This window comes from Chionomys nivalis, chromosome 2, assembly GCF_950005125.1.
Source record: "Chionomys nivalis chromosome 2, mChiNiv1.1, whole genome shotgun sequence".
In the NCBI taxonomy this organism is placed as follows: Eukaryota; Metazoa; Chordata; class Mammalia; order Rodentia; family Cricetidae; genus Chionomys; species Chionomys nivalis.
In genome coordinates, this window is record NC_080087.1 from 113,730,940 (window position 1) to 113,875,118 (window position 144,179).

The window sequence follows — 144,179 nt, forward strand, 5'->3', positions numbered from 1 at the left end:
GCCACAACCACCACAGCCGCAGCCGCCACAACCGCAGCCGCCACAGCCACAACCACGACAGCCGCAGCCGCCACAACCGCAGCCACCACAGCCACAGCCACCACAGCCGCAGCTACCACAGCCACAGCCACCACAGCCTCCACAGCCACAGCAACCCATGTTGTCAGTAGAGAGGACTCAGGTGCAGTGAGGAGAGACTCAGGAGAGGAGAGGGAGATATGATGCCTCCTCCTGCTAGAGGAGCCCCTTATATACCAGTGCTGGGGAGAGCCGAGGGGGGCCACATGACCCCTTCCGTGTTACTGTTTATTAGTTTCTACGGGGAAATCTTGGACGCCTCCTATTTATTTCCATATCAGGCAGCCTAGTTATTAACTCAGTTGTTTTCCATTTATCTCAACTTATCCCGGCCCCTCTCAGCAAGGGCACTTAGAGGAAGCTAAGCCTGTTTCTAAGTGCAGCCAGTCTTGGGGTAGCCAAACCAGGTAGGCACATCTCCCCATACACATTGTTCTCACTCACTAGTATTTTCCCAGGGGCATAATATATTTCCTTTGGGGCCTGTAAAGGGAGGTTCCTAGTGGCCAAGTCAATGGAAAAAGATAGAACCTGTCCTATGGAGGTAGTGTCCGCAATCTACTGTGCCCATCATTGGTGTGAATCTCAGTTGAAAGGGACCTTAGGTTTCCAGGTTGGTGGCTATCTCTTCAACCTAAGACATAGGGATGTTCTGAGCGCAGTGAACTCATCGAGAAAATTATCAAATCACCAACAGGAGAGAGGCCCACCATCCTCAAACCCATATTCTTCCTCACGTCTCGCTCTCCTCACAGGGCTTGAGGCTTGTTGGTCCTTAAGGTCAGCAAATGTCACAGCAACCATGAAGGGGGGGGTGTCTCAGAGGAAGCTCCATTGTTCCCAGAGACCTCTCACCCAAGCCTGGCTTTGCAAGGTTAGCACAGGACTCACGTATATAACTGCCTGTAAAAAGGCGGTAATCTCTCTTAGGCCCCCCCAAATTTGGTTGGCAGAATACTAGACCCACAGGGTATTGAACATATTGCTCAGAAAGGGCCCGCATGCTTAAGAAATAACTCGTCTTATGAAGTCACACAGGCTTTCTGACTCTGGTTTCAGAAGTTCTTATTTGTCATGTGTTCTGGACCCCAGGAACTAAGGGTAAGATGCTGTGTGCCCAGACTATGCAACTTCTGGGCACATCTTCAGTCTAGAGCTGTTTTCCACTGAGGGAGGCCCCACATTTAGATTCTGAAAGAGGATTTAGGAAAGCATCTTGCATACTGACCACAGAGCAAAGGGGCTAATAGATAGCTATCCTGAGATCCTCCCGCTCCAGAGTCTGTAGCATTAGAAAACACTGGGGAGCCCACAACAGCATTTAGCTTACAGCTTATATCTACAGTTGTTTCCTGCATTAGTGATTAGAACTGACAGGGTGGAGAGAGGTTTTCCCAGTTAAGAGCACACACAGCTTTTGCTGAAGACCCAAGTTCAGTTCCCAGCACCTACAAACATGTGTGCCCTCAGTCCCACCCTTTCCACGCTCATAACCTTTCTCTTATCCACCGAATCCCACAATTCCGGGAAGAGCACAAGCACTGTTTCTGCTACCTAGAAACTCAGACATGCTGTCACTTGTTACCACAAAGTCTGTAAAACTATCTGTCTTTCTTCACCTTTGCCAAAGGCCATCAATGAATGTGTACAAGTGGTCCCCAGCTCCCACCATGGAAGGCTAGCCCACAGTCACCTACGGAGGCCTTTTAGGTCCTTCTCATGTACCCTTCCTTATTCCCTGCCCCCACTGTGTACCTCCTAGGCACTGCCCATTGTAGACACTGCATACAGGGCCACAAATTCCTCAGTCTTCCCAGGTTTTTGTCATCAGCATCAAAGCCTTCTAAAACACCATTTCTCCTCCTTTTAGGAAAACCTGAGCTCAGCCCCCTGTAGCAACTGCCTTCTGTTCCCGTTTTCCTTACCAACCACACTGCAGCAGGCATCGTCCATAGAAAAAGAAAAACCTTCACTCTAGATGACAGAAACAAAAATGGTGACCCCTAGAAAATAGGGCGTACACTGGGAAGCATGGATGTAGAGAGGCACAATTAGCAAAGGTATATGTAGTAGAAATCCCGTCTATGTTAAAGATACTTGCGACCCACATGCGAGGGAATGAATCAGAGAACCTGTCTTCTCAGCGCTTACAAAACCAACGCAAATCTACTAAAAGTCTGGAAGCTAAAACTTGAAGCTGAGTCCACTGGAAGAAAACAGGAGCGTGTTTACAGACTTCAGCATTTTAGGAACAGCCGTTGTGTCTCTAAAAGAAAGAAAATAGCTGAGCGGTGGTGGCTCACGCCTCTAATCCCAGCACTGGGGAGGCAGAGACAGGCAGGGGTGGGAATAAATATCCTGGTGTTCTCGGTAGAACTATGTCATCAGTAGTTTGGAAAGGTAAAGATGTTGCAGACACTGGGACTTTCCAGGATTGGAACTAGCGCATCCACGACTTATTCTTGAATGCCTTTCAATGCAGTATAATAAATACACTTCTCCATATATATGCAGCAAGTATTTTGATCTTTAAACTGCTACAATTTTGTTGCTTTTTTTTTGCATGCTTACGTGTAATGTTTGTACGTGTGGGGGTGTATGTGAGTGCACGTGTGTATGAGCATGTGGAAGCCAGGGTTTGACATCTGATTTCTCATGGTACTGCCGTGATAAAACACCAGAACCGAAATCAGCTTGAGGAGTTTATTTCATCTTACAATTTAGTCCACCCATCAGCGAAATAAGGGCAAGAATTCAAGGCAGGGACTGATGCAAAGGCCTTGAAAGGAGGTTGCTGACTGGCTTGTCCACTCTACTTTCTCACAGTATCCAAGACCACCAACGCACAGGTGGTACTGTGCACAGGAAGCTGGGCTCTCCCTCACCAATCAAGAAAATGCTCAAGAGCCTTGCCCACAGCCAATTTGGAGAGGAGCGACATTTTCTCAGTTGAGGGTTCTTCTCAGATGACCAGAGCTTGTGTCAAGTTTACATAAAAACTAGCCAGTACATCTGTTATCTTCCCAAATCATTCTCCACCTTATATATCAAGGTAGAGTCTCTCAGATGAACCCAGCAGGCCTCGCCAACTCAGGCAGCTTGGTTAGAGGAGCACCTATATCGTCCCATTATGTGCTAGAATTACAGGTATGCCACCACACCCACCCAGCTTCTATGTGGGTACTGGGGATCCAATCCTGATCTATTGTTCTATCCTGAAATGGCTTCTTTTTAAAATAAATTGTTCTATTTAATATGCAGAATGTCTTTGTCAATGAATATTGACTTTAAGGCTTTCTTTCCTCTCCAAGACTTATTACCATTAATATGTCAGTTTCCCAAATAAAGATGTAATTTATAACACTCCCTACACTTTTATTAAATCCTATTTTCATAGACTTCCTATAGAAAATTATAATTTAAGGCATTTGTGTGTGTGATGTGAGAATAAAAAGGTTTGGCACCTTCCACTTGGTGTGCCAGCCATAATTGGCAAGGATGGGGAAGATGGTCTTTTCAGCTAAGGTCATAGACCATCAATCAAAGGCAGAATACAATGTCTATTAAATATTCCAGGCAGCTCACATTCCATTGTTGAAAAGGAAGTGACTCTCCCTAAAACCGAAATTTAAATGAAGCTGTGTGCCATCATGAGGTGAGGAAGTAGCCTACAGGAAATGTGTTTACCACAGAGACCACGGCAACAACAAGGAAGTGACAGAAGCTTGTGCCAAGTCTCTAGCAGGAGTATTTAAGGGCCCCTGGCAGAGGCAAATGCTCAGATCTGCTCCTCTCGCTCCACCTGAGTCCTCTCTACTGACGACATGGGCTGCAGCGGCTGTGGTGGTTGTGGTGGCTGCAAGAGCTGCACCACCTGAAGGTGCTACCTGGTTGGGTGCTTTGGTGGCTGCTGTGGCTGCTGCACCCCTGTGGTCTGCTGCTGCCGCTGCACCTGCTGCTGCTCCTGTGGCTGTGGCTGTGGGAAGGGCTGTTGCCAGCAGAAGTGTGGCTGCCAGAAGCAGTGTTGCTGCTAGGCTGGCCAGACTGTCTCTGGCAGTCTTTGCTGAGATGTTTCTGTCTGGTTGGTAAGCCTTTCCTCGTGCTTACCCTACTTCCTTCCCACAACCCAGAGGTCATTCACATGTATTCACATGCTACAGATTTGTTATTCTCATGTCATATCACAGATAAAATATTAAGGTCTCTCTGAACATCTGAACAATGAAAAACAGAGGCACTGGAGCTGAGGGAGCCATGTCACATTTTTGACAAATAGGAAATGGAATCACAGTTACTGCTAAGTGTTCAGGAGCCTTTTTGAGGAACCACCACGACCGTGCATCTTTCTCTGGTTCTATCCTCCACACATCTCTACTATATTCTTAAAACCACAACTCCTCTAATCCTGAAAACTAAATGCATAGAAGGTACCATACTCTAATAATTTCTAATCTTGCTGAAACAACTATTTGTATTTTAGTAGTCATCCATAGTAAATACAGAGCCCTAGCTGGGAAGAAATCCCCCTACTTGCTTCTTAGATACACTGTGGGTCTTAACTGTGGGTAGAAACACTGTTCACGTGAAGGAACATGTCTGAAAGCAGCCAAGTCCAATGCCGCTGTCTTAGTTTGTGACACTCATTTCTTTGAGTGTCAACAAAATGTTATTATTCATTCCAAAATGTCTACAGCTCACCTCCACTTCTGGGTATTGTGGAAGGAGCATAAACCCAGTTTGGGTTGCTTCTGTTTAAAAACTAGAGCAAGCAGGCTGGGGAGATGACAAAAGCGAGCATGCTCACAGGCGTAAGGACTTGAATTCAGATCGCCATCACCCACATAAACCTGAAAATGGCCATGTGCACCTATAACCCCAGCATGGGGGAGCTGGGTAGAAGACTGAGACAAATCACAGGGTCAGCCAATCTAGCTGAAAAAAAAAAAAAAAAAAAAAAGGCAAACTCTGGGTTCAGTGAGGGATAAGCTAGAGCATAGTAGATCAGGACACTCAATATCCTCCTCTGGTCTCCATGGAGGCATACGTGGGCACATGGGCCCGTGTACCTATGTGCACACAACACACACACAATGTAATGACTGAAATATCTATGTCAGTTTCGCAATTGGGATATTTTTACTCTAGTTATGTAAAGGGCTATCAGTGGGTGGAAAGTGAGTGAAGGGTTTCTCAATGTAACAGTTCTGGCTGTCCTAGAATTCGCTCTGTAGACCAGGCTGGCCTCAAACTCACAGAAATCTGCCTGCCTCTGCCTCCCAAGTGCTAAGATTAAAGGCGTGTGCCACCACCACCCAGCCAGTGAAGGGTGTTTCTTACCCCTGTATAAAAAGGGCTAGAGAAAAGCCACAGTGGTTCAGTGTTTGCTGTACAACTCCGAGGACCAGAGTTCAGATTCTAGCAACTATGTAACAAGCCAGGTTTGGCTGTGGGCATGCCTATAATCCCAGCAATAAGAGGAACACAGAGGACCCCTGAGGGCCCCTAGCTACCAGCAGTCAAAAATAGAGTTTCTGGTTCAGAGACAAACCTTCCCTCAAGGGAATGAGGCAGGGAATGATAGGGGAGGGCCCCCAACACCGTCCTCTGGCCTCTGGACACAAATACACACAGGAGCAAGCATACTCCCCCACCACACCCACAAATACCACACATACAAAAATAAATAAAAGCTTAAAGAGTTTTTAAACTGCACATAAATCTGTAATGTATCAAAATTAAATGTTTAAAAATAACTTCAGGGAACCTTAAAAAGTGCTCATGAATACAGCATATAGACAAAGATGCCCAAATCTATCTCACCACCCTCTCAGTTCACCCAACTTGCTGTCAGCTCTGACTACGATGTTCCTGCACCTACTTGTCTGCCCTCCACCTGTGTACTTTTGAATTCCTCTCCCAAATGTCTCCTTCTTCCCCCACTATCATCAATTCCTGACACTGCCCAGTATGTCCCCTGAACGCTTAGTGACACCATCCCCAATGCTCTCACTCTTGCTCAGCAGCTGAGGTCTGGGCCACATCACACCCACCAGTGACTTCCCTTTACCGGCAGTATTTACTGTAATTTATTCCATCCACCAGTTCCTGGTCCCACCCACCTGGCAGATCTGTCTAGACACCCACACTCGCCTCCTTTGCACTGTTCAGACCCATAAACCTGGAGCCCAACAAGCCCAAGCTACTTGATGTGCCTGTGATCATTTCTCAGCCCTTTGCCCAACTGGCTCCTGCTTCATTTGCATATATAAAATGACCTAGCATTCCCTGTCAGTCATCTTTCCCCTCCACCCAACCTGAAGTTGACCTTAAGCTTTGTAATCTGCACGTCTCATTCTTATGGTCTCTTCCCACTTATGGACAGTGTGATTCTATCTGCTTGCCCGCTCTGTTCACTGCCCTGTTCCCGGTGAGGGCAACAGCTCTGAATATCCTGCAGGTGCCTACAGGATGAACACAGGGAGGGAAACTCTGAGAGGCTTTGTCACCAGCTTCCCTCATCATCCTTCACAGCCCAGGTGCCCCTCCCCTGGGCTAGCATCTTTTCTTACACAATCACAGTGCAATGTATTAGTCTCAAATTCCCAGTCCCTTTCACAGTAAGTGGCATCCATTAAAATTTTAATGAGTGAATGACTTCATCCTCTTCTGAGGGATTGACACCAACTGGTCCCTGCCATCAAGTATCCACTTAAAGCCATTAACATTGTCGGTGATGAGGGCTACTGAGAGTGTATTGGGGGATGCATAGGGGTCAGACACAGAAGACCTCATTAAGCACATGGCTCAGCAGGGTCCCTAGGCCTCAGCAGAAGATATGCCAGAGAATCCCATGAGCAGCAAAACTACAAACCAAACCACAACTGTGTATTCTCGAAATACTTAGATTTCATATCTTTGTTAAAAAAACACCATCTGAGACAACAGAGTCTCAAAATAATGCAATGAATTTTGTTCAAATTGAAACATTTCCCAAAGGAAGAACAGCCACCTGACCTCCAGGTCACCAAGGTTCTGAGGGGTCAGCAAAGCAGGTGGTAGAGATCTGGAGAACAAAGACACCCTGAAAGTAAATGTTCCTTTCTTGGTTCCTGATACTGTGATGTCACACTAGTGGTTCATTTCTAAGAATCATTTATGTGTACGTGTGTGTGCCTGAATGTGTGTGGACCCTGTGATAGCAGGTGCCTGTACTCCAGAAAGTGCCAGAGCCCCTGAAACTGGAGATACAGGTGGTTGTGAGCCACCTAATGTGACTGCTGGGTATTGAACCTGGGTTCTTTGTATAAGAGCAGTAAGCACTCTTATGGTGAGATGTCTCTCCAGTTCTTACCCTGGTGCTCTTAAGCAGTAAGGCTTATCAGAGTTTTTGTTACTGGAACTTTTGTTGTTTGCCATTTTCAAAAGTACATTTAGGCACAAAGAAAACTGAGCCACATAACATGCACACACCCTTCTGAGGACAAAAGCCAGACAAATGAGTTGGGAAATGGAAAGAAGAGGTTTTCAGCGAAAGCCTAAAATGACAATCTAGGTGGATGCTTTGTCACTCTCCATCTAACGGTCTCAGTGGGCTCTGGGAGGCCAGGCACTCAGCCTCCAGAGAAACTTGCCTCTTGACCAGCCTATGTGTGCAGACAGTGGATGGCCAAGCATTATCGCCTGGCCATTCAGCTACACTAAACCCAAGAGAGCTTCTTTGTTCAACTGAACCACTAGACTCTTGATGCTGCGGTAGTAGTTTTACCAGAGGGACCAAAGTAAGAACAAGGAAATATACCATTTTTCTCAAACCAAAGGTCTTCAAGATGGTTTCTGATTATTTTTCCAAGAAGGATGTTAATAGGATATCCTTTCCTCTTTGGGTTATTCTGACACAGAGCAGAATAGAGACTTTGAAACTAAGAGCCATTGAAGGGAACATAAAAAGGTGTATGGGCAACAATGCTAACAGAGCAGGTAGGATCAAAACCTTCATCAAACAATTCTCCACAAGAGCCAGAGGACATGGGGATGAACTTTTACCCAGAAATAATCAGTTGGTAATTGTAAGACTTTGGGGATAGTGTGTGGGAGACCTTAATTACCAGTGAGAGTTCTAAGAAGCCCTTTGAACCTGAGGTAACTAAACAGGCTGAGTATTATCACGTGAACAGACTAGAATGAGCTAGGAGTCTATTTAACAGGGGCGGTACACTGGAAAAGGCAAGCACCCCATTGAAGGAATGACATAAAGCACCTAGGATAAGTGGCCCATGTCAGTATTCATCTTCTCAACACTGGAGCTCATCGGTGCCTTGGAGGGAGCCTTCATGAGGACAGGGGACAGTGCTATATGGCGTGCTGAGGACATTGGGGTAGATATCTGCTCACCAATGGTTCCTTCAAGTTCCATGAGCCTGAGTCTTCCCCCTGGAAACACTGGAGGTCTGATTTTTTTCAAGGGTCCCTCCCATCTAGCTTTTAAATTTCAAAGTCAATTCAATGATACACAGAATGACCCATTTGAACTAAAAATGTGGTTCCTGATGTACACTCATCAAGTGGATTATCCGCTTGACTAAAAAGAACCGAAGTGGTTTTTACTTGGTTTAAAAATTGCATTTTCACTAGATTGATGGGTAAACTAATGTGTGATTTCAGAGAAATCTAGTTTCTTCATGAAGAGTAGAGCAGAGAATACTAGAATTCTAAAAGTAAATGAAAACAGACAAGTTCAAACCTTACTCTTAAATGGATTTCAACGTATTTTTTTTTAATGTGGGATGCCCTTCTGTACACTGTGAATAAGCAGGCAGAATAAGGCAGGTGAGAAATCCAAGCAGAGAGACAGGGAGACAGAAGGTGAAGCCAGGGAGACATCAGCAGCCATAAAGAAGCAAGATATGAGGCAACGTGCCCGTGAGGCAATACACAGATTAATGGAAATGAGTTAATTTAAGATGTAAGAGCTAGTTAACAATAAGCATGAGCTAAGAGACCAAAAAGTTTGTAATTAGTATTAAGCATCAGAGTGGATATTCAGGAACACGAGGGCAGGAGAGAAACCTCCAGTTACAATTTTTTTCCCAAGGAAAACTTGAAAACAAAACCTATATTAATCATTTAGACTAGTTAAGTAGCAAAATAAGTTCTTAAATTGTAGTTATCTGTAGTTGAAGATATCCATCAGTTTACCTAAATTCTGATAGCCGTTAAAAAGTGATATCATCATCTGTATCTTACAAATAGAAAAAACTACAGCTGTAAGGCTTCAAAGGCTTGAGCCTCCTGTTGTGCACAGCTGGAATATAAATCCAGAGTTATGGGGTTCAACAGTCAACATTAGTAACTGCACCAAAAATACCAGCAGAGCCATGGAAACAATGGGTCCTGTATGAACCAGAGTCAATGACCAGGAGAGATGGCGAGACATCATCACACATTTTAAGTGACTAACAAAATTGCTCATTCTTTCTGTGTAAGGAGAAACATCCCTGGGAAATACATTGAAGACAACTACATCCTTGGCAGGGTCAGATTACTCAACCAGAAAAGTAGCAAAGTATTTCAGATACCAGGTTCTTTCTAAGTTGGAACAGAATGTTTTTACGAATAAACTTCGGGTAGTCTCCTATCTCTTTATCCTCACTGCCATTTATATCTCTGCTTCCTTCTCCTACTCATAACTGAAATGGGAAAAGCAGTTGGTTTCTAACATTCTGACAACACAAAGTCCCATGTGGCTTATGTCATCCACATTATCACAGAGGATACTTCCTACATGATAGCCCAAACAGATCACCAGCTAAGTGTTGGAATGCAATCATTGCTGGTTAAGTTGCCCCTCTCATTATGTATGGACATGGGTCATGATGGGCAAGTGACTGACCAAAAAGGCCCTTGTGATGGGAAACAGAAGGATCATTTGCAAGGATGGCAGCACATCGCAACTGGGACCTGAGTCGCAGTGACCCAGTTTTCCCCATCTCTCATTATCCCAGGAAATAAGACAAAGGAATTTTGTTTAGATTATTTGCACATAGCTTCTCAGCCAATCTCTTGTTTGGCTGCTTAAAAATATTAAAGAATGCATACCAGTTGCTATTCACTGACTTTATGACAGAGATTCAAATGAAGCTTGAATGCTTTAGCACAGTATAAATATTAAGAGTGTTCTACTCATATAGTTATCTTACTTTTACATTTAAAAGTGAGATATAGAGCCTGTGATGGCTCAGTGGGCAAAGGTGTTTGCTGCCAAGTTTAATGGGAGTCACATAGTTAAAGGAAATAGGCCACTCCTGAAGACTGTCCAGACTACCCCATGTGTGCACCATGGCAAGTGTACACTTAACCACTCCACATGCAAACAGATAAATGTAACAAAACGAGATATACTTCATGAACTATAAACACTGCAATTATAAATGTTTATACTACATGAAATATATCTCAATTTCTGTCTACTTACAAAATGTATTTTGTATTTTAGCACCCCCCGTAAAAATAACTATAACCATTAGTGATCATATACTTCTCTTTCTCTTCACCTACTTCATTCTTCTCTCTTTGGTGCTCCATTCTAGCTAGCTTTCTATTGCTATGGCAACACATAATCAAAAGCAACCTGGGAAGGAAAGTCTATTTGTCTTACACGTTTCCATCTCAGTCCATTATAAAGGAAAAGTCCGGGCAGAAACCGGGAAGCAGGATCATAGAAATGTTGTTACTTGGCAGTATGACTACAAACTCCTTAGTTGATACAAAGGGCACTTGTTACATTCATGATCATTTAGTTTTATTTTGGGGAATAATACAGTTAACTGCAACCTTCTTCCACCTTTAAAGATGGAATCGAATTTTGCAACAAGTTAATTTCTGGACCAACTCTTCAGCCACGCCTGTACTCAATGTTGTTCTTAAAACATCCCTCTGCCCATCTGCTCACTTTCACACCCCTACTTTTCTGAGGCCTAGAAGATATTGTTTCACAACTTTACCTTTCCGGGCTCTATAAATTCCTTCCCAAAGATCTGTTTCGCATCAGTCTTCAGTCTTTCTAGTTGTGAATGCTAGGAGGCAACACATAATTTGCCTTCGCTTATTTAAGTGTATCTTTATCTCTGTGTTCCCGAAAAATGGAGATGCTATATACTGGCCACAATGTATGTGGTATTTGTTAGACTCAATGAGCAATGACAAATCCTTATCGCCTATAATGCTCGCAATTCACATTAGTTTCAGCCTTTAGTGTGGCAGGAATGCACAATACACAAGTCTCATGAGGTAACTTGTCTAAGTCCTGTGATGGGCCAGCAGGATGATTCAACAAGTCCAAGTGCTTGTCTGACAACCTGCATTCAATCCCTGGCACTCATATGATAGAACAGACTCCTGAAAGTTGTCCTCTGACCTCTAAACCAGACACACACACAAATAAATGCAACTGTAAAAGCCCAATGTCCCCTCCCTCTGCTCATCTTGGGTACTAGCAAGACACACATCTGGATATACCTGTTGAGTGTCTCCCGAGACAGCAGACTAAAGTGAGGAAAATTGCACCATTATCTGGGCTGAATGGAGGAGCAAAAGGCACCTCTCCTCTCTTCTCCACTTTCTGGTCCTGACATGTAAGCAAACAGCCTCCTACTGTCAGACAGGTCTGGGCTCTTCTCCATTCTTCCCCACCTTGAATGGTTGTACCCCTTGAACTGTGAATCAACACACATATATAGATATACCTTGCTCCTCCACCTTGAAGGGCTGTACCCCTCTAAGCTGTGAACCAAAACACACGTGCGCACACATACACACACAGGCATGCACACACACCTTGCTCCTCCACTACCAGCTTCTTGCCAGGAACCTGTCACAGCCCCAAGGAAAGCATATCACACTATATCCCCACTCCCAGCAACTACCTACACATCTTTTACATCATTCAGGTCTTTGTTTTTGGAGACAGGGTTTCTCTATAGTTTTGGAGCTTTTGTTTTTGGAGACAGGGTTTCTCTATAGTTTTGGAGCTTTTGTTTTTGGAGACAGGGTTTCTCTATAGTTTTGGCGCCTATTTTGGAACTTGCTCTATAGGCCAGGCTGGCTGGAACTCACAGAGAATCCACCCATCTCGGCCTCCCAAGTATTGGGATTAAAGGTGTGCGCCCTCACTGCCCGGCTACATCATTCAATTTTTATCAGAAAGTTTTAATTTACCTTTTCTTTTGTGGGGGGGGGGGAGATTCTCTAAGACTCTTAGGTCATCTATCAAGGGCTTTCAGCAAATTTACTCATTAGTTCCTCAAAATTGAATTTTTCTTCTTTGGAACTCAATTACTTATAAATTCAATCTTCAGATATTTTCTGATGGGTAACTTAGTGTTTCTTATCTGTGAATAACTTACACTGTGGCACCTTCAACATTATAGACCTTTGTCATCTCCAATCTGCTATTGAATTCACCAGATTTTAAAATTCATTCTTGAACTCAACTATATACGCCTTTGGTAATTTCTTTCTCACTCTCGTATCTGAAATAGGGTCCAGTCATTCTTTATTCCAGTCTAACCTCAATCTCATGGAAATTCTGCCCAGCTTGGCCTCTCAAATGCTGGGACTACAGGCATGTGTCACTACACCTAATTTACTCCATACTAATGATGTGTCTCTAACTCAGACCCCACTCGAGTCTCATTTGCTGATGATCACGATCTACACATGACTGCTGTGACGTCTAAAGCTGAGCTTGATATCTTCGCATCACCCCATTGCTTCCCAAGAGAGCACTCTTCATCCAACTCTCCTAGTTAGTTGCCTGAGAACTGACTGCTCTCACCCTTACAGTCTCATTATGCAGATTCAAGATGCCAAGAAGTTTTCCAAGTTAACACAGCCCCACTGTGTTCCTTCTTAAATCCCTTTTCTCTGCAGCCAGCCATATCTCAAAATTGTAGATCTGGCTATATTCAAACAACTCTTTTAATTCAGAACTCCAACACAGCATAGGAAGATCTATCCTGTCTTTTACCAGTTCAGCCTGGCCTCATAATGTTGCCTCCAGTCTGCATTTTCTCCACACTATATAAAGTTTCTGCAAGCCCTGTATTTTTGAACTACTTGACCTCCACGCTTGCACTGCTCGACTTTGAACTACAATACTCTTCCTTGACTTCAAACCTCAGCTGGGTTTTCTTTTTACAGAAGCCCTTTGCCAGTCTCTGCTGTACTCATGGCACCGCAGCTTCCACTTCCCGAGGATTTGTCTATGTCCCTCACTGTACTGTAACTTGAACATAATTCCATGTTTGCCACTAGATTTCTGGACCAGCATTCTATATTAGCTACAGTTAAGTCCTAATATCAAATTAGTACCTGGCTCATGGTACATTTTAGATAGTTGTACGGGTGAAGATATTATGTTCAGAAAGTATGAAGTGATTACTTTCAAGGACTGCTACTGTTGAATGTTAGCTCTTATTTTTTGCATCAGTGAATCCAAAAGAACACTCATTTACCTAAAAAACATTGAGTATTAGACGCATGTTTCCGTGGGCATGCCACAACAGTAATTCAGTCAATTTTTGAAGAGTTACTGTCATGGATGATGTCACTGCCCAGTGGGCAGATGCAATGACCTATAAAACTATGCTACGCGACTGGACATCATCAGACATATATATCCCATCACTCAAAAGACAAAAGTTAAGAAGATAGCTAGTCAGATCCTGGTCTAGGCTACATGATAAATCCAGGACCAAAATAATTTAGGCTAATCTAGAAGCATGCATGAAGATATCAGAATGTAAGTAACAAGCACCTGTACTTCAGCTGCTCACAGGCTGAGGTAGAGTCTGGGCCCCGTCTGTGTTAAGTGATCTAGGGAGGGAGGCAAAAGAAGAGATAACAAACACATCAGACTTAATTGATAGATATAGTCTATACTTCCAGTGTTGTTTTCCATAAGTCATGAAAAAAATCTGATAAGGTCAGGATTAAGCAAATAAAACCAAAAAGAACTAGAACAAGCAAAATTTAGAAAAAAAAATACCTAGGGCCACTTAAAATAAAAAACAAACAAAACTTACAATAGTACAGGGAAGGGTGAATGTGAACCCAGCAAATACCTTTGTAGTTACCCAGGCCTTGCAAATAAGAACCATGAACGGTGAATTCCAGCTAATCTTCACTTAAAATTGGATCTTCAAAACGATACTATGGACACAAGGAATCGGTGAAAATAGTCTATATTCTGGGCTGGGGATGTAGTTATTAGCTGTGTGCTTCCCTAGCATGCATTAAGTGCTGAGTTTGGTCCCTAGCACCAAAACAAAAAGCAAAACTAGGCACTTCCCATCTACCCTCCTCCCACCTACCCATTCAGAAAGGGGGAGGCCTCCAGTGTGTTTGAAAAAAAGGATGGCAGGACCAAGCTCCTCCCTTGCATCAAGACTGGGCAAGGTAATCAAGCATTGGGGCCAGGTTCCCAGAAGCCAGCTAAGCTCCAGGGACAGGTCCTGATCTTACTGGTAGGAGCCTTACAAAGAGACCAAGCTACACAACTGCCACATACATGCAGAGGGCCTTGGTTGGTCCCATGCAGGCTCCTAAACTGTTGGTTCAGGATCCATGAGCTCCCACAAATTCAGGACAGCTGTCTTTGTGGCTTCCCCTTGAGATAAGCCCCCACTCATAAAGTCATTCCTCTCTTTCTTCAGTAAGATTCCAGGAGCCCAGAGCCTGGTTGTGGATCTGCTTCCATCAGTTACTGGACAGAGTACCTCTGATGACAATTAGGGAAGTCACCAATCTGATTACAATAGATGAAGGTCAGTTCAGGCACCCTCTTCACTATTGCTAGGAGTCTTAGCTGGGGTAATCTTTGTGGATTCCTGGGGATTTCCGTGGTGCTGGTTTCTCCCTAACCCCAAAATGCACCATTTAGACATCTCTTTCATTACCCTCCCCCTCTGTCCTGCCTCCAACTGGCTACCTCAAGATCCCATCCCTTCATCTCTCCCTCTGCACCCCAGTTTACCCAGATCTCTTCTATTTTCCCCTTCCCATCCATGCATCCCTCTTTAGGCCTTCCTTGTTATCTAGCCTTTCTGGGGCTATGGACAGCAAGTTGGTTGTCCAGTACTTTACTTCTAATATCTGTCCATTTATGAGTACATAGCATGTTTGTCTTTCTGGGTCTGGGTTATCTCACTCAGGATGGTTTTTCCTAGTTCCATCCATTTGCCTGCAATTTTCATGAGGTCATTGTTTTTTACAGCTGAATAGTATACCATAATGTAAATATACCACATTTTCTCTACCTATTCTTCAGTTGAGGGGCATCTAAGTTGTTTCCAAGTTCTGGCTATTATGAATAATGCTACTAAAAACATAGTTGAGCAAGTATGATTGGTATGGTATGATTGAGCATCCTTAGGGTATATGCCCAAGATTGGCTAAGCTAGGTCTTGAGGTAGGTTGATTCCCAATTGTCTGAGAAACTGCCATATTGATTTCCAAAGTGGCTATGCAAGTTTGCACTCCCACCAGCAGTGGAGTGTTCCCCTTACCCACATCCTCTCCAGCATAAGCTGTCATTAGCGTTTTTATCTTAACCATTCTGACAGGTATAAGATGGTATCTGAGTCATTTTGATTTGCAGTTCCCTGACTAATGACGTTGAGACATTGCTTAAATGGCTTTCAGTCATATGAGATTCGTCTGTTGAGAATTCTGTGTAGATCTGTACTCCATTTTTAAGCTGGGTTACCTATAATTGTGATGTCTAGTTTCTTGAGTTCTTTATGTATTTTGGAGATCAGCCCTCTGTCATATGTGGGGTTGGTGAAGATATCTTCTCATTTTGCAGGCTGCTTTTTTGTCTTATTGACTATGTCCTTTGCCTTACAGAAGCTTTTCAATTTCAGCAGCTCCTCTTTATTGTTGATCTCAGTGTCTGTGCTACTGGTGCTTAGAGCAACTAAGTGAGCATTCTTTTTTCACCCAGCTCTCCTTACATCAAATTCCCACTAAATCATGCAACTCCCCAAGTAAGCAGGTTACTATTATAGTTCCAAACATTCCCTATTTTAAGATTAGCAAGGGCAGCTGATGTACATCTATAGGGCCAACACTAAGAATGTGAGGACACTGGCTGGAATTTTTAAGAGTCTGACTGCCCACACGCAGCATATAGAAAAAACTACTACTGCATGTCCTATATCCTGCCATCCACGCTGTCTTTCCTCTTCTGGCTGCTCTTTACATCTGCTTTGGGTTTTCTAACTTGGAAGCTGGACTCATTATATGCATCACAGCAGTGCTGCTGGGTGGACTTCTAACAGCTTCACAGCCTTGTGCTGTACGTTTCCATGAGAACTGGATATTAATTATGCAGTCAACACAAGATTTTTCTCTCCAGCATCTTAAGATTTATCAACTCTGAATTATTCAACCTAACACTAGCCACAGAAACACAAGAGAATTAAGTGAATGGTTGTATACCAATGGTTTCATAAAAGGTTTCTTGCACAAAGTCAAAATTATAGAAAAGACCGAGAGGTATGATTTTACAAAGACACATCTACGAAGACCAGAAACAGAAAAAACTTATAAAACACAACTCCACGTGACTTTACTAAATGTTAGCATACAAAAAGGCTCAAAGTCTGTGCAAAGGCTTGAATCCAGGTCCTTACTCACACTGCACAGCTGCTGTGCCACTGAGCTACATCCTCAGGCTTATAAACCAAACTGCAAAAGGGTCATACTAAAAAATCGGGCAAAATCCCAAGAGAAGTAATCTGCAGAACAAGAAAGGGTGGCCAATCTCACATTATAATTCACAAAATATAAAGTATTAGATAACACAAATATCAGTTAACACCATCAAACCATCAACTTGACAAGTATTTACACTCAAAATTGATAAGGCATAGGATTCCAAAAGCATCCAGTCTTGTTATTCCAGCAACTAAGACTATCTAGACAGTTCTGTCCAAACATGGAGAGAACTGGCAGCCTTCCAGGAACGAACTGGGCTAAAAACTGGCTGAGACCTGCACATTCTAGTGGGTTCATCCAAGCATTCTAATATTTCTTTGCTATTTAGAAAGACTATTTGAAAAAATACAAACACTGAAGGGAGGTTCAGTGTTGGAGGGCTTGCTGAGAAGGCACAAAACCCTGGGTTCAATTCCAAACATTGTAGTCAAAGACTACATTTTGCTATGTATGTTGGAAGGACTTGACATTTTAAAAAATAACTGGACGGGAGTATGACAATATCCAAAATGTAATTTATATAGGTGTAAACTTGCCAAGATTGAATTACAAAAGCCATACTTAGCATCACGTGCCATTACTCAAGCTGCTCCCATTGTTGTATCTGTGTACCCTGTAATCCTCCTGAGATAACTATGGAGGGCCCGGAGCCATCCCCGATGGTGGTGGGCAGGTCCCAGCAGAGGATGTAAAGAGCTGGCAAAGGAGGTAGTGAGCTAGGTCACTGTTGGCTGTGCACCAACAGTGACAACCACAAACATTTTAAATTGTGGAAATCTTGTGAAGATTCCAATTAGTCCTTTAAAACCTTTTTGGGGGCTTAGGGAGAAACAGTCTTATGTGGCCAGCCTCCACAGTGCTAGAATTATGGGTGTATACCACCACACCTGGTATTTTACAACTTCCACAGATCTCAAAAGAGAACAGGATAAAAACTAAGATTTTTATTTTGCTTTTTAAAGCAACAGACTCAATGAAGCTACTAGATTCCATCAAATAAACATTCCAATCCAGACACATGGTGAAACTAAGCCAAGAAAAAGTCATTTCTGTAGGAAGCAGGTGCGGGGGAGCCTCTGACTATGTCACCAGAGACACCGAACTATCCTTCACTATGAGCAAAAACACTTAACCTCTAGCCTACATGTTCTCTAACTGCATATGCGGTGCAGGAATATGTGCTATGACTGGTACAACAGAGGTGCTGCTTTCAATTTCTTAGGCACTGTTGTTATATGAAGACACAATTGAAGAGGCCATCCCAAATGGTATGCAAAGTCATGTCTTTATTTTTTTTAGCAATATTTCACAATGAACAAGAAATTAGTTAGACTTATCTGTAGAGCATTTGCCTAGCATGTGCAAGATCAAAGTTTTAATCTTCAGAATCTCCAAAAATGGAATGATACAATTATCAAAATCAGTGTTTTAAATACCTAAAACCAATTCCCACACTGAGACTGAGCTTTAAAAACCTTAGCATGAGCATTTTCCAAACATACATAGCCCACAGACAGACAGCCCCTTCCCTACTCTATACTTTTACCCTTCAAATAGAGTAAGTTATTTAATCAGTTACTGCTATTTTATCCATTATTCCATAGTGTTCCTCATTAAAAACAAACTTTTCTAGGAAGCAAATCCTATGCATAACTATACTAAATGCATATTAATTTCTGTAAGAAATCAGAATCCAAACTTTTGGACTTGTTCCCCAATGCTTTCCAAAGCAAAAGCTAACTTGGTTTTGAAGACAAGGAGTGAACTCTAGTTGTGAACAAGCAGACTGTACTTTCTTTTTACGAACACAAAATTCATTCTCCAAGCTGAGGTGAATGAGGCAGAGATGCAGAATACTGACAAACTATAAAACAGACTTCAGGCCATTCTTTCAGAAACAGCAGGTGTCACAGGTGGGGGTGGGCAATGACTGAAAGAGTGAGGTGTAAAACAGACAAGAGCTTCCACAAGTCTCTCAGTCAGAGCACACAGAATGGCCTTGTGACTTAATTTAGAAGCTGTGATTTTCCACGTAGTTTAAGAATGAATTGAGAGCTGAAAAATTTCTCAGATGGAAATACAAAAATAAATTTAAAAAGCTGGTGAGTTGCAAAATAAAATTATCTGTTTTATAAAAAGTTTCTTATTAGACAAAATCAAGAATTTTCACCCAAGCATATGTATCTTAAAAAGTGTTCCTCCAAAAGGTCATCCGCTCCTGGATCCTGATGCCATGCACAAGATGGGGTAGTGCTGGGAGTGGTAAACAGAAAGGCGTCCAAGTTAAAACAAAGGCAGAACCATGAAAGGCATGCATAGACAGAGATAATGAAAGACAAGCATGCTGAAGACCATGAAGACAATAAAAACTGTATGTGAGAGAGGGTAACAGTCTGTGTTCACCGTATACCGTGTACACTGCACAACTGTAAAAATTCTACGCATGTCATTTAGAACATATAAGAATGTCTAAGCCTTTAAAAACCTGGCTCTACTCACCACATTCTAGGAACACTGACTATCGTTAGTTTACAACGCTTGCTGCCTCAAGCCACTGACTCAATAGTCATAGTCACAAGGCTCCTTGAGTATTTGTTTAGAGTGTAACTTACATAACAAGTGATCAAGATTTTGGAGAACATATCAATTTAAAATTTGATCAAATGGCAATGTTTATCAGCAAATAAAATGTTCTGTCTGGGATTCTTTCTTCCTTTTTACAAAATTCTGAATCATAACATTCTGTTTACATTGCTGGACAATGAAACTAGAGACAGAAAATACGGATAGGACACCAGGTGTACCATGTTGGCAGAAGTCTTCATTGGAAAAAAGCAACATCAAGTCCTATGTCAAAAGAAAAGGTGTCAGAGACCTATTCAAGATATACCTTTTTAAAGGCTTAGTGAAGCACTGGAATGTGTAACCAATAACACTCGGGTACGGGTGTTCTTCAGGATCCCTTCAAGTCCACGCTCCACCCATGGGATTCAAGATCAAGACTTGAGAATCACACATCAGGAGAAAGTACAGCACCTTTATAGCCTTATACCAGAAAAAAACCATCATCTTCTTCAAATCTTTCACAGCACAGTGTCCTTTCAAGAATGTTAAACTAGTGTCCAGACTCTTACAGAATAAATCACTAGTAATATCAAACTAAAGGTTTTTGGGGTTTTTTTTTTAATTTATTGATTGATTGATTGATTGACGATTTCTGCCTCCTCCCCGCCACCACCTCCCTTCTCCCTCCCCATCCCCCGATCAAGTCTCCCTCCCTCGTCAGCCCAAAGAGCAATCAGGGATCCCTGCCCTGTGCGAAGACCAAGGACTACCCACCTCTATCCTACTGCACGTACTGGCTTTGTGGGAGCCTAGGCAGTTTGGATGCTCACCAAACTAAAGGTTTTTGAAGCCTGCATGTAATCATCAAAGGGCTGATAAAACTAGTGAATGAGTTGTAGGATCACACATCAGGACCGAGCTGTAGTGGTCTAACTGGGGCTAAGGACATCTACTGGCGTGTCTTTCAAACTGCATTTAATGACATCAAACTGCTAGTCAAACAAGCCTGTTGCTACAAGGCAGGTTCCTGTTCTTTTCTTCAGAGATAGCTGTGAAACACCAGTAACCTCCAAGGTACACCCCAGTTATTCCTTCATTTGTTCAAATACAACCACATGAAAAGCAAATTAATGATACTGCTTAGGAATAGACAAAGTTCAACTGGCTTGAGGATAAATTCAATACAATAAGCTAATTTATACAATTTTAAAATTTCCTTTAAAAAGTAATTTTAAAACCATAAGGGGAAAGGACTCCATAAATAAAGGAAAGCTGCCCCACACAAAGAATCACTGTCAACTTGAGATATAAGGCTGTCCCATCACTCACTCCACCACTCTAAAGGTAAGACTCTGGGGTGGGGGTGGTGATGCACATTTTAATCCCAGCACTTGGGAGGCAGAGGTAGCTCTCTGTGAGTTCCAAGGACAGTCAGGATGATGCAGAGACCCTGTCAGAAAAGAAGAAAACAAAAACAAACAAAACAGACTCTACAGAGCAAATGGTACTTAGTTTATCAAAGTATAAAAAAATTCATGTTAAATGATTTAAACACTTTGAGAAATACAGGAAGTAACTTAAATTTCAAAATAAAGAGAACCTAGCCACATCTAAATAAGAAAGCACAATTTAATCCAACAGTACTTTCTCCCAAAAATAAGAGTTGTAACTAGCTTACCTGTTCTGTCTTGTAGATTCCATTACATGAGCTGAGAGAAGAAAACTACTCAGTGAGTCCCTGATATATGAAAGGGTGTTAAAAACTCCACACCCACAATATCACCACTATTTAAAGTAGCTAATAATGTTAAAAAGTTTAAGATTTCAACTGGAATTTCACTTTTTCCCAAGCAACCCCTTAAAGCTCAGATGGGGCAAGGTCTCATCACAGGTAAATATACCAGAAACATACATTAAAGTGCTGTGTTCTCAAAATGTTATCTGGGGCCCTGAGAAGAGCTGCCCCAGGTCTCACTGCTTTTGCTCTAGTTCTAAGATGGTGTGCGCCTTTCTCACCACCTGGATTCCACATGCACAGCGCAGCTTCCAGTTCTTTTCTGCTGTGAGACAGCGAGTCTGAATATAAGCGGCATGAGGATCTCAGGTTCTACTGAGCCTGACACTGAAAAGGTGGCAGAACAAATAGTGTTTGTTTTCACTTTGGAAACGCTATCTGACACCAAATATCTAGGTTCACAAGTAACAGGACTGTTACAACTATATTTAAAAGTTACGTTTTAGAAATTCCTCTGTACTGATTTGCAATATAACTCATGAAAAATTCAAGTTTCATAAACAAAAGCTCTTTGGGGGATCTTAATAGTTATAAAAACTATAAACATAAAACATGTTTCAGAAATGCTCCCAACTTTGCGACTGGCAAGAACGACTACTAACAAAGCATCTCCCATATAAGGGGTGTCCTATTTACAAAACAAATTATTTTATGGAAGAAAATGACAACCTGTCCTCTATTTTCAAAAGAATCTAAAATAAAACATTCCCTGTGTCATAAAAACGTTTTTAAACACAGTTTTTGCCACCCTAAAAGACAAATTCATTTCTGATCAAAGACAGAACAGGAAACGTGTTTCAAGCAGAAGGATGAAGATCCTTGGCCCCGTCACTCTGAGCACTGTCCTTCACATGCTCAAGACAGTAACTAAACTAGAAGCAAAACAAAGTTAAATCTAAAAGATTTTTAAGAGAAAGATGATGAGAGAAACCACTTTAACACTGGAGCTATTCTGAATCTAAGTTTTTATATTTTGTTTATGAGCACTCACTAAAAGTCAGTAATACAGGTTCCCCATTTAATTACAAATCTCAAGATCTACTAGAAAAAAATAGCCTTTAAAACTATTTTGGTAACAACTGTTTAATTTACTTAATAGATGGGAAGCCTGATGGGCTGTCTGTGTAATGGCCTACAATTATATAGTCTAACTTTTGTACATATGAATTGATTTGACTCTAATACAATCTCAAACAGTTAAAGACATTCAAATTCTCCTTCCATAAAAATAGATGAAGACCCCAAATGTACAAAGAACTCAAGACTATGCCCAAAGTGTAGCTGAGCCTGAGCAGTGGTAACAGGAGTCTCAGGGGCAGGGTGCTCAGAAAGGTCTGAGACTCGGGCATGTCATTTGTCAACTACATATAAATCACACCTGGTAAGGAGAGCAGCAGACTGCAGCCCAAGTAAACCCCAGACTTAAGCATGACAGCAACAGCCACCACTGCAAATGCATCCAATATGAATAAAATGTCTGAGCAGACTGATGCTTACATCACCTAAAACTTTGCTACAGGCATTACATACTGCGTGTATGCAACTTTAGCTTTTTGGATGGCACAGTCATTACCAGTTGTACTAATATCGCTGTCCTCTGGATGGCTGTCCCTACAGACTTTGGCAGTGCATGCTCTCCATCCTCGCTTTGGACTCCTTCCTTTCATCAACACAAATATGCTATGGGCCAGTACATCAAATTATTAAACTTTCACATTCAAAGAAACATGTATGTTCTACATACAGAATCATGACTTAGGGGTGTTTTCAAAGCATTTTTTTTAATGATTTCAGTTCTCTTAGTTGTGTTTCGTTTTGATGAGAGGGCCAGATTATCTTGGGATGAACGAGGCATTACTACATATAAATAATTAAGCAAGTTCATTTGAATAGTAACAAAAAGATAAACTAAACTTAGTATTGCTATCTTTTTACACAAAGTATTTCATCACTTTAAGGTAACATTGGGTTCCTGTTGCTTTCCCCCAAACAAACAAACATATGTTCTATAGATAGTTATCAGTCTGTCTAGAATCAAACAAACAAACATATGTTCTATAGATGGTTATCAGTCCGTCTAGAAAACGGGGGAAGCAGGAGAGGAACTCAGGTGCCATCATGTCACAGTCAATGCATGTCTGCTTCCAATACATTCAACGACAATTAAAATGGAGAACAGAAAAAAAATAGTTAAAATAGGCCTTTTGCAGTCTGAGAATTCAAGATCTTTAAAAATATTTGTAAATACACATACATGCAAATTCTCCATATTTACAAATTTCACAAAATTAAGAAGTTGCAGAGAAATCAGAAGTAGCATGGTGAATCTGACAAGCTACATTTAAATGCTTTTCTACTGTTGCAGTCCTGAATATAGCAGTCCTAGTAGTTTTAATAAATTTTCTAAATGGCCTTTTAAAAAAAGTTAGTCACTAGAAGTCTTTAAGAATTCAAGATGTTCTCAACTCGCTACTCATTATTTAAGGCCACTTTGGTAAAGGCATTGCAGCAAGAACACAAAAACAATAGCATATTTTCTAATATTTATTTTGTTCACCTGCAAACTGTAGCAAAACATGATCAGCTTTATTCTGCAGACAGGTGTCCTCCACATCTTTAAAGAATTTAGCCGTGTATAAATAGAAGAGCTCTTCAGAAGGAAAAATTCAAGAATGAATAAAACCTTCCAATTTTGACTTTGAACTTTTCAGAAGCGATGCTTCAAATGATTTTAGTCATTCATTCCAAGATATATGACAGCACCTTAAAAGTGGCTGATCTATTTCCTCAGTAACATTTCTCACATAACAATGTGTTAAAGTTACAAATACTGATATGCACAAATAGCTAATTTCTAAGAAAAGTATGTACAGTACTGCAGCATAATGAATGTGGGATCTGCAATAACTTAATATTAGCCAATTTTTAACATACATGATGCCGCTACCTTTTCCTGCCAATTCACAAGTGAAAAGTTGTTGCTGAGCCCTCTGTTTTGCACGTATTACCTGGTGTTTAATACACAATGCAGGCTTTTGAAAGACTTCTCTCGTGTTTAAAGCTAAGATCAGTGAAACAAGACAACAGGGCAAGAGGCGGAGAGATGTAATATGATCACATAAAAGTTCGTTCCAGTACAGTGTCTATATAAGGCTATAAGAAAGGATTGGTTGATGAGCTTCCTGTTGGAAATTGTCCTGTTGGTGCACCAGTCTATTGGAAAAAACAGACAAAATAAACAGAAATGATGTTTGTAGGAGATGAAAGCATTAAATTGTACTTAGATTTATAACTTCATTCAAACTTTTATTAAGAATTTTTTAATGACATCACTTATTCATCACTGTTGCTGCCAACAAAGTATAAAATCAACTATCACTTGTCCCAGATCCCCGCCCTTTCACATGGGCTCACGTCACATATGCAGAGCTTCAACAGTGCCTAAAAGGGACCTGGCGTCTAAAAGGAGTACTTCTAAGTTAAAATTTAAAAAACATCTTGTTCTTAAGACTGCTTTCCCTTAAATCCAATGGATTCTCCAAGTGTAACTGTGACTAGAGTGCATGCACTTCACATTATAAAATAGCTAATCTGCTGTCCACAACTTCTTACAGACATTTCAAGGGCCATACATAATCTATAACACCATATTAACAGAACACTAAGTTGTATGCAGGAATAGTAACGTTCTGTTTTCTCTAGTTTAAAAATAAAATATAACTTATTTTTAAGGTGTTTTAAAGCTGAAATTCACTCACCATAAAAGGATTACTAGACACTCCAGCAGCTGCAACTTGACCAAAAGGGGTTACCACAGGTTTTGTCTGTCCGAATGTTGCGAAACCTGCACCTTATTTAAAAACAAACAAACAAACAAAAAAAAAACCACAAAACCCATCAGTTATAAGCTACACTGCCACCAAGAGACAGTCCTAGTTTTATATAAATTCTTTCCAGATGGCAAACTGAAACGCAAAATTAGGTCTCATGTCTTTTTGGACACCAAAGACAAGCATTCTATGGCATGTATCAAGAGCCTCAGAGCTCTGAAAACAATCTAACTCAGCCCAGAGTAGGTCACTGGCTGTCAAAGGAGCTAGCTGATTGATGAGTGTGTGACTATTTGAGAGGGGTCATGTGCACAAGTCAATAGATTCTACACAACACCACAGTATATCTTATGAAACAAGTTATCATTTATGACTATTCTATGCACTGTATTTCCTAATTACTATATAATGTCTGAGATCCGAGGACATTCTTGAAATGTATGGATTTGAAACTTCAGCAAGTAAGAAACTAGGTAAGAAAGGCTGAGTAATCTCCTAGCCTGTTACTGTCACTGTCACCTACTTAAGAGTGTTTATCTACAGCATATACCTATACCAAAAAGGCACAGCAGGAACCATTCTTCACAAAAATAAAATCTCCATTTCAGTCAAGAAATACATGAGAACACAAGATGGACTTATAAGACAAAGACATAGGTGATTCCGAGAAGAGCTTTACAGTCACTGATGTTTCCTAACATACGGTTAAGGAAATTTACAAAACCGCAATAAAACACTCACACATATGACCTCCGAAAGGCTCTTTTCTGTAGTTAACACTCAGTGCATAAGACTACAGCAATCGTAAGAGAGTCTCGAGCACTTAACATCACACTATGTAAAGGGCACTGTCTACATCCTGTAGACAGCCAAATGTTCAAGCTTACCATTGGGCTGCTGAGAGAAAGCTGGCTGCTGAGGGAAAGCTGCTTGGGCTGGGAAGGCGGGCTGTTGGAAACTGCCACTAAAGCTGGTGGGGAGACTGTACTGGGCAGGAGTGCCAAATCCTGCTGGCATACTCATGGATGCGGTGCCAAAGGTAGCCGCTGGCAAAAGAAAAGGAGGACAGATCAGAGACACACACAGCAGTTAACAGCGTGGAACATGCAACACTTACCTTGAAAACACTAAGACACACATTGAGGGCATCTGAAAGCCCCAAATCCTGACACAGTAAGTATAGAATAACACTGTCTACTGCAACTGTAACATAACCTAAGAATTTCTGTTCTGAAATGCAGTAACCAGGAAGAAAGTACAAGCGCTATCATTTGAAATCCACCCCCACCCCCACCCCCCAAAAAAACCAAACTTCCCTAAGCAATTACCTAAAGCCAAACAATAGCCTGCCTTCAGAAGTCAGTCATACTGTGGTGTGTATAGGAGTATACATCCTGGGTTTGAGGCTGTTCTCCTATGTCTAATTTAAAAAAACAACCAAACTTTAATTACTAAGGTTCAGGATTCTGTAGAAAAAAATTTAAGACCTCTTCAAAAGAGTTCATTAAAAATAGACAATTTATAGGACAACTAGGGTAAAAGGTAGGGCATTCAAAACTAGTTTTATAACTACAGCCAAAGACAAAGAAAGGAATTCTATTTAAAACATTAATGTTATTATAGTAAGTTCCTACTAATTATATATTTGTGCCTATACACAGTCTTACATATGTATACATACACATACATATAAACATATACTTCTACATTCCCATTTCAAACTCTGGAAGTGATTGGAGGATATCTGGGATTACTAAGCTGCAGAAGTTGGTGTAAATGTATGAAGATTGGAAAAGAAGTGCAAAGGGCATTTTTAGAAGAGATGGAAGACTATCAGGCACATGGTCCAGTGTCCACGTTACTAGCTCCTCCTTGGCTTGTTGTGCTGGTGGGTAGAGCATGAGCTGGAATCCATGTGGAAATCGCCAATGTTTATGTGGCATGCCTACATCATGCCCTATTTACATAAGCAAGGATATTTATGAACAAACTCTCACTTTAAAGATGTGCAACAGCAGGACACTATGTGAGTAACTGGCAGGAAATACATAAAACAGCATCTTCCCATGAGCCGATGATATGCTCGTTACAGGGAGGGACTTAGTGAAATACGTGACAGCAATGTGCTTTAACTGTACACTACTGCTTTAGGATACAATGAAATACTGTAAAAGCCTATTTATTTATTGAATTTCCTGATTTCAAAGGTAAATGATTCAAGGTGAAGAAATTAAATACTAAAAGCACTCCACAAGATGTTCTTACCAAAAAAACCAAACACACTGAAAAGTCTGTTACTCACAGCAATCCTAATGTTTGACAATGTGAATTTACTCATTGAACCTAATTAGACTATAGACAGTTTCTTTTCTTTTCTTTTTAATTTCTTTACTACTTGGCAGCGAGGGAGGAAAAGAAAAGAAAGGGAGAAGAACAGGCTACTGGGAAGCAAGTGAACGAAAGAAAGCCTAAGCACACTGCGGGGAGACAAGAGGTTTCACTGCAGACAGACGCACTGATGCGACTGACAAGTCACTGCTAAAAGCACTCAAAGCAAAGCTTGGACAGTTAGGCAGAACCAACTCCAGGAGAAAAAGCAAGAAAATGATTTGGTACATCAAAAGGTATCACTTAAAGTACTAAGAATTTAAACGTAATTAAAATAATCAAAATAGCTATGTGTGACCATGGAGGTAAGCAATAATGCTTTTCAGTATTAAAATATAAATCATTACATAGGATTTCCATGTTACTTTTAATACAACATGACCTTGATGCCACACATCCATGCCCACTCCATATTAAAACATGGAAATACCTTAATTTCACATGCAAGGATTCAAAACACTAGCAGAAGTTTCCACAAGCAGCTAGACAAATTGCCACAGAAATCTAGTTGTGGCCACCTACCAAAATGAGCGTGAGGGAACACTTGAGAATGCATTGCTCCAGAAAGGCCTTACGGGAAGCCATAAAGAGACCAAGGTCAATTAAGTTATGTACAGTTACTGTTAAAGTAAAAGTTAACTGGTTTCATTAAAGAGCTCTAGAGTTAGAACACAATGTTGCCCACTGGGTATCACAGGAATATACAACAGAAACTCACCCACAAAAAGAGACCTCTCATTCAATTATATTCATAATATTGTAATATGTCATTTTTAACAGTTTAGAACAATAAATACCAAGTGAAGAAAAACTGATAAAATATATTCTTAAAAATAATCCTTCACAGCTGAGTACAGCAGTCTATACTTTTAATTCCAGCATGGGGAGGGGGAATTATCTCTGAATCTGAGGCCAGCCTTATCCCATATAATGAATTTCAGACCTACCAGGCCTGCACAGTAAGACTGTCTCAAAACAAAAGTAATTTTAGCTCTGTTTTATCATGTGAAGATATAACTATAACCTTAAAAATGGTACAGTGAGAGCCAGGCATGAGGGCATACACTTGAAATCCTGACAACAGTTTAGAGGTGGAAGCGGGAAAATGAGTAGCTCAATGACAGCCTCAGCTACAAAGTAAGTTCAGGGCCAGCCTAGGCTACAAGAAACCTTATTTCAACACACACACACACACACACACACACACACACACACACAGCATCATGAGACACATCCATAAACCTTTTCTTTACCAACTGAAAATCCAAGACTTGGACAGAATAACACAAGAATGTTTTCTTTACAAATCAAGATATTATCTAGAAGTACCTAAAAATAAATGAGTTAAGAATTATGAAGAGAAAAATCATTAAACATACAAAATGAGAAAGCGAGTCTAGCTCCTTTGGTCTACTTAAAGCACCATGACTGACTGGCGAAATGCATGCTGTGTACAACTCACCTGGTATGCAGGACAGAACTATATATACTTGTGTAAGTAACACAAGAGAGACTCAGCTTACTCAAGTCTAAAGCTCTGTTCTGGCGTTGTTCAATAGTGTGGATTAGGGTTATTTCTAAAATATATTTCTACATATTCTAGACTGGAACACTTTCTAGAGTACCCAAATCTGAGGCACAGGGTGACAGAAGAGAACAACTCTTGAGTTTTGGCTCTGCCACTTTCTTCCCCTATTATGTTTGAACTAATATAAACGTCAGTATACTCGTCTGCAAAGGGGACGATGGAAGGATAGACAATAGGACCCATGTGCTTCACAAGGCTGCTATCAGAGTAAGCAGAGCAGTGAATTAATACATGGAAAGCAAGAAAAATTTTTTCTTACCAATTTAAACAGCTGTTATTATGGTACAACTGGTAAAGCTCCTACAAGCATGAAGTCCCAAGTTCAATCCCAGAATCCATGATAAAATCCATGTGGATATTATCAGATATTACAGGCCTATAATCCCAGACCAGGAAAGCTTCTGCTGTTTCTACACAAGAATCCCTATGGCTTGTAGGTTAGAGAGTTAGCCTAACCGGTGAACTCCAGGACATTGGGAGCCTCTGTCTCCAAGGACACAGACGGCATTCTTCCAGTGTTGGCCTCTCACTTTCTGAACATGCCCGTGTGAGTATGGATGCACACACACACATCTTTAAAGTCAAAAAAGGTTGAAAAGAAAAGTTTGGACAACGCATTTAGCTCTCAGAAATCTAAAGGCTTCAACTAGTCTTGCCTCAGTAATGCTTGCTAAACTCTGCTTTCTCCGCATTTCTCCTATGCACTTATTATTAAGGCACAGAACTCTTTCCCACTGAATACTGTTTTTAAAACTTCTCAAGACCAGCAATATGGTTCAGCAGATAAAAGTGTTCACTGCATAAGCCTGAAGCCTGAGTTTAAACCCTAAGCCCCACAATGACAGAACTGATTCCCAAAGCTGTTTTCTGACCTCCAGACAAATGCTATAGGACAGTCACAGAGCCCCACCACCAACTCTACTCCAATTTCTCTCTAAAAAACTATCTTAAAACTTCTCTGTCAAGGTGACAGTTAACCAGTATTAACCACCACCATACTGTAGTCTGAAACAGAGTTGGTAGTGTAGGCTGGTACTTAATCTTCAGGAGCATAGAACTGTCACACACTGTTCTTCCAAAGCTATCTCAGAAGAGTATTTCACAGGGTTAACACAGCTGAGAGGAAAGAAAGAGTCCTCGAGGAGTCCAAGTGATGCAAAGCCTGGGAAGTCCTAAGGCCGGTGTAGCTCCAGAGCACTGCAGATCACTCAACTGATAATGACCGAAGGAGGACAGGCCATGTGATATATTCCAAACACCTCATAATGCAAACATTACTTTGAAATAGCCAGAAATGGTGGTACCTGCCTTTAATCCCAGAATTCAGAAGGCAAAGGCAGGCAGAGTTCTTTGAGTTCAAAGCCAGTCTGGTCTACACACCAAGTTCTAGGATAGTCAGGGATCCACAGTAAAACCTTATCTTTAAAAAAAAAAAAAAAAAAAAAAAAAAAAAAAAAAAAGCAAGAAAACAAAAAAACCAAAAATTATTCTGAAATAAAAATTTGTAGAAATAGTATTTTCTTTCTGATAAACTTCAAAATTAAATAAATATTGCTTATATTCCTTGTAGATTTTATATATAATCTTACCATTTAAAATGCTTTCATATTCAAAGGCAGTAGGAAGTTCCCCTAACTCTGAAGTACACACAACACACGCACGCACGCACGCGCGCACACACACACACACACACATACACGATGATTTACAGCATCTGACTTCAAACAGCCTGGCTGTCCAGGAAGCACTGCTCACACTGCAGAGCTAAGCACAGCATTTAACTGGAGCTATGCTACTATACTCTCAAACAAGATGCAATCAGCGTCTCCTCTTTGGCATCTTGATAAGCTACACAATTTATTGTGGCAACTTTAACACAGCACACATTAGGACAGTTGGTTCTCCTTCCACCATGTGAGCTCCAGGTCATGAGGGATTATGGAGAGATACCTTTACGCAAACATCTAGCCACTGCATGAGCCCCTGAACAGGCCATTTTTTTTTTTTTAATTAAATCTGATAAGAATTTCAAGTACTTAAATTATGACTAAGGAGTCTGTGTAAAACAAAATTTCTGGTATCAAAATTTCTAATTTTTGCTTCTTTGTATAGATAGGTTCTCCCTGTGGTAGTCCAGATTGGCCTCTAACTCCTGATCTTCCTCTGCCCTTTACTGCTGGGCTACAGACAAATACCACTACGCTAGTTCAACTTTGATAATTCTTAGTCTTGAGAACAATAAAGATATTTATCATAATTACCTATTCTTAATGATTAGATAAGTTATAATGATATACTCTTAAAACTTCAAATCAACATTTGCTGTAATTAATTGGCATTAAAGCTCTGGTTCCAATCTTGCTCTCAAACACATAGAAACAAAGGTCTGGATAGAGTAAATGACAGCTAGTCACACCATCACACCTACTGGTGTGCCTTGCCAGGCCGTGGCAGCAATACAACACTGGAAGAAATGCAAGAACGATGTGACTGGCTTGGGTGTGAAACAAGTGTAGAAAAAAGGGTGAGAGGATAAACAGAGCAGTGAATGATAAAATGTTCAAGTGCTGAACTCTAAAATGAAGAGTGGTATAGTTTAGTTGGAAGAGTGCATGCCTAGGATGCAGGAGGATGCTAGCACGATCTTATAAAACACAAAAAGCAAAGAAACATAAAATAGGAACCCTGAAAAGAGGCAAGAGATATTAGAGTTAATATAACAAAATTTACTCATCTGATATAATCTCCTAGTGTTTTTATAAAATGTTTTATTAACACTGAATGATCGATAGCCAATCTGGCACCATACAAGCTGGACTATCATCAATCAAGTTCTTCTGCCCTCATTTGACCTTCCTTATCTGAAAAACCAAAATTTGGACCAGAAGGGTTGAAACATAACTTCTCAGGCCCCCTGGGACTGTTAAATTCCTAAATTTTATAAATTTTCAGTAGCATTTGTCTTTGTTATTTTAGACCAGGTCTTTCTTTCTTTTTTTTACTTTTCACTTTTTTGAGACAGCGTTTCTCTATAACTCTGGCTGACCGGGAACTAGCTCTACAGACTATGCTAGCCTTGGACTCCCTAGTGCTGGGATTAAAGGTATATGCCACGAACACCCATTAAACAATGTCTTTGCATGTGACTCAGGCTAGCCTCTTACTCACTATTCTCCTGCCTCAGCCTTCTAAGTACTGGGATGAAAGATATAAGCCACCACACCCAGCTGCCTGCCATCTTGTGTTTCTGAATACACGCACCTACCCTTTCTTGTACTGTGCTTCAGTAGAAAGAGGCCTTTTGTTTAGGTATGCTTTATAATAAACAAATAAATAATAAACTCCTTCCCCCATGGTTGTGGTTCCTTGATCTGTCTTTTTTCTTACCTGTTGCTCCTCTGGCATTGGTCTGAAATGGGTTTGTAGACGATGCCGCAGAAGGACCAGTAGCAGCAACAAATGGATTCGTAGAAGGCGTAGCTTTTAAAAAAGTATAAAATATGCTATAAAATCCTAATACTTCACACTCAAGATTTTAAAACTTTCTTCACTATATTTTTCAAAACAGAAATGTGAACATTTTGATAATAAAATGCTGCTCTCTTACTATATTCCCAGCACCCCTAAAAACATTCTCTATGAAAAAACACATACCCCCAAATGGAGCAGGCCCACTTGAAGCAGGTTGTGTCTGAGCAGAAGCACCCACAGGCACGGTTCCAAAAACACTGCTGAAAAGAAGATCAAGAGTCAGCATTCAATAAGGACATAAGGTCATCCATCTACCTACACGGTGGACACAAGATGTGGAAACATAAAATTAACTGTTCTAAACATCACTGTCATTTTCATTTGTAACTCAAGATGAGTTTACATTATGAAAACTACTGAAATTCCAGTAACAAAAATGTTTACATATGCCGTCTCTGTCAATCAGTAGTATATAGAAAGGGATAATTAAAAAAAATATGCATCTAAGACTGGATGCCAGCCTAAGTATTTTTATGACTTAAATTTCAAAGCAAAAAGAATGTTTTTGTATACTTCTACTAATCCAAGCATATATTACCATCTGTTTGAAATATAAAATGAACATGTATTTTATACACATACTTAACAAGTAATAGCATTTAATTTTCTTTGCTATGACACCAAAACTGGCAGTTTCTTAATGGCTAGCCTGAAATGGGGAACTTGATATCCATCAATGGAATTTTTCCACCCCACAAAGTCAAAGTTCACTGCATCTTCACTTTCAAGTTTATGGTAGAATGCACAAATTCCCCAAAATTCTAACATTTAATTTCAACAAATTTTGCTTCTTTTATGAGATACTGTTTCATTTAACGCGGGCCAGCCAGGAATCCCTTATGCAGGATGACCTTGAACTTCTGATCTTTCTGCCTCTATGTGCAGGTACTGGCAATAAAGGTATGCACCTTTGTGCCCATTCATGGTGCTAGGAATCAAATCCAGAACGATCTGCATGCTGGGCAAGTACTATCCTTGAGCACTAACCCCGGCAAAAGGGGCAGTCTTTACAGTGATCACACTGTATAAAAATATTTGACAAATATTCAAATCCAAACCACCATAAACTGAGTAGATGGTTTATCCCAAAACTTAAAAATAGTAAATTTCTTTCAAGACGACCATATGTTTTACTATGTATCCAAACTACTTGATAACATACAGAAAATGCATTTAATAGAAAACTAGTAAGCTGAAAATGCTACAATTTTATCAAGTATAGCAGTTAGAAAAACTAATCAACACTATTCATAAGGCAGAGAGAGAAATGGTGTCACATGCTAGCTGAGAGGATGAGGAAGAATCATGTTACAACACTAGCCCAGGTAACAGAAAGAAACACATTTTTTAAAAAATCAGAAATAAAATAGTGCTATGTGTAGAAACACAATGTCTATCTACTCTGGTGTGATCTGATGATACTAACTTAGAATTTCTGCAGCAAGGCTTTCCTGCCTCATTGTATTTTGTGTACCATCAATATAAATGTTAATCACTGAAAAATCAATTTAGCATCTCAGAATTATGAAAAAAGAGGTCGGAACTCAGAGATACCGTAAAGAGTCTTACATAACTCAAACACTTAACAGAGCACATTTGTAAACCACTAATAAATCACAATACAATGTCAACAATCCATTTATCACATGGATTTTATCTATGCTTCCAGGCCTTATGGCTACCTTACTACTATTATTAAAAATATAACAGACAACATTAGTGAAACAAACTAAAATAATGACAAATTTTATTATTTGGATTCAATTTGTCCCATCTCAAATAGAATTTCCCTCTAGGAAAGATGTCAAAGGGAAATAAACTAAATAGTAATAGCAATAAAGCAGATATATCTACAGATATGAAACAAAAGAAATAACTAGAATGCTGTACATTCTCAATAAATTTTAACAGTTGTTAAAAATCTAACGCTCTTCCAGGTTTGGAAGCACATGCCTGTAAGCACTCTGGAGACAAAGGACCATGAACTCATAACCAACCTGGACTTCACAAGACCTTACTTAATACAAGGGAGATATTTTAAACATGTAGTCTTCCTGCTCTTTGGAACTCCTTTCCACAAAATCTGTGTGAGCACAGCAGTGTGTGTGCAGTCTATAATACTAAATAACAATAACAAGCTGGAGAACTGACAGTAGCAGTGGGGTTGGTACAAACAGACTAAAAACTAAAACTGGAAACACGATCATTTTCCTGTTTAGTCTTTATGACTAAAGACTATGCCCTGACATATGCAACTTGACTGCTGAGCACAGCCCATATGTAATCGTCCACTTAGAGATTTGTGTTTCTTTCAAATACATTTAGCATCCAGGAGTGAAAAGAATTTAAAATCTTCTAAGACTTGATAAAAGAATATGGCAAAAGTTCAAGAATTACATTTTAAACAGCAAGTTACATTCAATTTCAACTTAAAAACTATTTAAGTCTAAAAACTACTCAATTATTTTTAAATTACAACCCTACAAAGGTCACTTTAACTATGTTATTCAGACGCGGAGACCAAGGTCAAAGCCAGGGGTGCTGACTAAGACAAGCTGTACCTGCTAGCGTTACTTGTGGACGTGTAAGCGTTACTGGAGGTGGCTGCAGAACTGAACACGCTGTCTAACTCTGCTAGTGCTGCGTACTTGTCTGAAGATGCACTTGACTGACTGGGAACTGAAACCACAGAACCAACAGGAGCTTTACCCGTGGTCCCAAAACCACTCCCTTGATCACCTCCTGGAGGCAAACAAACAAAAAAGTTACACCAAAACTTTAATATCATATTGTCAGTGCATCAACTGTATTTGCCATGAAACACATAACCCCAACATGGATGTGATCTAAACATTAAACAGGATTTAAAGAACTCTGAAACAGATGGTTTCGTTCAAATTAACACATAAATTTATATGATGGACTTAATGTATATAATCTATTAATAGTACCATTCTTCCAGGGTTTTCCATGAAAAAAAAAATAGAGATATTTACTAAGTGCTTGTGCTAGGCAGTACTCTAAATGCTTTGTGTACAACAATTCACAAAATCTAAGTCCCAGAATTCATCTCAATGATCTCTCTCAGTTTAGAGATGAGAAAAACAATACTAGAGATCAAGATGCAGAATCCAGTGTAGGCCACACACTGTTCTCACTGAGCTTTACATTTTTACATGGGAAATACTGGCCTAAAGGCCAAAACTAACTACAAAAATATATTTAAAAAATGGGAAAGTTTCTGTAAGTTCAAGGCCAGCTGGTCTACAGACTGAGTTCCAGGACAGCCAGGGCTATACAGAGAAACCCTGTCTCAAAGGAAAAAAAAAAATTAGTTGGGACATCAAAATGCCAAAATGTTAATAAAAATAGTTCAAAATGCACATATGATTGAAATTATAAAATAGCACTATAGCTCTATAGATGAAAAATTTTGGTCCTTTGTAGTCACAGAATAGTAAAGCATGATTTTGAAAATAAAAATACATTATTTTCAATTATTCTTTTGAAAATAATTGTTTAACTTCTATATCTTCAGTCTTTTGGTATTTTACATGCAAAAGTGCCAACAACCCTACTCAAAACATTCACTGTGCACATAACTTCTATACAAGTGAGAAAAGCATTGTCTCCTCAGGTTTTAACATAAGTAATTTAGACAAATTAGCATCTGCTTTGTTTACTCATGGATACCTTGCCCAGCACTGAAGATATTGTCTAAATTAGCAAGTGCCGCATATTTGTCTGCTGTCTGTAAACCAGCTTTGTTTGTTGAAACTTTACTAACAGTTGATGCTGTCTGATGACTCTGGGATGTACTGAAGGTTCCAAAATCAGCACTGGAGGATTTGGGGAAGTTATCAAAATGAGCAAAATTAGCATTTACTGATCCAGCACTTCCACCTGTAACAGAATAAACAAAACATGAAATTTCTAGGCTTCTCTCAATCTCATTGGTAGATTACTTGTGATCATTTCTGCTTAAGGTAGGTGTCCTATAAAAAACACTGACAATCATATGACTTTTATAAATAATGAAACTTGATTTTATAAGGCCCTGACAGTGTCTACCCTGGAATACACAACAGAATGGATCTATGGAGGTGGAGCAGTGGCATGGAAGCACTGGAATGACAGTAGCATCACATGAAAGGTCTTCAACAGACTCCGAGTAATGTTTACAAACAAAATATGCTGCTGATAAAGTTTTTAAAATCTGTGATTTTTTTACGTGAAGAGTCATTACATAATTCTACACAGCAACCAATGTGTATTCAGCAGCCTGATGTTCACAGTAAAACTAAGTCCTACTATGCAGTCCAAAGTATAAAAAATTAAAGTTTATGACAGTAATTTTTTGCATCATAAAGCACAATTCACCTATCAGTCAATAGCAAAATGCCTGCTAAATCTTAAAGTATGTTCTCAGTCCTAGAGACTTTTCTAAGCACTCATCAAAGACTACAGTAGTGCCTTTCATTCTCTGCTTTGAATACTACAGAGATATTAGCTTTTTTCCTAAACTGTCAAAATAGCATCAGACATACTAAGGGAAGGCACAATCCAGATATTCTTTTAAACACAACAGGTCGTTACCCAAATGCAAAAGACCTACCATCATGAGTTCTTGCACATTCTAAAACAAAACAAACTGATCTTCTTCAAGAATTAGACTCTGGCTGTTTCAAACAAAACTGGGCATAATGACATATGCCTATCATCTGACTTACTCAGGAGTCTGAGGCAGGAGGATTGCCAGTTCAACGTCAACCTGGTCAGCACAGCAAGTCTCCATTTTAAAATTAAGTTTTAAAGAAAAATCAGCTAAAACTAGCATAGATATGTTACAAGACAATGATCTTGAGTAGCTATTATGAGTAGTTAGCAAACAAAATATTAAACTTTTAATTTTTATGAAAAATTTTATTTCAAATTACTAGATCAACTTTCATAAAAAACTGTGCCTTTAACTCTGAGTTTAATAAAAGAGAGGGTAAAACAAATTTATGAAGGCTTATCATTAAAAATGATGATAATTTCATAACTGAAAAAACATGGAACAACACAAAAAGGACTTAAATTAGTAAGATGCCTGCTGGACAACAGAACTTACTGTGGGCAGCCTGGAGAGGGAAAGCTGAAGTAAAGTCACCAAAACTGCAGCTAGATGAAAGTACTCTAAATGCTGGACAGCCAGAAATTATGTAAATGATGAAAGTTAAAAGGGAAAGGGAAGAAAAGAAAATTGAAAGAAAAGACTTTAAAACAACACATACACAGAGTTAAAACTTGAAAGAAAAATAGCCAAAAAGCTAAATAAGAGTTCAATGAATTTCTGAAAACAGTACACTTTATGGAAGAATTTTCCTGAAAACCAATTCCTGCACAGAACTATTTCCATATTTAATTAAAGTGATTAATAATTTATACCTGAATAAATAACATTAAAATGTTTTTCTTAAGTTTGCTGCCCTATAAAATAGCTTATTTTTATTTCTATGGAAGCTATCAACTAGCTTCCTTATCACAAGATACAGTATCAGCCTTTATCACTGTGTTTCACATATTTAACAAGTTCTGTTGCTTTACAACCTCACTGGACGGAAAGAACCATGTGCAGGAAGAGGAGGGTGGGTGTTGGACAACAGACAATGATCAAGAGTTCAGAGAAACAAAGATTTCAGGTTTCCCCAGAGCTTTGTAAAATAGAACTACTTTAAAATTAGGCCATTAGAGAATTTAGTTTTTTAAAGTTGTATTTGAAAAGTCCTGTTCTTTAAAGCAAACACGTAAGCACATGGTGGCGAGGCTCTACCTGTGGTTTGGGGCTGAAAAGGAGAGTGAGTTGCTGTGGGGAAACCTCCAGAATTACTCGAACCACTAGACTGTCCAAATGCGCCAAAGTCTGCAAAATCTGCATTTGCAGAATTCTGAGCTGTAAATGGCAAGGACAACATATGTTAATGAATATGAAAACGACAACTGAAAAGACATGACAAATGAATTTAAGAATTTTATGAAAATGCCAATGCAATACAACTCACTTTAAAGAGAATTCATTTAAAAATTAACATTTTTAACCCAATTAGTATAATATGCTAAACAGTATCCAAAATTTCCAAAAGCACTTTGTAAAAGCCATAGATCTGTTCACAATACACTTTGAATGGACTCGGTCACAATACTATTTTAAAAATATTCTAGTAATTAAAAAAAAAAAGCTAATTCAGAACACTAAGTACATTTGTTTTAGTAACTAAAACTGGATACATTCTAGGAAATCCATTTGGATTTTTTGTTGTATTTATTTATGTGTACATGAACAGAGGACAGAGGCTGATTTCAGGTGTCTTCCCTAGGGCTCTCCACCTTTATTCTCCTGAGGCAGGATTTCTCACTAAGCCGAGGACACTGAGTCACAGGAACCACCAGTCTTTGCCCCGCATGCTGGGCTCTGTACCCAGCTTTTGTATGTGTGTGCTGAGAATCTAAAATGAGCTCATTATGCTGATACAGCAAACAACTTACTCAGCCACCTTTGTAGCCCAGTAACTCACTTTAAAATGATAATGAGCTTGGCAAATCCAAAAAGTTATTTAAATGCCTAAAGTAATGATACAGAGATAGTTTAATCACATAAATAAAATACTTTTTTGTTTTGCTTTTAGTTTTGAGAAAGAGGCTCTTCACTATGTAGCTTGGGCTGGTCTCTTGATCTCCTGAGTCAGTTACCCAAGTGCTGGGATTATAGGTGTGTACTATTAGGCCCTTCTTTCTGGTTTATCTAACGTTCATAAGTATGTTCACCATGAGCACATAAAAGTGGGAGAAATATATATGGACACAATCACCAAAAAGCTATTTATTTACATTTTAAAAGCTATTTAAAATTCATAAAAATCTAGGGACAATAAAAGATAGCTTCAATTAAAACACAAACCTAAAATCAAAATTCTAGAGTTCACTAAACTTTATATATGTAAATAAAATAATTTACAAGTATTTTGAAAATAGAAATAAAGTCATAATAAACTCACAGGGGCCAGAAGGATGGCTCAGTAGTTAACATTTGCTGCTCTTGCAAAGACCCAGGCTCAGTTTCCAGCACCCACATAGTGGCTCACAACTGTCTGTTAACGCCTGTTCTAGTGGGTTCAACACCCTCTTCACGTACTATATATGTGGTGCAAAAAAATACATGTAGGCAAAATACCCATACACATAGACTGAAAGTAAATCGCATGTATGTATGTATGTATGTATATAGAGGTAATGAGGCAGGAAGCAAGATTTTGATCCCTGTTTGGTGAAAGGGGCATTTTCATACACTGGTTACCTAAAGGGGAAGGGAAAAATTCTCTTTATTTAGAAAATTTTGGTAGATAGATTATCACAGGAAAAGGGAACCTGTCATATATTTCAACAACTTAAACTTGGAAATTTCTAGCCCTTCTCAAGATCTCAATATGTAGCCTTAGCTGGCCTGGAACTTGCCATGTAGATCAGGCTAGTCTCAAACTCAAGAGATTCAACAGCTCTATCTTCCTTTAAAAAGTAAAGTGGGGGGCTGGAGAGATGGCTCAGTGGTTAAGAGCATTGCCTGCTCTTCCAAAGGTTCTGAGTTCAATTCCCAGCAACCACATGGTGGCTCACAACCATCTGTAATGATCTCTGGTGCCCTCTTCTGGCCTGCAGGCATATACACAGACAGAATATTGTACTCATAATGAATAAATAAATAAGTATTTTTTAAAAAAAGAACTGAACATTTAAAAAAAAAGTAAAGTGGGGTAGAGACTCAGCTCAGTGGGTAGGAGCGTTTGATCCTCCTGCAGAGGACCCAGGTTCAACTGTATTATGCACATGGTGACTTAACAATCTGGAATCCCAGTTTCAGGGAGCCCACCACCCGCTTCTGACCTCTCTGTATGTATCAGACACACATGAGGCCCACATTCATACATGCAAACAAGACACAAATACACACCAAATAAAATAAATAAGTTTTTAAACTTATGTGTCTCGCGAGTTCTAAGTAATACCCTAGCCACACCCCCAACACACACACAAACGCCTCTAACTTGCCTAGCGGTCCCCATCCCTGGTAAGACAGACATTCTCAACTGATGGAGCCTCCAGATCCAACTACTAACTTATAAGCAATACAGGAAAGGATTTTTAAAGGTACCACAGGAGGGCAATTAACAAGTTCAGATACCACAGAATCCACAAAACAAATAACCTACTTTCTCTAACAAATCACAAAGAAAAAGAGATGATGGGACAACCTATAGAAACCTAACCAAAATAGAGTTCAATTACAAAGGATACTTTAAAAAAAAAAAAACTGATTAAAACAAACCACAGACACACTGTGTGTGAGAGTAAGTGAATAATGTTTATACATATACATAACATATACTATATATACAAACACAAATTTGAACTGGAATGAAAATTTGAATACTCACTAATGAACTTTTACCATTATTTAGAATGATTCTACTACATACTGTGATATTTAACAATGAAAATGCTAGGGTCTGGGCAATGACTCTCATTCAACAAAGCAGCTACTATGAAAGTATGAGAACTGAAATCAGATGCCCTCCTGGGTTCAGTAATATGTGTCTGTTACCCCACTATTGGGTAGATGGAGCTTGCTGGCCAGCAAAACTAGTCAACTGGATAACTGGATAACTGGATAAGTTCAGTGAGAGACCCTGTACTAAAGTAAGAGAATGAAAACAGTACTAATGACATGAGAGTAATGTCTAAGTTACATTACACATTTACATCTGGTATTTGTAATTTTCCATAATAAAAAGATACTATATACAAACACATTAACATCTCTCGGGTCACACTGTTGGTAGGGCTCCGTAAGTAGGTAAAGGCACCAGCTACCAAGCCTATAAAACCTGAGTTTAATCCCCAGGATCCACATGATGAAAAAGGAGAAAACACTAACTGTCACAAGTTTTCCTCTGACTTCCACATATTCACCATGTAGTGTGCACACTCTCTTACACACACACATAATATAAAGAAGTATAAAAATAAAAAAAATCTCTTCCTTTTTTTTCCCATGGAAAGAAGTCACATCCTGTGTTACATAAACTTCTTTCTGTGGCCAGCCTGGTCTACAGAGAGTTCCAGGACAGCTAAGGCAACACAGAGAATCCTTGTCTCAAAACGGGGTGGGGGGAATGCAGGGTTGAGTTTACATCCTTAATTTCAGCACTCAGGAGGTGGGGTAGGACGATGAGTTTACAGCCATCTTTAGTACAGAGCAAATTCAAGGCCAGCTTGAGCTACATACAACCCTATCTAAGAAGTTCCCCTAAAAGTACCATGGTTATATGTCTATACGGTATGATGTCCATAGGTGACCAATGATAATAAACAATTAATGTTTCTGGGTGATTTACACATATCCTGGGCAAAGTTATCAGGAAAAGACATACCTGCATGACTGTTAAAATGTGCAAAATTAGCAAAATTGGCTGTAGCTGTTGACTGAGGAGCTGGAGCAGCAAAGATGTCTGAGCCAAGATCACCCAAAAGGTCAAACTGCTTCTTTTCCTGTTGCTGCCCTTGAGAGCGACCTACAACTGGGGACTACAAGCACATTACTTACTCATGGTGTTTCTAAAATAAACATTTATGCATTCACTATAAAGACTTTCAGTAAGATCTGCTGAAGTTTTACATACAACTATCTTCAATTCACTATACTAAAAAAAGCACTTTTACACAGGAAGGGTTACTTTACTCAGTTCTTCACTGTTTCCACTCTAAGTCTTATGAAAACAGAAGGATTTATTCAGAAGCACAAGATTTAACCTGTAGCACTTTGCTTCAAAACCATTCATATACAGTATGGCATAACAATGTTGCACAGTAACACAGTCCTAACATTATCTACAACAAAATAAATATTTAGGTGTCAACATATAAATGGTTTCAGTCTGTTCAGTTTGGGGAGTAAGGTACACTGTAAAGCCATGTGCATTTATTTCAATAATAATAAGCATGCTACATAAACAGGTATATAGAAATTCTACTATTTTCTGTTAAAGCACCACAGAGACTAACTATTCTTCTGACTCTGCTGGTCACCAGACCAGACTTGGACACTCAAGATACACAAACTAAGCATCTTTACAAAGTGATGGCAAAACCAAAACCACACATTCCTATTTCACGTCAAACAATCCTCACATATTTCACATCACTCAGACCTCCGTATACATTCAAGAGCTATCAACCCCTCACCTGGCTAGGTGTGCCCTTATTTAAGTGCAGTGCTGGCGCAGAATCTCCCAGCAGAGATCTCAGGGCCTTAACCTCGGGCGTGCTGCTTGTGCTGCTGGCAGAAGACCCGGAAATGGATGCGTGAACCGACGCCACCACTTTGGCTTGCTCTGGTGGAACATACCTGTAATGTAAAAGTTAGAACAGACCGCTAAGAAAAATTTGAAGAATTCGTATTTAAAATGTTAAATTTAAATTTTATACAACACTCTTACAACAATAATCTTACTTGAAAAGGTGGCACTTAGAATTGGCAGGTTAAGACTATTAATTACCTGAAATTAATCAAAGAATACACTATAGCAACTGCTGTTTTGAAGACAGAAGACCTACAGCTAATCATCATAACGAACAGCTAACACTGTAAATTTTAAAGTGAGAAAGTTTTAAGATCATAAATATCGAGATAAATGAAATGGTAAGGAAACACATAATTAATGGCCTAAAAGGTGTAGTATTAAAAATAAGAACTTCACTTTAAAGTGGACAAAAGAATCAAGTCATAAAAGAATATGAAAACTAAAACCAAACAAAAATGTGTATCAATGCATTATTCACCTCTGATCTATATGAACTATGAATTTTTAGTTGCTATCTAACGGAAATAGATATGTAGGTATGCTCTATACTTCATATTACTCCTAGAGATCTATCCTTAGCAAGCAATTAACATATATATAGATATACATATCACTCTTGCCATCTTAGTTTTAAAAACTGGGAAACAAAACTCACAAATATCTGTAAAGCAAAAAATATTTATATACATTATACTAAAATGTATATAAACCTGCATAGCTTATCCCCTTCTTTGGCAGGTATAGATACCCAAGTGACTCAACAAGTCTTTCAGGTCTGATAAATAGGACATGGGGGAGGGAATGAAGGAAGGAGAAAAAGAATGCAGGATGCAGAAAAACGATGCCTGAACACCAGCAATGCTCATCTCTAGGGAAGGGATTACATGGCAACTTTTGTTCTCTATAATTTCAGGTGTATTCCCACCTTCCTCCAATTCACCATCTCAAGAAGGCGTGGGGGAAAAAAAAAACTTTAAGCGAAAAGCATTTATGCCAGAGACAGAGGTCAAACCCCAGCTCCACCACTCAATAGCTGTGAAACCTCTGGGTAAACTAACTTCAACTCCATGTTTCTGTTTTTTCACCTATAAAGCTGCTGTGGGGATTAAACACATTTGTAGTGTGGTCAGAATTAGTTACCAATGTATTAGCTATTATCCAACCATATAATAATCACGAACAATTAAACTAGCCATATCAGGTAAATACAGGATATGATCTGAGAATAAAACACTCTTTTATGCTCTTCAATAATGTGGCATATGAATTCTTGGGTATGGACAACTCTGATCACAATATGGCAAGTAATAGTTTATGACTAAAATGATTAGCCCCAATTAAAGAATGTATATCTAAGTGAAAAGAACCATCTCAAAACTTCATACAACTTTATCCCTGCTGCATTGCTTCCTACAACAAACGTTCTTAGGGAGGCTGCCTTAAGTGGCCACTGGTCAGACCATGTGCCAAACCATTTCACTGCTTTCTGATCATGTTTCAGGGGCACAAGGCAGGTGAGCAGATTCTGGTTCATGAGAATAATGGCCAACACCACTCCAATCATCACTTTTCTAGTCTTTTTTTTTTTTTTTCGTAGCCCTGGCTGTCCTAAACACACTCTGTAGACCAGGTTGGCCTCAGACTCACAGAGACCCACTTGCTTCTGCCTCCCAAGTGCTGGAATTAAATGCGTGCGCCACCACTGCCCAGACCAACCCATCACTTTTAGAAAGCTTGTATCTATAGTAGTATTACGTATGATTACTGTGTTTCTTAGAAAAATGGAAAAAATTAACACAATTATTTGAGATTTTCAGGATTCTTAGACTGCGGCTTGCAGAAAGAACTTCCTGTTAAAATTGTGGGAGAGGAGTTGACTGTAGCAGCATCTTTCACATCCCTTCTTTCTCACAGTTCTGCTTCTCTTTGTAGGTAGAGCTAAGCTCACTAAAATCGCAGCTAGCTAACTCCTAACTGACTTTCTCAACTGTTGAAAATGAACGCTGCTGCAAAAGGCAACAGCCAACGTGGGACTACTCAAGGAGAACAGTTTTATCCATAGGCTGGGAAACCTAGAAACTAAAGAACAACAACGATAAAAGGATGATGGTTTTTGTTTAAAAAAAATTTTTTTTTGTTCTCTTTCAGTTCAAGGCCAGCCTGATCTACAGAGTGGATTCCTGGACAGTCAGGCTGGCTACACAGAGAAACCCTGTCTACAAAGAAAAAAAAAGGGAGGGGGGAAGTTAAGTAAAATTACATAAATCAACAAACTGTTTAACCGGACTCAGACTCGGTAGCAGCACATGCCTTAGGAGAAAAGGCAGGAGAATCTCTAAGTTCCAGGACAGCTAGGGCTGTTATATAGAGAAACCTGTCTCGAAAAACTAAAATAGAAAAAAATCATTTGTGTACCATATTTAACTATCACCCTGGGGACCTTCTAATATTTCCTTTCTGAACTAAAATTTTACTGGTAGATTTCTACCTTGTCATACCTAATGCATCCAGTTCTAGTTAATCTAGTCCTAGTTAATCTAAACTTGTAAGACAATGTTAAGAAATACAGCTTATACAGAACGTGTAACTCAGAGCAAATGTGCTTACTGTTCACAGACATCTGTCCCATAAGCCACAGGAAACTCTCCCCCACCAATACTACCTTTGACTACAGCACTCCTTGGGTCAAAATACTCTTCCTCAGGGAAACAAGAGTCCATCTACTTCCCAATTATCCTTTGATCCTCAACTCTCTGTACTTAGTTATCTTATGAAGCTAAAGCTGAGGAGCCCCAAATACTGAGTATTAGCTCTACAGTTACAACCCATACTTTTAGTGTAGTTTAGAGGGAGTAAAATTTCCCTTCTTGCCCAACCAGCAAGCTAATTTCTTGGGTGGGAAGAGATATTTAGAGCAAAGACTTCCAGCAAGACATAACTAACGGAAAGACTGCTACTACACAAGAGCTGTGCTAACAGTGACGAAAATACTACTCAGCAAACACTACAAAGTAAAGAATGGAAGGAAGGAAGCATTACAGGATAAACATCTGAAGAAATTAGGAGAGATCACTGGCTTTCCTGGGCAGAAGTCTTGACATGGTAATGAAAGGCTATTCGCTACTAGACACAGATACCCGGAGATAAAAGTACAAGCAAAGGTTTCTGGAAACCAAATCTAATGAAAAGTCAAAAGGTAATGAGGCTGTACCCACCAACCATCAATTAATTCCTTCTGTTTCACCTGTCTACCTTAACAGAGTCAATCATATCTCACTCATACTTGTAGTCTGGGAGGTTTTAAAACAATTTACTCACCATCTTTTCTTTTCGTATTTCTCTTGTAGAAACTCTTTCACTTTTTGTGGATCCCTGAAGTCGGGAATTGCTGAAGATCTATCATCAAATAATCCCAGCCAAATCTGTTTACAGACCTTAGGAAAGAAGGGAAAAACATGTGACATTCAATCTCTTCATTTAATAAAATCTAAAGGGAAAATTCTGCTTCTTTTAGAAAGCTTCTAACAATGCTGCTTTCCATGAGGATATTCCCGGCAATCTTAACTCACTTGCATATGCTGCAGGACAACAGCCTATAAAGAGAACTTCCTAAGGAAACAAGCAGCGAATTAGACCTGAGAGCACTGGGGCTCTTCTGGTCTTGGCATGATCACTAGCTGTGAACCATAACAGTCAAATAATCTATGGGAACCTTGGTTTCTTTACCCATAAAACAGTAACTTCATCAACAGCAATTTTAGGTGTCTTTTAGCAAGCTAAAAACCAACCAACCAAAAAAAAAAAAAAAAGACAATTACCAAAATCGTGAACAGTCTGCTAATAAAGTATAACAATAATATAAATATAAGCAGAACAATTTCAGCCTTATAACATGCTTTTTTTTAACCAGACAAGAGTCTGAGACATTTACCTCTTTTGAATAGAAATGAAATGAGTCAATACTCAAATAAGTCACAAAAAATAACTATAAAAAAGAAAAATCAGGCGGGTGGTGGTGGCGCACGCCTTTAATCCCAGCACTGCGGATCTCTGTGAGTTCGAGGCCAGCCTGCTCTACAAAGGGAGTTCCAGGCAGGCTCCAAAGCTACAGAGAAAGCCTGTCTCGAAAAACCAAAAAAGAAAAATCATAAAGTTGGGTTTCAAAAAAATGTAAAACTGTTTTTGAAAAAACTTAAAAAGGAAAAAAAAGACAAGAACCAAGTAATACAATGTTAAAGAACTACGAAAGCCCTCAAATCCAGAATGTAGGAAACTCTAAGAATACAACTGCCAAGAATAAAACCTGAGCCTGGAGAGATGGCTCAGAAGTTAAGAGTACTGGCTGCTCTTCCGAGGTATCTGAGTTCAAATTCTAGCAACCACATTGTGGCTCACAACCATCTATAATGAGATCTTCTGGCCTGCAGGAATACATGCAAACAAAACACTACATACAAAAAAGGTAAACAAACAAAACCATAGGGCGGGATAATGGTGGCACACACCTTTAATCCCAGCACTTGTGAGTCAGAGGAAGATAGATCTCCGTGAGATTGAAGCCATCCTGACCAACAGAGTTCCAGGACTGTCAAGGCTACACAGAAACACCCTGCTTGGTGAAAAAAACAAACAAACAAACAAAAAAAAAACAACAAACAACCAAAACTAAAAATTAAAAAAAAAAAAAAAAACAACACACACAACGCGGGTGCTCTAAACAATCACTTCACCAAAGATGTTCACACTGCAGGTAAATAGTGTGACACCATATGCCACTGAGAACCGATGGCAGAAACACTCACAGGATACAGACACGTAATACACTATGGAAGTTGCTGGCTATACTTGTGATGCTAAGCAACTGAAACTCTCCCAAATGTAAAACGATGCAACACCTATAGAAGGCAGTTGAGCTACCCTACGATCAGGTCATTTTTGGAGGTATCTGCCCACGAAATAAGAAAGCACACTCCCAGCTCTTCACAGCAGCTTCACTAAAAAGTCCAAAGTGGAAAAAATAAATCTTGTATTTAATCCCAGCACTCAGGAGGCAGAGGCAGGTGGATCTCTGTGAGTTCGAGACCAGCCAAGAGCTAGTTCTAGGACAGGCTCCAAAACCACAGAGAAACCCTGTCTCGAAAAACCAAAAAAAAAAAAAAAAAAGAAGTGAAGAATAAACAACCTGCAAATATTGCTGGGGGAAGGGGTGTGTGTGAATACTTTTAATCTCAGCCCTAGGGAAGCAGAAGCAGGTAAATCTCTGAGTTCAAGGCTAGCCTGATCTACAGAGTGAGTTCCGGGACAGACAGGGCTACACTAGGAAACCTTATCTCAAAAAACAAAATAGCAACAGCCTAAGCAGAATACTAGACAGCAAATAAAAGGAACAATGTGGTGATAGAGAAGCTTCAAGATAACTATGCTGGTGGAGAGAAATCACCAAGACGAAGGAGAGCGGCTCAGTCCACCAGTAAAAATGCCTGGGGCCAGCCTAAATCAGCCCCTAAAAGCACGATCAAAGCCAAGAAAACTCTTGAAAATTGTCCTCTGACCTCCCCAGTCTCGGCAGGCAGGTGGCGTATGTATACTAATTTTCTAAAATGGCCTCTATTCTTCTGTGCTACTGACAGTTGATGTCACATACTTCTATGTGGTACTCTTTCTACCAATAAGGAAACAAGTATTTGTCAAATTTAATCAGAAAACGTGTCACTAAGCTTTCCCAACACATCAAAAAACTCCCCACTTTGCCTTCTGGTGAACTACCCTCACATTCTGGTCCCTGAAAAGTTCAATCTTTCCCATTACTATATTAAAACTGCTCTCTATAAGCCTTTGCTGATAGCTGATAGCAGTCTCTTTTCTGTTAACTAAACTGGAAAAAAAAAAAAAAGAATTTTTTTTTCCCCTTTAGGGAAGAGAAGGAACAGACAGCCGATTATAACCGCAGGTAGTGCTGTGTGCTGGTGACTGCAGGAGGGAAAGCAGCCTGAGTGGACTTGTTTAAGAACACAAGAAGCACAGTGTTGATTCTGGCTAAATAAAAAGGGGCTGGGGTATAAGACCACAGACTCTAAGCTAGGCCAAGAAAAAGAGGACAAAGTGTTTAGTAGAATGAAGGTTCTAGTAATTACTGTAGTTAAGCTTCATAGGAAAAGACTGCGAATAAAGGATCAGTGGGGGTCTCACAGCAAAATTCTTAAATTCCAAATCTGGGAGGTGAGAGTTATGGATGGAAATGTAACATGGGATGCAGGACCGCTGGAGACAAGGTGGAGGACTCAAGGATTGTGTAAATGACCCATGTGGGCACTGGTGGGAGTTCAGAGACAGCAAGAGAGGCGTAAGGAGTAAAAGTGTAAAAGAACAAGTGTTGTGACAAGAAGACACACGGAGCAGTAACATCTGTTAACATGAGGAACATGGGTGTGGGCTAGAAATAGTACTGAAGAATAATAACGGTCCCTAGAAGCTATCATTTGTAAGGACTCAACACATAATGAGATCAGTTCTGATGATCTTTGTAGAAAGGAAGTGGATAATCATTCTAATTATGTGTTAACTTGGCTATGGTGGTTGACAGTCTGAACTAGCTCAGTCAACTCTTGCTAGCTGTCTGATATGTCTTCTTATGTGAAATGTAAATAATACTAGGACTTTCTTGCTATGGACACTGGGCATGTTCCATGAGTTAACACACCTGACAATGAAGTATGTACTATAGTACTATAAGACTATACTAAGAGTATTAGTGTTGTGCTATCTTTGAGAAATCTTCAGTGGTGGGTGATTAGATAAGCATCAACTAATAAGGGAAAGTCTTATCAGGAATGCAAGAAATTAGGTCCACTTTTAGTCCTGCTGCTGTAGACAGAATCTAAGTGGTCTTCAATATTCAACCTCCGCTGAAGGCAAAGTGCTTTGTACTTTTACAGAAAAAGCTCACTACAAACTGTCACATGTTAGATTTGCTCTAAAGTGTGTGCCTCATGAAATACTTCTTAACCTTCATAATGCTTATAAGTTGAGCCATAAGTTTTCAATAAACAAAATGACTTAAAACCACTCTTAGGTAAGAATCAAAAATAAAATCTAGAAAAAATGAGCTGATAATCGCCAACAAAGAAGTTTGTAAAGCTTTGAGTTATTTTTCTTCCCTCTAGTGCAAACTCATTTTAGAATTGCCACCATAACCACCAATAACAGAGTGTAAAGTATACTTCATCAGTCAGTTTGTTGGTAAATGGACACTCAATGTGGACTGGAAGTTAATCAAGACGCTACTGCAAAGCACAGACTGGCTGTAAGAAAATTTCAAGTTAAAGCAGTGGCTCTCAACCTTCCTAATACTATGACCCTTTAATACAGTTCTTCATGTTGTGATGACCCCCAACCATAAAACCAAAAAAAAAAAAAAAAAAAAAAAAACACCACTGCTACTTCATAATTGCAATTTTGCTGCTGTTATGAACTGCAATATAGGTATCTGTGTTTTCTGATGGTGTTAGGTGATCTCTGAAAAGGTGATTCGACGCCGCCCCCCCAGGGGTCACGACCCATAGGTTAAAAACTACTGAGCTAAAACATAGCATTCCAGCACTGCAATAAAACACACGATAAAGCCTCAAAAACCAGACCACCTTATGGGAGCTGTGAGCTTTAAAGGATTCAACCATGCTGCAGAAATCCAATCATCCCAACAGCAGAACCCAGTCAGAGACCAGAAACAAAGGCTTCCTTCCTTGTGTATGTCCAGGCAGGCTTGCCACCGAAACTAAAGAGCTCCAAGAACAAGGGTGACAGTTGTTGATACAGAAAACAAACAAACAAACAAATAGAACATGACAACAAACATACAGGCCCATGTCATTGTAAAAAGGGGAGGTAGGAAACAGCTACAAGCTTTAGATGGAGGTCCACTAAGGACAGCATCATTCACTACTGCTTTCAATCCTCTCAAGGAAAGCAACATGTACAGAAATGCCAACATACAGATTTCCCTTTAGCAAAACAAATATTTATTGTTAATAAAAGGAATAAGCAATGTGGTATGATTCTGCTCACTTCTAGATGAGAAAAGAGCAGGAGGAGTTGGAACATCTTTTTTTCAATAAGCCATCTCTACAAATAATATTCTCAAAATGTCTTTTGTCTTCAGTCTTCTAGATAGAGATGGAGTACTGTCTTCTTCCAATGGTAATATATAATAAAACATTTAATAATATTGCCCATAAACACAAAAAAAGTTAAATAATTTTAAGTAAAAGCTAAAAATTTCATAAGTACCTGATTCCGACTTTTTAGAAACAGAAAAAAAACCTAAAGAGAAACTCTTTAGATAGCTACTATGAACCTAGACAAAAGTCTACTGCCAACTTCTATCTACTTACTTTCAGGGTGATGTTCATAGCCTAGGCTGATTTCAAACCTGCAACCCTCCTGTTTCAGTCTGGCATATAGTTAACAGATGTTAACTACCACACCCAGTTCTCTTACCAACCCTCATCCCCATGGCTAGGAAATCAAACTCAGGGTCCTGTGCACAGGGACAGACCCTCCACCTCTCAGATACAGTCCAGTCTATCACCAACTTATTACTTTTCCCATCCCTTTCCCAAGAAAAACCTAAGGTAAACTGATGTGGTAGCATGCACCTTTAATTCCAGCACTTGGAAGGCAAAGACAAATGAATCCTCTATGTTTGAAGCCAGCCTAGCATAGCATACATATTAAGTTCCAGGGCAGGTAGGACTAAATAGTGAAACCCTGTTTCAAATACAAAACAAATGAAAACACAAGTAAGAAGGAGTCTATAGTAAGAAAAACTCCAAGTACGTCATGGTCCAAGAAATACAACAGCAAAGCAAATACAATATAAACATTTCTGCACTCAGTAAGCTTAACTCACATGACTATGCTAGTATTTTAATCTACCAGCTAATACACATACATATTCCTCAGCGATAGAGTATTCAAATGATATATACACTGAACAATGTTTGCAGAGACAAAAAAAAGATCACCATTATGACCCACATCTCATGAAAAAGAAATAAACAGTTCTACATTTATATACATTTCAGAAAATATTATATTCCATCTTAACATTTTGCTTTTTTTATAATGTGCTAGCAAGAATTACTGCATACACAACTGAGTGAAAAAAAAAGCAGAAACAGTTTGTGCAGACAAAGGACACAGATTTATAACCCAGCCGTATAATCATGTGAGAGAACATGAGGCTTCAGAGAGACAAATCTAACTTCCTTATTTTCTCCTTGGGTTTTGTTTTCATTTTTAGTTTATAGCACAGAATTCCTTACCTTATAATGACCTCATTGAAAAAAAAAATCTAAGTATTTAATCCTGACTAATCAGACCCAACACACCCAGGCCCTAGATAACTCTTCAAAGATAATCTGGTAGAACTGATTGCTCCTTCCAGACACACTGCTCAGCAAGTTCTCCCTGCCCATCTAACCCAAATGGAAAATGAAATCCCAGATGGGATACACACTGTAGGATGTGTCACTTTACTCATGGCCTCTATGTGACAGTTAAGTGTATATTTCATGATGCAAGAACCTCGTGTCTAATGCACTATTATTCCTCTGCCACCTTGAGGACCAGCAGGCACAAGACACTTGAGCAAAAGCATTAAAAAGCTACCTCCCTGCAGCATCTGTAAAGTGAAGTTTTTCTCCTTTGTACCACCTAAAATATGTATATGACCTAGAACATTTAGCTTCCCAACTTATTTAGGCAGAAAATAAATTCAGTGATCCAAATTCTCAATATATATATAGGCCACACAGGTCAGCAAATCACATCCTGTGAATTAAATCTGGTCTATGGTCTTCTTTATAGACCAAGTGTTATTGAAATAGCCATGCCTACTTGCTTTCCTAGGGTCGGACTAGTTTATGCTATAATATATGTATTGATTAGTTCCAACAAAGACCTTAAAATATCTACATCTCATGCTTCATAGAAAACATCTGCTGGTTCTTGCTGATTCCTGACATAGGAACAACATGGACCAATGATGACACCACTGAAGCATCCAAGAATAACATTTGGAGAGAATAACTGAAGCACACAGGAAACAATGCTAGAAGATGAAGGAAGTCTTTCATTGGAGGCAAACAGACATCATTGCATGATGCTGTCAAGGGGGAAATAGGGCAGTTTTAAATGACAGTCTCTTACAGTAATTCCTGTTTGCCTTTAGTGAAAGATTTCTGCAAAATTCCCTGTATACTACATTCTACTCAAAGCACACCATGTTCCTTTGTGATAATTATTTTCTAAACTTAGGAATCAATCAGAGAAGTATCTTCCCACATAAAAGTGCCAGCTTACAGAATCATAATGCATCAATTTTTAAAATACAGTTCTTCTAGCCTTAGGCAATAAATAATACAGAATTCATTATAGATTACAAAGGAAAATGATGCTCAAGAGAAAAAATGATTTGCCTATGTCACGAACTTCATAAATTAGTGGAAATGAAATAAAAACTGAATATTTCTTTTTCTAGTCTCAATTGGAACCTTTAGCTACTAGTTTTTTCAAATAGGTTCTAGTTATAAAAATTCAGATAAAGTAGGCAGTCATGGAGACACATACCTATAATTCCAGCACTCAAAATGCAGAGACGAAGGAGAATCATTGTGGTTTCTGAGGCCAACCTGAGCTAAACAGGAAATGGAGTTCTATCTGGGCTATATAGTGAGATCATCTCAAAAATATAAAGTAAAGAAAGTGAGCTTGGAGACAAGAAGCCACTCCAATCATCCCTAGTGGTTATGCATCGCTTTCATTTATGAGATAAGTAAGTTCATTACAATCAAGAATTTCTTACACACTCTAAATTTACTTTGCTACCTCCTTAAAACATATTTCTTCAAAAATTCTGCTCTATGTAACAAGGATGAATCTTGAGAACAATAGCTAAAATAATTTGTCTACGACAGACAAACACTATATGATTCTCCTTATATAAGGTACCTAAAACAGAATGGTGGCCACCAGGAGCTGAAGAGGAAACCAGAAAGGCTAAATCAAAGCAATCTGCTGAATAACAATGTGCCTGTGCCTAGGGTTAGCAATAATGCATTGCACAGCTAAAAATTATCAGAGTATGTCTCATGTAAGCGTACTTATCAAAATTAAAGACATACTTTTCATGCTTAGTATTTGAGGACAAGTTTTGTTCACAGTAACATTAGCACTCAATAGCAGTGCCTTGAATAAAGGTGGTGATTAATAAATCACTTTCAAAAACGAAGAATGGAAGGGGCTGGGCATAACTTAGTTGGTAGACTGTCTAGCATGCATGAAGTCCTGGGACCATCACAAGCAACACACACACACAGAAAGGGGGAAAGGTGATGAATCAAATACAAATGACAAAGAAAAAGATGTACTTTGTGAGTTCAAGGCCACCTTGTCTACAGATTGAGTTTCAGGACAGCCAAGGCTACTTACACAAAGAAACTTTCTCAAAAACCCAAATTAAAAAAAAAAAGATAAATACATAAATACAAAAACAAATTTAAAAGTCAATGTAAATATTTACTCTTTACAGGCTTCCCAGGTAATTATTACAGTGTCAAAAAGTTGACTGAGCTTCAGGATAAGGTGTGGAAAAAGTATGTGAAGTAATTTGTTGGCCAAAAGCACAGCAAATAGACACAGTGGAGTCATGTATAGCCTCACCATCTGGCATCTCATGCCCTAAGACTATGGTTTATATACTGCACTACATCTGCTCCTGTTCTGTGAGAGTCTAAACACACTTAAAAGCTGAATAATTTATAAAGCCTATCTATAGAAACTAAAGACATAATCTGTCCATGCTGCATATTTAAAGTACCAGTACTAATTGCTCATCATAGTCAACAGCAGCCCGATACAGAGGTACTTCACTTATGACTATAACCATTAGTTTTATAGTTTTTCAAAATAGTGAACAATTCGTGACCAAGTTCTGAAACACAGGATAATCTCCCTAGATAGATACATGTGATAAGTCAATGCATTGAGGGTTTCATGTTTCCATGCCTTTTGCCTTGAATCTTAGTAATCTTTCCCATTGGTTCTGGGTGGGGCACATAGTTTTCTTTAGTAGTTAACATGTACACATCTGTAATACATGTAACACAGGAATAAATTATATGTGCATATGGTTGTATACATGCTTCCCATTATTTTTTGTTTGTTTTTCAAGACAGGGTTTCTCTGTAGCTTTGGAGCCTGTCCTAGAACTAGCTCTTGTAGATCAGGATGGCTTTGTGTGTTGGGATTAAAGGTGTGCACCACCACCACCCAGCTGATGCTTCCCATAATATAAATGTTCGAATGATCATATACAGCACATGGCATATAGGGGAGTTCTGTTCAATACATTATTACAAGTTATACACCATTCATTCATGATGTTTTCCAGATTAAATTAACAATGTTTTCTAATAGTAACAACAAATCAAACACACTCCCTCCAGCACACTGAAACTCAAGCATCAGAGGGAGAGGACCTAGGAACGTTACAAAAAAATATATACTTTCTGATCTCCTGATTCAGAATCACTCATCTCCAAGCATAAATTCATTCATGTTCAAAATGTATGACACTGCCATTTTAAGCCTAAATATATGTGTTTAAGTACGTCACCTTATTTAAAAAGATTGAGGGGTGGGGATAATCGAGCAAACTGACAAGACAGAGAGAGCACAGTGCCCTGGTGATCAGAAGAAGGCACCTCATCTTCTGGAGCTAGAGTTCTAGGCACTTGTGAACTACCTGTCTTGGGTGACAGGAACTGAACACAAGTCTCTGTAAGAGCAGTATGTGCTCTTAACTGGTGAGCCCTATCATCCAGCTTTGTAGTTTTCTATATGGTACTCAAATAATCTACTAACTCAAAATATTTCATCACTGGCCAAATTGAGAAACTTTAAAATGTGGTCTATTCTCTAAATATGTATTTTAGAATAGTTCACAACTGTGAATTCACTCTTCAACATTTTAGAAACAAAACTACATGTGTATCACAGTAGGCAAATAATTCTATTCCATTTTGGTTTTAGACAGGGATCTCATGCAGACTAGGCTGGCCCAGAATTTGGTATGCATCCAATGGTAACCTTAAGTTTCGGATCCTCTTGCCTCTATCTCTGAGTGCTGGGTTTACATCTGTACAACACAATGTTTGCCTGATTAGGTAAAAAATTTCAAGTAATCATTCTAAAGCATTTGAGAAGAAAGAGAATACTCTTGCATACATTTTCTAAGAATGAACTAAGAGGTGACTAAAACCAATAAAATCTTAATACTCAACCCCTTTTGTGTCTTTTGTGTCTAAGGTTACAGACATGCAACCAGAATGGTACGCCAGACCCACTCAACCTTACCAAGATTTAAAAAGCATTCCCTCCAGGCATAGTGGTGCACACTTCTGGTCCCTGAGGCAGAGAAGGTGGATGTCTGTGAGTTCAAAGCCAGCCTGGTTTACAGAGAGAGTTCAGGACTGACAGAGCTATACAGATAGCGAGACCATGTCTTGAAACCTTCCCTCAAAAACAAAACAAAGCAATTCCATGCTCTATTAACTTCACCCATTTTACAACAATAGATCACTACTTTTATTAGTAACAAAACTCAAATCTAAAAAGAAATAAGCCAACAGCATGGCATTACTGAGAGCCCATTCGTTAGAGGTCACAGGAACCAGTTCCCCAGGACACTATGCTGCCCTTCACAACCCAGCTAAGCAGGAGACATCACAGACACCAATTAAGATGTTAGTTAGAAAGAATGGAAAAGGTCTTGAGAGCTCATCACATAACTAGCGCAGCGTGACAGAGCTGGCGCTTCTCCTTCCCTCCTTCCCCTCAAACTGCCTTCTACAGCCAACACTGCTAAGTCTCAAATATCCATGTCTTACCTCTAAATAAAGTTTTAAGTACCTAGATTTAGAGTAAAACACTCAGGCATTAATTCCAAACAGATTATCAAATAGGAACTTTCTGAAATATCTAAATACAGAATACAAAAATAACATTGAGACAAGGAAACATCATTTTAAGCAACTTATTAAATCATATTAAAATGACCGCAACCAAGCTAAAAATTGCAAAATACTTACTTCATTTCCATGTTTTTGCAGGAATTCAATTTCCTGTTGTGTAAATGTTGTCATGGAGATAGATTTCACCCTGTGAGGTGGATTTAATCCTCTCCTAAAAGATAAAATATTTTACAAAATTACTACTGCTTATTTTTAAGTTATTCAAAACATTTTAGTATACTTAAACTTCTAAGTATTTTCATTCCATAAACAGATTTAATATTAAACTACTGCTTATCATACAAAGTAAATTTAATTAGACTACACAGCATTAGCATTCGAACAGCCACAACATGCCTTTGATTTACACTTAGTTTTGATTTTTATTAAAAATTGTATATATCGTGAGCAGGTGCACATGCTGTCTCCACAGAGCAGCATGTATGGAGGTCAGAAGACAATCTGCAGTAGTCAGTTCTCTCCTCCAACATTTTGGTGCAGGTCCTAAGACGGAACTCAGGTCATCAAGCCTGGCAGCAAGCATCTCTACCCACTGTTCTATGTAGCTGGCCCAGATAAACTCTTTTTTAAAGTTTTTTACAAGGAAGATAGAAAAGTAAAAGCTTTTCTGAAGTAAGGAGAGGCAAAGTAGCAAAGTGAGAGGAAGTGGGCAGGGGATTTTTTAAGGTTAAAAATATGTGGCTGTGAGTTGAATGAGAAGGGCAGGACCCTGGTGACGAGAGCTCAACCCCTGGAACTCACATCATGAGAACAGCGACTCCCACCAGATACACACATGACCTCTGACCTCCACACATGGGCTGCACCACACACACCTACACACATACCCAAAATAAATGTTAAAAATTTTAAAGAATAAAAAACAGTATCAGCAACAAATAACTAAGAATGAACTATATTATGCAAAGCAACTGGCCAGAAAAATATAAGCTCATAATGTAAAATAAAATACTTAAAAAGCACCTACATAGGTATTTAGTATTTCTAACAGTATGGCAGTCAGACAAAACACTCTTTCGGTTTCGTTGCTTAATTTTATTTGTAATAATGTGTGTATGTGTGTGCCTGGGAGGTATGTAGATGCCAGTGCAGGTGCCAGAGGCCAGAATAAGACAGAGGAATCCCTAGAGCTGGAGCTGCAGGCCAGTATAATGGGCTGGAAACCAAACTCAGGCCCTCTACAAGAATAGCACATTCTTCTAGCTGCTGCGCCATCTCTCCAGGAGTGGGGAAAGGTAAGGAGGGAGATGGGACACACCTTTCAAACCCCAATTTTCTGAAATGAAAACTTACAAACGTGAAGGTTAAATTTTCCACAAACCAGTTTAAAAAGCAGATTAAACATAACTGAACAAAGGCCGGGGCGTGGTGGCACACGCCTTTAATCCCAGCACTCAGGAGGCAGAAGCAGGTGGATCTCTAAAAATTTGAGAACAGCCTGGTCTATTCCACGACAGCCTAGACTACATAATGAAACCTCCATCTCAAAAAAATAAAAAATAAACATACCTGAACATAAAATTAATGAACTAGAAGACAGAAGGTAACATAAAGACAACTGTTAACTAAGGAGCCTAACGGACATCTAAAACCAGTTCTACAGCTATAGAGCTGAAGGAATGAAGAAGATACATCTGAAGAGATAATGGCTGGGATTTTTCAGATCCAATAAATTAGTTATATAGAACTGTAGAAAATAAAATCTACAGTTAGAAAGAGTCAAAATTGTAATGATTTTAAATTAAATTATAACCACTTTCCATAAGAAATGAGAATATTATCTTCATGTGGAAATGAAATAAATGTTGTGATCCAGAAAAGCGAGGAGAAAAATGGCAGTAATTTCAGACTTAAAAAAAAGTTTTTACCCAGGAGACTTTTAAGTAAAGAAACTTACATCATACACAATTTAAAAAGCAAAACTATAGGCTGAGTATTGATGTCTCACGCCTTTAATCCCAGGACTTGGGGGCCAGAGGCAGGCAGATCTCTATGAGTTCGAGGCCAACCTGGTCTACAAGAGCTAGTTCCAGGACAGAAAGGGCTACACAGAGAAACTCTGACTGGGAGTAAAAGGAAAAAAAAAAAAAAAAAAAAGAAAGGGAGGGAGGGAGGGAGGGGGAGAGAGACAGAGAGAGAGAGAGAGACAGAGAGAGAGAGACAGAGAGAGAGAGAGAGAGAATGGATCAAAACTGACATATTCTTAACATGTACTCCTGGCAGCTGATGCCACTTCTCCTGCTAGTCATCAGATGAATACAGTCAGTACTAAACAGCTCCCTGTGATATGACTCATACTATTTGATGAAAGTATTGGGTAAAAAAAAAAAACATCATTTTTTCAGAGCCAGTATTAATAGCAATGCCCACCCTGAACTCTAAAAACACACATTTTTAAGTCTCCAAATTTGGGCCAACATTTTTAGACTCATTTCGTAAGTGCAACATTGATGTTTTGAAAGCATGTATGCCAGTTAATTGGCCTTAAGTTCCAAAGTAACCTGCCAGTACAATCCAATATGTTTCTGCAGTATAATTAAGTCACATACAGATCCCCAGGAGTTGTTTTAATGACCACCACCCAGGTATGACTGTAACCAGATGGCATGACTCACTGAGTATGTCTGCCAGTATGCTCCTAACTATGCCTCAATCTTGCAAATAGTCATTTGTTCAATTCAAATACCAATCTGTGCTAGATGAGTAAGAAAGCTCATTTCGTTGATTTATTAATTGTTGTTCCCCTGATGAGCGAGAAGCTGCTTAAAATACTTTAATAAGCTATGGAAATGTATGTGGTTGTTAATACTACTGTCAGAAAGTAATAAAGTTAATTTGACATTAGGTATATCCTAAGCCTAGTTATTTACTAAAAAAAAAAAAAAACCAAAAAACTCGTATTTCATAATATAAAAATTACATATTTAAAATCTAAAACAGAAGATGCTTTTAGTAAGTTAAGATTCTACAAACTTGGCTCTTGGACACCTATGTTCATTCACCCAGAGTGCAAACTCAGCTTCCCTCTCCCTCCCCCTTCCCTCTCTCTGTAAATAAATGTAAGACACAACAGTTATTTTGTTTGCTTGCTTTTTCTTAGAAATCCACAATCCCAAGATTCTTACAATACTCAGGGCAATCATCTAGAAACCAATGTTCAAGTAATGAAGCGACTGATGCACAGTGGGACCAGTGATGAACAAACAGCATAAGATCCGCAAAGATCTGCACTGCTCCACTGCAAGGACAGCAGAGTAAAAAGATTAGCCCACATGAAACAAGGAATGAAAAACACTGCAGAGACCCTCCAAACAATACTGTTCTTTAATAACAAACATGCCAAACCAGGGCCTATAGTTACAGCCTCTAAGGAGGCTAAGGCAGGACGGTCACCTGAGGGCAGGTGTTCAAGATCAGCCTGGACAATACAATATGAAGACTCTGGACTCTCCCAGATGTCTCTGCCTCTGGTTGTGCTCTCCCTCACATCTACAGTAAACCATCTCCTCCACCATACCTAGGAGCTATGTCCTTCCTTATTTATTTCCTTTTCTTCATTCAACAGCAAAGCCGCTGACAAACCAAGAACCTCCGGCAATAAAGTATTCCGATGGTTGGCAGGTACTGGCAGAAGAGGCAGAAATAAATACGAATTCTAACAAGACTAACTGGGCATTCTTGTTCAGAAGAAGTACTCAATAACTGCTGCCATTGTTTTCTGATGTGAGAGTGTGTGTCTGTGTGTGTCTAATCTGGGTTACCTATCAAGTGTGGGATGTTGGACCTATAAGTACTGACAGCTGTTTCGATTTTTTTCTTTGTTTTTGTTTTGCACCAAAAACATCAGTTAAGAGTAAACTAAATGAAAGCTTTCCAGAGATGCCTCTTTTAGCAAAATCAAATTATCTGATAAAATGATGTATTCCCACATACTGCAGAACAGCATTTACTAGATGTTGAGGAAATCTCCCAGTCATTAAGCAAATAAAACTTATTTTTAACTGTTCTGCAGAAGGACCATTCTGGTAGTTTTTGTTTGTCTAGATATATAAAATACTTATATAAGGAAATATTTTAAAAATATTCACCAGCCTATAGTGGCACATGCCTTTAACCCCGGTACTGGAAAGAGAAAGACAGATGAATCTCCGTGAGCTAGAGATCAACATGGTCTACACAGCAAGTTCCAAAACAGCTGGGGTTATATAATGAGACTATGTCTAAAAAAAACTACACAAATAAACGGGGCAGAAGGCATGGCTCAGCAGTTAAGTCTCAAGTGTTAAGAGAACATACTGTTCTTGTTGAGGACCAAGTTCAATTCCCAGCACCCATGTCAAGCAGCTACAACTCTCCACCTCCAAGGGGATCTGATATCTCCATCCTCCAATAGGACCCGCACTCCCATGTATACACACACACATACCCCACACTCACCCAATTAAAATTTAAAATAATCTTTTAATAAATGGTACTTCACCAAAACAAAGACCATGGTTCAGAGTCCATATCCATGAGAATCCATCATTCTGAAAGACCTAAGAAACTGTCATAAAGAAAGGTCCATTATGGGGAACTCCTCTGGACCAGGGAATAAAATTTCTTGCCTATGTGGAGATCTAAAATTCCGGTTGAGCCAGATCAATCACCCAGACCACAGAACCATCCCTAGAAGGCTAAAGGAATAATTAGTCCTTTCATTGGAGACTGCACTTTCTTCCCTAGAATCCCATCCCTCCTGCAGCACCTCACCAGACTATAGCCACTAGCCATGCGGCTTCCTAAGTCCGCCCACTTTTCTGAATCATTGAGAAACAGTGTGACTTCTCCCCTACTTCTTTCTCTTTCATAAGCAAGCTTCCCCTAACACCAGGTTTGCCCAGTCCTCCTCCCCACCGTGTGACTGCTTTTCTACCACACGTCTGGCCTTCATGCCAGTTAAAGGGCATGATTTTCTCTCCTTCTTCACAGCTTGCCTGCCCTGGAGTTTTTTCTTTTAAACTCTAATCAAATTTTCTTTGAGCTTCCATGAGAGCCCATTTTTAAATCCTTTTATGAAATTAAGAATGCCATAAAGAGACCCCCGATTTCCTCTGTATCAAATTCATTTATGTTAAGCTTAATTTTTTCTAAAGCCCTAACATTTGTTATTAAATAAATGATTCTTATAACTTGGGCGAGATAGTTTAAAAGCAGCCACACCAGAATTCATTTTTCTATCATCACATAAATGCAATAATTTATTTGCAAAATGTTATCACTACCAACCTGCCATCAGACAAAGAAGGTAGATATATCCTTATTTAGGCTGTTGTATTTGGCTAAGTGAGATTTAAATGGAATTGTAGGTAAAACATTTCTTTATACAAAGTTGAAATTTATGTTTTAAAAGGCTATGATTCAGTAACTATCTAAGAGCGCTTATGGAAATTTAAGCACATGGTGGGAAGGTTAGCAGCAGAGCCTGCTGACACACTGACATAAATGGCTAAACATTTTACAATATGAGTAATTGATCTGAAAAACAAACAAATCATTGAACTACTTGCTTTTTTTCTTCACCAACTCATTCTTTAGATGTAGGCTTCATCTTTTCAGTATCTGGCTAAGTATTCAGAAGAGTAACTTTATGTTAGAATGATTTAACAGTGTAGTTAGCTTTACTGTTAGTAATGGTGAATGAACACTGACCAGTAGTCTCAGATTTTATATATGTATTTCTCGCGTGGCAGCAGAAGACAACTACCTCTCAGTTTTCCTTACCATGTGGGCTTCAGGTAGGCTGTCAGTCCTCCTAACAAGTGCCTCTCTCTACCCACTGAGCCACCTCGCCATCTCATTATTTTTGCTTTTGAAAAGAAGAAAAGACCTACCACAAATGAACAAAAAAGACCTACATCAATAGTCAACACTTCAAAACACAGTTCAGAACAGGAGAGATTAAAAACAAAAATACCCAGATAGTGGTGTTGCACGCCTTTAATTCTAGCACTCAGAAGACAAAGGAAGTTGGAACTTTGTGAGTTCAAGGCCGGCCTAGTCAACAAAGCAAGTTGCAGAACATCCAAAGAAATTTTGTCTTGAAAAACCAAAATAAATAATAAACAAACAAATGTTTGTTCTGAAAAGGGAAGAAAACATGACATAAAGAATCAGTAATAAGAATGGTTATCACCGAGCCAGATGGTGGTGGCACACGCCTTTAACCCCACCACTCAGAAGGCAGAGGCAGGCAGATCTCTGTGAGTTTGAGGCCAGAGAGAGTTCTAGGACAGCCAAGGCTACACAAAGAAACCCTGTCTCAAACTAAAAAAACGGGAGGGGGGGAGGTACCACCTAAGACCCCGACGCTAAAGAACAGAAGAGATTTTCAGCCACCTCGTTTGTAACAGTAACTCCCCATTCCCATTCATCCTTCATCAGGGAAATACTAGAGTGGAGGCCCAGAAAAAGAGTCCAGAGCTACAGAGAACACACAGAATGAAACTACAAGAAGCATGCCTAGACAGTAGCTATACAGAGGCCTACAAACCAGCACTGCCAAAGCAGATTACAAACATTACCCAGAAATGTTTATCAAAAAACGGTAATGTAATTGATACGTGCTGGGGAGCGATGACTCAGTAAGAACATTTGCCAGCACAGCACCCACTTTAATTCCCCTCAGTCACTTCAGAAGCTGGGGTGCTAACACAGGCCTGGAGCCCCAGGGCTGAGGGATGGAGGTTGGTAAGTGGGTGTCTGGGTTCAGAGAAATGAGGTGAGAGCAAGAGAGCGGAATCCCAACGTCCTAGGGCCTCCAGACAGGAACACTCACCCATTCAGAAGCAAACTAAAGCGTCTTACACATTGAAAGAAGCTTTGTAGCTTAGCCACAGGTAATATCTAAAAGCTGAATAATTATCCATCCACTAAAGCGAAACAATTCCAAAGGAAGAAAACTAGACAATTACAAATGTGAGGAGAGGATCAGCTATATAGGCAAGGATGGTGAGAACAGAAAGGTCAAATCCTACCTTCCTCCTACAGTAAAAAATTGGGAAGAAGCCAGGCGGCAGCAGTGCACACCTTTAATCCCAGCACTCAGGAAGCAGAGTCAGACAGATCTCTGTGAGTTCAAGGCCAGCCTGGTCTACAAGAGCTAGTTCCAGGACAGACTCCAAAGCTACAGAGAAACCCCCTGTATCAGGAGGGGAAAAAAAAGTTAGGAAGAGCCAAAACTGAGGAAAAAGAGAATAGGAATATTATGTTAGCTAAAACCAATAAATATGGAAGAAGAGGAAAGAGTTTAAAACATTTTTATGGTCATCAGAAATTAGGGTCAGGGCTGGTTAAGAGCTCTTGTTGCTCTTGCAAGACTATTGTACACAGCCTCTACTTTTTAAACTCGTGTGTAATGTTCTTATTTAAATAAGAGTAAATTCTGTTTTTTAAAAAAAGAGAGAGAGTAAATTCTAATATAAAACAAATTCAAATTACTCTTCAAAATTAAACTTAACTAGCATATACTTACATATTATTTTCTTCAGCTGGTAGGAAAAATATTCCTATAAAATTTAAGGACTTTTACAAAATTCAAGAATTTCAAGATTTTTGACTGTACAAGTTGGCTAGCAACCTTTAAGAAACCACTACTCAGCCAGGTGGTGGTGGCGCACGCCTTTAATCCCAGCACTTGGGAGGCAGGGACAGGCAGATCTCTGTGAGATGGAGGCCAGCCTGGTCTACAAGAGCTAGTTCCAGGACAGGAACCAAAACTACAGAGCAACTGCCTCAGGAAAAAAAAAAAAAAAAACCACCAGTATTGAACATGTGTTTAAAGACAGAACTAACAAAATTAAAAGCTTGGAAAGAAAAATGAAAAAAAGATTTTCACATATTCCTACAATATTAGCCCCACTAATTTTCATTCTAATCCACCAAGAGGCCTTCAGAATTCAACAAAAAGTGGAGAAAAAACAAGAAGCTCTAGACATGACAATTCTAAGAAAACTTCCTTTTCTTCCATATGTGGTACAGTATTTCCCCTAGGAACATAACATAGAAGAAATTCATTACTCTTCCACAACAACAGGCCTACATTATTCACACAGTGACAATCTAGACAGTGTTCCCATCCTCTCTTCTTGAAGATTCCTGCTAAGTTCGTCGCGCTCTCCTGTAAATCTCTGTCTTTATCACATTCCTTAGTGCATGCTCCGGGTTGTTAAGTTACCTCTGACCATAAACAACCATCATGAAAGGGTATAATTACGACCTCTATTTCTTCAAACTATGATATTAATCAAAAGGATTAATACTTTACTGAGAAGTCGTAAGCAAATTACCTTCCAACTTTGTTTTTCAAGGCAGGGTTTCTTTTTCTTTTTTTTTTTGGCTTTTTTCGAGACAGGGTTTCCCTGTGGTTTTGGAGCCTGTCCTGGAACTAGCTCTTGTAGACCAGGCTGGTCTCGAACTCACAGAGATCCGCCTGCCTCTGCCTCCCAAGTGCTGGGATTAAAGGCGTGCGCCACCACCACCCGGCATCAAGGCAGGGTTTCTGTGTACCCTGGCTGTCCTCGAATTTACAATGATCAGCCTGCCTCTGCCTCCCAAGTGCTGGGATTGAAGGTCTGGGCCACCACTGCCTTCAAACTTTTAAAATACACATCATTCCCTGTGTTTTGAACAATTCAAATGTGCTTCCTGCCGCCACAATAAAGTAATGCATTTTCTTCTCATCATGTAAAGTCAGCCCTATTCTCAAATACAATGTGTTCAATAAGTTATACAGTACACTTAACAACCATGAGCACACACAATATGTTGTCATCACAAATTTAAAATCGGAAGCCAAGGGGATGGATTCAAGCCAACATGTACATTATATACTATATCATCTACATAAGAAATACATAATTATTATCCCATTCTTCCTGAGTTCTTTCTCCAGCATTATGGCTTTTCAAAGACAAACATCCTCAGGTGTTAGTTTCTCCAAATGCTACAGCAAACATTCCATGGCCACAACTGCAGCATCACTTTTTCTTGGCAAGAATCTGAGGATGGAACATGTAGAGGTCACTGGCTCAGGGTCGCTAGCCAGTGACAGGCTTGGCTAGCCCAATTAGGCAAGTGTAGTTTGTGGCTCCAGGAGCTAGGGGCAATCATCTTTTCAGATGAGAGCAATGAAATATCATTTAAACCTATCAGCAAATTGTCTTTGCATTTTTAAGTCAGGTTTCTGGTTACAGCCCAAAATTTGGGGCCGACAAGACTGATGAAAGTGCTTCTCATATCAGTGTCAGACTTTCTGTTCCCAATCCCTGGGATAGATACCTACTGGGCATCTACTGTATTCCAGACATTGTATGAGGTTCTCTTCAGTATGGAAAACAAATCTGAAATAGAAACTTTTATTCTTCATATATGAGAAAATGCTGAGAGGATATTTTCAATATTAATAACACAGCTTTTAGAGGCAAAATGAAAAGCATTGTCACCTAGCTCCTAAGTACGCCATTCTTCTAGTACATGAAGCTGCTGCTACCTGAAGAGCTTTGAAGATCTTTCCTCAGACATCAACTCCTCTGTAAAGTCTCCAAGCCAAGCTTCATATTCCAAGGATAGCACACACATAAAGGGAAAAATATTCCTTAAAATAAAAAATTATACTGGGAGTCCAGAGAGAGCTCAGTGGCACCTGCCACAAAGCCAAACGACCTAGTTCAATCCCCAGGATCCACATGGGGAAAGCAGAGAGCTGAGCCCCTCAAGCCATCCTTGTACAGCCACCCAAGACACACAAGTGTCACATTGCATAAAAATGCATGCACGCACACGTGCACAAAAAATAAATGTGTATGTGTACAAACAATAAAAACAAGGATAACTTTTTAAAAAATTATACCATGGGCGGTGGTGGCGCACGCCTTTAATCCCAGCACTTGGGAGGCAGAGGCAGGTGGATCTCTGTGAGTTCGAGACCAGCCTGGTCTACAAGAGCTAGTTCCAGGACAGGCTCCAAAACCACAGAGAAATCCTGTCTCAAAAAACCAAAAAAAAAAATAAAATAAAAAAATAATAAATAAATAAATAAATAAAAAATTATACCAATAAAACTGGCAGTGGTGAAAATACCTTTAATCCAAGCATTTAGGAGGCAGAGGCAGACAGATCCTTGTGAGTTCAAGGCCACCCTGGTCTACAGAGCAATTCCAGGGCAGCCAGGGATACAGGGCTACAGAGAAACCATGTAAGGACAAAAAATAAAATAAAATAAAATAAAAACTTACACTGAGAGATCCTCTATGTCTCATGTTTCTATTTTCTTCATTACACACTTGCTGCAAGGAAGCACTTTGTGTTTGTAAAGAGCTCTAAAGACTTCAAACATATACCATACAGCTGGATGGTGGTGGCTCACACCTTTATAATCCCAGCACTGAGAGAGGCAGGTGGACCCCTGTGAGTTCAAGGTCAGTCTGGTCTACAGAGCAAGTTCCAGGACAGCCAGGGCTACACACAGAAATTGTATCAAAAAAAAAAAGTAAATAAATTATACAAACGTAAATATGTATTCCAACCCAAAGGCTCAAATGCATCAAAGAACCTCATGTTTGGCAGAAATAGAACATACTTCTTAAACACACATCAAAAGTAAAGTACACTTAGGGTGCATGCCTTTAATCCCAACACTCTGTGAGATGGAGGCCAGCCTGGTCTACAAGAGCTAGTTCCAGGACAGGCTCCAAAACTACTGGGAAACCCTGTCTTAAAAATTAAACAAAAACAGTACACTTGGAAATTAGATTATTAACTTAATTTTGGAACCGAAGTTGCCTAGCTTAAGTGACTTTAATGTCCTAATTTTATTTCATTTATAAATGAAAATCATGAGCCACACATACTAGCTCCTATTTGCCATGCAGCTGTGGCAAATTTGAGTGTTTCCCTACCTACAAACCTGAAAGGAACCTTTGGGACTCCCTTCCTACACTACTCCCAAATTCACCACAGAACTCTGTCCTTTTTCATTTTTTCTTTTTCTTTCTTTTTTTTTTTGTTTGCTTTATTTTGTTTTGTTTTTTCCTGAACTTGCTCTGTAGATCAGGCTGCCCTCAAACTCACAGAGATCCTCCTGCCTCTGCCTCTGCCTCCCAGTGCAGGGGGATTAAAGGCATTAAAGGCAAGTGCTAGCACCTCAGGGCTCTCAGTCACTTTTCCTACTGCTTTTCCCTTTGCCTCATTAGAATGTAAATACCAAGAGAATGGCCACCGAAGCATTTATCACCACACCCTAAGCTTCCTGCGAAACCTAATAGATACCACCCAAAATACTAAGAAGCTCCTGAAGAACCAAGGACACCTCCTTGCCCAAATTTAAAACTGGGGAAATAAGAGCCAATACTGGACTTTTGGCCACATCCAACACTTTCCAGTTTTTTAGAAATTCGTTTTCCCACGTGTTGTGTACTTTGTTATTAACCTCATAACAAAAACTGGGAGGAGGGCCGGCAAGAAGGCTCAGCCGGTCAAAGTGAACCCAAATATACAAATCATGCACCCACAGCCACACAGACATACAGAAAGACAGACACACACGGTAAGATTTTTGTTTAAAGACCCAAGGAATATTAAGTACAAGCTCATTAGTAACTTATATTGAATTCACAATCACCTGCAATCTTTCCAAATGAAATTTCACAGGAACAAAAGTTCCCAGCAAAACACAGCTTAAACAGAGAAGCGCAGACATAAGCTACCTGAGTAATTTCAGGCGGCCATCTCCAGCTCCTTCTTTCTCAATATTGTCTCCCCTGTCCCCATTTCTCCATACAGTCAGGACACCTGGCTACTGATTCAGAAATCTCATCGAGCTCCATCCTTATTTTGAACCACATAACTCCTCATACCCCTCTCCCAGTAAAACTTTCCCCAACTTGGGACACTTGGAGCCATGCAGTCACAACCCTCGTGCTTTTGCTGCCTACCCCCTCACGCAGTCCTCAAGGGAAAAGTTTTCTCCTGGGAGTCACATCTCAGCCACCGAGGCGTGGGGCTCCCCGCCCTCCCCGCTCCCCCTCCCCCCGCCCCCGTCCCAGTTACCTAGGTGCTGTGGACCAGAGAAAGATCGCTAGTCTCGGCGTCTTTACTCTCTCCCTCCCCACCGGTTCCGCGGCACCGGGCAGAAGTCGGGTTCCAAACCGCGAAGCTGCGGGACGCACAAAGGCCCTCCTGGGGCTTCTCCGGGCCTGCGCCCCCCCGAGGCCAGGCCACGCCCGCTGAGCGGCGGGAAGCCGGGATGCTTAGCCCGGCCGGTCGCTCGCTGACCCCGACCCCACCCACGCCCCACCCACGCCGGTCACCCCATGGCCCCGCCAAAGCGAAAAGAGCATCCTGGACCCCGAGGCCCAGGCCGGTCGTATCTCAACGGGCCCCGCCGCCCCGGTTCGGTACCCTCCCCGGCCCCCCGGCCGCACTCACAGGCTGCCCGAGCAGGAGGTGCACACGAACGAGCCGACCGTCATGTTCACGTAGGTGGGGCCGCGCTGGTCGCAGTCGAAGCACTTGCGGTTGTGCGGCAGCCCCGTCATGTCCCGCAGCATCTTCAGGTGCTTCTCCTCCTGCTTCCGCTTCGCGCTGGCCGCCATGGCCGCGGCTCCGACCGACGAGGCCGGCAGGGCCGGGAGCCGGCGGCAATGCCGGGGCCCCGCGCTCCCTCCCACGGGCCGCCCTGGCCGCCGCCTGCGCCCTCCTCCGCCCGCGCGGGCTCCGGCCTCGGCCCTCCGCTCGGTTCCGCCCGGCTGGACGAAGCGCGGACGCTGCGCAGCGCGCGCCGACCGGTCACACCAACCGGCCGGCCGGGACAACCGCCACCACCACCGCCGCCGCCGTCGCCGCCGCCACCTTCCCGACTTCTCCTAAGGGGGGGAAAAGACGAGGCGGGGGGGGGGGTGGGGGAGGGAGGGGGAGGAGCGGCAAGAGGAGGCCCGCCTCGGGCGGCCAGCGGCCAAGTGCGGGCCGGTGCCCTCTGCTGGCCGGGAGGAGTCACTGCCGCCACGCTGCGGCAGGGGTCGGAGCTGGGCGGGGTAGGGAAGACACAATGGTGCCGATAAATAACACCTTTTCCACTGGGCGCCTGTACGCGCTAAGCGCTTCGCACCCTCCTCGGCAGAAACGTTTCCGAGAGCTTCTCGCTGCTTTAGGGGCAACCCCAAATTCCTCACTAGCAAGAGTCTAGCCTCCTTTCACTTCATGCCCATTTACTCAGCCACTCTAGACTTAGGTTTGCTCCCTCCACACAGCGAGCGCAGCTTCTTTTTCATTCCTGCCCTTACTGTTTTCTGTATAGCAAGCAAGGCTTATCAAGATCATCGCTCCTGACATTTTGGAAGAGTTTAGTTTTGGCGTCGGGGCTGTCCCATAGTTTGGAGGGAAGCATGCCTGGCCTCTACCCACTAAATGCCGTGACCAAATGGCCCCTCTCTTTCCAAGGTACGGCAACCAAAAATCCTTCCTTACACATTGCCAGACGTCCAGGGAGGTTGAGCGGAGTGAGAGTAGCACCTACTTCGGGCAAGGCCAGAACACCCCTAGCAAGCTAAGTCACTTAGGTCATACGAGATTCAAGCAGCTCTCTAGCCAGACTGACCCAGATCTGTCCCTAAGGTTGCAGCTCGGCTCACTGGGAACTGCTCTCTGTCAAGTTACTATGGTTTACTGCTTGCCACCTGCTCTGAACTCTCCCTTCAGGTTCCAAATGGTCTACCCCTTGTATTTTCTTCGTTGCTCCACTCGATATGCCTCTCAGAACTGAAGGCTCAGAGCTCCATGTTTGTGGAATGAGTGCGTAGCACTTAACAGACGATCTTCATGGTTGAGCTTTGAGCTAAGCATGATTGTTGGTATTTCCATGCCACCAACTGGGAGTATGGCACGCCAGGCTAGATTTATTTAGGTAATCACCTACCGAAGCTGGGGTTCCACCCCTGTCCAAGTGCGGCACCTACACCACTTTGTCCCTGCAGGAAATCGAAATCACTGCCAGCTCCTAAGGCAGTGAGTGAGTGGTTCTCAACCCATTCGAATGACCCTATAAAAGGGGTCACCTGACACCATCGGAACACGTATTGACATTGCTGTTCCTAACAGTAGCAAAATTACAGATATGAAGTAGCAATGAAAATAATTTATGGTTGGGGTGTCACGACAATATGAAGAATTGTATTAAAGGGTCACAGAATCAAGAAGGTTAAGAATCACCACCTGTGCCCTCATTTCTTAAGGAGTACAGGAAGAGTCAGAGAGCTGAGTAACAGAATACCATCCCTGCCCCCACCACAGATGGAGTAGTTTTCATAGAAGGAGAATTCAAGTTTATAAAGCTTGAAATGCTGAGTCAGCCCAGGGAACCGGCAGGTTAGCGTCACGTTATTAATAATAGTAAATGCCTTTAGTATTAAAAGAGGAGGACAGAGAGGTTGACTAATGGGTGTCTGAAGTGTTTCTTTTATGAAAAAGATTAGACAACCCAGAAGCCCTGTTCACCCTCAACAACTATCAGCTCATACCCCATCTTGCTTTGTTGACACCTTGTCCCCTCTCCCTAATTTAAACTGTAGCTATCGAATCATTTATCTTCAAATGCGTCCACTTACAGGTTCATACTTTCCCTGGCTCCTTAATGTACAATTGTAGTTAGGTGAGTATCCGAGCAGGGTCCAAGAATGGAATCCTATGAGATTTTGGAGAGCTTGTAGGAAAACTCCAAGAAGCCAAGAGTCCAGGGACTTGTGTTTCTTCCAAACCACAGGATGGTTCTTGGAACATGTTTTGTGCTCTTCCTGGTATAGCTTACAGGAGTGAGTTTACTCTGGGTTTTGTTGCTTACTCAGTACAGCTGGCTAGTGTTTGTTCACGTTTTCACCACCGGAGGCTTGTCCTCCACATGCTGCTTTGCCCATGTGATTGGACACTTTTCTCGTGTGACTCTTTTTAACCCCCAGAGTATAAACTGTCTGATGCTCTGAATAAAGTTGGCTATTGCATGAGACTTCAGTTGGCCTCACTTATCAGCTCCATTCTCCTGGATGCCACCACCTCTAGAGAGGTAAACAGGTAGTATATGTCATAGAGTCTGTCTCTGCTCACCCTCTTTTCTATAGTCTGTTGTGAGGAGCAGCGGCTACTTCTGGCCTCCCAGCTCCCAGCTACCGGCTAGCTTTACCTGAAATAATTACATGGAAACTGTATTCTTTTAAACGCTGCTTGGCCCATTAGCTCTAGCCTCTTACTGGCTAATTCTCACATCTTGATTAACCTATTTCTAATAATCTGTGTAGCACCACGAGGTGGTGGCTTACCAGAAAGTTTCTTAACCTGCGTCCATCTTGGAGAGGAGAGCTATAGCATGTGTTCACTGCCTTCTTCCTCCCAGCATTCTGTTCTGTCTACTCTGCCTACCTAATTTTCTGTCCTATCAGGCCAAGTAGTTTTCTTTATTAATTAACCAATGAAACTACTGATAGACAGATGACCCTCCTCCATCAATAGTCTCTCTCTGTGTCATTTAACATACCCCATTCTCTCTTTTGTACAAATAGGAGGTTAGATCTAGTGTATTTGTATCTGGTTCAGTGTAGGCAAGAGCACAGTTTTTCCCATTGGGAGGCACATAACAGGGGCATCTTTCCATGACATTAGCAGTCACTGACAGCTAATGCCTACAGTCACTGACAACTACAAAATGATATTCTGACTCTGTCCTTCCCATGCCTTCATTTTTTTTAGCTGAGATATTTCTGTTGAAATGGTAAAAATGGGATATGTCCCTTTAATCCTAGCACTCAAGAAGCTGAAGCAGGTGAGTCTCTGTGAGGTCAAGGCCAGCCCAGTCTACACAGCAAGTTCCAGGCCAGCTAGAACTGCCTGGTGGAAAGTGTTGCCTCAGTTCATCAAACAATAAAAAAAAAATCTTCCCCACATCTACTAATTACATATCAGAAAGGCAAGATAAATGTATGATTCCTTGCCTTTACTCTCAGATATCCAAGGTCCTCTATTGGCCTCATTTCACCTTCTCACAGTGATGACTGTTCTTAAGTATCATGTCTAATCCAAGAATCTAGACTGATCTATGTGACCCATCACACATCCTCGTTGCTGGCATCAACTCGCCATTGGCCAGTGGAAGACTTGGAGTAGGCTCTTGTCTATTCTGACAACACCTAGACTTAAGATCCACTGATTTGTGTTCTGGCAGGACCCCAGGCTGACACAGACATAAGGGCATGCAGAATGCAGGGCTATCAGAACAGAATAAAAATGCTAACCCCACTGTAACGAGAGGGCGCCACCATAGTCGCTTACTCATTACCAGCAAATCTCCCACGCCTCCCCCACCACCCCCACCCCCGCACACCCCTTCCCACAGCCCTCAGCCTCTATTCAGGCCCTTGTCATTTGTCTGACTCCTGGCTGCTCATCTCTGCGCCGGTCGCTCATCCAACAAAGACCATGATAGGAAGGGTGGAGAGCCACAGCTTATACAGCCAGGTAAATGAGTGGCTGTATTTGTCATGCGTTTGTTGTTGAAGAGGCAGGAGTGATGATTTCCAAATGATGAATGTGGAGCCAACTGAAACTCATGTGAAGTCTGTCTTGTCTAAGAATAACTGGCTCACCGAATGATAGGTAATACATAAGATCAACACCAGTTTCTACTTCAAAGAATAACTTGTCGGAAGACTTTATTTATTTATTTATTGCCATCCCTTTAACCCTCGCAAAAACACCAGAGATATTAGTATCCCATTTTATAGACAAGGAAACTGAGGCTTTGAAAGACCCTCTTGTCAGGATTCAAACCCAGATCTGCTTGTAAACCGGCTTCTACTTCCCCTGGCACCACCACACTGTGTTTATTGGATTTGCTGAGCAGAAATTACCTTAAAAGACGTTAGTTCTGCAGCCAGAATAATCTTTTCGAAATGGAAATGTAATTCAGGCATTTCCCACTGAAAGTCCACCCCCTCCCGTGTGAATGAAGCCCTTTCAGTGATTTCCTGTTTCTTTCAAGATGAAAGGCCAGGGGGGCTTCTTCTTTTCTATAGCCCAAACTGGCCTGAAACTCACTGTGTGGCCTAGGATGACCTTAATTCTGGTCCGTCCACCTCCACCTGCCCAGTGTGGGATTAGGAACTTGTTCCACAATGCTCAGTTTGATGCTGTATTGGGAACGGAACCCAGAGCCTTCTGCATGCAAGGCAAGTACTATACTGAGCTACAACCCCCACCTCCCAAGAGGCTCCTTACCTACCAAATTTCTTCCTGGCCCAGCCCCATGTGCTCTGGGTACCACCTTAAGTCTCCACCATTGCTCTCCAGCCCTGTGTCTCAGTTTTATACGCCCTCCCTCCCCACAAAGGGCCTTTGCACACATGATGGTTTCACGTCCAAAAGAGGCTAAGACCTCTCTGTCCCTTCACATCCATCATGGCCAGCTCAGATCTTGTTTTGTTTTTAAGACACACACCCCCCAAACACACATACGCAGGCGCGCGCGCGCGCGCACACACACACACACACACACACACTATGTAGGCTTTATTCAGAAAGAGTCCAGGTCCCAGGTCCCAGAGCTGCATTATTTCTCCAGCACCTAGCATGGCCATGGCACCTTGAAAGGGCTCAATAAGTAGCCGTTGAGGGAATAAGTAAAGACAACTACTGACTGCCAAGAAGTAAAGCTCTTCTCAGTCAGAGGCAGCAGGACCCAGCATTCTGCTTGTTGTTTGGCATTCTCTGCTGCTTTGGCTCCTAGGATGGCGACCATTCAGCTAAAGCTACAGAGGTTTTATTAAGGAACTTGCAAATTCTTAAATCAAGCCCCCAATGGGCGGGGGGGGGGGGGGGAGAAGAAAGAAAAAAGAAAGCCACTAAATCTTGAATGCTGACTGGCTTGCTTCAAGGCCCTTTCCTGTCTTATCACCCAGGGTGAGTCAGAGAAAATGTCCTGAGCAAACCCTAATGTTTGGAGAGGCCTCACGGAGCCAGAAGCCAGCTGCCAACTCATCCTCATCTGCCCCGCCCTCCATGCTGTAGGCTGGGTGGTGCTTGGAGAGCCACACAGGCTAAGCAAGAGCAAATCTTACCCTGTGTCTGGTGGAGGTTTCAGCCCTTGCAGCTTTTGAGTGGAAAGAAGAGGGCTTCCCCTTCATGGAGAACCATGCTTCAGACTTCTGACAATGTCTGTTTCCACAGTGATGCAGAGATCCACTGATAAAACGCAAAGATATTGCCAGGCACGAACCTGTCACCTTGGCCCTCCTTGCTACCTACAGTATATTCTAAGTTCACATTTTTAGTAGATGGGACTTAGGTAGTGAATAGTGCCATTGCCTTATTTTGCTTTCTTGGGTCTGCAAGGTCTAAGTTTTATGTTACTTAGTATTGCACTAATGCGACTATATATTTATACATATAAACACACATATGTGTATATACCTGATATATATACATGTACACATGTATGTACATGTGTATATATGTATGTGTATATATTTATATATTTATTTTGGCACATGGTTATGAGGGTATGCCGATCTACCATGGCAGGGGAGAGTCGTGGCTGTGTTCATGGGTCGAGGAGTGTGTAATAGAGGTTTGTTCGCACTGCACAAATCAGGGAACAGAACAATAGGCTGGAAACTGGGCCAGATACGGAGAAGGCTGCCCCTAGAGACCAACTTCTGCCCACCATATCCCACCCCAACCCTGTGGAAGGACTCCAGAGCCTTCAAAATAATGCCATGGATGCTTCTGCACCAACTCTCCTAACCTCGGATGGTAGAGAGATGATTATTGTGGTCCTCACCACGCATGGTGTTAAAGCCTTGCATCCCCAACCACTCCGGAACTGAGGCAGCAGGATGGTAAATTCAAGGCCTGCCTTGGCAACTTAGTAAGCAGCTATCTCAAAGGTTTTTGTTTGTTTGTTTCGTTTTGTGTTTGGTGTGTTTCTTTGATGACAGGTCCTGCACTTGCCAAATACACTCAAGGTCCTGGGTTCAACCCTGGTGTGTCGGTTTGAGTGAGAGCGCCCAGCATAGGCTGGGATATCTGAACACTTGATCACCATTTGGTGGTACCGTTTAGGAGTTTGTGGAAACTTCGGCACAGGGAGCCTTGCCGGAGGAAATCCATCTCTAGGGGTGGGCTTTAGGTGTTTATAGACTCGCCACACTTCCGGTTTGCTCTCTCGGCCTCTGGTTCGTAGTAAGGGTTGTGAGCACTCAGCATTCTGCTCTGCCACCTCGCCTGCTTGCCGCTTGCTGCCCTGCCTCCCTGCCGTCCTGGACTCTTACCCCTCTGGAACCGTGAGGCCAAACAAACCGTTTCTTGGGTAACTTGCCTTGGTCATGATGTTTTAGCAACAAGGAACGGATGCACATGGGTACCACAGAAAAATAAAATTTGTCAATAAATATGCTGCCTGCTGAGCACATATCATCCAGAAACATGAGTCTATGGGGGACATTTCAGATTAAAAACATGGCAGATTAATTGCTTTTTAAAAGATATCTCCATTTTGAGACTCCACTTAGACTTTGTTTTCTTCTTAGAACCTCAAAAAAAAAAAGTCAAGTAAGCATGAGTTCTCTCTGTGGTTAGCTCCCTTCACCCGATCACTTCCAAGTCCTGACTGTCTCGCCTAACCCCAAAATTTATAGCCCAGAGCCCCTAAGAGGCCTCCGCATTCTTTTCCCACGCACTCCATTTGGGCTGGATGTTGGAGAGCTTCCTTCCGTCTCTTAGATTTCAGATGTTCCTTCACTCTCAGGCAATCGTCCTGTAACTGAAGCTGACTTTGCAAATAGTCAGGCATCAACCAGCAGCAAAAAGAGTTTATGGGGAAGGGAAGCCAGAGTTGTGGGGTTCCCCTCTGATGACCATTTTTCCCTCCCCGTGGCTTGACCTTTTCCTGCTTTTGGCTAAGGAACCAATACTAGTCTCTCTGACCCTTAATGCTGGTCCCTCCTGGCCCCCACAAACTCCTCCAGCCCCGCCCCCGCAGGTTCCACATGGCAAATAGTTGCTCAAGCATCAGGCACCAAGGAAGAAGATTCAACGTGGTACTTTCCCCTCCTCTTCTGAGAGTGCCTCCCTTCGGCTGTGGTCTGATTATTTTTTTTAATATCGCTTCCTGGCTTACTCTTTCTTCTATTTTCGAAAAACAGTGCGTTAGAAAGGGGGAGGGGGGGACGAGGGCAGAAATGACTAAGAACCAGCAGTCTCGTGCACTTCCTGGAAAGATGGGGTGCTTTCTGGGTGCCGTGTGTCAAAACCAGACACCCGAAAGGTGTGAGCTCTTCACTACCAAAGCTGACAGGTGGTCAGCGGGCAGTTGCCTCTCTGTCGCAGGTGTCTGTCTCTCTGTGATGCCTGCACACTAAGCTCTTCCTGTCCTTGTTGCTTCTCCTTGAATTCTCTTTTCTCAACTCATTTTCAATGTTCTCTCACCATTCAGCACGCTCAGAGACTTCAGGGACCTGGTCATAACCTTTGTGTTTCTTAAAAGATACTCCAGTTGGTTAACAGATCTCACCGAAGGCCATTCCAGAAACCCGAAGCAATCTCCTTCGTTATTCACTTAGCAGAAAAACAGGTCCTAGATCTTCAAGGGAAGCCAGAAGAGGCTTCCAGGCTTCAGCCAGAGCCTATGTACTAAGCAGCGGCTATCTGCCAGACAGGAAAGGAGACACGGTGTCTCATCTAAAGGGGAGGCTTGTGCCCCATGTATAGTGCATGCGGCCCAGATAGCTCAGATGCCAAATGAAGCAGGGTAATGGAATGTACAGAGAAAGAAGCGGGCTAGTCAGATCAGTCCTGGGCAGGTGAAGAAGGGACACCCCTCAGAGTTTCCCGTCTGAGAAATGACGAGCCAGCCTGGAGACTCTGCACCCAGCAGCCTTCCTTCTCCGCCGGTCTCTGCCAGAACCAAGGCTTCCAGGCTGCCCTGCTGGCCAGCACGGAACTTGAATCACAGTCTGTGGCAGCCAAGGGAAAGAGAAAAAACCTCTGCCTCTGCAACAGGAAGAGTCTGGGGTAAGAAACGCTCCATTCAATCTGTCAATGGAACGTTGTTCTTGCCCAGGACTGAAAAGAGAAAGGGGAGCTTCCCTTCTGGTTCAGGGGAAAGAAAGAGGCCCCTGTGGGCAAAAAATCTGCTCTAGTTGTCAGAAAGGAAAACCCCTCAGGGCTTTCTGGTCCCAGTGTAAAGGCAAATGGACCCTTCTCGTTGCTCTTCCATTTCGAAGGGAACACAGAGAGTGATGTTTTATTATTACATTTTGTGTATACACGTGTGTGTGTGTGCGCGCGCGCGTGCGCATGTACACACACACAAGTGCCATGGGACCCTGTGGCGTACTGTGTGGACCTCTGTACTTCTTTCCTCCATGTAAGTAAGGCACAGGGATCAAACTCAACTTGTCAAGTTTGGCGAAAAGCGATCGCTGGCCCAGATAGAGGTATCTTAAACATGGGTCTCTGAAACACATATCGCTTTTTCTCACCAAATCCCAGCGATGGGCAGTGGCTTTTGATACAACTTTGGGTGACCTGAGCATAAAGCACCTCTTCCGTTGAGCCATCAATGTTGCCATCATTGCTAAGATGAGATGTGATTTGCCCAGAACTGCATACCTGACACCTCATAATAATGTCTGACACTTCCTGCTACTAAGCACCTTCCGTAAAGTGACCCCCCCATTAACCCTACAGCAGTCCTTGCAGGTAGATTTTATTGTTATGATCATTTGAAAGATAAGAAACTAAGGTTATAATGAGCTGATCACTGTGTCAAGGTCCTATAGCTGGGAAGCCATTGAGCTGGAGTTAAAAGGAAGGAAGTTCTGCTACGGAGGCCATAATTTAAGCACTGTAACCATGATGATCAATCTGGCAGGATCTAGAGTCACCTAAGAGACAAGCTTCTAGGCATCTCTGAGAAGTGTTTTCTACACTATGGTAATTGGTGTGGGAATGTCCACTCAAACGTGGGTAGTGCCGTTTCGTGGACTGAGATCCCAGACAAAATAAAAAGCAAAAAGTGATCTGAGTAGAGGCCTCTCTCTCTCTCTCTCTCTCTCTCTCTCTCTCTCTCTCTCTCTCTCTCAATACAGGGTAACCAACTGCCTCACACTCGTCCTGCCTTCGTCCCCCACCACAATGGGCTGGACATTCAAACCCAAGCCAAGATAAACCCTCCCTTCCTTAAGTGACATTTGCCAGTACTTTGTCACGGCCATAAGAAAGGCCATAACCATAAGAAATATCGTCTGCAGACAGACTGGTCTCTGTTGAAACCTCTTCTTAGGAATCCAACCCTGTTCTGCGTCAGACCAGGAAAAGGCTGGTGATGAAAGTCCAAAGGCGAGTGTCCCTCTTCCCAGTTCAATCTGGGGACAACTGGGCGTGTTTGACCGGAACTGCGGTTCTAGAAGGATATGGCCCCTCTCCCAAAGCCTTAGACTGCTCATGGGAAATAGTTTTCACTTGAATACTTATTCAAATCAGGGAAGTTACCTGAAATTCACACACACACACACACACACACACATCAAAAACCCCATGGGGAAAATCCTCTGAATAGCCACTCTGGTAATTGCTCCCATTCAGAGCTGCTTCCAGTACAGTGCTGAAAGCTTAGAGTGAAATGACCAGAGCAATGAGGAGACCCCTGAAGTGAGTATCCAGGAGCACGCCCACAGTCGGTTTTTTACTGTAAGTAATTTTACAGTAAAATCATTGATTATTTAGTATCTCAGCCCCGAGGCTACTAAAGCTTCAGAAGGTGACGGCTGGGCTTGCATGAGAAAATACCCCCAGTACAGCCCCCCTACCACTCATGAGCATCACACCCTGAACTCTCCGGGTTTGAAAAGCACCTAACTCGTCCTTCGCTGAGTGGGTGTCACCTCAAAGTCAGTTTGGCTGCAATTTCCGGAAGCCTCTGGAAGTGAAAAGCCCTCCCCGCTCTTCTTTGACGAGAGCGCTGCTGCACTTTGATTGGCTGGAGTTACTATGGTCCAAGTGGCCTGAAGGTCACTCAGTGGCCTCCATCGAGGACTCTGCTTTACTCAGTCCCTACTCAGTTCTTGTTTGTTCGGAGTAAAGATCTGATGAAGTTCAGTTCAGTCCCTTTGTCAGATGAAATGCCCCCGACACCGCTAACCACAGACACGGCGTGTCCATTTATTAATGTTTAACTGGAGGAAGGAAGTGGAGTATTGTGTCTGTGTGTTTTTCGGAAATGGTGTCCACCTTTAATTGGCCCGTATCTCCTGTGTGTTCCTGCCCCTGAGGAGACAGGATAGCAGTGACAGACTTTGGTTCAGTCTCAGTCCCAATCTCTCCTTTAATATGTTGAACTCTCCTGGGCCCCAGTTTCCTCCTTGAAAAGTGTGTGTGTGTGGGGGGGGGGGGATCTTATCAACCTCGTGAAGTTGTTATGGAAGCTAAATGACTTCATCCCTTCATTCCTGGTTTAGGATGGGGAGGAAATGGGCACACCACTCCCACTGTTGACACAGATAACAGCAGGGACTCTGTTGTGGCTCCCCGGGGCACAACATACCTGCATTCTCCACCAAAGCCAGGAAAACTTCCAAGTAGCAACCTTTGCACCTCTGAAGTGCAATTATATCTTGTCCTTTTCAGGCCTTTTACAGACTGGATTAGCCCCTCCTCTTGTGGTTTGACTGCAGATAGGTACGAAGACAAGAGGAGCCTCTTCGGTAATGCTAAATATGCTGTCTGTGCTCACATGTCCTGCCAGGACCGTAAATGCCTGTAAACGGGCATGGCTCACTCTCAGACAGTTCCTCACCCACACCAGAGCACGCCTGACGATCCCAGGTGGCTGGGAGCTGTGCCCTTGTTTGCCTAAACGATCTTCTGACCTTGCCTCTGTTCTCACGTGACTGGATCTCTGTGGTTCTATTTAAACTTCCCGGTGGCTTTCCTTGGTGCAGCTGAAGCCTAGAGACCTCTCTTTCTAGGGCAGCAATCTCTCTTAGGATTTCTTGGAATAGCTGTACTCCTACATCTGTGGCCATTTGGAATAATTAAGGGCCCTGAACATCCTTGCTTAAACTGTTCTTAGGTTGACAAAGGCTAGGACAACTCTTTGGAACAACTCTTTGGAAGTTTCAAGGTCTTAGGACTTCTGTCCTCCTTTCTCTGAACCCCTCTTACATATCAGTAAATGCTCTCACTCACTTCCTCTAAATCTATCTACCTGTCTGAATCTCCCCCTCCTTCTCTTTCCCTCACCTATTCTTTTTTTATTTCCCCACCCCTGTCCTGTACTCTTGACATTAGACTTTTGGCAAAATCTAAGCTACAGCATAACTGTTTAGAGCATTGGTTCTCAACCTGTGGGTCACGACCCCCATAGGGATCACATATCAGATATCTTGCATATCAGGTATTTACATTACGATTTATAACAGTAGTAAAACTACAGTTATGAAGTAACAATGAAATAATGTTATGGTTGGGGATGACCACAACATGCGGAACTGGATTAAAGGGTCGCAGCATGGTTGAGAACCGCTAGTTTGGAGGCAAAACGTAGTCTGGCCATGGTGGTATATAATGTTAACCACAGCTCTTAGGAGGTAGAAATACAGGATCTCTTTGGGTTCTAGGCCAGACTGGTCTACAGATCTAGTTCATGTCACTCCAGGCTACATAGTGAGATCCTACCTGGTGACTTATCTTGGTTGACAACTTGACACACCTAAGAAGAAACCCTTAATTGAGGAATTGCCTGGGGGAATGGAAACCCGAATTAAGGTTTTGGCCTGTGAGCACGTCTTTGGGACGTTTTCTAGATTGCTGATAGATATCAAATGACCTAGTCCACTGTGGGTGGTGCCATCCCTGGGTAGGGTCCTGGCCTGTAGAAGAAAGGTAGCCAAGTAAGCCAGAGGAAGGAAGCCAGCAGGCAGCATCCCTTCTGGCTTCTGCCTCCGGATTCCTGCTTGAGTTTCTTCCTTGGCTTCCCCTCGTGGACTGTGACCTGCAACTGCAAGCCGAATAAGCCTCCTTTCCTCCCCCAAGATGTTTTTGGTGACAGTATTAGTCACAGCAAAAGAGAGCAGGCTAGAACACCCTCTCTCAAAAAGAATTATTCCCAGAAGGCAGCAGAGTAAGGGGCCACATTCTGCTTGTTTTCTTGAGATGTTGAGTGTTATCTGTGTTTTATGTCTTTACAACATTGGTAAGATACTGGATAGATGCATAGATCTTGCTTCCTTATTCCCTTCTGCATGTCACTCAGCATTCCAGAACCACTTCCAGAACTTTCCAGCTTCGTGTTTGCCTCAGTGTTCAGTGACACAGCTTGTCTTCTGTGATACGGCCACTCCACTCCTGAAGAAACAGGTCTAAGCTATGTAAGTGCCTCACTCCTCCAAAGTGCACACAAAGCTTTATGCAGCCTGGGAAGGGGATGGTGGCAAAGGTCTTAGGCAACGGAGTAACACGTCCAAGAAAACAAGGAAGCAGGAGCTTGGTTGGGTTGCTTTTCGTCTTGTAGTTCTTCTGTTTTTAGTTCTTATTGATTATTACTAGGGGAAGGAGTGCATGCATGGTGCCCCTGTGGAGGTCAGAGGACACCTTTGTGGCGTCTGCCCTCTACTTCCACCTTCACGTGGGTTCCATGAGTCACAGCACGCCTTCCCAGGCAAGAGCTTGTACCCGCTTGTACCCACCGAGCCATCTCTCTTCTTCTAGTTCTTTGTCTGCAGATTTTTAAAATTATTTTATTTTTATTTTTCAAGACAGGGTTTCTCTGTGTAGCTTTGGCTGTCCTGGAACTGACTTTGTAAACCAGCCTGGCCTCAAACTCACAGAAATCTGCCTGCCCCTGCCTCCTGAGTGCTGGGATTGAAGGCATGTGCCACCACAGCCTGGTTGTCTGTGGGGTTTTTGTTGTTGTTTGTTATTAAGACAGGATGCCAGGCATTAGTGGCACATGGATTTACACCTTTAATCCAAGTACTCGGGAGACAGAGGCAGGTGGATCTCTGTGAGATCAAGGCCAGACTGGTATAAAAAGCGAGTTCCAGGACAGGCTCCAAGGCTATAGAAAAACCCTTCCTACTGTCCCCCCCAAAAGACAGAGTCTCATGTATCCTAACTAATTTCAAACAATCTATAGAGCATAGGATAATCTTGAACTTCTGATCCTTTTATTCTACCTCCAGACTGCTAGGATTCCAGGTAGCACCACGCTGGATGATGGGTGTGATGCTATGGAGTGGAATCCAGGGCTTCATGGTAGCCCAAGAAGCACTGTAGCAACTGAGCCCCAACTGCAGGCTCTTGATTTAAAACACTGTACATCCTAGAGGATCTTCACACTTTCTGATGGGAATTCAGAAAGTAGTAATTTGGTGCCCCTACTTTCTACGCTGATCCCCACCATCGTTCCTCCTAACTCAGCTCTGGAAGAGGCCATTTCAACACGGAAATAGGCTTCTGCCACATTGCTGTCCCACACCCAACCTCTGCTCAGTGCCTGTGCCCTATTCCTACATAAACCCTCACCACCAGGGACTGGAGACATGGCTCAGTGATCAAGAGCCCTGGCTGCTCTTCCAGAGAAGCCAGGTTTTATTTCCAGCCCCTAATAGGCTGCTCACAATCATCTATATCTCCTGTCCAGAAGATCTAGTGCCTTCAGGCCTCTACAACATCAGGCATGCATGTGATACAAAGATGTGCGTGCCGATTGAACACTCCTATACATAAACAAACCAAGACAGCCACGAAAATCCTCACCAGACCTCTGTCTGAGGGTTTTCCGCTAGTTATTGGTTCTGCTATTAGCCAGGTGCTGACCTGGATAACGGCTTACCTTCTCACCATCTCAGCTTTTGCTCTGGGCCTGTCTACTGTTGACCCTGTTTACTAGGGCAATCCGACCTTTCTTACCATCCCTATATGGATCCGTTCTTAACCTTATTCCACTTAAATATTTTTTTGCGGATAGGAACTTCCTTGATACCATATGCGTCTCATATATTATGTTTGATGTCTTCACCATGCCCCATGAGAAATAAAGTCTAAGAAGGCAGGAGCCTTTTGTGCTTTTTCTCTAATGTATTCTAAGTGCCTTAAATGGGGCGAGGCACTTAGAGGGCTGTTACTGTGTGATGACGGTTGAGTCACCAACCTCTTGGTTCTTCACTGACTGCTGATTAGCAATTAGAATGTCACCTCTAAAAGGGTTAGGAAGGAGGGACATGGTGGAAAACAGCAGAAAAGATTGAACACAGTGGTAGATACCACTTACACTTTACTTGGTATATGCTCAATGATTTGTTTACCGAGGGTTTTTTTTTTTGACACGTGTTCTCTTTGTTCTATCTTCTATCTCCCCCAAACGTTCCACATTTCAATTTCATAACAACTACATTTCTTATATACGCATTCTGAAGTACAGAAAAATAAGTGAGAACATTGCAGTTCATAAAAGATGTATTCTGAACCTTAAGAAGAAATACAGCCATTCAGTTGGCTTTACTTCATCTGCAAGTGTTGACCACCTGTTCAGTAGTCTATTTATTTTTGCCAGGTTCATCTTAGAAGGGATCACCTACGAAAATGAGTTTTTGATTTTACGCCTCACACCACCCTAGTGTCCCCATTGCGTCTGCCTCTCAGCTTCATGTCCTTTTTGCTTGGTATTAATGCCTTGAGTCCAATGAGTACTACCCATATGCACACGGTGTGTGGCTACTCACTGAAATATGAGCATCTACCGGTGGCCACACTCCCAAAGGAGAGTGACTCCCTCCCAAGCAGCCATCAAATGTCAGTGGTGCCTCCAATAGAGGTGAGGGGTTGGGGTTGGTCTCTCCCTAGTCCATCCTGGAATTTTTTTCGTACCTCTTTTTTTTTTTTTTTTTTAATATTTTGATGGGAGCAAAACTGAGTTGTCTGGTAATTCTTTTTTTTATAAAGCTGTAATTTTTTAAAGATTTTTTGTGTCTGTGTACATGTGTGTGCCTATGTAAATTTATGTGTACTGCGTGTAGGCACATATTCAAGGAGACCAGGAGATATTGGATCACCTGGAACTGGAATTACAGTCAGTTGTGAGCCACCTGATGTAGACGCTGACAACTGAACCAGAACCCCTGGAAGAGCACTCTGAACCATTTCTTCAGCTTCCTTTGCTTAATGAAAGGGCAGTTATGTAGAGGACTCTGATGAAATGTCACATTTCTCTTAATTGGATGACAATTATAAAAAACAGAAATTAATATACAGTGAACTTACTTAAAATTCAAGTATTTCACGTGGTGCCACCTGTCCCTGAGAATTTTTGTGTAAATGATCATTGATAAAGGAGAAAGGCATTTTCTTGAGTGGTGTAGCCATTGGAAAGATGCACACACTCCTATAAACAAACTCCTGCCCCCACCTTGTAAACAACCCTAATGAGACCCATTGGGTCACTAACTAAATAGATGTAGAAATTGGGAAAGAAAAGTGGGTTAATGGGAGTCGGAGGGGCAGAAGATAGAGCTAGGAGCAAATCACTGAATAATTTAAGCTAACTACCTTTTAATGCCTAAAAGCATCTTGCATACTGAGGTGAGGGCATGCGAGTGGGAGCCAAAAAGCCTCAGTGAAACTTGCCGTCTAGACTGTTCAGACAGACCAGGGGTCACACTAAGCCAGTGGCACCTATTATCACTCAGTAACTGCCATCGAATCTAACCGAGGAGAAGCAGCAGTTTGGCATCTAAACCTGGACAAGGCTGGGAAAAGAAAACTTTGCAATTGCCAAGCCGGGTCCGGTGCTTAAGGACAGTTAAAGTTGTGTCCATAACATTTTAAAAGCCGAGAGCAGACCTTTTGCACACATGCAAAATAATACCACACACTAGACACACTTGGAGTCTTTAAAGGAAAATGTGCTCTTTTTTTTTTTTTCCACCATTGCTTTTGGGCAAAATAAACCAAGCTCCTTGCATCCTAGGCAAGAGTTCTGCCCCATCATGTGCTATTGCCCCAGCCCAGAAAAACATGCCTTTCTGGTGACAGTTTATGTTTTGAGGGATTTGAAGACTGTTTATTGTTTGCTTCAACATGCTCCACAAGGTTGCTTTTTCACAATCTTGACGCCGACACGATTAATTAAACATGCACGAGATGACATTTTACGGCTCAAATCTGAAAAATATCTTGAGTCTAACCTTTAAAAAAAATGCCTGTAATTGCCAAGACCTGATGAGAGGCAATACCAAAAGGTTTTTCTGCCTGACGAGAAGCTTCAGCAGCGTTTTGCTGACAAAGGAGAGGACTGCTTTGGTGTCTTAGACGAGGCGGCCTCATGAGAACCCCAAGCCGCCTTTGAAAAAGGCTGGTGTGGTTTCACAAAACCCAGGCCCTCCTTCTTACTGCCTTCACTCAAGTCATGGTCCTCACCGATCCAGAAGGCAAGGCATTCTCTGTAACCTCTCTGTGGCCTGTGACCATGAGAACTCTGTCCCACTTGCCCTTCATCTTTAACCTTTTCCACCACATGGGGGCTTTCTTTTAACGATGGCTCATTCCACTTGAACCTACCTCTCGAGAGAAAGAAAATACAAGACTTAAAGCATGCTCTCTGGTCCTCCCAGGCTTGTTCTCGTATAACACCTGCCTTGTCCCCACTGTCCTCTTCCATTCTAAGTGATGGCTACGGGCTTAGGCTCAAGGGCCAGATTGCTTGTGTATATTCCCCGCTCAGCCAGGATTCTTGAGTGGAAGCTTAGGTAGGTCATGTCAACTTTCTGTGCCTACGTCTTCTTGTTTTAGGATGCGGATAGCATGACGAAATACATCCAAGTGTTAAATGAACAGGGCATGCGCGGCTGAGATAGCATAATAGGCAAAGGTGCAGGCCACCGAGCATGTTGACCTGAGTTTACTCCAAAGGATCCAAATGGCAGAAGAGGAGAACTGACCCTACAAGCTGCCCTCTGACCCTTCCCCACCCCCGACACTGTGCACACATGCAGATAAACAAAACTTCAAAATAAGAAAATAAATGAACAAGGCATAGAACTTATTATCTATGGCTGCTTCAAATGTAGAAATTTATTTATCAAGGCTCTAGCCAACTCCTGTCTTCTATGGCACTTCTCCAGTCTTGGTTTTTAAAGAACAGGGTCTCCTATGACTCAGGTTGTTCTCAAAGTCCCTATGGAACAGAGACTAGCTTTGAACTTCTGATCTCCCTGTTTCTACCTCGAGCTCACAGAGATCTGTTTGCCTCTGTCTCTCAAGTGCTGAGATTAAAGGTGAACAAGCACCTAAAAAACTACGAAACTGTCTTGTCCAATTTCAGTTCTTCAGAAAGAGGAAGGCAGAGTGACCCAAAGCCAGGCCCTCGACTATTAACTCTGTGAGAGAAAATATTCAAGCGAAAAAATCTTTTATTTGAAATACGGGTTTATATAAATCAATAGGACAACAGTTTGGTTTTTTTTAATAAAGTAATTTATTTTCTTTATCAGTCTAAGAAGTTCACATTCATCAGCAGTTCCGAAGCAGATTCAGGTGTCATCGGGAGTCACGGCACAGTTGCTAATGAACTGTGTAGACAAAACACATGTGTACCTTTGATGACACGTATGAAGACATCTATCTAAAACTCACCTCTGTGGCTTCGTTCTCAGCGAAGCACACATGTAAGGAACTATAACTGTTGGCCTTCTTCATCCTTGAGGATTCACTTCCAGCAATGGCTTTCAGGTCCAGGATAATGTCATTTCATCATCTCTCTGGCAGCCATCCCTACAAAGGAGGGTAGGACTAGGTGATGTAATTCTTTTTTTCTTCATTTTTAATTGTGAAAACACTGGATGGTGGGTTGTGGGGCGGGGGGGGGCACGACTGTGTCTTTATTAACCGTCCCTGTTTCAGTAACCAGATGTTCTCTTTAAGAAGCCTGCTTTCTGGAGATACGTAGAAAGATGCGGAAGCAGAAATGCTGACACGTGCTCGACACGGGGAGATTGCAACATCAGCTCCGAGGTTTGATCTGGAGCTGGCCTTTGCCTTGCCTCACCTGGGTCGGCTGATGGGGCCGGAGGGGAACTTAACTGCATTATCTCACACTCCAGATGGACGTGCTCAGGGCAAAGCAAATATCAGGCAGAGACGTGAGGTCTAATGGGTCATTTATTTAACACGTTATCTGCTGAACTTGGGGTACAAAGTCCAGTGCTATGTGGTGTTGGGGAGTGGAAGGAGTCACCGGATGCCGTGCCTGTCTCAAAGGGTTTTCTGTGGAGCGGGAAGGGAATGTAAATGATCTTAAATGTCACAAGGCAGTGAGATAAAGTAGGAAATCTGATTTCCTTAGTCTAGAAGGATGAGGCGGCGGGGGTGGGGATGAGGGGGCGGCGGGGGTGGGAGACCCTGTGAAGAACGTGGCGGGATTTGACAGCACGTGGTCATGAAAGAAAGGAATGTCTCAGGCAGAAGGAACAAGACAAACAGTTAGGAATCACACAGGAGCAGGAGGACCCAGAAGGAGAGGTCTGTTTACAGCCTAGATTTCCAGAAAGTGGGTGGTTGATGGTTTTGAACTTTTTACTCTAATGTCTGCCTGGGTGTGGTAGTGCAGACCTTTAAGTCCAGTGCTCAGGAGACTGAAGCAGGAGGATTACAAATCTGAGGCCAGCTTGGATTGGGTGGTGGGACTCTCTCAAATAAATTAAGCAAAATAGCAACAAAAACCACTCATTGGCTTCTAATGCTGCTTTAAAAGCATTGCTAAGTCCCCTTGAATGGGATGAATTCCCGTTAACCAGGCATTAGTGAGAACCTCCACCCCAGCAAACCCTGAAGATGGGGCCACACAGAGAAAGGCACTAGGAGTTAAGTAGTGAACCAATGTTACTGCCCAGCTGGCAATCTATACAGTAACGCCAAGTTTTTCCCGTGAGACCTGGTTAGTGGGATCTAAAAAAAATCATTCTGATGACAGAGTGGCTAGTAAAACTGTGTGTCCTTCTTTCCAGAACTTGCTAAGGCAGCTGCTGGATTTCAAGCGCTCAAAGGAACATCAACAGCACATACAGTTTGCATGAAACCATCCGCACACCTCATGGTTTATTTCATAATCCAGATGTGTCGACTCAACTCCTCCCATGCAAGTGTGAACACTGTCAGGAAAAAAACAGTGGGGGCAAGAAAGGGGGGTGGAAATAAAATAGATCAGGAATGAGGAGAAAAAAAAACATTTTTTTTTTTTTTTATGACCGAGTCTCTACTTCTGCATTTCACAATTCAGTAGACGCTAGGAACGCAGTATGATTTGTGTCCCAAACAGGAAGAAAGCTGTTGCAAGTGGAAGCTGCCACGTAGAGTGTGCAGGCTTGGCTCTGATTGTGAAGCCACCTGGTGGTGTGTTTCCATCTTTATGCTTTTCTTACTGTATCTTAGCTTCATCGGTATATGAGGTACCCTGGCCTTGAATGCAACAAGGAGGAGGATTTTACTCCGCTTTAAAAGAATCAGACGTATTTATTTCTTTGGGAGGGGGTCGTGCATCACACACAGAGGTCAGATGACGTTTATCTGAAGGCTGACTCTTTGTCCTGACTGAACCAGTGACTCTTTTCCTTTGTGGACTGGCATGCGCTGCGGTGTCCCCGAGAGAACGTGTTCCATGGTCCCTGGCGTGTTTCGGCATCCGCAGGTCACTTGTGCTGTCACAAGGCAGAATATGAGACAGGGAAAAGATCTCTCAGGCCATCAGAGTTCATCTCCGGAGCAGGCCACATCTCCCGTGGTGGAGAGTGACAGGCTGGCATAGGCCAGGGACTGAGGAAAACTTTGCCATATGAAGTTTGACCCTGTGCAGCTTTTACTATTTGAAAAAGTTTCCTCTGCTCGGAGGGAAATAGGTGGTCAGGCGGTTCTACCACTAAGCTTGGGGGAGTGGGCTCTGGCTCAAGAAAATTTGTCCCCATGTGAGGGCTATATGGCAACATCTGGACTTGTTTTCGTGTGTCTCCTTGGCGGTGGGGGGTGGTGGTGGTGAATTTTCTGCCTGTCTCCAGAGGGCAGAGGCCAGGGATCTCTCGGGTATCCATATTCTACAAGGTGACCCCCACAAGCGATACCTAGTCTGTTGAGGCAGAGAACCTATAACTGTCTCTTGCTAAGCCACCCACTCTCCAGGAAATAGAGGTTAGAGATGGTTGTGAGCCAACATGTGGATGCTAAGAACCAAAAACCTAGTCTTCTGCAAGAACACAAGTTCTCTTACCCTCACGGCTTTTTGGTTTGTTGGTTGTTTGTTTCAACAGAGTCTCATAGACCCTCGCTTGCTCTCAGAGTGACTGCATAACTGAAGGTTATATAGACGCAGCAGATCTTTGAGGCCCAATGAGAAACATTATTAACCCAAGAGAATCGAGTGGTTGCCCACCCTCATCATACCCACCGTTAATTCTTTTTTTTGGGGGGTTGGGATTTTTCGAGACAGGGTTTCTCCGTAGCTTTTTTTGGTTCCTGTCCTGGAACTAGCTCTTATAGACCAGGTTGGCCTCAAACTCACAGAGATCCTCCTGCCTCTGCCTCCCGAGTGCTGGGATTAAAGGCGTGCGCCATCAGTGCCCGGCTAATTCTTTTTTAAGAAGAAAGAAAAGGAAACTAGAGTATAGGATGGCGGGATAGGATAGAACTCAGGAAGGGGTGGGGAACGAGAGAAAAGGACAAGAGGAAGAAGAAGGAGGAGGAGGAGGAAGAAGAGAGAGAGACTGACTTAAACTTTGTCTCTTGCAGCTGTGAAAGGACCTTGGCTAGCAAACATTTCCTGGCTGGCTGGCTGCTCTGTCCAGCTAGTTTGGCGCTGGCCTTGATCTCATCTTTATGTATATTTCACTGTCAAATATCAGGGGGGAAACAGACCAAATGATGTGCCACCCTCCAAGGCATAATTGCAAATATTTAGCTTTGTGAAACTAAAAGTCACTATTTCCAAAGACGAAAGAGCTGCTGCAAATCCCAGGGTCGCCTAGACATTTTAAAAACCTGAGAAACAAGCCGAAGGCACCAAGAATCTTTGCTAGACATATTTGCTTATAGGTGTCTTTAAACTCTCGGGTCATGGGGTGGTATGAAGCAGCCTGTGGCTGTTTCCCAGTTCCCTCAATGCGCAGGCTATCTTGGGTTGAGAAGACCAGTGAGGCAGTGTGAAGAGGCGTGTATGGCTGGTTCTCAGTTCCCTCATTCCCAACTCCGTACCCCTTAATAAATTTATATCTATATCTATATCTATCTATCTATCTATCTATCTATCTATCTCTCTCTCTCTCTATATATATATATATATATATATATCTTTGTGGTTCTCGCTACAGGATCATTATCAAAATAATGCTAATACATTTAAAAAATGAATTACATCGGCCCTCTATCTTGTATAGGAGATATCTCTACCCTGAAATTTTGCTAGGGTATGGCATTTGTCTGTGTCCTGACCCGCACCCCTCACACAGAATCAACGGTTGAACCAATGAGTTGAGGTAAATTAACATCTGTTGCTGGTGTAGTTATCACCTATCCATTTCCTAAGTTGCTAGCTATACGTCTGATCTTTGGGCATTTCTTGGGGGCATCGTGCGGACAGTGCTGCCAAGGATTAGGGGAGACTTTTATGCTACTATTTAAAACATCTTGATAGAGCACACAGTGGTAAGCACCAGCCCCTCATTGTTGGGCTCAGTCACATTCTTCTTATCCCAAATGGTGCTGCCCAGGGTAACTCAAACATGAGCGCTTTAGTGGGAAAATAGGCCTGCTGAGCCCAGCAGAACTAAGAATCCATCAGTCGGGACCTAACCTTATCAACTGTGGTGCACATTTAATAAGCTCCTTTTCTTTCTTTTTGTTTTACTGAGAATCATAACGGCCACGGTATATGTCCATGCTATATATTTTTCATGCAGACCGTGCAGGGTGAGAAGAAAGGCAAGCTTTCCCTTCCCTCACTGACAGCCCCGGTGCTGGGCACTCAGCACTATTAATAGTCCCTCATAAGTTCACCTAGAGGTTTGTAGAGAAGAATAGAAAAATTATATTTTTTTCTATGCCCCAATTTCTTTTTCTTTTTCCCCAGAGTTCGCAGTACTATCTATATATTGCCTCAAAGCCTTTACCAGGCCAGTACTAGAAATACCTCATTATTTCAAAGAAATTAGGGAGACAATCAGAGAAGGGAAGAGATGGTCATTACTTTGTGTGACGAACCAAATGATTTTTGCCAGCCTTCAATGGTTTCTGTTGATGGTGTGATTTTAATGCCTGCTCACAAGTTCTTTGAATTTTTTTTACTTATTTGCACTATTTTTCAATAATGAAGTTTATAAAATAGATTTTTAAAATATCAAATCAATTAAAAATAAAAATTTAAAAAGAAACCTTATTGATGACTTGATTAAAGAGAGGGCTTAATCTACCAAAATTAAGTGGGGTCTTAAACCAGGATTGTTGGGCCAGCGAGATGGCTTGGCCAGTAAAGGTATTTGCTGCCAAGCCTGACAACCTGAGTTCAGGTCTAAGGAGAAACTGCCTCTCCCAAGTTGTTCTCTGACCTCTACACACATTCCACGGCACCTTGACACCCCCGCACAGACACATGAACATAAAATTTTTAAAAATTAAAATTCAGTTTAAAAACATAAAAAAAAATCATTGTTCGTGGCGTCTGCATGGGTCTGGCATAACAACCAACAGATCGGGGCTGGAGAGATGACTCAGTGGTTAAGAGCATTGCCTGCTCTTCCAAAGGTCCTGAGTTCAATTCCCGGCAACCACATGGTGGCTCACAACCAACAGATCACAGAACTGAGGGGGATGGTCTCATAGCCTTGAACCTCACATTGCTTCAATCTGCGGACACCTCATTCTCCTAGTTCTTTCTCTAGTTTCAGTGATGTGGCTTGTCTTGCCTCAGCCTGAGGCCTCTGTCCACTGTCTTCGGTGCGGTTGACTCTGGGTTCATAGGGAAGGAGAATTTCATGGCCACCAGAACACTGGAGGCCGCTCGTCACCTCACAATGGGCAGGATACGGAGTAGAGGGAAGAACTGGGCACTAGGCAGAGCCTTTGAAGGTACCCTTCTGGCTGTGGCCTACTTTCTGTAATTAGGCCCCATTTCCTAATATTTCCAGAACTTCACAGAGTGATGTTGCTGGTTGGGAAGCAAGCGATCAGCACAGGAGACTTTGGTGGACAATTCAAATGATTGCATTAACCACCCTCGAAATCTTAAAGCAGGGCGTGCCACTGTCCTAGCCTTCCTTCCTTCCTTCCTTCCTTCCTTCCTTCCTTCCTTCCTTCCTTCCTTCCTTCCTTCTTTCCTTCCTTCCATGCACTATATTGGTGTTTTGCCTGTATGAGGATGCCAGATCATGGAGTTACAGACAGTTGCTAGCTACCATATGGGTGCTGAGATTTGAACCCTGGCCCTCTTCAAGAGCATACATTTTTGTTTCTTGAACACCTGCTGGGGACACATTGCTGTGTCTGATGTATGCCCATAGGGGTCTCAGAGGTAGAGACATTCTGGCCTGTTTAACAGAGATCCATTAACACAACTGTTCTCTGGCTTTTCTCCCTCTTTGAATCAAAGCCTCCTAACTTCATCAACAAAGCAGAAGTCTCTCCTTCTCCCTCCCCCTCCCTCCCCCCCCCTCTCTCTCTCTCTCTCTCTCTCTCTCTCTCTCTCTCTCTCTCTCTCTCGCTCGCGCGCGCGCGCGCGCACACACACACAAACTCATGCACATGCGCTTTGTCAATTGTTTCTCTCACCTAACTGCTCTGGTCATACTAGCACGCATGTCATCAAGAACTTAAAATAGTTGAACCATATATTATTTTCTTACATTTAGGCCAGCTAGATGCTGAAACCAAGACACAGGTAATTTGCAAAAAAAAAAAGAGAGAGGAATAACTAAAAGCCATAACCTAACTGGGGGTTGACAGGGAGTCACAGACGGACCTCATGACCAACCTTTATTACTTCTGGTCAACTGTTTTGAGCAATACCTCTCTCCAAGGCAGTCCACAGTTCCTCAGGGGCAGCTGAGCCCCTGGGAGGCTGTATGAAGATCCACCCCAGATGCCTGTGAGAGCATGTAAGCTGAGTTCAGAAGAGAGGTCTTCTGGGGTCTCCTGGGAAGGGTCCTCAGGCAAAGGAGAAAGCCAGATGAGGAAATGGCTCTGTCTCCCTCAGGGTATCATCATTCAAGGACTTGCGGCCCCTTCCTATGGCTGTTAGCATAGAGCTGATATCAGCACCCACAGAAAGCAAGACTGGGGGTGAGAACCTAAACTGCAGCCTCTGGATTCCATCATCCCTCCCGTTGCTCCCAACACACCAGTTTTTGAGTCAAAATGCTTTCTCACTGCAAAAGCAAGTTAAGTCCACTGTTTGTCCTGGACACTAAAGATCTTTGGAATGACAGAGAGTTCACTAGAGAACCAACATGTCTACTTCACAAACCACATTTTGTGCCTTTGGGCAAAGGATTGCTTTGTAAGAGAGCAGCACACTGTGAATACTTTTCAATACCATAATGTTTTTTTTCAAAATCGTTAACGTTTGGTTTATTTGTTTTGAGTTGGGTTTTTATTTGTTTATTTACTTATTTGTTTATTTAGGAAATGACTCGAGTTCTGTGGGATTTTTTATTTCAGAATAGCAAACTCTGCAAAAGTAACAGGATTATAAAAAATAACAGTTGCATTCAGGGCACTGTGACGGGTGTGGAAATTACTAGAAGATGCGTAAGAGCCCAAGGAGTAAAGGGTGCTTGGTATAAGATGTTCTATTCCTAATCTATGTTGTAGGAGCTGAGAAAGAATACTTAGTTTTGGTTGTCCAGTACCAAGCAGCCAGCTCTGAAATCATGGGCATACAAGCCAAATGTAAACTGAACAGATTGTACTCATCTATTTAGGAATACATTATTGTGGTAGTTTGAATTATTTGGCCCCCATGATCTCATAGGAGGTGGCACTATTAGGGGTTGTGGTTGTTGGAGTAGATATGGCCTTGTTGGAGGAAATGTGTCGCTGTAGGGGTGGACTTCGAGGTCTCCTTTGTTCAAGCTGCGCTCAGTGTCTCTCACTGAGACCAAGTCTTGTTGCCTTCAGATCAAAATGTAGCCGGCACCATGCCTGCCTGCATACCACCATGCTCCCTGTCATGATGGTAATGAACTGAACTGTAAGCTACCACAAGAATTAAATGTTTTCCTTTATAAGAGTTTCTGTGGTCATGGTATCTCTTCACAACAACAGAAACACATATATATATCAACATTGAAAAAGAAGCCATGAATTTGAGAGAGAGCAAGAGGAGGGGATACATGGAGGAACTGAAGGAAGGAAGGAATAAAATGTTATAATTATATTTTAATTTAAAAAAATAAAACAATTAAAAAGAGTAATTAACATAGTTCTATTTGACAGTGAGTTAAACGGGGCATTTTACTTGAGTCTGACTTTATTTTTTTGTTTGTTTGCTTGTTTTGAGACAGGGGCTCACTATGTAGCCCCAGAATGATCTTAAACTCATGATCCTCCTGCCTCAGCTTCTGAGAGCTGGGATTACTGCATTGGGCTCAAAACTTTGTTTGTTTCATAAAGTAATTTCATGCTTCAAAGTACAGAAAACTGTAGAATAGACAGATGCTCATGGACATAGCTAATTTTATAAATACTATCACATCACCATTTTTAAACATTAGCTGTCAGAGCTAGGCTTGGTGGTGCATACCGTAATCCCAGCAGTTGAAAGTTAGAGGCACAAGGACTATCTGGCCAGTTTGAGGATGGCCTGGGTTATATGAGACCTTGTATCAAAAAAGAAAGAAAGGAAGGAGGAAGAAAGGAAGGAAGGAAGGAAGGAAGGAAGGAAGGAAGGAAGGAAGGAAGGAAGGAAGGAAGGAAGGAAGGAAAGAAAGAAAAAAGGAAGGAAGAAATAATGAACTTTCAGATTTTGAGAGTACTCTGGATTCGCATGTGGCCATGCCGCGGATAACTGGGGTGCATGAAGCTTTTTGACTGCCTGGGAAATCTGTAAAGGAAACAAATCCCTGGTGGATGGGGCTGCACCAAGACGGGTTTGATGGGAGAATCTTCAGAAAGAGTTCACGGAAGCAGAACGAAAGATTTGGCTCAAGCGGAACAGAAGCCTACCCTCATGTGCACATATCCACAGGCAGACAAGACACACACAAATAATAACTAAAAATAATAAATCTACAAAAGAAAGAAAAGAGCAAACAGACAGGGCTTCCTCTGCTGGCCCGCGTCTGTTGGTGCGGGAGAGCGAACAGGAAGTCAAACTCTGAACAGGAAGTCAGACTCCCCTTGCGTACAGCCCGGACTTGGAGCCATCTCCGCAATCTTTATTTCCTACTGCGCACGATAAAAGGCTGGGACATCTGGAACCAGAAGACCCAGCGCTTCAACAGAGGCAAAGATGCGAAAACCTCTGCAGTGAGGACTGAACATTTAGATCTGCCCCGCCCCCGCCCCTTTGAGTGGGAACAGCCTGGCACTGAGAAATGTGTGTGGCACATTTTCCCACACTTCTAGAGAGACAAAAGGAAAAGAGATTCTAGAAGATGAGTTTAGATAATGAACATCGCTCCTGCCCATTGCTTGCCACATGACTTGCTGGCAGGAATGGTCACGGAAAAACAGTTAACCCAGAAGAAAAATGATTGTGGTAAAAATCTAAGGGTCTATTAGCATAATGTCACCGGCATACAAAAGTGTAAAACAGCCAATGTCAAAACACACCCAGTCAAAACTGATGTAAATGAACAAACAGTGCTGTTTCTTAGAAGTATGTTTGTTCTTCTACGGCCATCCCACTCCGAAGATTTCTCTCTCTTGTTTAGTACTTGGATGGAAAAAATACATTTGTGAACAATTAGGAATGAGCTTTGTTATATGTTAGAGAGCCTCAATCAGAAAGCTTTTATTTGAGTCTACGTAGGGAATGAAAACGTCTTTTCTCAGTAGTTTAATGTGTTTTGTTGGAATTCTTACTAAAATAACTAACCCTCCCTACATTCCTGAGCTCAGAATAATCACATCCGAGTTAATCCCTGAGGACTGAGAAATCTAAACCTCAGCGATAACAGGCCAACTACCGTAGCTGCTGGGCCAGGAATCACAACATCAAGCAGACCCCAGAAAACCTTTTTGGAGACAGAAATCCCTGTTGCCAGCTCTGAAACATTCCCGGTCTGTCTCTTTCTATCAGATGGCAGAGAACAACAAAAGGTTTGGCACAGGTCAGTTTCCGGGTTTCACTTAGTTGGTTCCGGCCAACTGAGTTGTTGTTTTTTTTTTTTTTTCCTCCCATAGAATAAGAAAGCTCACCAGTATAGATGCTGATGAACATAGTAGAGCTTAGGAAAGACAGGAGTGAGTGTGTGTGTGCACACGCATGTACACACACACACACACACACTGTAATTATGGAGCAATAATCCCACCACCATGGGAAAACCTGGCAGCCACCACCATACCAAATGGCTGAAGTTAACCTTGCAGCACGGTGACCTCTCAGCTGCAGGTGTCTTCTAACAGAACTTATCAGAAGAATTCTGCATCTCTCCTGTGACATTCCTGTCAAAGGAGGATCTCTTGAGTCCAGTTTAAGTGAATACACAAACCCAAGTGAAGGGAGGGGTAACATTTAGAGTAACCACCTTGTTGCGAGAAGAATGCTCAATGGTCCTGAATCCCAAGAGATGGGAGCAAGGTGATGGAATTCAAATTTTGAGTTCCTTTTGCTACGAAAGACAAAAGACAGCCCTGGGATAGCTGGCAAAATTTAATAAAGTCTGTAGAGGATAGGATAGTACTGTTCATAGTAAAATTCCTCGTTTGGTTAATTGTCCTGTGGTCATATAAGAGAATCCACAGTTTTAGGAAATACAAACAATATCTAGTGAGCAAAACATTATTAAATCTACAACTTTTCGTTTATTTGTTGGTTTTGAGTTAGGGTTTCATTCTACCCTAGCTGTCCTGAAACTCATGTGTAGCACAGTTGACTTCAAATTTACCACAATCACCTACCTCAGGATCCTAAATGCTGGCATGAGCTGTTTTTATTTGTATTTGTTTATTTTATGTAGGGAAAGGGTGATGAATGTGTGGAAGTCGGAGGACAACTCGTGAGAGTCATTTTTCTCCTTCTACTGCCTGAGGCCCTAGGACAAAACTCAAGTTGTCCGGCCTGAATGGCAAAGTACCTTTCTTTGCCAGATGAACTCTCTCTTGATCCCATCAGAGAACATTTTTTATGAATATGAGTGTTTTTCCTGTGTTTATGTACATGCACCAGGTTTGTGCTCAAAGAGGGTATAAGATCCCCTGGAACTAGAGTTAAGGTGTGTGGTGGTTTGATAGAAAATGGCCCTCAAAGAGAATGGTACAACTAGGAGGGTTGGCCTTGTTGGAGTAGGTGTGGCCTTGGTGGAGGAAGTGTGTCATTGGGGGCGTGGGCTTTGAGGTCTTCTATGCTCAAGCCATACCCAGTGTGGAAGTCAGTTCACTTCCTATTGCCTGCTGATCAAGATGCAGAGCTCTCAGCTCCTTCTCTAGCACCACGTCTGCCTGCATGCTGCCATAACTCACCATGATGATAATGGACTAAACCTCTAAGAACCCCAATTAAATGTTTTCCTTAATAAGAGTTGTCATAGTCATGGTGTCTCTTCACAGCAACAGAAACCCTAAGACAAAATAGTTATTAGCTGCCATATACTTATTGGGAACTGAACTTCTTCAAGAGCAGCCAGTACTCTTGACCTCTGAGCTATGTCTCCAGCCCCATCAGAAATTTTTTAACTGATGAAAATATTCTATATCTTGATTGTGGTAATGGCTATAACAGTTACACGAGAATACATCGTTGTCAAAGTTCACTGAACTGAAAGGCATGCATACTGTTGTTTATAAATACACCTCAAAAAAAACAAAACTGATATTTCAAAATATTATTTTATTTTTATTCATGTGCATGTATGTGTTTCTGTGTGTGAATATATATACACAGACACATGCATGCCCTTGAAGGCCAGAAAAAGAGTGCTAGATTTCAGGAGCTGGGAACAAAACTTGAATCCTCTGCAGGAGCAACAAATGCTTTAACCTGGGTCATCTCTTCAACCTCACAGATTTGTCTTAATGTCCATTTTGATATTATTCATTTTGGTCTATGAAATACCGGCAGTGCTCAAACATGAAATAATATTAACTAACCTCACAGTGTTTCTGTCTATTTTTTAATATTACCTATTGATTGATTGATTGCCTGGCGACACATGAAATTCAGTGGATTAGAACTGAACTGTTACAAAGCCATGTTTTCTGGGATGTGCCCTTCTACCTCCTCCGTTTTAAGCAGGCTGCAACATGTCTCACAGAGTCTCATTAGTATCCTGCTTGTTTTTTAAACAGCTGCAGGTATTTTTATCTCTAAAGTCCCCACAGGCCAGCAAGATGGCTCAGTGGTAAAAGTACTTGCCACCCATTCCTAATGGCCTGAGTTTATGCCCCTCAGCCTGCACTAAGTGACCCTTAGAATTGTCTGGCATCCTGAAATTCTGAAATCTGAGCCCTTGCTGTAGATACATAGGTCTTTTCTACCCCACAGTTTCTATCAGTTCTCTTCTCTTTTTTTCCTAATATCGTGGTTTTCTGTTGTCTAGAGTGCACCATGGGACATTCTTTGTTTATGCTGAAACATGCAAATTATTTCCATTGTGGGTTTTGCTTACTGAGAGATACAAATGTTAATTCATTTCTACCTTATTTCTGGTAGCATCCACAGAACTCCCTACTGCATGTCCAATAATAGACTCAGAAACATCTAGTAGACAAAAATACTCTGTTGGGTAGATGACTCAGCCAGTAAACTATTTGCCATACAAGCATGAGGACATAGGTTTGGATTCACAGCACCCATGTGACAAGCTGGGCCCCATGATGAGTTCCTGCCCTCCCATTACTGGAGCTGCAGTAACAAGGGTTTTCTTGGGGCTTTCTTCTTAGTCACTCTAAGCAAACTCAAATTTCCTTACAAGACTCTGCCTCAGGGCTGGCGAGATAGCTTAGCAGGTAAGAGTACTGGCTTGCTTTTCCAGGGGACCTGGCTTCAGGATCATCCAACACTTTCTTCTGGCTTCCAAGAGCACCTGTACTCATTCTCTCTCTCTCTCTCTCTCTCTCTCTGTGTGTGTGTGTGTGTGTGTGTGTGTGTGCGTGTGTGTGGTAGAAGGAGTGAGATGGTGGCACACTCCCCATATGACTGATTAATTAATATATGTAATAGCTGTTTTTTGTTTGTTTTTAATGCTGAACAAGCTTGTCATCCTAGCTCTGGGGAGGCAGAGTCAGGAAGATCACTGAGACTTAACTACGAACTTTGGTCGCATTGTGCCTCCAGATTGGATGCTGAAAATCATAACACATTCATAGTATTATTTACAAGAATTCATTCTGCTACATGATAGCCATGATTTCAGTTCTGTGGGATAAAAAGTGATGGTGAGCTGCTGTACAATCAGGCAAAAAGATTTGGCACTACATGTAAGTGGCTAATATGGTAAATTTTAGGTCCTATTCTTTCTATTGTGTCTGAAAACTGGGGCTCACTCCTTCCACAGCATGGGACCCAAGGATTGAACTCAGGTTCTGCTCAGGCATGGTGGCAAGCACCTTGATCCACTAAGCCCTCTCACCAGCCCATGCCCAGCTCTCCACCTCCACCCCCAACTTCTGTGGGCTCTGGAGGATTGAACTCAGTTCCTCACGTCTCATGCTTACCACTTCACTGACTGAGTCATCTCCGCAGACTGGGTCTCTCTTCTTTAAGGCAAAAATGTTTGTTCCAGGGTTTCAGCCCCAGTAGCAACACTTCCCAGCCCAGAACCCGAGTTGAGCTTAAACCAACTGCTTTCGTCACAATGTGAAGGGAAGGGTGTTTTGAACCTGGAACTTGACCTAGCTGGACTGGTTCTTTCTGCTCTTTCCTGCTTAAAGTTTAAGAGAAGAATGTTTGCTTGTCGAGCCAGCCATTTTTAAATGACTTGATGATTTGTGAGCGGTGATGAGAGAATCTACAGGCTGCTTCATATAGATCTCTCTCACCACTGTCCCTAGAGCCCCGAGAAGCACCTCAAAGACAGAAATTGAGGAATCACAGTATTGTATGTGTCCACATGGACATGCATGTGTGTGCCCGTGTGTGTAAGCCAGACTTTGGTGCTGGGGTGATGGATCAGGATTTAAGAGCACTTGCTGCTCTTGCAGAGGACCCAGATGTTTCCTGGCACCCACATCTGGCACAACAACCACTCCAGGGGATCCAACATTCTCTTCTGGCCTTCGTGGGAACTAGGGACTCACACATGGTGCATATTATATACATACACCCAGGCCAGCACATATACATACAAAATAAAATAAAAATGAGAGAGAGAGAGAGAGAGAGAGAGAGGAAGAGAGAGAGAGAGAGAGAGAGAGAGAGAGAGAGAGAGAGAGAGAGAGAGAGAGAGAGAGAACAAGCATTATATGAATCTGCACTCCACTATCTCATAGGCTTCAGTGGGGATGTCATCTTTGGGGCTAAAAATAAACAGTTTTCACAGTGCCCTGTTTATTTCACTGGGGGCACAGGATAATATAGTCCCTGGAGACTACATTACTTTAGAAAATCTCTCTCTCTCTCTCTCTCTCTCTCTGTGTGTGTGTGTATGTGATAAACTTGAGCTCTGAGTAGGCACATTTGAAACTAACATATTGTAATTATGTAAAATATCCCAAACTGAGCTCAACGTTTGTTGGATAGTTTTCCAAAACTTTTCCTTTAATCCCAGCATTTGGTAGGTAGAGGAGGCACATATCTGTGAGTTCGAGACCAGCCTGGTCTAGAGTGGGTTCTAGGACAGCCAGAGCTACCAGGACAGCTGTGGCTACACAGTAAAACCCTGTTTCAAAAAACAAAAGCAAAGAACAAAACAAAAACACCAAACTAAAACAAAACAATAAAATAGCTGCTCCTCCTGTTTCCCCACCACCCACATCCATGTTTACAACTAAGCCAGAAACCTGGACAACTGTATATGCTGTTAAGTATGTGGTAGCCAGTGTACTAGGGATCTCTACAGAAACAGAACTAATAGAATTGATAGCTCTATCTATCTATCTATCTATCTATCTATCTATCTAATATCAATATATATATATATATATGATTTTTAAAGGCAATGCTACAGGCTGTGCTCAGAGTAGTGCCGCGTTGACTGTTGTCTAAAGGCAAGGTCAAGAACTCAGTGGTTGGAGGTCTCAGCAGTCCCAGTCAGGTGATGGAGTTCAGAGGATTCCTGGAGAGTTGCTGGTATTCAGTCTACATTACAATCTGGGAGAAGTCATTTATAATATCAGCGAAGGCCCGCCTCAGCAGGATAGACAAACTTGCCAGTGAGGGTAGGCAGGCGCAAAGCAAAAACTTCCTTCTTCCAAGTCCTTTGGTGTGCACTGCCACCGGAAGGTGTGGCCCAGATTTAGGGTGGGTCTTCTTGCCTCAAATGGTCCAGTCAAGAACATCCTTCACAGGTCAGCCTGGCTGCTTGTGTTTTAGTTGATTCCAGATGCAATTGGCCACTGAGACGAGTTGGACACCGAGACGAGCTGGCCACTGAGACGAGCTATCACACGTAGCAATCCAGAACACAAAAGTCTACCTATGGCCACATAATTTTGTTAAAACTCCTACGGTATCAACATATATTTTGCCTTAAATATAAGCTGTGGTTTTCCACATGAAACATTTGCTATTCACTCATCTAGAAAATCAACAAACAGAAGATTCAGCCCTGACATGTTGGCGCTCATTTGGCTTAAACATTCACTCTGTGGAGAAGTGAAGCTGTCAATGTAACGTGGACGAGTGACTCATCTCATTGCTATGAGTGCATACCCAAGGAGAAGAACTTAAAGGATCATTTATTTTGGCCCAGGGTTTGATGGTATAGTCCATCATAGTGGATGACTGTGGGCTATGGCGGCAGCAGCATGAAGCTGTTTGTTCGTGTCTCAGAGGACCAGGGAAGAGGGAAGGAATGCGGAGAGACATTCAACTTACTTTCTTCATTTTCCTTTTATTATGTCAGCCTTCAGCCCGGATGATGCCTGCCACACCCAGAATGAGTCTTTTTTCCTCCCAAGTTAAACCTCCCTGAAATGCTCCCACAGACTCACCCAGAGGAGTGCCTATATCTATTAATCATCACTCGATGCCACCGGCTGGACCATGGGGCAGGAGCATGAAGTAGCTAGTACACTCATGATCAAGAGCAGAAATTTTATATATATATATATATACATAAAATATTCTATATAAACATATACTATACAAATTATACATATAAACTTATATAAATGCAGCTAGTACACGTACAGTCAATAATAGAAATTTATATATATGAATATATATATGCAGTCAGCATACTCAGTCAAGAGCAAAAATAATATATAGGTGGCATATATATTATCGTGTGTATATATAGATATATATAATTATAATTATCATAAATATAAGTTTGTGATGGGAGCCCAGTGTCTTTTGTTCTTCTGAAACAGTCTCACCTAGTAGACTAAGCTGACCTTGAACTTACTGAGAACTGCCCTCTTTTATCTCCTGAGTGTTGAGTTAAAGGCTTGGGTCATTTTTTTTGTTGTTGTTGCCGTTTCTTCATAGACTTCAAGCATAGGGCATCTTCTACAATTCTTGATTTTAATGTCTTCAAAGTGGGAAATGCATCCAAAGAAAACTGTAAAAATAAGATTCGATTCCTTTTCTTTATCTTTTACAATTAGGGCTTTGCCCACGCCTAATTTAACAGCATTGTTGGAAAGCAAGCTATAATTATCAAATCTCTCAAAGCATGTAATTTAGTTGCTTTTCCTTTTGAAACAAACATTGTACTTTGGTGCAGTTTTAGATTTCCATGTAAGTTGCAGAGCTAGCGCTGAGTTCTGGATACCCACCCCCGCTTCTGTATGTTACTGCAGGGCTTACTAGTGTCCAGTTGTCGAGACTGAACAACCAACCCCGGCCAGCTGTCATTTACTAAACCCCGGACTTCATTTGGATTTTTACCATTTTCTGTTGTCCCATTTCTGTCTCAGGATCCGATTCAGGTACTTGGCTACATATAGTGGTCCCATCTCGTCGGAGCCCTCTGGTCAATGACAATTTCTCTTGTTAGTTTTTCACAACCTTCACAGTCTTGGGAAACACTGGCCACGTGTCCTATAGGATGTCTTCCAGCGCAGGGCCACCTGACACTTTTGTCTCGATCAGACTCAAGTTACAACTTTTGGAGAGGAGACAGCAGAGACAAAGTGCCCTTCTCAGGCACGTGACAGCTACTTGTGTCACTGTTGATAATGACCTTCCTGTAATTGGGTTTTTAGGAAAACAATCCTGACCTTTTAAGCATTTATTAAATTAAATTTTACACTGTTTCAATGAATAATGTGGTCAGAGATATAAATGGTGTGCCTAGGTTTGGGACACAAGGGACTCCTGATCAGTAGGGGGTCTCACCGTGGAAAGCAGGTATTCTGGGCCTGGGCCATCAGCACAATCAAGCATGGGTCATTGATTTCCGTGATGTTATGGAAGTAGCGTAAACTCCAGTAATAGGGATCTATTGCAGCGATGAGAGTTAGCTGTTGACAACAGAAGTCTCTCCGGGAGGTGGACACTGAGACCACACTCTGTTCGCTGTTTTCCTCCTCGGTGGGAGAGCCTGGAGCTTGTCTGACTTCGTCATCACTGCATCCCTTGCCACTCAGCAGGAAGCTTGGCATACAATGCTGACTGATCCCGCCGTGAGATGAACAAACAGAGCCAGCTTTAAATGTGTGTCTGGCAGGGTCTGGTCGGTAGATAGACGCTGCATCAGTTGTTCCAACGGAGAGGATTAATGGCACAATGCTAATACTAAACTCACAGAGACAGTGGCTATAGAAAGCAGCTGTCCGTCTCTCCTGCTCACCTCGAGGCCTTGGGAACAAAAGGAGCAGGCTGAGAGAGAAGATATGATATTGGGAGGAGATACCATGGAGGGCTTACAGCCAGACTCCAGAGAAGAGCGCCAAGCATCAGAGTTGATGTCTCAAGGTGCTGCAGTGGCTTCTGTAAGTGACGAGAATGTCATACACTGAACTCATCTGGGCCACAGGGAGGACCAGTGGCTGTCAAGTGAAGGAGTATGACAGGGTTCTAGGAGCCAAAAGCTAGGAGAAAGGAGCACGGACATTTATTTCCCTCCTCCCTCTTCAGCTCTAGTATCCCTTTCTCTCTCGTATCCCTCTGTAGACAGAACCTTACAGGAGTCAGCTGAGCTATAGACCTCTGGTCTGTGGGTCTCCCAGCCACAGAGTCACAAAGCCAAATACAGAACATGGGAGATGGGGCTGAAACAAGTGCTCAGTGCCTGGCCCAGGGTGGGACCAGTCCCAGATGTGCTAAGGCAGCATTTGACCACCTCAATAATCCCCTTCTTACTCACAGTCCTGTGGTGCTTTAGCCTCCCTCTCTTCCTTTAACCACCCTCCCTCCTTCCTTTAGCCTTCCTTCTTTTCATTATATATACAGTTTGCTTCTTTGTTTTGTTTTTTTATTTGGACACAGGGTCTCATGTAGCCCTAAACATTTCCTTACGTTCAATCCCCTGGGCTAGGGTTAGGGATGCGTTTAATAGTTTGGAGGTGTCCTGGATGCATCTTAAGTACAGTAGGAATATATTTGGGGTGTCGTTTTCAGCACCAGCTTGTTTCCTGGCCAGTAATCCAGGTATTTCTGATGCTTCTGTCAGCGGGGCTCATCTCATTCCACCCATTAGGGAACAGCTCCACTCTCTCTCGATTCTCTTAAATGTCTCCATTCTGATACCTAAAGAGAAACATGGTCTGTATCTGACCCACACCACCTCATTCCCTTTAAGATGTTGGAATTCTTGGGGTTATTAAAATCACTGTTGCTGGAAATGCCAAATACTAAATGCTAATTCCAGCTGGGATATGGTCCATGAGCTGGGTGGGTCATCAGGAAGCCAGGCAGCCACATTCACAGGGCCTCCTAAGCCCAGCCTGAGGCATCTTGACCCAGACCCCTGAGAGCTGCCTGGAAACAAAAGAGGAGATAATTAAAAACAACCTTAGTGGGGATGGTTCAGTGATTAAAGTATTTGCCCTACAAGTGTGAGGACTGGAATGCAGATCCCCAGAACTGACCTAAGACCAGGTGAGTCTTGGCAGCCTGCTTGTCATTCCAGCTCCAGAAAGCAGAGAGAAGGTATCTCCAGAGCGAGCTAGCTAGAGAGACTAGCCAGATCATCTGGCTCTTGGTTTGACCGAGAGACCCTGCCTCAAATGCTCAATGAATTCAGTGGAAGAGCTATGGAGGATGATTCCCTCAGGCCTCCATAGGCATGTGAACACAGGTGCATGTGCACCTACACACACATGAAAACATGCACACACACATATCACACACACACACATATCACACACACACACATCACACACACACCCAGGAACACTCACATACAAAAAATAGGGAAGAAGAAGGAGAGGAGGAAGAGGAGAAGGAGGAGGAGAAGAATCAGTCTTATCAGCCATCATAATGAGGTTCACCAGTAACCCTAGCATTTGGGAGTTAGAGGCAGGGGGACCAGGAGGACCCTCAACATGTATGTGTAAAGAGCACACAGGGAAGAGGGATCTTGCAGAGCTTGCTTAATAATAAGCACACTTCCCTTCAAACTCTTTGAACCTTCAACCTGGCAGCGAGGTCTGACCAGAGCAGGAGTCACCAAAGGGAGCCCATGGCGGGAACCATTTCTCGCACAGAATTTTTCTATCCTCAGTGTCCTTTCTCTTTAAAAATTGAATCAGCTGGGGTGGGAAATGTAGCTTAGTGGGTAGAATGCTTATCTAGTATGCGTGAAACCCTAGGTTTGAGCCCCGGCACTGTGTAAACCAGGAATGGTCATATATGGTAGAGACAGGAGAATCAAAACACCAAGGTCATCCCAACTACGTAGTGGTTAGACATAGGGCCTGGCTACATGAGACCCCATCTCAAAAGTTTAAAAAAAATTGAATTAGTTGCTGAGATTTAGTGATTGGGAAATTTCTGATGCAAACTGATTTTCTGGCTTCCTGTGAAAAAGCAGAAGACTTGGGGACAGCTGACCACAATGGGCAGACCAGGGTGGGGGTAGCGACAGAGAAACTGGTGTTGTGTGCTGCCCTGTGCAGTGAAATCACACTAATGAACATTCTGGTTAGTTGGGACCAAGCTTCCTGGAACCTTGGGATTATAAACTGCAATAGCATGTCACAATACCGTAATTGTCCTGGGAGACTTCGAGATACAAGTGTCCATTTTTTTTTTTTTTTTTTTTTTTTTTTATAAATAAAGCCCATTGTTCCTCTCTTTCCTATGGCCCACTTGTCCCACTCTAGATAGCAATAGAATGGCTTCATTTTTAAACCACGTTTATCTCTGGGTCATATGTCCAAGCAAAGGTAGGCTTCTCCCACATTTATGAATGATGACCAGTTTACCATAAACTCAAAATAAGGAAATAGTGTTATGAGAAATGGTTGAATTATGAAATCTGTACTTATCTGAAATACCATTTCCTAGTGGCATTTCCCTTCCGGCTGCCTCGGCATTGGTGTAGGAATTATTTATGACTTGGCATTTCCCCACAACAGCTGCCCACAGGTCGGCGCAGAACTGAAGGAAGCAAAAGAGCCCAGCTGGCTGCACGTCCCCGGTGCACATCAGCACTCGAGGCCAAGGCCAGACAGCAAGCTCCTGGGGAAAGGCAGGGTACAAGATGCCCTGGTGTCCATTTGAGTTCAAATCCTGACTCTAGAATGTCCCAGCTGTATGACCTAAGACAGTCGTTGGGCTCGGAAGTCAGCGGATGGTGTGAAGGGGCCAGCTGGGGAGCAGCTTTGCTCATCATGTAGCCTGTTACCACCATTCAGGCCCATAAAAGCCATTAGCTTCCAGAGGCCTCCCCTCCACCATTGCTCATTCTTGTGGTCCTTCTGCCTACTGAGCAAAGCACTCTAATGCTGAGCTACACCCCCACCCCTAATCTCTTCTTATAAAGTATACATCTGATGAAATGTCACCTTACCAAAAGGCCTTATTTGTTCGTTTAAAAACAAAACAAAAACTGTACCAAAGCTGAACATGATGGCGCATGCCTGTAATCCCAGCATTTGGGAAGTGGAGGCGGGAGCATCAGAAGTCCAAGGTCATCCTTAGCTACATAGTATGTTTAAGACTGGCCTATATGAAATGCAGTCACGACCCCCGCCTCAACTCCTGTAGATTCTCACTCTGTCTCCAAACACAGTCAAATTCAGAGTTCCTGAAGTAAAGATTTCAATTTATTAAATAGTAGAGTTAATAATATATTATGAGTTGACTATGCCACCATTTTTATGCATCCATGTGTATACACTTTACATATAAACTTGTTTCGCTGTGAGTCAGACTCAGAGCACTGACGGCGTTAGTGAGGCCCACTAGCGCTACGTTCTAACGCCTCACCCCCTCCCTGAAAGGCCAGCACCCAAATTGACATGATTCTTCCAGGAGATGGGACATCTGGTCAGATGGGACACGTCTGCCACCATATGGACTAGTGCATCTGTGGGTCACCGGGTGACTGAAGGAGTGACTTTGCTAGATGAACTAGGTCTACCCGACGTGTTTGCTGTGCCATGGTTATGCAATGCTTTCCGCCATGTCACCCTGCTGATGCAAGAGGGTGGCCCTCACCTGAAGCTGAGAGGAAGCTGAGCTCGTGGTATTGGACTTCCCACATTCCACAACTACCAAGTTTGATGGGCTTTGTTATAGTGACAGAAAGCAGACCACAACAACACAGAAAATTTGCTAAGAGAACAGACAGGGTCCTTCTAATGCCCAAAACACCCTTTGTGAGATAATGGATGTGCTAATTCATTTGCCTCTGAAAGTCATTTTAGTCTAATATGATGCAGTGCGGCAGAGAGGGAGGATATAGCAATTCAACTTCTTGCACAGTGTGTACGTGAATGGGTAAAACTTGTTCCAGCAAAACCTGACAAAAACAGGTTCCCGTGTGTGTAGTTGGGGTATAGGGAACAAACCTTATGGCCCCCCAGCCAGGTAGGCCCTGGAGTATGGACTGTAGGTTACGTCTCCAGACCCTGACTAGTGTGTTTGTTTTCTATTTTGAGGTGGAGTTTCACTGTGCTTCAGGCTGGCCTCAAACTTCTGAGCTTATACAATCCTCCCACCTCAGCACCCTCCCATTCATCTCCTACCCCACATGCTGGGATTCCAGGTGTAAGCCACCACTCTCCGCATCAGTCTTACACAGGGGACTCCCTCGTGGGACTTTCTCCCTGGGCCATACTTCTTGCTTGGCTTCCTGCTTCTCTCTGCTCCTTCCCTCTTGTCAGTGCTGGCATCTCCTCTCCTGAGTCACTCAGTGTGGGGCTTCTTCCTGCGTGGTTTAAAAGTCTTTCTAACATCACCTCACCTACAGTTTGGGTCTCAGTTGCCCTCTAGACACCAGCACCTGCCGAATATACTGTTCCTCCCGTGAGTTCCGCACTCAGACAACTTCCTTCCCGTTTCCTTGAGTGAGGACTTCCAGATCTCTGTCTTGTGCGTCCTGCCTGTCTACTATTTCCTTCCCTTGGAGAACTTTAATCTCTAAGGTAAACAGAGTTCCCTTCTAAACTCATTTCCTTGTTTGCTCCACCCTGCTTCTGCTCTCAGACTGGAACTTCTCTTTGAAGGGCTTTCCAGAAATACCGTGCTCTCGTTATTCTGATCAAAACCAAACAAAACAGACACCAACAGAAGCACTTTAAGGGAGGAAGGGTTTCTTCTGGCTCACAGCTTGAGAGCACAATCTCTCGCAACAGGAGAGTCCTGGCAGCGGGGTGATGAGGCAAGTGGTCACACCGCACCTACAGTCAGGAAAGAAAGAGGGAGGGATGCTGACACTCAACCTGCGTCCCGTTGTATCATTTGGTCTAGGGTCACAGTCTACAGGACGGTGCTTCGCACATCTGAGGCAGATGTCTATTGCACATTATTTTTACTTTTCACCTGAGCACAACATGAGTCCGGTCGCACAGGAGGATGTCAATAAATACTCTCCTGCTAACAGCAGAACCTTCTTTAATTTAAACCCTTAAACCCTTAGAAACATTGAGAATTACTTGAGTTTAGGTCTGAGCATTTTACGTTGGGCTCTGGTTACATAATGCCAAGGTTTCCTCAATTTAGATTCTTTTTGATGTTATGTTACTATAATATGAGAATACTGTAAATCTAAAGCCCATTATTTGATGAATCTATGACCCTAACCTAGAGTGGATGGGCCCATGTGTAGTGGAGACTTCCTATGCATTTCATAAATATTTTTAATGCCAACAAATGAGGTCATGTTCTAGTAATATGTAAACCAGGCATACTTGTGCTCAGGGAACGCTTAGATTGTTCATAGTGGTTTGGTGGCTAGTGACGGATAAGAAAGACTGTAAAGAGAAATTAGGCCAAATAAAATAAGTGAGATCACTGAGAAGGAAAAAAAGGGTCCCGGTGGTGGCCATTTAGCTATGGTGGTGAGGAAAGCTTCCATATAACACAACCGGAAGTAGGATCTGCTAGCGTTCAGTCTCTTCCTCTTTTGTTCCTCTGTAGATAGAAATGTTATTCCCCAGGGTTTTCAGGACTGGGAATGCCTCCTTCCAGCTCCTTCTCCATCTGGGTAGGAACTATGACAAAACAGAACAGAAGCTTCAAGACACTCTGGCCACTGCAAGCAGGCGAATCCCACCTAGCCTGGAGTTAGGTGTCAAGGGTGTGGGTTCTATTTCTTCATCTGTAATTGCTGTTGTGCAGACTAGATAAGAATGTTTCTCTGTAACAGAAGTACTATCTGGGGAGCAGTAGGAAAAAGTGAAACCCTAGGAAATCCCCATCTCTCTGCGGGTTTGAGATAGGAGCTGTCCAGTTGATTCTCACTCTGCTTATCTATGGGGATGGAGCAAACTGATCAAAAGACAACCAACTTGAAATACCTAGAATCTTAAGACCGGAGAAAGAAACCTCAAGGATCACATAGACCCTAGGGGGTCTAAGCACACTCTGTGACAAACCTATGCCCATAGTGCAGGGAAGCTAACAGTAAATTATCTGTATTCTAGAGACAGTCCCTTCTCTTTTTATACTGTGGCTTCTCTTTAAATTGCAGGAAAGATTGCTTTGAGTTCTGGCCCTCAAAGGTTGGACTTCAGTAAAACTCTAGAGACAGCATGTTTGAACTTAATAATTGATAAATAAAAATTATATGAAAAGGGCAGCTCTGCCAGTGCAAGAAATCCAATTAGGTCAAATCAAACTGAATCAAAATGCCCATTGTTTTATTAAGAATGACGTTCTCAGGTGGCCAAGTGCATTGCAGGGAGACAGGACAGCAGGGAGCCCAGGCAGACCCGAAAGCCACGTGTTTCTCCTCTGAAGTTGCCTTAAATACCCCGTGGAAGTGGTCCTGACCCTGGCATGCTGGGATTTGAAGTCCAGAGCAATGTAACTCTCAGGCCAGGTTGGCTGGGACAGATGCCAGGAGCTGGGGGCTATGCTCCCAACTTAACAATAATATCTACCCAGTAAACTCCATGTACTTTCTCTGGTATATCCATGGGAAGAAATGAGAAAGATAAGAGACAGGTCTCTCATAGAGAACTCAGATAGACTGCAGAGTCCAGAAACCAAATACAAGAGCTCAAAGCTTGGAGTAGGAGGAGATGGGTCCCTGCTGTTGCAAAACACACGAGGCTGCCTGGGGCTAGCAAGAATTGTCAACCTATAAATAAAGTGTTCAGACAAACGGTTCAACTGTGAAAAGCAGTTGAAAAATTAGTGAGGGTGTCATGCATTAAGATCTAGGAAGCTGAGGGCTTTGTTGTTGTTTTGTTTAGGAAGTTTTTAATTGTTCGTCAGACCTCAAGTTAACAGTTAGCTGATGCCAGCACAGCAGGGGACATCCACACAAGAATGAATCCCAATCCACAGGCTAAGAAGAGAATTTTCGCACTGTTAGTCTCGAAGGGAGGTGGGTCCCTTAGCAAAGAAACCATCCCAGATACCCAAGTGTATCAAATTTGTAGTCTCTTTTCACTAAGCTATTAAAATCGATCTTAGCACTTTTTTTTTTTTCAATGTCAGAGACTTTGCGTTGCTGGGTAAAGCATTTTCTTATTTGATATGGTCCTTCTGTAGTGCAGAAGCCTTAAACTGTGGCTTCTCCTGCCTCAGGGACCACACCAGTGGTTCCCAACCTGTGGGTCTCAACCCCTTTGGGGGTCAAACAACCCTTTCACAGAGGTTGCCTAAGACCATCAGAAAGCACAGATCAAAATTGCAGTTTTGAAGTAGCAACGAAAATCCTTTTATGGTTGGGAGTCGCTACCATCTGAGGAACTGTACTGAAGGATCACAGCACCAGGAAGGTTGGGAACCACTGGGCTACACCATGCTCTTCTCAAAGCATTTTTAGAATCACCGCAACAGCTGCCGCGGGTCCAGTCAGCTCCTAGCTACAGGGACAGAACAGGTGTGTCTTCCTAGACCCAGTCAACCGCCCCCCGCCCCTGCCCAATGTGTCAGGACATTGCTATGCAGTGTGACCAGCTGGGTCTCCAACCAGGTTTTGTTTTTTTTTTTTTTTTTTTTCTGAGTCTTCATGACCAAAGATCTTGCTTGTGAAAGGGAAATGACTGATTGACATGACTCATGAAGTGGAACAGGATATTAAGGGACAAGAAACAAGTTGTGCCAGGCTCGTGAGAAACATATCACAGGTGCAACCAACCATTCTGTCTTAGACGTGTGACCCCACAGCAAACACCTCTAGAACCAGGGCTTTCATCGAACCAAACATGCTAATACACTTAGTACAAAATGATGTATATTTAATATATTGTTTTTAGGAATTCGTCTGGAATTAGCCAGAAAGATGTTCTCAGAGACGTGAGAGTTGCATCTTGTGGAACATGTCCAGGTTCAGCGATAGAGCCTGTATGAAGAGAGTAAGACAGACTGTGACAGAGCAGGACACCCAACATCCTCCACTGGCTTTCGTACATGCAAACTCAGGCACATACACTGGTACATGTATGCGAATACACCACACACATACACAGAGACACACATATCACATGACATCGCAACATATCACAACACATCACAAGTGAACAAGAACAACAACAACAACAACAAAAACCCCAGCTATTCATAGTGTACATGAAGAATGATCCTGCTGTGTGAGGTCTGTAATCTCAGCTCCTGAGGAGGCTGAGGCAAAAGGATCACAAGTTTAAGGCTTTCTTAGTTGACAGTGAGTTTGAGGCCAGCCTAGGTAACCAAGTGAAACCTCTTCTCAAAATAAATGAGTAGAAAGAGGACGGGGGAGAGGTTCATTGATGGGGATACTTGCCAAGTATATGTAAAGTCCAAGGTCTGACCCCCAGTATCTCCAAATAAATCTGAGATCTTTATTTTTCTGCTATAAACCAACCCTCCTCCCTCTACAGTAAGAAATTCTTTGAATGCCCGAGGAAAATGAAGAATTAAACTATTCTTGATAGGGAAGAAAGAGTATGGAAATTATGCCTGATGGACAGAATGAGAAGTCCTGGCAAGGGACTGGGCGCTGACAGACGGAGAGATGCACGTCTGGCAGGATTTGCATCTTTCACAGCAACTGAGACAGAGCAATTATGCAAAGCACGTTGAAAGAGCTGTCTTCCTCACTGCCAGTTTATTCAACGAATCCAAGCACGTTCTCGTCGTCCCATCCAGCTTCCATCCTCGTGCTGCGCATGGTAGGTAGAGTCTTTTCTCGTTTCTTTAGCGTCAGCTGACACCACAGTCAAGAGTTCCACTTACCGTGAGGGATATGGCGGCGCTGCGGTTCATTTTCTGATGCAGTTTGAGTCCCCTGTGCACAAACGAGCGACTGTGGGTACTATTTGGCTGACCCAGGGTGGAATGAAGGAGTAGGGATTATAGGAGCCGGTCTATGGAGGGATACTGAGGACTCTAAGGTGTGCCTCCATTAGGCCACCGCCCTAACTATAACCTGCCATACAGACTGATGGCGACAGATGCTCAGTATGGCAGGGCACAGGGGAGACTCTGGTGTTGAAGCAGGATAATGGGAGGAGGAAAAAGAAAAACTTTGCAAAAATCAGCGTAATGAAATGCCTTCAGATTCCATGAGAGTAACTAAATCCCACCTCTGGTGCCGGTATGCAGTCACTCCAGAGCGCTGGAATGTGACCCATAGCTTAAATGCACAACTCTAGATGGAGGTGGGAGGATCGGTTCAAGATTATCCTCTGCTAATAGTAAGCTTAAGGCCAATCTAGGTTACAGGAGACCGGGTCTCAAAATAAAACAACAAACCAACCGTATACCCAACGTTCTAATGCCCCAGCTATGGAGCACAAATGCCCCGTCCTTTGCATGTGGGACCATTTGAGCTAACACACTGTCTTTGCTCTAGCCCGCTCCTCCCTTGAAAGTGTGTATCCTTTTTTTATTTGCTTTCAACTCATGTTTAATACCAGTTTCGACTCTCCCAGGCTCATTAGGAATACTTTTTACACAACATGTTGGGTTTCAAAATATTTTATTAGCATCTATTAAGTACCCATAATAATAGGTTTTATATTTTCATACACGTGTACAGTGTGGTTTGAGCATATTCACCCCTATTGCTCTTTCCTGCCTGCCACCCACCTGCTCATCTTTCCTTTTTTTCCCCACTACTTCTCATCCTTTTGCCTTGATGGCGCATGTGTGTGTCCCAATCAGTTTTATTAGGGTTGTTTGCAGGAGAAGCATGGTCACCTCAGCAGAGGGCTACACTACCCAAGAAAATGCCTTTCCCTCTCTCAGCAACCATCAGGTGCCGGTAGCTCCTCGGGGATGGGAAGGTCTTCAAGAGTACCCCCTCCACCGCCACCTGCCATGATGTTACTCTACTCGGTCTTCTGCAGATCTTGTCCAGGCAATCACAGCTACTGTGAATTCAAGAATGTAGCAGCCAGGCTGTGCTTAGAAGATAAGCATCTCCAACACTCCACCCTTCCTCCAGCTCTTATATTATTTCCTCCCACTTTTCCATAATGTCCTCTGGACCTTGGACATGTGAAATAAATGTCTAATTCATAGCGAAATGTTTAACTATCATCTGCTCTCATCATTTTTACCAATTATAAGTGTGCTGGTTGAATTTTTGTCGACTTGATACAAACCAAGACATGTGTGAAAGGGCATTTTGATTGAGAAAATGCCTCTGTAAGATTGGCTTGTAGACAATTTCTTGATTGATGACTGATTGTAGAAGGGTTCAGCTCATGGTAGATGGTGGCATCCCTGAGCAGGTGGTCCTTTGTTGTTTTAAAAAAGCAGACTGAGTGGCTGGAGAGATGGTTCAGAGGTTAAGAGCATTGCCTGCTCTTCCAAAGGTCCTGAGTTCAATTACCAGCAACCACATGATGGCTCACGGCCATCTGTGATGGGGTCTGGTGCCCTCTTCTGGCCTGAAGGCATACACACAAACAGAATATTGTATACATAATAAATAAGTATTTTTTAAAAAGTCAAAGAAAAAAAAGCAGACTGAGCAATCCATGAGGATCAAGCCAGTAAGCAACACTCATTCACGGCTTCTGTTCCAGTTCCTGCCCCTACTTTCTTCGATGAACTGTGAAGTGAACGTGTACACGAAACAAACCCTTTCCTTCCCAAGTCGCCTTTGATCACCGTGTTTTATCACAGCAGGATAAACTCTGTCTGGGAAGGCTCTACAGTTACTACCGCTCACTGCAAAAAGAGATTTCTTTGACCAAAGCTGGTACCAGTCTATGGGCATAAACATAATTATTTAGAAATCAACTTAGTAGGTTGCTTACAATTCATGTGTAATTCTGTCTAATTGTCATTCTGTCCAATTCTTTGTTCCAGGACATAAGGACCTTGAACCTCTCTGGCTATGTCCACCAAATGTTGATTAGTCAATATTAATGATATTCACAAGTAGAGGAAAGTGGCCTTTCACAAGGGGATACATAGGTGTTACCATCTCAGAATGGGTGGTGCATGTGTGTGTTGAGGTTTGCTTGCTTGCTGCATAGCTATTTCTGTTCTTAGTTCCTCGAGTCTTCATTTTAAAAACAGTTAATGGCAAAGTATTAAAATACAAAAGAGCTGTGAGTGAAATAAATCCCAGTGCTGTGGTCTAGTACTTGAGGCATTTGTGTTCCCTACAACTGCACTAAGGATTCGGGGATTGGGAGGAGCCGGAGTCTGCGTCTGGCTGAAGAGACTGGGCTGGGGAAGGTTCCAGTGGGCAGGGCTGTGCGTTGTTCAGTGGGAAGCCCAGCTCAGCGAGTGAGATGAGGCAAGCTGGAGGCATCAGATGGCCTGCACAGCCCTCTCTGCAGCCCCGCCCTTGGTGGAGGTGTTGGAATCACCAACTTGCCACTCGACAGTCAGAGAAACTGGAAGCAGATGGTAACTCAGAGAAGTATGGCTGACAGCCACAATTGGAGAACCGACTGTGTGACTCATGTTCCCTTTCCAAGTAAGAATAGATGGTAGTTTTGGCTGGCTGGGACTGCTCCCAGAGGAAAAGAGAGGGGCAAGAATGTGGGCTGGAGGTTGTGGATTTACTCCCCCAAGACGGGCTAAGCCTTTTTTCACTTTTCATGGGACTCTTTTCTGTGCCTTGGACTCCAGCCTAGCACGTAATAAGTACAGAGTCATATCTGCTCTTATAGCCAGGATAGTCTGTGATGTCACCCTTCCAGTGGTAGAGGCAGGAAGATCAGGGGTTCAAGGTCAGCCTGATCTACATAGTGAGTTTAAGGCCAGCCTGGTCTACATACAACTTTTTCAAAAACATGAAACTAAACCCAATTAACCAACTAAGAAACCTATTTCCCTCCAGTGAATGAGCAACTTTCTCTAAATGGAGGTTTTGTGAGTAAGAGTCAAGACAGCCTCGGTTTCTCTGTGCCTTGAAATCTGTCTTTTAGAACACCTTGGCGCAGGACAGTCGTAATGATGTGGTTCCTGGGCTGGATCCCAAGTGTCAACATTCCTCCCCACTCCTGGTAAACTGGCTTTAAATGCTGACTTCACCTTGTGCCTCAGTGACTAGACTCAGGATAACCATGCTTGCCCCCAAAGCTCTTTATTAATTCTCGTTAGGTCTGGGAAGGCAGCCAGACATTGCAGGAGGGAATGGCCTGAGCCTGAGAGTTGATCAGTGAGCACACACTGCCCTCTTGTGTCTGCGATGCATATCACAAGGCCCTTTCCCGACAGCTCAAGCACAAGGAGAATGAAGCCTTGGTAGATTTGCTCTGAGACAGTCTTTGTTGGAATAAGACTCACAGCAATCCTCCTGCCTCAGCTTTCCAAGTGATGGGATTACAAGCCTGAGGGATCATGTATAGTTTGGAATTAAACCTTATCTTTTCTCGTCTCACTTTTCTGTTTGATTTTGAAGCCATTTTGCAGCCCTTAAACCTGTGAGCCTCAAAAGCAGAGGAAGAAACAGGAGAGGATGTGCGAGTGGAGAGAGCCAACAGGCACGCTCATCCTCCAGCTTCTCAAGACGTCACAACAGTCCTGAAGTTTGTAAAGTTGATAGTGACAGCTATCTTTAGAAAACTGATTTTTTTTTTTTTAAAAAAAGCAACTACCAACTGCTGACCACAAATGGAACCCAAGACTGTGAAGCCCCTCTCTCCAGTTAAAAGAATACCACGGAAGAGTCCAGGGTCTGTGGTCTGTACGCAAATATTAAAACTTCAGACTGCCTGGGTCCAGCTCCTAGGAATGCTGGACTTCTGACTTGAGTCCCTCATTTCATCCCCATTTCTTTCCATCCTTGGAAAGTGGTCCTGGGGACATTCAAATGGCTGCCTCCTGCCTTACAACCATCCTGAATAAAGCCAACTTTCTCTCCACCCATCATCTCTCCGATGCTAAGTTCTGTGTTAGGTGGCAAAGCTCCTTTCTCTCCAGCCTCAGAGAAGATGTAGGTTGTGCTCTAAGTTTTTGCTCATCATAGTTAGTGGCCCAGATGTGGCCTCGATGAGGCAGGTGGCCCAAGCCTGGAAGCTCCAGTTTTTAAAGTACAGGAACCAAAGTCAAAGATACTTCCATACGGTCTTCTAAGCCCCCCCATTGGACACTCAGTTATGCCTTGTAGTAGGTTAGGTAGAAAAAACAAGGGGTGACAGAGACACCCTTTGCCTGGCAGGAAGGGCTGCCCACCGTGGATGTACATTTTATGGCTCCATTTCTCACGCAGGTGTTCTGTCCCTGTAGGACACTGTAATTAGTAGTTCCTGTAAGCGATGTGACTCTTTGTCCTCATAGTGTGTGATGCACAACTTGGACCTCCTTGCTAAGTGACTGGAAAGTATGTCTTCTTAACTCAAAGGTTCCAATGCCCCAGTTAGGGTTTCTGAATCTTGTATAGGAGTAGGACAAACGTTTTAACCTTTTGATGCCATCGGTGGCATTTTCCCTTAAGGATCTCTGTGCCTTCTTGACTTTGTGTTCTTCGGTGTGGACTTTGTCATTGTAGAGCCCAACCCCTTACCTCACAGTCACAGAGACAGGCCAGGAAGTCTACACACATGCTCCTGATCACAAGACATGAGTGGATTTTCAGGGACTGGCTGCACCCACCATTCCTCAGGTTCTTCAAGCATGACGTCTGTTTTAGTGTTTGGTTTGGTTTGAGACAGGTGGATCTCAACTTTGCTCTGTAGCCAGAGGTGACTCTGAACTTGTGATCTTCCTGGCCCTACCATCTGAGTGCTGGAATTACAAGCCTACATCACCACACTCGGTGTATAGAGCTAGTCACGGAGCCTGGGCATCGTGTGGGCTTGCCTATCTGCCAAGTGAGTTACACTCTGGCCCAGAAACATGCTTTCCTTAGATTTTTAGAATTCCATTTTCTCTCTTTATTTGGTGTGTACGGAGGTCAGAGAATAACTTTTGGGGGTTGGTGTTCTCATTCCAGTGTGTGAGGTCTGGGAATCCAACTCAGGTGGTCAGCCTTAGTGGCAACTACCTTTCCCACTGGGCCATCCTGTCAGCCCCATAAACATGTTTCCGTGTCTGTCTCTGTCCTCTCCATAAGAAAAGGCCTTTCAGCTTCCCTTTGTTTACGTCCTCCCCCACCCACACCCCTCACACATGCTCAGAGAACACAAAATACAGCACCAGGAAATAAATCTGGCTTAGGTCAGCAGGACACAGGGCTGTGACCTGAACCATACTAAATGATTTGGTTATTTTTTTTTTCTTTCTGGTTTCCTCTGAAAGTGAGGTCAAAGGTAAAGGCCAGAGATAAGTTTCTTGGCTGTCCATTGTCAAAGAGATTAGATTCAAAAGTCACCCTGGGCTCTGAAGCCTCTACGTCATTGCCTGTGCTCTTTGATATGATCCCGTCCAGTGATTCCAAGGGAGTTTCTTCCAGTTCAGCATGACAGGGACTCTGGGTGGGAAGAATTCTGCTCGCCCTTGCTCACCCCTTGTGTGGTCACTCAGCCCCCTGTGACCTGGCTCAGTCATAGCAAATCCATCTCGGTACAAGCCCGAAGCCCATCTCAGGGCATCCTGGTTGGCTCTAGTGACCGCTCCCTTTTTTTCACATAGGGTTCTCCATTTTGTTTTCTTAGTGCCAGTGGGACAGTCCTACATTGGCCTATAGCTCTGTTTGGGGGAGGGGCTCTCCTCTAGCCACTTTCCTGAGCTCTGAGCACACCCTTCTATCAGTTCACCACCATCTCCACGGGCGTGTTCACGAATATTCCCAACTGAACCCCTAGACTCTGAAGTCACCTTCTTGCTTGGCCACAATCTAGCAGAAGATTCTCGAGCACCTGTGTGCTCAGGCTGGTGCTTGTAGAAGTTCCTGACTGCCACCCTCCCCCAGCGTTTCTTTTGTCCAATTGATCATTAAGTCCTTCCTAAGCAACCAGCAAGGGGCTGGGGAGATGACTCAGCCAGTAAAACTGGCCAATGTGTAATTACGAGGATTTGAGTTCAAATCTCCAGCACTCATATAAAATCTCATTGTAGGTGTAACCCCAGTACGAGAGAGACAGAGACAGACTGGTCCCTGGAGCCAGTAAGTTTAGTCCAATAGGTGAACCCCAGATTCAGGGAGACAACTGGTCTCAAAAAATAAGATGGAGACTCATTGAGGAAGACACTCAATGCTCCACGGGCACGGGCACGTGTGCACATTCATAGGCACACAAGAGCATGGACATACACCACTCACAAAATGAGTGTGGAAATAAAGCAATACACACTGCATAGTGGAAACTCTTCAGCTGAAGGACCATTTAGCCTAGGACCATCTTAAGATGCTTTCGAGGAGATGCTTATGGGAGGACCACAGTGTTCTCTGAAACAGAGAGGCTGGAAATCAACAGCATCTAGGTAAATTTAGAGATCACCTAGAAATACCAGCAAAGGAGGAAGGAGGGATGGCTAGGTGGTGTGGGGACAGAAGGGTGACAAGGAAGGTTTAAGAGGACTGACTGGGGAGGCTTTGGAAGAACAGAATTGGCATTTCAAATGATGACTCTTAGGGCTCCGATGGAGACCCCGGGCTCAAACCCTGTAGCATATAAAATAAGCATCCATTATGGCATATGCCTATAATCCCAGCACTTAGGAGGAAGTTCAGATCACACTTGGCTACATAATGATTTCAAAGTCAGTCTGGTATACACATGAGCCTGTCTCTAAACTAATTAATTAATTCATAAGAATGACTTTTATTTGGGCATGGTAGAGGAAACCTGTAATGCCAGCATTCAGACGGCTGAGGTCCGAGGACTATTGTGAGTGTGAGGTCAGTGTGGGCTACATGGAGAAGTTCTAGGCCAGCCAAGGATACAAAATAAGACTCCATCTCAAAAAAAAAACAAAACAAAACAAAACAAAACAAAAAAAAACATAATACAGGAAATAACACCAAAAAGTGGGCCTGAAGGAGTGGCTCATCAGTTCAGAGCACTCGCTGAGGACCTGGGTATACTTCCTAGCACTCATGAGGTGACTGGCAGCTGTCTGTAAATCCAGTTCCAAGGAATCGGGTGCCCTCTTCTGGCCTGTTCAGTCACCAGGTCTGCACACAGTGCACACACAAACAAAACATGCTTATGCATAAAACAAAACCCTTTAGAAAGGACTACTGACCTAAGACCTGATAAGAAGCACACCTGCCCTTATAGAAGACTTTTCTTTTTTTTTTTTTTTTCTTTTTTTTTTTTTTTTGGTTTTTTGAGACAGGGTTTCTCTGTGGTTTTGGAGCCTGTCCTGGAACTAGCTCTTGTAGACCAGGCTGGTCTCGAACTCACAGAGATTCGCCTGTCTCTGCCTCCCGAGTGCTGGGATTAAAGGCGTGCGCCACCACCGCCCGGCAAGACTTTTCTTTCGATAACTCAGCTCCCATAAAACTCCATGTCAGGAGGCCCTTTCCCTTCAAGTGCTGAGATCTTGCCATGGAAATGAAGCCTTTGCAGGAGCTGATAAGATAAAGAACTGTAGTGGACTGCCCCACCAGCAAATGTAAATCTGGGGAGAAGGAAGTGCAGTGTCAAACAGGGGTAAAGGGGAAAAGCAGGAAAAGCTGTGGGGGCTGGGGTGGGAGATCAACAAGTGGGGCACCCTCCCGGACTCTTCAGAACGAGCCAGACCCCAGGGTGGAAGCAAAAGCTGTAAATATTATCTTGGAAATTCCCCAGGATCGATCATCAGTTGGACATTCGTTCAATGTTCCTTATAAAGGATATTTATAGCTAATCAGCGTATTCTCAGACACACCCAAACAGAAATAAACCCCAGGTCCATGACAAGAGAACACTGCATGACCAGGGAGGTAGGGATTCCAAGGCTATAGCTACCCCACTAAATTATAGATTACTATGTTTTACAGAGTTTGGAAATTGTCCCTAAACAACAACAGTAAATATTCATTAAATTAAGAAGCAGAAGTCAAGCATGTTGATGCATGCCTATAATCCTAGTCTGGGCTGCACGAACTCTTGTCTCAAGAAAAAAGAAAAGGGTTTCTACTCTCAACCATGTAAACCACAAGCCATAAACATTTTGGAAAAGAGCCAGACCTTGAATCTATCATGGCTGGCAGCCAGCCACCCACTGTGCCTACCATATCCTCCCTCCCTCCCTCCCTCCCTCCCTCCCTCCCTCCCTCCCTCCCTCCCCCCTCCCCCCTCTCTTTCTTTCTTTCTTTCTTTCTTTCTTTCTTTCTTTCTTTCTTTTTCTTTCTTTTTTTTCTTCCTCTCCTTCCCCCTTCTCTTCCCCTCTAGCAATATAAATCACCATGAGTTCAAGAACAGACATGCTGAGCCTTTACTTTAAAATAGAGAGGAATATTAACTTTTATCTTCTATATGTAAGGTATAAAACACGATGCTATAAAATACATACGCAGTAACATGGTTATTATAATGGAACAGATTAGCAAAACTGTTGCCTAACGTAGTCTCCCACTTTCTCTCTGTGGCAGGACCATCCCCTCATTTAGTTAAAATGCAAAACACAGTGTACTTTTAGCTGTGGGCTTCATGGAAAGGGAGATCTTTAAACTTTTCTTTCTACATCTTTGTCCCTTTTGACCCACCGCTCTCTATCCCCCCTCTCCTACTGCTAACTCTGTGTGTCTGCCTTAGTACAGTCAGCATAATAAGGCTGCCATGCTGTGTTAGCCATCCATGTTATAGCTAATGGTAGGGCTTTCATTGTTACTATTTTGGTTTTCTGATACAGTGTTGTGGGGGCCACTTGTTTGTTCCTTGCTGCTCAGCCCTGAAATAATCACACAGAAACTGTATTAATTAAATCACTGCTTGGCTCAGGACTCTAACATATTCCTAGCAAGTTCTTACATATTAAATTAACCCATTTCTATTATTTTGTGTAAAGTCACGTGGCTGTGGCTTACTGGGTGAAGTTCCGTTCTGCATCTGTCTCTGGTGGGGCTAATATGGCTTCTCCTGACTCCGCCTTCTTTCTCCCAGCATTCAATTTAGTTTTCCCCATCTACCTCTATTCTACCCTATCACGGGCCAAGGCAGATTCTGTATTCATTAACCAATAAAAGCAACATATATGCAGAAGGACCTCCCACACCAATACAGGGTCTCATGTAGCCCAGGCTAGCCTTGAACTTTCTGTGTAGTTAAGGATCCTTCCTCCTCTCAAGTGCTGAGATTGCAGGTGGATATACACTGTAGGATTTTCTTTTTCAAGAATGATTTCTCTCAGGCACCAAAAGCTACAGAGAAACCCTGTCTCGAAAAACCAAAAAAAAAAAAAAAAAAAGAATGATTTCTCTCACCTTATCACCCTCCCTCTCTGTCTCTGTGGCTGGGAACAAAACTCGGTTACTTTTCCTAGAGCATTAAGTGCTTTTTTTTTTTTTTTTTTTTTTTTTTTTTTGCTTTTTCAAGACAGGGTGTCTCTGTGGTTTTTTGGAGCCTGTCCTGGAACTAGCTCTTGTAGACCAGGCTGGTCTCTAACTCACAGCGATCCGCCTGCCTCTGCCTCCCAAGTGCTGGAATTAAAGGCGTGTGCCACCATCGCCCGGCCATTAAGTGCTTTTAAGTAAGCCATATCTCCAGTCCCTTAAAAGAGAATTCTATGTGTTTCTTAATACTACCATAAATATGGGCAACATTTATTGTGTGCTACCATCCCAATAAAGACCTTCTGACAGCATACAGAGAAAAACCCAGATTTCACTATAGATGTGAGTGCAGATGCCATCACTGCATGTAGAGACCATAGCTTAGAGTGAAGTAATCAGTGCGACTGTGGTATTGAACTCACAGCTGGGAAACATTTGCTGTCACTAAAATTATACACGGTGAAGGAAGACAGAGAATTGTGGCCACCGCTGTTAGTAAAGAGATAGTGTATGAGCCCAGTAGATTTCCTGGGGAAGGAGGCCAGGACAGGTCAAGATCTCTGGGAAGGAAAGTAGATGTTGAACTAGAAACACTAGATGAGCTTTGTTTAAGGTTTTTTTCCTTGAGGGGCAGGAGCTGTTTAGACGATCCCCTTGAGATAGATAGTCAAGGAAGTAGATAGTTTTATGTCAACTTGACAGAAGCTAAAGTCATGTGAGAGGAGAGAGCTTCAACTAAGAAAATGCCGGCATGAAATGTGGTTGTAGCAAGCCTGTAGGGTATTTCCTTCTTCTTTTTTCTTTCTTTTCTTCTATCTTTTCTTTTCCTTTTTTCCCTCCCTCCCTCCCTCCTTTCTTTCTTCTTTCTTTCTTTCTTTCTTTCTTTCTTTCTTTCTTTCTTTCTTTCTTTCTTTCTTTCTTTCTTTCTTCCTTTTTCTCCCCACCCCCCTTTTTTTTTGGTTTCCAAGACAGGGTTTCTTTGGAGCCTGTCCTGGAACTAGCTCTTGTAGACCAGGCTCGCATCGAACTCACAGAGATTTCTAGTGCTGGCTTTGTTTTGTTTTGTTTGTTTTTAAGGACAGGGTTTTTTTGTGTAGCTCTGACTGTCCTGGAACTCACTACATAGACCAGGTTGGCCTCAAATTGAGAGATCCACCTGCCTCTGCCTCCCAAGTACTAAGATTAAAGTTTTATGCAATATTTCTGTAGTCAATATGCAATATAAGTAGAATGCAATAATTCTGGTATTGAGAATTTGTGAGGATAAGAGTATATATATTATACACTTATTATATATATGTATAATATATTATTTATATTTTTTTACATTTTCCCTTCATTTTATTTAAACATGTTTGGCCTACATGTTTATCTGTGCACCACATGTGTGCTTAGCACCCACAGAGACCAGAAGAGGGTGTTGGATCCCCTGTGTCTAGAGTTACAGAAGGCTGTGAGCCACCATATAGATTCTGAAAATTGAATCTGGGTCCCCTGGATGAGCAGCCAGTGCTCTTAACTGCTAAGTCATTTCTCCAGCCCCTGTACTTTTATTTATTTTTATTTTTGCACATGTGTGCCTCTTTGTGTATGCCATCTGTGTGTGGGAGCCTGCAGATGCCAGACACCTACTCTTGTGGGTGCTGGGCACCAAACTTTTGTCCTCTGGACCGCTGAGCCGTCTCTCCAGCTTCTGAATTTGCACAATGGTGAGTGTCTCTAAAATCGGATATCCATGTTTGTGGGTACTTTAGTCTTACATCAGAATTCACTATGAAAATTTGACCTTGCTTCCAAAGCTACTGATCAGTCACCCTCTGTGTCTTTAGATAGTCTAGTATCTGCAAAGGGTGAAATAGGCAATATCCAATGCAAGGAAGTACAAAGTGTGCAAATACTATCTGTAACACTGCTGCAATCACATCATGCTTATGTTTACAATGACAGGGCTATAAATTTTCTGTCATCATTGCATATTATAAGTGCACACAGCCAACACATGATGTGTCTGTGTTGCACAGAAGCTCCAGGCAGGAAGTGATAAAGAAAACAGAGTGACTCCAGAAGATACTCATGGTTCCCCTCTCTCACTAACTCAGGCTGTAAGCTGTCCAGATCCAAGTCTTACCATCAAGACAGTCACTGTGTTATTACGGGAGTGGAGATGAGGCATGAACTCTAATGCCTGTTACCTGCTGGCTGTGAGCCTAGTCCTTTTGAAGCACGTCTCATACCTGAAAGTGGGTTCGGGGGAACCTAAGAGATGTGAGAGTTCTGTTCTCTAGGTGGAAGTCCCTAAAACAGAGCCAGAATGACACTGCAGGTCCTCGGCCAAACAGTCAGAGGCCAAGATGGAGAGGAAAAGACTAAGACACAGGAAGCAGCATTAAAAAAAGGTGGGTTGGAGCAACAATGAAGATAGAGGAACCTTTCCCTGGTTTCCTGGAGAAAACAGACAAAGCCATCCACTGGGGGTCACCTAGACCTGGCTGGCTTTAGAGTCCTAGTTCTCAGTTATGACGTGGGAGACCAGGAGTAAAGGGCTAGAACTCTGCGACTCCACATCACTGTTTTCATTCCTTCTTCCCCCTCCCTCCTTTTCTTCTGTAGCCCTGGGTGACCTTGCGTCACCATGTAGCCCAGGCTGGCCTTTAGCACGTGGCAATCCCCCTGCCTTATCTTCCTAGTGCTGGACTTACAGGCATGAGTCAACACACCCCAGCAATGTCCTCAGTTTCAAAACGGAATATACTGGATGTCGTCAGTCTCTGAGAAAATGGGTACGAGTAAACACAAGGACAAACTGTTAAAAAACAGAAACGGGTCTACTTTAAACAGGGATCAAAGTTTTGCAGCAATGCAATTAATTTAGCAAGGTCTGACTAAAATCCTATCATTTAAAATTAAACAAAAGTATAAAGATTTTGTTTTAGAGTCAACAAAACCTGTTTTCTGATGACAACTCTGGGTCCATTTTTTAGAAGGGAGAATGACTCACATTTGTGGCAAAGTATTTGGCCCGTGCTTGACAGTGCACTCCATGCTGGAGACTTTTGTCAGCTTCCTAAGGTTCCTCCTCACATTTGACAAAGACAGCTTTCTATTTGTGGCAGCCCACTATCAATAGATTCTGTACCAGAGCCGATAGGGAATGAACAAAAACAGTTGACTTAATGTAACACACACACACACACACACACACTCCTAACCAGGAAACATGGTAAACAAGGCCATTTCTTCTCTCTCTGCAAAGGCTTTAGAAATCCAGGTAAAATGGAAGGAAAAACTCCTCAAGGTAGAACCAGCTCAGACGGACAAAGGTGGCCTCAGGGGCAGAAATGGAAGAGGGTGCCTGATGTGCTAAAAAAAAACACGTTGGACCATGAGCACAGGGGAGCAGACATCTTGGCAGAAGGTGTGTGACAACCAAGGGCATGTGAGTTTGGTGAAAGGAGGACCTGGGGAAAATCCATTGGGACAAGCTGAGACCCCACCCTGTCTGCAATGGTTCCCCCTTCTTGGGGGTGTGTGAGAGGAGAGACACGTGGCTTGTAGAACTTTGGCGTGGCCTGTGTAGCTTGTACCTCCTCTCAGAACCATGCCCTCTCCCAAACGCCATCTTGTTCTGTAATTTACTTTTCTCCAATTAATTTTTTTTAGACCTCTTATGTTCCACGCCTTTGTCTCATTTTCAAAAGCTGCATATGAGTTCATACTCCAGATGAGATGCCATTTGAAACCGAAAACCCCGCCCAGGCTTCTCTTTTCTGTGTACTGCTTTACACCAAGTGGCTCACTTCAACATTTAATGGTCGCATTGCTTCCTGTTTCCTCGGGGACAGCCATGCTTTCAGTGGACTAAAGTATCATAAATTAAAATGAGCAGTCTTTGTTTCCTATACGCAATGTTCACTGGTGATGAAATATGGAAGCTTCCGGTAGAGAATTTGTTCACTGATATCAAATGTCTACCACACAGTAGGTGTTCAATAAACGTTCACTGGATGAAGTAAATGAACCTCCAAGCCATGCTTTAATTCTCCAATAGCACAGAAATGTTCACAGTTCTGGCCAGGACTGTGGCTACTGTCAGGTAAGCTTCCACATGGACAGAGCTTCCTAGAAGCAAACCCTCTGCCTCAACAGATTAGAAATTGCACAGAAGGCATTCTGTTGAGCGACGATCAGGACTGTTATTTTACTCATTACTGTTTACCGTATATGTGTAAAAAGTGGCGTGTAAAACTGTTAATCTTGTACCCACTTCTTCCCTATCTCAAAGATTCCATCCTGCTCCACCCCATGAGGCCGAACGGCCCATCATCCCTCGCCTTTCTCCTTCACTCTAGTCCACAGTTACAGTTTTGCTTCCCAGGATATAAAAAAGTAGAAAGATATGCAGTGTTTTTCTGTTCTTCTTCCTTTGGAAAATATTTAAAGGTGCGGTTGTTTAGAAGAAGAGAAATGATGAGGGGCAAGGTTTGTACGGAATGTGGACTGAAATCTCACAAATTAAAAGGCGGAGCTTTCATTTTCTATAAAAGGTGTCCATACGGGCGGTGGTGGCGCACGCCTTTAATCCCAGCACTTGGGAGGCAGAGGCAGGTGAATCTCTGTGAGTTCGAGACCAGCCTGGTCTACAAGAGCTAGTTCCAGGACGGGCTCCAAAGCCACAGAGAAACCCTGTCTCGAAAAACCAAAAAAAAAAAAAAAAAAAAAAAAAGGTGTCCATAGACAAGCAGATGTGGATTGTGACATAGGCCTGATCGCAGACAGCCAAGGACTGTGTGTTGCTGTGAATTGAACCCAAGGTCTAGTGCACGCTAGGCAAGTGCTCTAACCACTGAGTCCACACTGCCAGTTCCTCAAGCACTAACTGTGAGAAAGACGTATGAAGCAAAATGGATTCACATAAGCTGAATGTGTGGAGGGCCTTGTATGCTCTATATTGTAGTTTTTAAATTCATCATGACAGCCCTCCCCAAGTCACATTCAATGACACCTCCCCAATTGGTATTCTATCTATAGCATCCTAGAAACAAGAAGAAAAATGGCCTATATATTCCATTTCAAAGAATGCATTCTCTTCTCTCTTAGTCTGTATTTGTCTGGGATTTCTCAGGGAAGAGCAATATCCAGGCCTCTATTTCTAAGACGGGGGCAAGTTCTATAAAGGTGAGATTTGAGCTGGACCTATCCAGACCACACCTCCCATGCCTTGGCAGAAGAGCAAGGGCATCTTGGAGGTGCCATCCTAGAAGATACACTGTTAACTGTGGTAGCTCATGGCCCTTATGGGAAGAACAACTCATTTGTTCCATGGAGTGTTGGGGTGTCCTCTTCCCATGCTTAAGCCTGGGATACACATAAGCTTCTCCGAGAGTGGCTTTTAGGTATCCCTCTGACAGATTTTATTTTTTTCGCCAGAGTTCGTCCCTGCTCCCTGTTCTTCAATTCTGTTACCATCGTGTCCTGAGCATAGCCTGATCTCTGAGTCCTTGAGGCCATTCTATCCCTCAGTCCAAATGCTTGGTACATTTGTGTGCACACAGGCCTAGCCCAATCGTGGGAAGAACTAGAGTGTCAGTAAACTGAAAACCTTCAGATGGTGTCAAGTATTTTAGAGTGATATATCTTACTAACAGACTTCAATATAAGACACTCTATCCTTTGGCCTTATCTAACATACTCTCAAAGCTACAGATGAAAGCAATATGCAGCTAGGCAGTGGTGGCACATGTCTTGAATTCCAGCACTTGGGAGGCAGGGGCAGGTGGACTCTGTTAGTTTGAGGCCAAACTGGTCTACAAGGTTTCGTTCCAGGACAGCCAGGGCTACACAGAGAAACGCTGTCTCCAAAAAAGCAAAACAAACCATAAGACAAAAAACAAAACAAAACAAAAAAAACCCAAACAAAAAACAGAAAAAAGAAAAAAGCAATATGCAAATCTGCTGTAGGTTTTGGCAAAATAACAAAGGCAACTGAATTTAACATTATTGTATTTTGGCTAGGTGATCAGTTAAAGGCTTAGGATACGGGGATGAAAAATTAGGATAACAGTTATACTCAATTTTGGCTTGGCGTTCCTAAAATCCCAATTCTCAGGAGGGTGAGGCATGCAGATGGGAGGTTCCAGGCCACCCTTGACTACAGTGTAATACCCTGTATTTAAAAATAAACATAATTAGATTAATACTATGTATTTGTTCCAGAATGTTTTCCTTACTGCCATTTCATCAAAATTATTAAATATCAATAAAATTGAGATTTAAAGATTTATTTGTAGTGAGTTGATAATAACTTAAAAGATTAAAAATAAAATTCAATTGATATTTAAGCTATATAACATCTTCATGTATTTACATCAAAAGGACAAAGGAAAGTATTTGTGACATGTTTCAAAGTGTGCATCATCTTTCAGCTTGGTGTTGATGTGTGCATCTATATTCCCAGCTATTCAAAGAACAGAGAAAAGAGAATTGCTTGAGCTCAGGAGTTTGTGGCTCACCTGAGCGCATAAAGAGATCCCTCTTCAAAAAGAAAAAGAAAAGAAACAAGTAGAAAAAGTTAAGTTTCTCAAAAAAGTCTTCAATATTATGTACAAAGTTTAAAAACTGATTCAAATAATTGTTAATGAGCACCTAATTTTTTTGGTATACATCTATTATGGGGTGTGTGTGTGTGTGTACATATGTGTGCAGGCATGTGTGAAGGTTAGAATATTGTCCTCTCATTGATATTTGACATAGGGTCTCTCATGTTGCTCACTGTTGAAGCTATCTTACCTGCTCAGTCGCCCGTGGTCTCTGTCTACCCAGGTCTGGGATTACAGACAGGAATAGCCACATGGAGTTTTTTATGTGGTTGTTGGGGATCCCAACTCAGGTCCTTGTGTCTGTGTGAAAAACACTTTATCCACCCATCTGTGTCCCCAATCCCTGATTGCTCAGTCTCTAAATAAAATTACTTAGTGAGTCCATAATACTTACTCACTCTTTAAAAATACACATACATTTTCAAAAATGTTTCTGTGTTTGGTTTGATTTTTTGAGACACGGTTTCTCTGTGGCTGTACTGGAACTCACTCTGTAGACCAGGCTGGCCTTGAACTCACAGAGATCCGACTACCACTGCCTTCATGTGTTGGGATTAAAGGTGTGCATCACCACTGCCTGGCAACAAATGTTTTAAGGGCAAAAATATTCACAAGTTTAGTGTCAGTTTACTGCTAATTAAAGAATCAATGACGTATTTTCTAAAGTCCTATTAGTCTTAAATATGAACAAATCGAATCAAAATGCAAATTGTTTAATCTTCAAAGTGCTGCTCAGCTCTGATATGAGGCAGCTCTGGTCTCTACATCAACACTGGGGCAGCCGGAAGTACAAAGTGAATCTCAGCACCAGAAGGCAAATGCACTCTGGCCACTGCTCGCAGAGATGAGCATTTACTATGCCTGCTTTCAGAACAACTCCACAGTCTCTCCTGTCATCCTTGCCCTTAAAGATCTTTGTCACAGCCTTCCCCACCCAGAAATAGTTGGTCACAAACATTGTGCTGTTAAGAGAGAGACATCTCTGTTTTGAGGCTATGGAGCGAAAGCACCTCCCAGACCTCAGCTGTGTTAACTGCATGGCAAACAGACATGGCTGTGCCTTGATCCTTGGAGGCAGAGAAGCCTTCATGCTCTTACATATTTGTGTGTCTGTGTATGTGTGTTTTATTTGTGGTGTATGCGCATTTTGAGTGTGCATGTGTGTGTGGTATGTGTGGTAAGTGCATACACACGAGGCAGGTGCTTGTACCTGTCAGGACACAGAGGACAGAGGATGACATCAAGCATATCGGAGCTGTTCTAACACACCATTTTACAACTATGAGCGGGGTCTTTCACTGAACCTGGAGTTGGGGTGGTAGCTATTAAGCCCCAGTTAGTCTCCTATCTCTGGCCCCCATGTATGCACACTCTCAGTCATACCTGACTTGTTCTGTGTGTGTTGGGATCCAAACCCAGGTCCTTCTGATTGTACAGAAGTGGTCTCATTCACAGACCACCTCTCCACCCTTGCCTTCACAGTTTTTCTTTCTAATTAGATTCACTGTTTGCGATAAGTAAAATTCTGAAGCTCAGTCAATACCCACGGCAAGGGCACCCTCATCTAGAGTTGAGGGTGGTCCTGGATGCACGAAGAATGCCTTTGATTATTAAAGAGTCATAGCATGTGGAGGCTACTGTCATAACCCTGGGGAAAAATGACTCTAAGACAGGGCTTAGCACTGGGCCTTAAAAGGGGTGCTATGGCTGAAGTGCAGGTTTCTGCAGGGGTGGGGCTAACCCTACAGGAAAGATTTACCTGTACCTCGTTCTTGGTTGTATTTCACAGGTCTTCTAATACTGTTTTGTTTCCTTACTAGTTTCACTGCCCCATTTATAATTTCATAGAAAGGCACTACACCAAAGGGGAAGACCGGCTTACATGGTCAGGCGGCACAGGACCATGGGCTAGATATGTGTCTCATTTGTACAATTAGATGTCACGTGGCAGACAGTGCAGCAGCAGTGATGGTGGCATTCTGGAGGAGGTCTGCTTCCGGCTCACTTTTAAGATGTCTTTCATTACCGCTCTTAAACTAACAAACGTCCTTGCCTCTTTATTCTACTGGGACCAAACCCAGCTACTGCACAGGCCAGTCAGTTGCATGTAGATTCTGGAAATGCTTTGTGACCTCTGTTTGGCAGGTCCTCAAGAAGAGTTTCTTGACATCATCTCTGCAGAAATCACTGATGACATGCAATAACATGGGACGGGCTAGTCTCTCGAATCCAGTCGTGCTAGGTTCAAATAATAACTTCAGAGTGGGACTCTCATTGGTTGAGCAGACAATAGTATGTAAACAAACTCTTCCAGAGCCCAACTGTAAATGTTTTCAAAAAAAAAAAAAACATCTATGGCTAAAAATAAGCTGTTTGTGAGGTTAAAAGTCCCTAAGAAGGAAGTAAACCTTGAGTGTTGAAGAATTGTTCAAGGAAGCTGAGAAAAACAATAGAAGTCACATGCTTGGGTTATGCTTGCCCAAAGAGGTATATAAGCCCCGCCTCCAGCAGGAGAAGGCATCACATCTCCCTCTCCTCTCCTAAGTCTCTCTCCTCACTGCACTCGAGTCCTCTCTGTTGACAACATGGGTTGTTGTGGTTGTGGTGGCTGTGGCAGCTGTGGCAGCTGTGGAGGCTGCGGAGGCTGTGGCAGCTGTGGCGGCTGTGGCGGCTGTGGCGGCTGTGGCGGCTGTGGCGGCTGTGGCGGCTGTGGTGGCTGTGGTGGCTGTGGTGGCTGCAACAGTTGCACCACCTGCAGGTGCTACCGGGTTGGCTGTTGTGGTGGCTGCTGTGGCTGCTGTGGTCGCTGCTGTCGCTGCTGTGGCTGCTGCACCCCTGTGGTCTGCTGCTACCGCCGCACCTGCTGCCGCTCCTGTGGCTGTGGCTGTGGCTGTGGGAAGGGCTGTTGCCAGCAGAAGTGTGGCTGCTGCCAACAGAAGTGTGGCTGCAAGAAGCAGTGCTGTTGCTAGGATGACTGCTGGCCTCTGGGGAGCTGATGATAGAATCCAGGTTCATACTTACATATTACATACATACACACATACATACATGCACGCTAGACAGTATGCTCTAATCATTTCCATTTCACCAAATATCAACCTGTGAGTCTTAAAAGAAATATACCTTATTAGAACGAAGACTGAAATACGTCTGTGCTCTGCTGGAGACACCAAAATCACGGATAATTAAGTCAGCCTCCCTGAATTATGTTCATTTATCTATGAAATAATAAAGTTGAGCTCAGAATCTCTAAAGACCTCTTCAACTTTCATAGCAGATACATCTATTGAATTCTTAAAACTGAACTCATAGCCCTTCTATCTTTATGCTTCGAAGATTTATTTTCAGTCTATACCTGATACTCCCATCACATATAGCTTGAAGTCTGGGAGCATTATAATGTGTTCATATTTTAAAACTCCACCACCAATTATAACTGCATTGTAATGAAAGTAGGACAAAGTTTGCTAAGATCCAGAAAATTCACATTGATGAACTCAACTGAATGAAAGAATGTATCCTAAACCAGGAGGTGGTGATGCATGCATGCCTTTAATCCCAGCACTTGGGGGGCAAAGACAGGTGGCTTTCTGAGTTCAAAGCCAGCTTGGTCTACAAAGTGATTTCCAGGATAGCCAGGATTGTTACACAAAGAAACCTTGTCTTAATAATAATAATAATAATAATAATAAAAAAGAAAAAAAATAGAAAAAGAAAGAATGTATTCTATTATTTTGAAATGTTTGCCTTTGATGAAACACCTGTATTTACAAATCTTCTAACATTGATTGCATATTGTATGTGTTTTAACTTTAAAATGTTCCTGTCTCCCTGATATAATTTATCAATAAAACAATAAAAAATATTGTGTTTCACTGTCTTTGGTTTGATTTTCTTGCTGACTGTTGTAACTGATGCTTTGGGAACACAGGTTGCAAACTCTAGGAAGGTTATAAGACAGACAAAGGTTAGCCGGGTAGTGGTGGCACACAACATTATTCCAGAACCTTGGGAGGCAGAGGCAGATGGATCTCTGTGAATTTTAGGTCAGCTTGGTCTATAGAGGTAGGTTCAAGATGGCCAAGGTTACACACAGTAAAACCATATCTCAAAGATAACAACAACAACAACATTAAACAGATAGAAAAAAAATTGACACTGAACATAATAGGGCAATGCAAACCAATAGACACAATGAGTCAACAGAAGGTTTCCTGGTTGACGTCAATAATCCTGGTTAAGACCTGGCTTGCCACCATGTGACCCCGTTACACAGAGGTGAGCCTCAGAAACACAATAGATAAGAGTTTAAATAAAAAGGAGCAGCATTTGTTTCTTCTAAGCAGTGTCCATAGACAAGGAAATTTGGAATGTGACATAGGATCATGGGACTGGTCGCAGAGAGCCACGGACTCGAGGACTATGTTTTGCAGTAGAATGAACCCACAGCTTGATGCATGCTAGACAAGTGTTCTAACCACTGAGTCCACATTCTCAGTTCCTCTAACATTAATTGTGAGAAAGATGTATGAAGCAAAATGGATTCACATAAGCTGAATGTGTCAAGGGCCTTGTGTGCTCCATTCTAAAATTTTTATATACATCATGACAGCCCTCCCCATGTCACAATCAATAACATTCCCCCAAATGGTATTCTATCTATAACATCCTAGAAACAAGAAGAAAAATGGCGTATATATTCCATTTTAAAGAATGCATTCTCTTCTCTCTTAGTCTGATTTTGCCTTGGATTTCTCAGGGAAGAGCAATATCCAGGCATCTTTTTCTAAGATGTGGGCAAGTTCTAAGAAGTTGATATTTGAGCTGGACCTATCCAGACAATGCCTCCCATGCCTTGGCAGAAGAGCATGGGAATCTTGGGGTTGCCCTCCTAAAAGATACACTGCTAAGTGGTAGCTCATGGCCTTTATGAGAACAACTCATTTGTTCCATGGAGTGTTGGGGTGTCCTCTTCCCTTGCTTAAGCCTGGGAAACACACAAGCTTCTCTGAGATTGGCTTTTAGGAATCCCTCTGACAGGTCTCATTTTTTCCTCAGAGTTCCTGCTTGCTCCCTATTCTTCAATTCTATTACCATCATGTCTCCTGAGCATGGCCTGCTGTCTGAATCCTTGAGGCCATTTTATTTCTCAGCCCTAATTTTCAGTACATTTATGTGCACACAGCATTAGCATGATCATGGGAAGAATTATAGTATCAGTAATTTGAAAACCTACAGATTGGTGTCAAGTATTTTAGAGTGATGTATCTTGCTAACAGACTTCAATAAGAGGCGCTCTATCCTTTGGCCTTATCTAACATACTCTCAAAGCTACAGACGAAAGCAATATACAGCTAGGCAGAGGCGGCACACTTCTTTAATCCCAGCACTTGGGAGGCAGGGGCAGGTGGATCTCTGTTAGTCTGAGGCCATCCTGGTGTACAAAAACTAGTTCCAGGACAGCCAGGGCTACACAGAAAAACCCTGTCTCAAAAAAAGCAAAACTAACCAAAAACCAAACCAAACCAAACAAACAAATAAAAAAACAGATAGAAAGAAATAAAGCAATATGCAAATCTGCTGTAGATTTTGGCAAAATAACAAAGGCAATTGAATTTAAACACCATTCTGCAGGAGAATTGTCTGTATTCTGTCAATCATGTTTTAAATAAATGCTGATTGGCCGGGCAGGAAGTATAGGTGGAAAAACCAGGCAGGAAGTAGAAATGATGTAATGAGAATAGGAAATTTCTCAGAAGGAGGAAGTTGATTCCTCCCACTCCTGCCCAGACCACCGAAGCAGCAGGATGTGATCTGCCTCAGTGAAAAAGGTTATGAGCCACATGGCTAACATAGATCAGAAAAACTGGATAATCAAGATGTGAGAGTTAGCCAGTGAGAGGCTAGAGCTAATGGGCCAATCAGCTTATAATTTATGGAGACCTATGTGTGATTTTCTATGGGGCTAAACAGTTGTGGGGACCAGGTGGGAGGACAGAAACCCCAACAAACAATTGGCAGGCCCCTTCATGTTATACCATTGTATTTTGGCCAGGCGATCAATTAACAGCTTAGGATATGGGGATGAGATATTAGGATAACAGTTATACTCAATTTTGGCTGGGTGTGGTGGGGCGTTCCTAAAATCCCAGTTCTCAGGAGGGTGAGGCATGCAGATTGGAGGTTCCAGGCCACCCTTGACTACATGTAATACCCTGCATTTAAAAATAAACATATTTATATTAAATAATTGTTCCAGAATGTTTTCTTTACTGCCATTTCAGCAAATTTATTAAATGTCAATAAAATTGAGATTTAAAGATTTATTTATGGTGTTTTGATAATGACTTAAAAGATTAAAAATAAAATTCAATTGATATTTAAACTATATAAAGTTTTCATGTATTTTCATCAAGAGGACAAAGGAATGTGTTTGTGATATGCTACGAAGTGTGCACCATCTTTAAGCTTGGTGTGGAGGTGTACATCTATATTCCCAGCTATTCAAAGAACAGAGAAAAGAGAATTGCTTGAGCTCAGGAGTTTGTGGCTGACCTGAGCGCATAAAGAGATCTCTCTTTAAAAAAAAGAAACAAATAGAAAAAGTTAAGTTTCTCGAAAAATTCTTCAATAGTATATACAAAGTTTTAAAAAAATTATTCAAATTATTATTAATGAGCATCTAATTTTTTGGTTTACATGTGTGTATGGTGTATGTGTGTGTACTGTGTGCATGCATATGTGTGCAGGCTCTCCTGCCAATGTGGGCATGTGTAAAGGCTAGAATATTTTCCTCCCACTAATATTTGACACAGGGTCTCTCATGTTGCTCACTGTTGAGGCTAGATTGCCTGCTCAGCCAGCCTCTGGTCTCTGTCTCCCCAGGTCTGGGATTGCAGGCAGGAACAGTCACATGGAGTGGTTTTATGTGGGTGTTGGGGATCGCAACTCAGGTCCTTGTGTCTTAGTGACAAACACTTTACCCACCCAGCTGTGTCCCCAACCCCTGTTTGCTCAATCTCTAAATAATATTGCTTAGTCCATAATACTTACTCATTATTTAAAAATACACATATATTTTCAAAAATGTTTCTTTGTTTGGTTTGGTTTTTTGAGACAGGGTTTCTTTGTGTAGCCCTGGCTGTACTGGAACTCACTCTGTAGAAAAGGCTGGTCTTGTACTCACAGAGACCTGCCTACCACTGCCTTCATGTGTTGGGATTAAAGGTGTGCATCACCACTGCCCGGCCACAAATGTTATAAGGGCAAAAATATTCACAGTTTCAGTGTCTGTTTACTGCCAAGTAAAGAATCAATGATGTATTTTCTAAAGTATTATTATACTTAAATGTGAACAAATCTAAGCAAAATGTAAATTGTTTAATGTTAAAGTGCTGTTCAGCTCTGATATGAGGCAGCACTGGTCTCCACATAAACACTGAGGTAGCTGGAACTACAAAGGGGATTTTGGCAGCAGAAGGCAAATGCACGCTGGCCATTGTTCCCCGAAGGTGAGCGTTTGCTACTTCTGCTTTCAGACCGACAAGATAGTCTCTCTTGTCCTCCTTGCCCTTAAAGATCTCTGTCACAGCCTTCCCCACCCAGAAACAGTTGGTCACAAACGTTTAGAGAGAGGCATCTCTGGTTTGAGCCTATGGAGCAAAAGCACCTCCCAACCTCAGTTGTGTTAGCTGCATGGAAAAGACACAAGGCTGAGCCTTGATCCTTGGAGGTACAAAGCCTTCATGCTCTTACATATTTGTGAATCTGTGTATGTGTGTTTGTGTGTGTGGTATACGTGTGGTTTTGAGTGTGCATGTGTGTGAGGTATGTGTGGTGTATGTGCATATACACGAGGAGGTATCAGGACACAGAGACCAAAGTAGGACATGAAGTGTATTGCTTCACTCCACTTTACAACTATGAGCGGGGTCTCTCACTGAACCTGGAGTTGGGGTGGTAGCTAGTAAGCCCCAGTTAGTCTCCTGTCTCTGGTCCCCATGTATGCACATTCTCAGCCATACCTGACTTGTTCTGTGTGTGTTGGGATCCAAACCCAGGTCCTTCTGATTGTACAGAAGTGGTCTCATTCACAGACCACCTCTCCACCCTTGCCTTCACAGTTTTTCTTTCTAATTAGATTCACTGTTTGCGATAAGTAAAATTCTGAAGCTCAGTCAATACCCACGGCAAGGGCACCCTCATCTAGAGTTGAGGGTGGTCCTGGATGCACGAAGAATGCCTTTGATTATTAAAGAGTCATAGCATGTGGAGGCTTCTGTCATAGCCCTGGGGAAAAATGACTCTAAGACAGGGCTTAGCACTGGGCCTTAAAAGGGGTGCTATGGCTGCAGTGCAGGTTTCTGCAGGGGTGGGGCTAACCTTACAGGGGAGATTTACCTGTACCTCAATCTTGGTTGTATTTCACAGGTCTTCTAATACTGTTTTGTTTCCTTACTAGTTTCACTGCCCCATTTATAATTTCATAGAAAGGCACTACACCAAAGGGGAAGACCGGCTTACATGGTCAGGCGGCACAGGACCATGGGCTAGATATGTGTCTCATTTGTACAATTAGATGTCACGTGGCAGACAGTGCAGCAGCTCCGGGTGATTTCTGGAGGAGGTCTGCTTCCGGCTCACTTTTAAGATGTCTTTCATTACCGCTCTTAAACTAACAAACGCCCTTGCCTCTTTATTCTACTGGGAACAAGCCCAGTTACTGCACAGGTGAGTCAGTTGCATGTAGATTCTGGAAATGCTTTGTGACCTCTGGTTGGCAGGTCCTCAAGAAGAGTTTCTTGACATCATCTCTGCAGAAATCACTGATGACTTGCAATAACATGGGGATGGCTGGTCTCTCGAATCCAGTCGCGCTAGGTTCAAATAATAACTTCAGAGTGGGACTCTCATTGGTTGAGCAGACAATAGTATGTAAACAAACTCTCCCAGAGCCCAACTGTAAATGTTTTCAAAACAAAAACGTTTATAGCTAAAAATAATCTGTTTGTGAGGTTAAAAGTCCCTAAGAAGGAAGTAAACCTTGAGTACTGAAGAATTGCTCGGGAAGCTGAGAAAAACAATAGAAGTCACATGCTTGGGTTATGCTTGCCCAAAGAGGTATATAAGCCCCGCCTCCAGCAGGAGAAGGCATCACATCTCCCTCTCCTCTCCTGAGTCTCTCTCCTCACTGCACCTGAGTCCTCTCTACTGACAACATGGGTTGTTGTGGTTGTGGTGGCTGTGGTGGCTGTGGCGGCTGTGGCGGCTGTGGCAGCTGTGGCGGCTGTGGAGGCTGTGGTGGCTGTGGCAGCTGTGGAGGTTGTGGAGGCTGTGGAGGCTGTGGAGGCTGTGGAGGCTGTGGAGGCTGTGGCAGCTGTGGTGGCTGTGGTGGCTGTGGGGGCTGCAACAGCTGCACCACCTGCAGGTGCTACCGGGTTGGCTGCTGTGGTGGCTGCTGTGGCTGCTGTGGTCGCTGCTGTGGCTGCTGTGGCTGCTGCACCCCTGTGGTCTGCTGCTACCGCCGCACCTGCTGCCGCTCCTGTGGCTGTGGCTGTGGCTGTGGGAAGGGCTGCTGCCAGCAGAAGTGTGGCTGCTGCCAACAGAAGTGTGGCTGCAAGAAGCAGTGCTGTTGCTAGGATGACTGCTGGCCTCTGGGGAGCTGATGGTAGAATCCAGGTTCATATACTTATATATTACATACATACACACATACATACATGCATGCATTAGACAGTAAGCTGTAATCATTTCCATTTAACCTACATATCAAGTTGCGAGTCTTAAGAGAAATAAACCTTATTAGAACGAAGACTGAAATAAGTCTGCTCTGCTGGAGACACCAAATCACGGATAATTAAGTCAGCCTCCCTGAATTATGTTCATTCATCTATGAAATAGTAAAGTTGAGCTCAGAATCTCTAAAGACCTCTTCAACTTTCATAGCAGATACATCTATTGAGTTCTTAAAACTGAACTCATAGCCCTTCTATCTTTATGCTTCGAAGATTTATTTTCAGTCTATACCTGATACTCCCATCACACATATAGCTTGAAGTCTGGGAGCATTATAATTTGTTCATATTTTAAACTCCACCACCAATTATAACTGCATTGTAATGAAAGTAGGACATAGTTCGTGAAGGTCCAGAAAATTCACATTGATGATCTCAACTGAATGAAAGAATGTATCCTAAGCCGGAAGGTAGTGATGTATGCATGCCTTTAATCCCAGCATTTTTGGGAGGCAAAGGCAGGTGGATTTCTCAGTTCAAGGCCAGCCTGGTCTACAAAGTGATATCCAGGACAGCCAGGATGGTTACACAAAGAAACCCTGTCTTAAAAACCATAATAATAATAATAACAACAATAGAAAAAAGAAAGAATGTATTGCATTATTTTGAAATGTTTGCCTTTGATGAAACACCTGTACTTACAAATTTTCTAACATTGATTGTATATTGTATGTGTTTTAACTTTAAAATGTTCCTGTCTCCCTGATATAATTTATCAATAAAACAATATAAAATATTGTGTTTCACTGTCTTTGGTTTGATTTTCTTGCTGACTGTTTTAACTGATGCTTTAGGAACACAGGTTGCAAACTCCAGGAAGGTTATAAGACAGACGAAGGTTAGCCGGGCTGTGGTGGCACACAACATTAATTCCAGAATCTTGGGAGGCAGAGGGGTGGATCTCTGTGAGTTTGAAGCCAGCCTGGTCTGTAGAGGTAGGTTCAAAACAGCCAAGGCAACACTCAGAGAAGCCCTATCTCAAAAATAACAACAACAACAAAAAGATAGACAACGTTTGACACTGAACATAATAGGGCAATGCAAACCAATAGACACAATGACATAGTGAGTCAACAGAAGGTTTCCTGGTTGACGTCAATAATCCTGGTTAAGACCTGGCTTGCCACCATGTGACCCCTTTACACAGAGTGCAGCTTCAGAGACACGATAAAAACGATAGTTTAAATGAAAAGGAGCAGCGTTTGTTTCCTCTAAGCAGTGTCCATAGACAAGGAGTTGTGGAAGTGACATAGGATCATGGGACTAGTCGCAGAGAGCCACGGATTCGAGGACTGTGTGTTGCTGTGGAGTGAACACGGGTCCTGATGCAAGCTAGACAAATGCTCTAACCACTAAGTCCACATTCTCAGTTCCTCAAGCACTAATTGGAGAAAGACATATGAAACAAAATGGATTCACATAAGCTGAATGTGTGGAGGGTCTTGTATGCTCCACACTGTAGTTTCTAAATTCATCATAACAGCCCTCCCCATGACACATTCAATAACACCTCCCCAGTTGGTATTCTATCTATAGCATCCTAGAAACAAGAAGAAAAATGACCTATATATTCTATATTAAAGAATGGATTCTCTTCTCTCTTAGTCTGTTTTTGCCTGGGATTTCTCAGGGAAGAACAATATCCAGGCCTCTATTTCTAAGACGTGGGCAAGTTCTAAGAAGTTGATATTTGAGCTTGACCTATCCAGACCACACCTCCCATGCCTTAGAGAAGAGCAAGGGCATCTTGGAGTTGCCCTCCTAGAAGATACACTTTTAAGTGTGGTAGCTCATGGCCCTTATGGGAAGAACAACTCATTTGTTCCATGGAGTGTTGGGGTGTCCTCTTCCCACGCTTAAGCCTGGGATACACATAAGCTTCTCCGAGAGTGGCTTTTAGGTATCCCTCTGAAAGATTTTATTTTTTTCGCCAGAGTTCGTCCCTGCTCCCTATTCTTCAATTCTGTTACCATCATGTGTCCTGAGCACAGCCTGATCTCTGAGTCCTTGAGGCCATTCTATCCCTCAGCCCAAATGCTCCGTACATTTGTGTGCACACAGGCCTAGTCTGATCATGGGAAGAACTAGAGTGTCAGTAAACTGAAAACCTTCAGATTGTTGTCAAGTAATTTAGAGTGATGTATCTTGCTAACAGACTTCAATATAAGACACTCTATCCTTTGGCCTTATCAAACATACTCTCAAAGCAACAGATGAAAGCAATATGCCACTGGGCAGTGGTGGCACACGTCTTGAATTCCAGCACTTGTGAGGCAGGGGCAAGTGGATCTCTGTGAGTTTAAGGCCAGCCTGGTCTACAAGAACCAGCTGCAGGACAGCCAGGGCTACACAGAGAAACCCTGTCTCCAAAAAAGCAAAGCAAAGCAAAACAAAACAAAACAAAAAGAATTAAAGCAATATGCATATCTGCTGTAGGTTTTGGAAATATAACAAAGGCAATTGAATTTAAACACCAGTTTATTTTATTTAGGTGATCAGTTAATGGCTTATGATACAGGGATGAGAATTAGGATAACAGTTATACTCAATTTTGTCTGGGTGTGGAGGGGCATTCCTGAAATCCCAGTTCTGGAGGGTGAGGCATGAAGATGGGAGGTTCCAGGCCATCCTTGACTACAGTCTGATACCCTGCCTTTAAAAATATACATAATTAGCTGAATATTATATATTTGTTCCAGAATGCTATCCTTAATGCCATTGCAGAAAAATTATTAGTTATCAATGAAATTAAGTTTTAAAGATTTATTTGTAGTGTTTTTTTTTTTTTTTTTTTTTTTGGTTTTTTTCGAGACAAGGTTTCTCTGTGGTTTTTGTAGCCTGTCCTGGAACTAGCTCTTGTAGACCAGGCTGGTCTCGAACTCACAGAGATCCTCCTGCCTCTGCCTCCCGAGTGCTGGGATTAAAGGCGTGCGCCACCACCGCCCGGCTATTTGTAGTGTTTTGAAATGACTTAGAAGAAAATCAAATTAAATCAAATTAAAATAATATAAAATAAAATAAAACAAAATTAAATTAAAATAAAATTGAATTGATATTTAAACTATAGACAGGTTTCATGTATTTTCCGTAAGATGATAGAGGAAGGTATTTGTCACATGCTTTGAAATGTGAATCCTCTTAAATCTTGGTATGTTGTAACAGGAGGGTCTTGCTCATTGGGGTTTCCATCCTGCCCAGTTCCCACAGCAGGCAAGTCCCAACGAAAATCACACAGAGGTCTCCATAAGATTATAAACTGATTGGCCCATTGGCTCAGGCTTCTTAATAATTCTTAACACTTATATTAACCCATTATTCTTATCTATGTTAGCCACATGGCTTGGTACCTTTCTCAGCAGGGCAGGTCATATCCAGCTTCTTCCATGGTCTGGAAAGGACTGGGAGGGGTGGGCTTCCTCCTACCCATAATTCTCCTGTTCTTATCACTCTGACTCTACTTAATGTCTGGTTGACCCGCCTATACGTTCTGCATGGCCAATCAGCATTTATTCAAAACATGATTGACAGAATACAGACAATTCTCTTGTACCACTTGTCCATCTTTTTTTAAAAAACAAAGGAAAATATCTATGGTTCATTTCTTTGGGAATGTAGGCATATCATTCCAGGCTACTTCTGGCTGGTTAGTAGTGCTATTAATCTTACGGGGACCTAAAGAAAATTTAGAATTATAATCCAGTCCTGACTGGACTATCCTGTGAGTCTTGATCATTTCAGGCAGCAGTCTTGAACCTGTTCTGGATGAAGAATGCAGACATCTGGGCCTTCCGTTCCTGTGGAGATTTCTCAGGTGGTCTTATTTGATCAAACCTGATTTTTCTTAACTCAGAATGAATCCAGAGTCTCCCATTTCCTGTGGAAACAAAAGCAAATCTCTTCTCCAAAGTCACATACCTTTTGACTTCAATTTTGAAATCAAGATATTTTTCAAATACCTATCTTGGATTAATTTAGCAGCATTTATAAGCAAATATC

The 144,179-nt window shown here is 42.3% G+C and overlaps 1 protein-coding gene across 10 annotated transcripts; it reads right to left on the reverse strand.

Moving 5' to 3' along the window:
• Window positions 1–20,908: 20,908 nt before the first annotated feature.
• Agfg1 (ArfGAP with FG repeats 1) lies at window positions 20,909–69,946 on the reverse strand. 10 transcript variants are annotated; one of them, XM_057758003.1, is made up of 14 exons: window positions 69,507–69,946; window positions 57,099–57,192; window positions 46,267–46,382; window positions 42,830–42,992; window positions 42,019–42,172; window positions 38,367–38,486; window positions 36,245–36,454; window positions 35,113–35,230; window positions 32,675–32,751; window positions 32,408–32,500; window positions 27,955–28,002; window positions 25,932–26,090; window positions 24,973–25,064; window positions 20,909–24,427 (listed from the first exon to the last, which is right to left on the reverse strand). In XM_057758003.1, exons 1-14 carry the CDS (start codon window positions 69,671–69,673, stop codon window positions 24,368–24,370), a joined length of 1,671 nt encoding a protein of 556 aa, XP_057613986.1. In that variant the 5' UTR covers window positions 69,674–69,946; the 3' UTR covers window positions 20,909–24,367. The 10 variants fall into 10 exon arrangements, with proteins under 10 accessions (XP_057613986.1, XP_057613954.1, XP_057613961.1 ...); XM_057757971.1 differs by having other exon boundaries at window positions 32,675–32,748; window positions 35,113–35,293; XM_057757978.1 differs by having other exon boundaries at window positions 24,973–25,058; window positions 35,113–35,293.
• Window positions 69,947–144,179: the final 74,233 nt, after the last annotated feature.

Bases quoted from the DNA above. Each gene is read 5' to 3' on its own strand.
- Agfg1 (XM_057757961.1), bottom strand. From the start codon at position 69,673: ATGGCGGCCAGCGCGAAGCGGAAGCAGGAGGAGAAGCACCTGAAGATG. The intron at 42,173-42,829 runs GTGAGGGGTTGA...ATGTGCTTGTAG, and splicing joins ATAAGGGCACACCTAGCCAG to TCCCCAGTTGTAGGTCGCTC. The intron at 26,091-27,954 runs GTAGGTGGCCAC...TTCTTTTGCCAG, and splicing joins GTTCCCTCACGCTCATTTTG to CGGCTACCTTTGGCACCGCA.